Raw genomic sequence first — 121,896 nt, 5'->3', positions numbered from 1 at the left:
GTGCTGTATATTATTAATGAATTCACAGAAGTCCCTCCTGAGCTGCTGTTCATGGAGGTGAGGTACGGTGACAGTCACAGTCAAACCTGCCTCCCGATTTCTGAGATTACATCTGTCTTTTCAGGTTTGCAGGAAGAAATTGCATAGGAAGGAGGAGGAGACCCCCTTCAAAGATTTCACCTCCCAAGGGACTTTTTTCAAAGACTCTTACATCGTCTTCATGATTTTTTTCCCCTGGTACTGGACTGCCCCGTCTCCTCGCGCTGACTCCTAAGTACTTCTGAAAGCTGGCAGCCTCAACTGTCTTTGAAAGGGGAAAAGAAAAAAAAAAAGAAAAAAAGAAAAGAATCTTGATGCAGGGGGATGCTTTCAAACTTTGTCTGCAGCCAGCATGCAGGGGGGGAAGGAAGCAGCATCAAAAACTAGGACATTTCAGCAACTCACTGAAATCACAAGCACAATGCATGAAAAGCTAGGCCCACTGCACCTAAACCTACACAATTTGACATTTTTCAGTGGCTGTGCCAAGAACATCTATGGTGTCTGGTTACTTAAAGCAAGGGAGAAACGGGTGGGTGGTGAATCTAATCAGTCTTGCCCAGATTTGAGGTCTCTTCCTTTTCAGCATAAGTAACAATGGGAAAAAGATGAAATTATAGACAGTACAATCCAAATTCCCTTTACCTGAAAATCCTTGTTATCCGAATCCCCGTGTGTGCCCCACGTAGGCCTATGATAGTTAATGGCACTTCCATTTATCTGAAAGTTTCAGATATCCCCCAGGCCATTTGGATAAATGAGAGTGTATTGTGTGTGTATATATAATTGAATAGAATTTAAAAAATATTCTATAGTAACTAAAACCAGAACCTGATCAGAACCCAGGGTCAAAACTGAGAATGTTGACAAGTAAAATGGAGCCAATAAACGAACAGTCTTTTCACTCCCCCTAGCACTGTTCAGAATGCATTATGGGTTCATTTTGTTTTAGTCCCCTCCCCCCATTATTTGATAGTTCTTTTAACAGTTGCGAGTTTTACTCGGTTTCTTTTGATCAGAAGGAAAAGGTACTGTAGGAACTGAGACACTGCAGTGACTCTGTCTTTGAACTCACCAGGTCTAAAAGCCGACAAGAATATTTTCTCTTTCAGCTTTCTACTCTGCTCATATAGCTGCCTGATAAAGAGATGCTAAATTGTCCTTAAGGACAACTAGAAAGGTAGGAACTATGCTCTAAAACTCATGCAATTTATTTTTTTTAATTTTAAGTGCATTAAAAATTTAAATGTTAGACTTTTCTAAGTAGAAATTTTTTTTTTCCTGACATTTTAATCCTTTTGTTGTTTAAAAAAGTTTTTTTCATTCATTTTATATGGTGCAAGTTTCCAGGTATGTGTTCTTGCAAATGCTGCAGCTCCATCTAGTGGTATTGTTGCTAGTTGTCAGAGCAAAGACAAACCTCTTTGAAACAGTAATTATTAAGAAAAGGATAAGGATTTAACATTCTGCATTTTCAGTGGAATCCTTCAGAATTTACTTCAGATAATCAGTGCAGTGTGAGCTATTATCGGTCAAAATTCACACATAGTTTTAGGATATAGCAGCGTTTGATTTTTTTTAGAGATACTAGTGTATGAAACACAACCCAAAGTGGGTGCTTTAGTATTTTCATTGTCAAACAATAGATTTATAGGCACTTGTCTATTTGTAATGTAAGAAACTATTACATTTAAAAATGTATGTGTGTGTGTGTATATATATATATAAAATAAAAAAAAAATCTATGTCTATAAAATTTGACATCTTATAGTTCTTTTCATCCGAGGATCTTAAGGTGCTTAGCAAATATTTATTAAGTTTCATGATATCTTATACCTACATCTCATATCGATCCACTCTATACATTTTAAAAATAAGTGTCTTGTGCATGTATTTATAGACAAAGTAGGCCTGATTCTGCTCTCACACTGTAATTTAATTAATTTCATTTGAGTTACTCCTAATTTACACTGGCATGAGATCTGAATCAGTACGCAGTTTGTGTGTAGTTTATGTAATATGATCTTAATGTAAACAGGTTCGTCTTTTAGGATGCTCTCCTCATCCAAACAGGAGCTGAGATTCAGTATTTTACACCATTACAACTGATGTATCATTTTTCAACACGTCTTGTCCCCGTCTTTGATCTTATCAGAAAATAAACATTCTTGACTTGATTTGCTCAGCTGCTGCTGGGCCCATGGTCTTTCTAAAGTCCAGCTGATGTCCTGAGATTGAATTTTGTGCTGCCTGTGCAAAGCTGTTGAAATTCAGTGACAGTATTTAATACTTATTAAGCTACAAGGAAGCAGATATTATCCTTTAGCGATGCAGCAGATAACAAGAGTTAATAATAAGTATGTGATAAGGAAGATCACAGGATTTCCTGTAAACAAGATGCTGCGTTGCACAGGGAGCATCCTGTCTGCATATGTTTCATAAGTAACGAGGCATCCTCATGGGCTTTTCTAGTTATTTTAGTAAATTGTGTAAAGGGTATTATCTACTTAATGCCCCCAAATGATCTAATAATTGATATGGAAATGGGCCAAAGCTCAATAGATTGTATGCAATTCTCAATGGACTTTTAAGGATGGTCTGCCCAGATTTTATTTAAAATTTTCCCTAGTTTGTGTGTATTTGTGCAGTGTGCGGTTTGCTAGACACACCAGACAGATGTTGGTTGGATGATCTTTTTTTTTTAAATATACCATTTTTAGCATGTTCTTGCTCTGTACTTGGCTTGACAGTTTTTATAGGTATGTTAAAGAAAAGAGAGGAGCCACCAATAACATCAAACAGTGAAAAGAGTAAAATCATGCCGGAAGGGTCAAATCCATCATGCAGCACATACCTGCGTTACATGTTAAGAAAATGTTATTGCAAATAGTCACATTACTCTCCAGTGTTGAAATGATGCCTACAGGAGTGACGCAAGGAATGCCACCACTCTAAGGTGAGTTGTTTAGAGTTTTTTGCAAAGAGATTTTGTCTATTTTTTTTTGTGCTTGTGGAAAATGTTAGATTTTCTGAAAAATTTTGACCAGCTGTATTTCTAAATGTGTTTCTGACACTTAACTTTCTCTCTCATCTATTTGTAATTGGATGATAGTCATAACAATCCTCCCTGAACAAACAGTTTGCTATTTCTTCACGTTTATCAATTTAAATGTACTCAACTTTTCCCCCCTTTTTATAGATTTATCACAAGCAGTTGGCTGCAAGTATTTGATACGAGAAAAATTTGAGCTGTGTTGGTTAGTGTGATTGTTCACAAAAGAGGTGTATTTACAAGCTCGAATACTTTAGGCCACCCACCATTTGGGAAACACTGATTTAGGGCACCCTGAAAAATACCTAAACGTTAGGATGTTTTTGTTGAGTGGTGATACCAATAATACATAGCTTGTATGTGTGGGAGGCAGTGTTGTGCAGTGGTTACAGCACTTGATTGTGACTCAAGAAACCTACATTCTATTCTTGGGCCTTCCTTTGGCCTACTGGCTGATATTGGGCACATCGCTTCACCTCCCTGTTCATCAGTTTCCCCATCTGCAAAATGGGGATAATGATACTGATTGCCTTTGTTAAGTGCTTTTGAGATCTATGGATGAAAAGTGCTAAATAGATCTCAGATAGGCTTCTGAAGTTGATGGACAAGGATTCATTGGTAATGATTCATATCAACGCTAATGACATTGCATCATGGGATAGCTTGCAGATAATAGATGACTTCAGGGAGCTCAGAAGTGTACTTAAAAATAAGAATGTCTAAGTGATCTTCTCCGAGATCCTTGCTGTTCTGTGAGTGAAAGAAGACAGAAGAGAGAAGATTCTGGAAGTGAACTGCTGGCTAGGTAAGTTGTGTAGGGTTTGGGGGTTTTGGAACATTGGTCCACCTTCTAGGGGAGAGAATAGTTAGAATTTGTGGGGGCTGTATAGTTAGAACCAATTTCCCCTTGACAGGCTGGCTAGAGTAGTTAGAAGGATGTTAAGCTAATAACATAATAAGAAGGGAAGGTAAAAAGAGGGAAGATGTGAGCACTCATTTGACCTGAAATCAAGATGTTGAGAACAAAATTAATTTAGGAACCAAAGGACATGAAAGGAAGAAATTGCTTAATTGCCTATACACCAATGCTAGGAGCCTAGGTAACAGAGCTAGGATTGCTAATTGCAAAATAAACTCAATCTAGTTGGTTTTACTGAAACCCAGTTGGATCATTCTCATGATTAGAATTTTATAATCAATGGTTATAACCTATCCATGAAATATTGAGTGGACAATTCTCTAAAGGAAGAGTGAGTAGCACTCTGTCAAAAATGACATTACCTGTTTCAGAGTCACTGATAACTCAGAAGAAAATGCTCTTTAATGGTTATGGTGAAACACAAGATGGGTATTAGTTAGTGTCTGCTACAGACCTCCAAATCATACTAGGGAACAGGATGACCCGCTCCTTATGCAACAATTTATAATGGGTAGGGAAAAAGGCTCCATAATCATGGGGGACTTTAATTTGAGTGACCTCTGCTGGAGGTCTCATATTTCCAGTACTAAAACATCCTTGGAATTTCTAAATATTATAGATAATTTCCTAATTCAAAAAATGTTGCATCCTACATGTGGGAATTGTGTCAAGAAGAGGTGTAACACCAACAAAGAAAAACTGATCACAGTTAAAAATTAAATGGTAGCTTAGGTACAAGTGATCATAACTTGGTCGCACTTGTAAATACTTATAAATGTGTAAACAGAATAAAGACCAAATCACATATTTTCACAATGCTGAAAACAATTATGAACCAAATCAAATGGAAGGAAGAATTTAATCAGAAAAATGTGAATGAAAATTGGGAATTGTTTAAGAACACTTTATCAAAAGCCCCAAAAGCCATGATTGATTTAGAAGAAAAGTAAAGGCAGCTATAAAAAATTAACAAATAATATATAACAAATGGAACAAAGGGGAAGTTTGTAATAATGAATATGAATCAGAAGCTAGGAATTGCAGAAAATTGACAAGGGAAGCAAATGGACACAAGGAAATCTATCGTCAGTAGAACAGAGGAAAAGAAGGTTTTTAAAAGTATATTAGGAACAAAAAGCTTCCTGACAATGTTACTGGTCCATTATCAGATGGAAATGATAGAATAGTCAATACTAATGCAGAACAAGCAGAAGTGTTCAATAAATATTTCTGTTCTGTATTTTCCAAAAAACATGATGTAGTTATCATATAATAACACTCTCTCCATTCCACTAGCATCTTAGGAGGATGTTAAAGAGCTGCTGTTAGTTAGACCTTTTTAAATCAGCAATTCCGGATAACTTTCATCCAAGAGTTTTAAAAGACCTGGTGAGGAATTTGTTGGACCATTAATGTTGATTTTTCAATAAGACTTGGAACACTGGGGAAGTTCCACAAGACTGGAAATAGTTAATTTTTAAAATATTGGCACACAAGGGTAAACAAGATTACCTAGGTAATTATAGGCCTGTGAGTCTGATGTCGATCCTGAGAAAGATAATAGAGCAGCTGATGCAGGATTTAACTAATCAAGAATTAAAGGAGGGGACCATAATTAATGTCAATCAACATGGATTTTTGGAAAATAGATCCTGTTGTTCTAAGTCAGCCATAAAAATGTTGGCATAGTGTGGGGCCATGCCCCTGACTTGAAGGTATACATTGTCCCCACATGTGAAATAGTTGTGGGTGAGAACAGTATGCCAACATTTTTATGGCTGCCTTAAAACAATGCTTCCTCAGCTCTCATCTCCTAATGCCCCTACTCTTCTTGTGCTACATTGATGACATCTTCATCATCTGGATCCATGGAAAAGAAGCCCTTGAGGAATTTCACCATGATTTCAACAATTTCCATCCCACCATCAACCTCAGCCTGGACCAGCCCACACAAGCAGACTGGTCATTTCCTGGACACTACTGTGCTAATAAGTGATGGTCACATAAACACCACCCTATACCGGAAACCTACTGACCACTATACTAATCTACATGCCTCCAGCTTCCATCCACGATCCATTTTCTACAGCCAAGCTCTAAGATACAACTGCATTTGCTCCAATCCCTCAGACAGAGACAAACACCTACAAGATCTCTATCAAGCATTCCTAAAACTACAATACCCACCTGCTGAAGTGAAAAAACAGATTGACAGAGCCAGAAGAGTACCCAGAAGTCACCTACTACAGGACAGGTCCAACAAAGAAAATAACAGAACGCCACTAGCCGTCACCATCAGCCCCCAACTAAAACCTCTCCAGCGCATCATCAAAGATCTACAATCTATCCTGAAAGATGATCCTTCACTCTCTCAGATCTTGGGAGACAGACCAGTCCTCGCTTACAGACAGTCCCCCAACCTGAAGCACATATTCACCAGCAACCACACACCACACAACAAAAACACTAACCCAGTAACCTATCCCTGCGACAAAGCCCGATGACAACTCTGTCCACATATCTATTCAAGTGACACCATCATAGGACCTAAACACATCAGCCACGCCATCAGGGGCTCATTCACCTGCACATCTACCAATGTGATATATACCATCATGTGCCAGCAATGCCCCTCTGCCATGTACATTGGCCAAACCGGACAGTCTCTATGCAAAATAATAAATGGACAGAAATCTGACATCAGGAATCATAACATTCAAAAACCAGTAGGAGAACACTTCAACCACTCTGGTCACTCAGTAACAGACTTAAAGGTGACAATTTTGCAACAGAAAAGGTTCAAAAACAGATTCCAATGAGAAACTGCTGAACTGGAATTAAATTGCAAACTAGATACCATTAACTTGGGCTTGAATAGAGACTGGGAGTGGCTGGGTCATTACACAAAGAGAATCTATTTCCCCATGTTAAGTGTCCTCACACCTTCTTGTCAAATGTCTAAATGGGCCATCTTGATTATCACTACAAAAGTTGATTTCTCCTGCTGATAATAGCTCATCTTAATTAATTAGCCTCTTAGAGTTGGTATGGCAACTTCCACTTTTTCATGTTCTCTGTATGTATATATATCTTCTTACTATATGTTCCATTCTATGCATCTGATGAAGTGGGCTGTAGCTCATGAAAGCTTATGCTTAAATAAATTTGTTAGTCTCTAAGGTGCCACAAGTACTCCTTGCATAATGACAGGTTTCAGAGTAGCAGCCGTGTTAGTCTGTCTTTGCTAAAAGAAAAGGAGTACTTGTGGCACCTTAGAGACTAACCAATTTATTTGAGCATGAGCTTTCGTGAGCTACAGCTCACTTCATCGGATGCATACCGTGGAAACTGCAGTAGACATTATATACACACAGAGACCATGAAACAATACCCCCTCATCGGATGCAAGTGAGCTGTAGCTCACGAAAGCTCATGCTCAAATAAATTGGTTAGTCTCTAAGGTGCCACAAGTACTCCTTTTCTTTTTACAAGTACTCCTGTTCTTTTTGCAGATACAGACTAACACGGCTGCTACTCTGAAACCTGTAATTTTTAACAGTGACGGTAATTAACCATTGCAACAATTTACCAATATCATGGTGGATTCTCCATCACTGGCAATTTTTAAATGAAAATGTGATATATAAAAAAAATTCTCTTGGATTTTTTTCAGGGACGTTCTATAGTCTGTGTTATACAAAGGGTCAGAAGAGATGATCATAATAGTCTCATTAAGCCTTGGTATCTGTGAACCTGGGAGTACATAGCATTGAAATTAGGAGGAGTTTATTTTGTATAAGCCTGATTCAGCATCAGGGAATAACCCCAGTCCAATGCCATAAATAAATAGTTTGTAACTTTTGTAAGTGTAGAAACCAGAGCAATGTCCAGTTCTAAAATGAGACTGTACTAGTAATAAAGTATTAATCATAGAATCAACAATAGGCTCCTAGACTGGTGACTTACTGCCTGCGAATTTCTTTTTTTCCTGTTTAAGAAAATACTAAAATAAATGAAAAAGGCCTGTATAGGTTTCAACTATCTTCTCCTTAATGCTCATTTCTAGATTAAAGTTTGGAGTTATTTTAATGTATATTTTATAGACTTTTGTATAGCATTCATTGCCATAATATCTCTCAACCCATTAATGAACTTAGCCTCATTTAAAAAAAAACTATGAAATGAAATATTATTTTTCCATTTTTTTTTTAGCTGGTGGCACAGAGAGGTTGAGTGACTTGTGAAAAATTGCACATGAAGTGTGCAATAGAGCTGGAAGTAGAATCCCGGTCCCTTGATTTGCCTCATCCAGTGCTCAAGCCACAATACTGTCCTTTCTCTTTCAAGTATTTATTTTTTAATGTCCACCTTGAATTTGTTAATAAGCAGTTTGTGCTGTCACCAGAGGTCTATAGTCTCAGCATTTCCGGAGAGGGAATATATTTGTATTTCTTTAGTTTGTGGGGAACATTTAGTTGGTTTGTTTGTGGCAACTGGAGGTGAGGTCATAAACTGAGCTGAAGCCTTTTATGGGCTCATAACTGACCCTGTGCCATTTGTGCACAGTTGGTTTTGCCGATTCATATGAGAAGCTCCTTGACTGGAAATGTCAAAGCAGCAGAAAATAAAATCAGCACTTTAAATTAGACAGTTGATACATTCTCTCTGAATAGCACTCGAGATGAATGACTTCTGCTCTAGGGAATGATAAAAGTCCTGGCCAATCAGTTAGCACATAGGCAACATTAAAATGCCTTTCATGTAAAGATGTTCGCAATGGGAGAACTACACAATGAACAGATTGCTCTTTCTTCTGCCTATGTCCTGAATTCAGTTACTAATTAGAGCACAGTTTTTCCATAAGGCAGGGGAACTGGTGTCTCTTTTGTAAGACACTTGATGATGGATGGCCTGAGGCTAGGGCCAGGTCTAGACCAGAACACCTTGCTCCGACTACAAGTTTCAGCAAAGCATTCCTAGTATGAATGCCATTTGCCAGCATAGCTTATTCCCTCCTTTTCCCCACAACCCCGAAGTGCAGGGGCTTCTGCCAGCATAGCTATATTGGCCAGGGATCACACCCCTGACTGACATTGTTATGCTGGTAAAAGTTTGCAATGTAGACGTGGCTTCTATCTGCATGATCAGCTGTACCCTTTCAGAAGACGGAAGCTATGGCATCACAACAGGGGTGTAGACAGAATAGGCATTAATTGAGATCTGTTATTTCCTTTCTCCAGCAGGACTTTTTTTGTAATGTTCATTAGTATACAACATGTACGCCCACATATAGTCAATAGCAGGATTAGGGCCTGAAGGCTCCATTTGGCTATGTAGGCATATCCCCAAGTTATCTCTGGGGAGCGGGTGGGCGGGGGGTAGAATTCCACCAGACTCTGGAATATTCTAATATGGGTCTCCCTCGGTCTCTCCTGTTGAAGCTGTTCCATTATTATGGAATATTAACATTATTATTAATAATATAATATTATATTATTATTATTATTAATAATATTAACATTATTATTACATAATTATGTACTGGGCCAGAGAGCCAATGAGAGTGATTCTGTAGTCTAGAGGTTAGGGCACTCATCTGAGAGTGAAGAAACCCATCTTCAAATCTTTTCTCCCCATCAGGCAGAGCAGAGAATTGAGTGGGTGTTTCCAGCCTGCCTGGTGAGTTCCCTAATCACTGCGATACAGGTTGTAAGGGGAGAATCCACCTCCCTTTTGTGTGGAGTTAGGTGTGCTCTGATAACACCTACCAGAGCAGTAGGTAGGTGTTCACCTGGCTTGAGGCTAGTGCTGGGGCTTGAGCATGAGATGGCACTGAGGCATTGTGTGCATGCCCAGTGGCAGAAACGTAGGCACCTGGAGGACTTTTATTGTGAAAATGTAGGCAACTCCAAAGTTAGGTGGCAGCTGAGCATGGGGTTTTGAGGATCTCAGTGCTTTTGTGGATCTGAGCCTCAATGTCTAGAACTCAATATTCAGAACTGCTGGGATTTTAACTCTTTATTGCTTGATTCCCCATTCTGTGTTTTATGCAACAGACCACACCACTGCCACCCAATATTGATCTACATGCTGTAAACATCCATGAACACATATGAACTTCATGTATGCCATGATGATTCACAGAATGGTCACCATGTGGTTAAGGGTGACAGCAAGGATAGAGTTCAGTTCCTTCTGTTCCAAAAGTGCAGGTCCCTCCCCAGAGGCTGCTCAAGACAATCTGCTACCCTAGGCAAAACTACAGTGTGCCACTCCTATCCGCTAGAACAGAGGTTCTCAGCTCAGATGGGGTGCATAGGGAGTTCATAGGGAGCCTGCTGATAGTTTGGTGGTCATGACAGAGGGGTGACCAGGCCAAATTTGTGTGAGTGCATTGTGCCCTTGCCACCCTAGACGGAATCTGCCTCCCTAGGCAGTGGCCTAGTTTGCCTGTAGGTAAAACAGCCCCTGTCCCTCCCAAGAGAATCTGTCAGCAGCATAGGCACTATGTGACACAGCTGAACAGTTCCGAGTGTGTTCAAACTTCCACTTGAGAAGCTTTCACAGAAATGCCAGGACCACGGCGAGCTCAACATCTTCACCTGTGGGTGGGGCTCCTGAAAGAATTGTCATGTCAGTGCTAAGTTGTGACATTTCCCTAGGTCATAACAGGCTCTAAAATGAATGCATTATAACTTTAAACAAAATCCTAACCATGTGTATTGCAGCTTGATCAGAATTAAAGGCCACCATTGTATGAGCCAGATGTTCCCTCTACAGCATTCTTTTGTGGTTCCTTTTCATTAGGTGTATTTTGCATGGGGTATGAATTTTCCTCTCAAGTAAGAGCTCTGTTAAAAATTGCCAATAACAGGAATGTGGTTTCAATGCAAGTCATGAAATCATATCAGCTTTAAAAAGGAAATTAAAAGTAACCCCCATCCCCAGTGAAATGATGACCACTGGTAGCTGCTGCTCCCATTGAAGTAAATTGTAAACTATCCACTGACTTCAATGGGAGTATACCCCATGGTATTAAAAGTCAGAAAATGATTGTGAATTTCTGAGTAGTCTTTGAAAATGCTTTGATCATAGTTGCAGAAAAAAATAAGAGCTAATTTCTGACAGTATGGTCTTTAAATAATAGGTCCTGAAAATTTATTTTAAAAACATTTTCTCCTTCCTTCTTTGTTCATAAGGGTTTTTTTTAGTAACAAAGTCCATGATCCTGTAAATATGTAAACACTCGCATAACTTTAATTATATGAGTGGTTCCATTTTAACTGACTATACAGATGAAACCGTGAAACTGGCTATACACAAAATACTGTCAAAAATAAACAAACTGAAAAAAGAGGTTTTTCCTGCCACAAATTACTTCCCATTTTAGTAAGCATCGGTGTTACTTGTAACTATGTAGTAAGCATTGTCTTACAGAAATGGGATAGTTCCCTTTTAGCTTTCAATTTAAAAAAGTATGATAAAATATATCAGAATCTTAACTTTAGCTGTCTGTATTTGTAAGCTGCATTCTCCATTCAAAACTGCTTTAAAAACACATTTTGAAGTCCATGTTCTTCAATGGGAGCATGATCACACGTTTTTGCTATTCAGTGAAATACAATCAGTGATCTTTTCTTGCACTCATTGTATATACTCTCGAACTGCAAGTTCTTTTAGGGTAAACACTTTTATTTGGTCTCTTTTTGCCTTGCTCTCTTCCAGTTTCTCTTGCAAGGATAGAAAGTCTTTGCCTAGTTCATATGCCAAAGTGATCATTGTCTCTAGCAATGGAACATAATACCTGTGCCCACCATGAATCTGTAGGCAAAGTAAAGCCTTCTCTCCATATTCATAGGCACTTGCTGGGTTCTCTAGGTCTTTGTGACACACAACTAAAGCACAGAGTGTAGGGACTATTAAAACAGGGCTGTGTTTGGTTAATTTTTCCTGCAGAGCAATGACTTGCACAAGTATTTCCAAAGCTTTGGTATATTGGCCTCCCCTCAGACAGCCATAAGCTTCCTCCATCTCTGGTCTTATTAAGAAGTCGATAAATTTTTTGGATCTCCGGACACATTTAATAGAATACAGAAATCCCAGATAGTCCCTGAAGGCTAATTTTCTCTCAGTGATCATTTCCTCTGTGAAGTTTCCAGTTAGGCACTTTTTGGGAAAGGTCACATCTTCTATTTCTTCATTAAAGTCCTTCAAAAGATTTTTGTGCAGTTTTTCAAAATCTGAATATCGACGCTCAATTACAGATTTGTTGCCATCAAAACTGCCTGTCTGGATGATGATGATTTTATACAACTGGCAGGGAAAAAAAAAAAAGCAAATAGCAAGAAATATTCAGTCTTGTTACATAAAACTGTAGTCTTGCTGATTGTTGACAAACATATTTTAAACTTTACTTTGGTTTTGTCTGTATTGGGATTTTGCCCTGATAGGACTGACACTGAGGCAGGTGCAAATGTAGATAAGGAAAGCCACAATTTGCACCAATGGAGTTTGTCCCTGCTTGAAAAAGCCTCCCCCAGCCCCCACTGCAAATTGCACCAATTGACACCTAATTGCGCTGATCTGCATTCTAGATGACTGTGTGCAGTACTGGTTCTGCTACATCAGTGACTAACCATCAATTGCTAGAATTAGAGCACATTCCCAATATAAACAAGGTCTTTGAGATAGGTGTCCATTAAGTCAGTAATTCCTAACCACTACTGTTTCAGATTGTTGTGACTAATACTTAGTGTTTGCATGTAGCGCTCGCATATTGGGCACCTTAGGGGCTTGATTTCAGTAAGAAGGCACTCAGCACCTTGGGGTCCTTAATCTGGTAAATTAGCAAATTGCTTGTAAAGGTTTAGAAGGAGCCCTTTAAATAATTTATGGTTCATTCATATAACTGTACTCCTTAATAACACATATGGTTACTACAAACAATCATCCATAGCAACTGAATGGATTTCCCAGGCCTAATATTGAATTTAATATATTTTTCATTGGTTATAACTGTTAGAAATATTTGCATCAGATATTACTGGGCATTATTAATGCTCTGAAGGAAGAGGAGAGAGCTGGAGGGGACATTTGGTATATGCAAAAATGAGATGGAGCAACTGCAGAGAGATTTTTTTCTAAATCATTGTCCTATTATGCAAAGCCTACCACTTTATGTAAATACTGCAAGAGTGACTGCCACCTTTCTAAAACAATCTGTTTGCTATCCAAGATCCTTCAGCAGCCTCTAGCAGAAATACTTCTTATACAATAATTCACAATTTAATAGTATTCAAGAATAAATTTCCCTGAATTTTGCACTGACCTTGATAGCAAAATGAATTTAGTAAACATCACACACACACCTCAGAGTTGCAAAACAAAATTTTGATGCTACATATTCTTCAAATAGATTTCCACCCAGGGCCTAATCCAAAACCCACTGAAGTTGAAGAAGTCTCCCATTAGGCTAGATCCTCCGCCTGTATACATCAATGTACTTCCATTGAAGTCAGTTGGGCTATGCCAATTTACACCAGCTGAATGGGTTTTGGATTGGGTCTAGACGTTACTCACATACAATCTCATCCTGTTCCCAGTGAATTAAATGGATTTAGGCCCACAGTTTGCTTAAGTCAAACTGCTCCTTTGTGGAAATGGGCATTAGATGTTACAAACCAATACTAGCATAAGAATCTCCCTCATTCTGTTATAAAATACATTCTCTGTCCTTTGATTTTAAGCCTGATAAATCATCAGTTTTAGCAAGCTTTCTGTAGCTTCCTAATGCTGAGGTGCCACTGCTCTGATCTCTTGTCATTCATTAACACTGTGACATTTTCCTATACTCTGCCTTGCTCCCTGCTGATAATAAAGGACCTACTGGTTATGCAGATTCGTAACAACATTGCAAGAGAGCAAGAAAACTGCATAGAATGTAAAATGATGATTTAAGAAGTCTGACTACCAAGGGCAGCTGAGTGAATAATTCACAACAAACAATCTGCTAGATGACTTCATCCCTTATCCCCTCTTCCCTGGTTTAGGGAATGTCCATGAGCAAAAGAGGTGGTTTCCTCTAATAAAGACATTATTCAAATTTGTGCAGCAATTTTTTTAAGGTGAAAAATCTTTAAGTAGTTAGTGAGCTTTTGGAGCTAAGTTCTACAACCCTCACACACGCTATGTGGTACCTTTATTCCTTGAGCACTTTTATTGAAATCAGTGGGACTACTCAGGAAATCAGATATTGTTCAACCTGTGCAAGGGTAACAGAACCTAACTAGAACATGTAGAGCATGTAAACCTCCTTTGAAAATATAAGGTCATACCAGGCCAGACTCTGAAACCTTTACTCACATGCTAAATAGCACCTTATTCCAAGAGGAGTCCCGCTGGGATCAGTACACCAGTGTGAATAATAATAATACATAGTTCTCAGCACTTTTCATCTGTTTACCTCACTTTACAGAGGAGGTAAATAGTAACCTGAGTCACAGAGTAACTCGCCCACAATCATCCAGCTAGTCAGTGGCAGAGCTGGGAATAGAACCCAGGTCTCCTGAGAGTTCAGCACAGCAAGTAAGAATATCAGAATCTGGCCCATTGGGTTGGTTTTCCCCTCTTGACATTCAAATGTTAGATGAAAGAGCAAATTGTTTACACTACTTGGAAAATGTGATTAATAAAAACATGGGGGTTTTTAGATATGATCAATAGGGGATTTTTTCCCTTACTGTTGATAAATAGATCTGAAATGTCAGAACAGTGGAAATGCATGCTCATTCACTTGCTATTGTCCCTGCCCCTCTCACTCATGCTTTAAAAAATAAATACTCTACTGCAGAACTGTGTGTGCAAGAGGATCCAGTCCAAAGCTGGTCTAGTTGTAGGAGTGGAACCTTAGGCTTTGTCTGCATATGGAAATGTGTACTTGCACCAGTGCAAACCTCCAATTATAGGTATGTTATACAGCCACAATGTGAGGCTTACACCAGTGTAGCTTTGATGTGCTTGCACCAGTATGAATTTCCTACTCTAGGTCTTGTCTTAGTCTTAGATTTTAAACTCTTTGTGGGCAGGAACTGTCTCTTTCTTTTGTTTGTACAGCGCCTGGCACATGACTGGAGGTGCTTCGTGCTACTAATACAAATAACAATAATGAAGACAAGGCCTACAAATTGCTAGCTCTGTTAATGTTTTTCCTCCCACTGATGCAGTTTTTATTATGAACTGCTTGTTGAAGGGCTTTTTTGAGGACAATATTCTGCCAACCATGCTTGCTTTAAGTACTATCTTACTCTAAGAGTAGGTACTACCCAATGTGAACAAAGGTTGCAAATAGGGTTGCCAACTTTCTAGTCACATAAAACCCAACAGTGTAGCCCCTTCCCTTCCCTGAGGCCCCTCCCCTTTCCTGCCCCTTCCCTGAGGCCCCACCCCCAACTCACTAAATTCCGCCTCCCTCGGTGGCTTGCTCTCCCCCACCCTCACTCACTTTCACTGGGCTGGGGCAGGGGGTTGGGGTGAAGGCTCTCACTGGGGGTGAGGGCTCTGGGATGGGGCCAGAAATGAGGGGCTCAGGGTGTGGGAGGGGGCTTCAGGCTGGGGCAGGGAGTTGGGGCATGGGAGGGGGTGAGGGCTCTGCCTCAGGGTGCAGGCTCTGGGGTGGGGCTGGGGATGAGGGGTTGGGGTGCAGGAGGGGGCTCCAGGCTGGGGGGGGTGGGACCAAGGAATTGGGAGTGTGGGAGGGGGCTGCAGGTTGAGGCAGGGGGTTAGGGTACGGGGGGGGTTGAGGGCTCTGGGGTGGGGATGGGGATGAGGGGTTCCAGGTGTGGGAGGGGGCTGTGGGCTGAGGCAGGGGGTTGGTGTGCAGGAGGGGTGCAGGCTCCGGGGTAGGGCCAGGGATGGGGGGTTTGGGGTGCAGGAGGGTGCTCTGGGTTGGGGGGGGCTCAGGGCTGGGGCAGGGGTTGGGGCTCAGAATTGGGGGGTGGGCTTACCGTGGGCAGCTCCTGGTCAGCGGCGCAGTGTGAGGGCTAAGGCAGGCTACCTGCCTATCAGGAGGCCAGGAGCCTCCAAGCACTGCTCTCACCCCCAGGAACTGCCTCCTCCCAGCTCCCACTGGCTGGGAACTGGCCAATGGGAGTGCGGAGCCAGTGCTCAGGGTGGGGGCAGCACATGGAGCCCTGTGGTCCCCCCGAGGCCCCCCACCTAGTAGCCAGACCTGCTGGCCACTTCTGGGGTGCAGTGCAGTGCCAGGACACGTAGGGACTAAGCCTGCCTTAACGGCCTAGTTGGCCATGCTGACCGGAGCTGCCAGGGTCCCTTTTTGAGCGGGTGTTCCAGTCGAAAACTGGACACCTGGTCACCCTAGTTGCAAAATTTGGCCCTGAGTGAGGCTTTCAGGTAAAGACCCATGCTGTCCAGACATCTGCAAAGTGAATGAAATTATGTTACAAATTCATTTATTAGCTTACCACATATTTAGATAAATACTGTTCTACGATTCTGGTTGACGGGATTTCAAAAAGGAGTTTGACTTGTCTACAGCGACGTTTCTCATTCCTCCAGTAGTCCTGAAGTTGCTTAGTTGTCATTGAAGAGCTGGGACTTGGGGATTTACTGGTATCTAAAACAATATGTTTAATATCTCATGTTGTAGCCAGTGCATCTGGGAAGAATATCCGTCTACATTCACCAGGAAAGTGGAAAATTGAATTTCTGATACGATTTTGCATGAATAATGTGTATATCACTACCTTTAAGACTGATAAAGGCTAATAGGAACATCTAATTGTGAACACTGTTGCTCCGAAATTTGAAAGAAAATAAACTGATTACACAAAATTAAACTCATCCAGTCCACTGTAAAATATGAAGGCTTATTAGTAAAATCCTGATGACAACAACTTTGCCTGAAGAAAACGTGGTGAAAAAAATATCCTACAAGCATATTGCAGAGCTAGGTTGTGAATTCACTATAGGTGAACAGGCTGCACTCTCTCAGGAGTAGCCACAGGGAGGTCACGACTCACACGTGCCTCTGAGTCACACTGTTGTCTTGTTTACTTCTTGCTGGGCCAGTGCAGGGGGTGGGGAAAGGCAGGGGAGAAAGGGAAGGGGTACGATATGGCTGACTCATATCTGCAGCAAATTCTGAAACCCCCTGCACCTCGTCACGTGCTCTGGGTTGATGACTAGGGGGGTGGGGTGAAGCCAAGACTCCTTCCATACTCTGCCCTTTTTTCAGTTCCAGGTAGCCAGTGCAGGAGCAAAAAGGAAGTTCTTACTGCCCCAACTCCTTTTTGTGTACACATGGTCCAAGCTACAATCTAGACCACAGTAGTTAGGTCATAACCAAAGCCAGAATATCATCTGTTGTAAATGTAAAAATGGGGTATAATAGGCTGGGAAGTTAACTTGCAGGGAAATTGGGACTAGATTTTAGCAATGAAAGATACTTCTCTGTCTTTGGAATCCAGTCCTGATAATTTTGCTCAGGTGAACTACGGCACAGCAGTGTGGACAACGTGGGACACCACTACAACTGCTGTTTTGTATGGGCATATCTTGACTTTCCATCACTGAAATTATTTGTCTAGACAACCTAGATCATTATGAGCAAATTATTCAGCATTGCAAACAATGGAAATGCATTACCACAAATGGATAAGAAGGAAATCACTAAACATTTATATTTTTCACATTAAAATTGTAGGTGCCCAGAAAGGCCCTTACATAGCTGGATTTATTTTAACCTGCTATTTAGGTTAAAATACCATTAAAACGAGTTTCACTTCCTCAGGGTTTGGCCCAGTCTTTCCTAAATGTATGGTTTTAAGAAAGGTGTGCTGTTCATAACAGCATTACAGAAAGAAACATGAATAGTCAGTTTTCCTTTAAATAAAACCCATACCTTTAAAAAATTACCAGTAAATGTATTTGCACAATTGACAGCATTGGAGTGCTTACCCATTGTACAAGTTCGGTGCAAAACTTCCCACACACCATACCACAGCGAGCCTTCACCCTGGCCTGAAGAGACTACCACTGGAATGGAAGTGGTCATTCACTTTTCATTCCTGTTCTCTCCTTGGTCTCTGTGCAATGTGATGGCACATTTTTGTGGTGTATGTGAGAACTAAACTGAGAGCACTAATTTATTTCATTTCGGCCACCTAAGAGTCACCAGATGGTAACTAACTTTGATCACTCCTGTGTAGCTTAGAACGGAGTAAGTTTTTGAAGAAGACTTTTGAAAGGAAAAGTTTGTGTTTCTCATAGAGAGAAAGAGAGAGAGCCTGATTTGCCGTTGCTTTACTCCTGTGTAGCTCCAAGTTCAGTAGAATGATGCCAATGTAAAACTAGAGTAATGTAGGAGTGAATTAAGTACACTGTTTGTAACTCATGAGACACATAGCACTGATAGCTCCATGAAAAATAAGTAGAATGAATGGTGGGGCCTAACCTGAGAGAGCAGCAGTTTCTGGGTTGTCATTGTTCACTTGAAATGAAATTTCAGCTTCGGTTTCATTTTGTTCTTCATCTGACTGAGCGGCTGCAGAACACGTAGATATGTCTGTTACCCACTCCCGCTGACCTCCTTCTGCGGTGTGGTGCTGGTCTCTGTCCATTGCAAAGCTGTCGCAGGAGGAATACAAAATCATGCACTTCTCATCATCAGACGTATTAAGAGCTTTAAAAGTCTCCCAAAGTCTATTCTAGATAATTGTTTATTTCACTGAGTTAGGGCTTGATCTGACTCCCACTGAGATAAATAAAAAGTCAGTGGGCCGCAGCTTACAGAGCTGCGAATTCCTCAACACCTATGTGCTTTGACACAAAGTTAAAGAAACAGACATTGTATACAAATATCCATAAGGGATAGCAATAAAGGAATGCTGCAGCTGCCAGTAAGATTTCTGGTACCTACATGGTCATTTTGTCAGGAATTAAGATCAGACAGACAAAAGCAAGAATTTATGCCAAATAAAATTCTTGTGCCAAATAAAATGTGTATTTAAGGTGAAATCCTGAATCGGATGTCAATGGGATGTTTGCCGTTGGGGCCAGGCTTTCACCTCTTGTATTTTGCCTCAAAGTTTTCTGGGCTTGGCCACAGATTAGTTGTTGACGGGAACAAATTCTGGAAACCCTTAAGTGAAAGAGCCAAACTGCTGGAGAGTTTACCCCCCCCAAGATTTAATAGTCCTAGCTGCATAGGCAATAGCTCAGGCTAGCTGACCAAATACATTGAATCACATCTGAAAGCTTAGGTATCTGGGCAAACTGCTGCCTTGCCACCACAGCAACACTGCTGGTTTTTAGCTCAGTCAGTCCATGTGAATGTTGACCTGAATTGGAAGTTACCCCTCCTGCTGCATTGGAGATGAACCCCTGAATCTGTCAATAGCTAGGCAGGTGAAATTACTAAGTTTTCTATTTATTATGTAATAGCATGTTCCTCCTGTCCCCATTGCTTGTCTGTTTCAGCTACTTGCTGAGTCTTGTCACAGTCTAGATTTGTAAACTCTCTGGGGTGGGGCTTGGGTTTTGTTTGTGTGTGTGTTTTAAACTATACGTTTGTATAGAGCTTATTATAATAGGGCCTTAGCTTCCATATGGCAGTACTGCAATACAGCTCCCTAACTGGGACCTATAGGCACTACTATAATATAAATAACTATTTATAATAGCATTGTGAAGAAAGAGTTTTAAAAACTTGTAACAACTTTGTCAATGATTGGTGTTTGATCAGTTATGTGAGATGAACTTTTTTGCTCACAGTTTGGCTAAAAAAGACGGAAAGACAAATAATATAGGTTACTTTAAAAAGTCACAGCTCCCATTCCTGCAGTAAAACAAAATATTAGTGAAAGATGTTATTAAGAGTGAACTGGTGCAGTATGTTTAGGAAGTGGGAGCTACTCAAGACTGCTTGGTTCTCACTTCTGCATCATTTAGGGATCTTTGTGTACAATCATGCAATGTTGTACTTAGAGGTGGGGGAATTCCTTCATGGCCTCTCTTGCAGTCTATTGTGTCAGTAGACATTTACAAGGTTGCAAAAGCACTTACTTTAACCCCGCCCTGACAGTAAGGCGGAGCAGAATTGAAGAGAATGCAGCTTCCCCAGCTCTACTGAAAGTGCGGAGGGAGAGCTGCCTCTGCTCCCTGGCTTGGGCAAGCAGCATTCCACAAAACTCTCCCTTCTCCTTGGCAGGGACCTGATTCCAAGTCCATTGGCTTAAAAAAGGTTTGGGTCAAGCCCCTGATGCAGTGAGAGGTGCAGTCACAAAAGTGAAATACCTGCGAACTTCATGGAAACTTTTAAAAAACACCATAATAGAGGCTCAAACTAAATGTAAACCCCAAGTTAAAAACCATAGTAAGAGGACAAAAAAAGTGCCAGCAGCGCTAAATAACAAAGTATAAAAGAAGTGGTTAGAGGCAAAAAGGCATCTTTTAAAAACTGTAAGTAAAATCCTACTGAGAAAAAAAGAAAGGAGCACAAACTCTGACAAGTCAAGTGTAAAGGTATAATTAGGCAGGTCAAACAGAATTTGAAGAGCAACTAGCCAAAGACTCAAAAACTAACAGCAATTTTTTTTTAAGTACATCAGAAGCAGGAAGCCTGCCAAACAACCAGTGGGGCCACTGGATGATTGAAATGCTAAAGGAGCACCCAAGGAAGATAAGGCCATTGTAGAGAAGCTAAATGAATTCTTTGCATTGGTCTTCACTACAGAGAGCATAAGGGAGATTCCCACAATGAAGCCATTATTTTTAAGTGATAAATCTGAGGAACTGTCCCAGATTGAGATGTCAACAGAGGAGATTTTGGAACAAATGTATAAATTAAACAGCAATAAGTCACCAGGACCAGATGGTATTCACCCAAGGGTTCTGAAGTTCAAATATGAAATTGCAGAACTACTAACTGTTGTATGTAACCTATCATTTAAATCAGCTTCTGTACCAGATGACTGGAGGATAGCTAATGTGATGCCAATTTTTTAAAAAGGCTCTAGAGAGGATCCTGGCAATTACAGGTTGGTAAGCCTGACTTCAGTACTGGGCAAACTGGTTGAAAGTATAGTAAAGAACAGAATTATCAGATACATAGATGAACATGATTTGTTGGGGAACAGTCAACACGGCTTTTGTAAAGGGAAATCATGCCTCACCAAACTATTAGAATTCTTTGAGGGGGGTCAACAAACATGGACAAGGATGATCAGGTGGATATAGTATACTTGGATTTCAGAAAACCTTTGACGAGGTCCCTCACCAAAGGCTATTAAGCAAAGTAAGCAGATAAGAGGGAAGGTCCTTTCATGGATCAGTAACTGGTTGGTTAGTAACTAAATGGCCAGTTTTCAGAATGGAGAGAGGTAAATAGTGGTGTCTCCCAGGATTCTGCATGGGGACCAGTGCTGTTCAACATATTCATAAATGATCTGAAAAAAGGGATAAACAGTGAGGTGACAAAATCTGCAGATGATACAAAATTACTCAATATAGTTAAGTCCAAAGCAAACTGAGAAGAGTTACAAAGATATCTTACAACACTGGGTGACCGGGTGACAAAATGGCAGACGAAATTCAATGTTGATAAATGCAAAGTAATGCACATTGGAAAACATAATCTCAACTATACATACAAAATGATTGGGTCTAAATTAGCTGTTATCACCCAAGAAAGAGATATTGGAGTCACTGTGAATAGTACACTGAAAACATCTGCTCAATGTACAGCGGTAATCAAAAAAGCTAACAGAATGTTAGGAACCTGTAGGAAAGGAAAGACAGAAATATCATAATGCCACTATATAAATCCATGGTATGGCCACACCTTGAACACTGCATGCAGTTCGGGTCACCCCATCTCAAAAAAGATATATTAGAATTGCAAAAGGTTCAGAGGAGGGCAACAAAAATGATTAAGGGGGTAGAACAGCTTCCATATGAGGAGAGATTGAAAAGACTGGGACTTTTCAGCTTGGAAAAGAGACAACTAAGAGGGCATATGATAGATGACTATAAAGTCATGAATGGTGTGGAGAAAGTGAATATAGAAAATTTATTTACCCCTTCACATAACACAAGAACCAGGACTCACCCAATTAATAGACAGCAGGTTTAAAACAAACAAAAGCAAGTTCTTCTTCACACAATGCAAAATCAACCTGTGGAACTCCTTGCCAACAGATGTTGTGAAGGCCAAAACTATAACAGGCTTCAAAAAATAACTAAATAAATTCATGGAGGATAGGTCCATCAATGGCTATTAGCCAAGATGGGCAGGGATGCAACCTCATGCTACGAATGTACCTAGCCTCTGATTGCCAAAAGCTGGGACTGAATGACAGGGGATGAATCACTCAACGACTGTCTGTTCTGTTCATTCCCTCTGAAGCACCTGGCATTGGCCACTGTTGGAAGACAGGATATTGGGCTAGGTGGATCAATGGTCTGATCAGTATGGCTATTCTTATGTTCTATGAATGTTTTCACTGCTCTTTCAGTCTTTGTCAACCACTGCTCATTGCACATTCAGAATAGCCAGTTATTTAATGTTCAGTTAGTCAACCAGTTTGATTTATTACATTGAAATCCCAGAGAAACAAGTTCATTTTATAGACTATATACTTGAAAAACCTTACTTTTTAAAAATGGGAATGTGACAATAAGAATCACAAAAAAGCAGATTAAATTATAAAACTTACCTTAAACACCTGTAAACTAAAAAATGGCTGATCAAATTTAAACTAGATATTCCTCCTGAGCTGCAAGTTTTGATGAGCTGCAGCAGAGTGATATTTATGTTCAAGATATAAACCTCTGAAAATATAATTGTATAATGGAAATGCTGACATGCTCATAAATATAATGGTTCTAAAGGTGCCACCCTGGTGATTAAATAGGCCCAAACTTCATTGTTCATTGTATTCAGAAGTATAGTACTACATATATATATATATATATATATATATATATGAAGGAATAGTCTATCATTGTAACATACAAAAATTAATCTAAATTATTTTAACTAATTATTAAACTACTATTTACCTTAACATCTAAAAGCACAATGAAGTGAAATCTGCACTATCATGCACAAAGAGAGTCTGTTGCTTTGAACAGGTTGTTCCATGGTAATATTTATACTGAAAAATACCATTCAAAGTTATTTAATTGAATGCTTATTAATATTATAAAATATAACACACAAAATACAGACCTTTGAGCTTCTGAAGAGTTTTCAAGGGTGATGAGATTGCAATGGGAGCCTTGCTTTTTATTTTCAGAACACAGAAAAACATGTCTGTTGTCTTGCAGCAGACAAGTTCTTTATTTTTACAAAAAGGAAGGAGGAAGTCTTGCTTAAATCTGACTTCCTCATTCAGCTGGTTTGTTGCTTTAGTGGGTGGTTACCTCAAAATGAAAATGGCAATCTGCCTTAAGTCGTTTTTCATATAGTTTACAAGCAGGATAAACCTAATCCCGTTCCCATTGTTATACTCTTTTTAAAAATTTCTTTTTTTAACAACACTGCAAGTTACAGATAATGCCAACTTTAACTTGGATTGTCTTGGTTTCTGTCACAAGTCTAACTCTTTTAAAGTTAGATGGGTATGTATTTGCTTACATTGTGAACAGACAACCATGGGTGAAATCCTTGACTTCAATGGAGACAAGATTTTTTCACTCATGATGATAATATACAGCTATATGAGAATTTCAAATTTTAAATCTGCCAGTTTATGTGTAGCCATATTATTTTATGGTTCTCAAGGGTCTGAATACTCTTTGGTCTTGCTAAAGGAAAGTGGCAAAGAATCTCTTTCAGCATTTTAAGACCTATGTGCTCAGTTATTTCAAGAGAAGGAACTCCAAATATAATACCCTGCAGAAATATAAGCACATTGTTATTACCAGCATTGTTCATTGACTCTAAAAATAATTTTTCAAACTTTGACTTGATTACTAAAACCTGTCAAAATGATCATTAGCAATCTCATAAAATTAACAACAATAAAATTGGCATATCAATGAAACTCTGAATATCAACAGAATAAATATGTAATAATATGTCTCTTTATATCCCCAGTTTCATTTAAATAATCAAATGAAGCATGAGAAATGAATTTAAGAGCACAAAAATAGATTATACAGGTTCTCTCTAAATGTGAATTTTTTTTAAAGTTTAAGCAAGTTTAGCTGTTTGGGAGTACGAGGAGCGTGTTGGGGGTGGGAGGAACCCTTTTCTTATTGTAAAAAAAATATAATTCTTGCAACCTGTATTGAGTGGTACATTGAGTGTTCTGGTGAAACATTGGTTTTGATTTTTCACATGCAGAACAATAGTGCAATTTTGATAGTGGTAGCACACATTCTGAGGGAAGAAAAGATTTTCTAAAAGGTTAATTTAGCTGACTACTTAAAAATTATGGAAAGTTAGTAGTGATTGATGCCTGGATCCACATGCACTGGCTCATTCATCATGCATTTTGTATGAAATACTTCCATTCACTTCATTTGTCTGGCATATACCGATTAGTGCACACTACTAAAAGATGATACAGGTGTACCTAGGGCTATAGAAATAATTGTGATGTTATATTGTATTATTGGACAAATGGTATGTTTCTAGTCCTATGTCCATATGACTTTCAGCACATAAAAATAGCGTCCCTAGGAGATGTCAAGACTGTATCGTGCAGTTCAGCTTGCTGGAAGGAATGTGGTATTCATTTTAGGGAGAAAAACCTGACAGTTCCAGTGAGGGAGGCTTGGGGGTATCAGCTGCTATATTGACTGCTGTATTCAAGCATGTGCACATTAGAGATCATGTTATTCATAGATTATAAGGCCCAAAGGCCCACTGTGGTCATGTAGTCTGACCTCTAGTGTAACACAGACCACAGGGCTTCCCTGAACTAATCCTGTTTGAATTAAGGCATATCTTTGAGAAAAAATCTAGTCTTGATTTAAACTTTCCAGTGATGGAGAATCCATCCCAACCCTTAGTAAGTTGTTTCAATGGAAAATTGCCCTCACTCTTAAAAAAAAAAATCTGTTCCATATTCTGCTATTGTCCACTAGGGATAGTAAGAACAAAAATCTTATTTGGCCATCTGACTACATTTGTCCATTCAGATTCAAATTCAGTGTAGTGGGTGCCAGCTTGTCTCAGACAAGTCTCAGACAAGCAGCTTGTACATTTTGTGAAGACACTAGTTTTCTGAAAATGTTATCTTCCTGTAATGAGCATAGCAAGTTAACATTGTGCTAATATTTTGAGGATCCTGACATGTTAATTATCCTGTTTACTGGAGCCATGTCCATGTCTCAGTCAATTCATGGCTGTGATATTTGTATTACCAAACAGTACTCACTCCGTTCCCTTTCTTAGCAAACATGACTTGAGTGTCCATTGTTTTTTTTTCTTTTATGGCTCAAACTGTGTAACTAATCCTTGTTTATCAATATCATGATTCATTAGACACTGAGTGACAGAAAAATCAAGAAGAGGCAGAAATGCCCAACACATTTATCTGAAGCCCTTTTAAAATCACATTACTGATATCTAAATAGTGTGGTACTGTCACCTTACATGTTTCCCCCAGAAATCTGCCTTTTTGGTTTTTTTTTAATGCAGCAAGGTATCTGACGAAACAGAAAAGTTCAGCTGCTGTACATTGATTAAATTGTGACAAGTGTGTGTCAAACTACAATGCCAATACAGAACAAAAAATGACTTCATATTAACTTGTATAATGTTTAAATGTATAATATTGTTTAATTTGAAACTGAGATTTGTTTTGCCTCAGTTAATATTGTAAAAGAAACAGTGTAGTCTGCTTCCTTTCATCAAGAATGTGATTCATAAAATTTATTTACACACCTTGATGGAAAGTGTGTTCTTGTGTCAATGTTAAAACAAAGGTGGGGCCTTTAAAGTGGGATTAATTTAATAATGTACTCACTTTAAGGCCCACTTACTCTGCCAGAGTGATATAAAGGGGCCTTAATGTTCTCTAAAATAACAATCAGGCGCCTTGTTCCTTCTGTGATTTTTTCATAAAAGTACAGCTAAAATTTATGATCTTTAAATCTGTGTGATAGAAGTCATTAAATTTAGCTTGAGTAGTGAGGCTATTCTATATACAGAAAGTAGATTTGCTAAATGAAATAATGTAGTCATTTCCCTCCCAAAATACCTGAAAGGATCAGTCCATAATGTAGTTGAACTACAAATTTATTTTCAAAATATTCAATTTGTTTTTGAATTACTGAAGTACAGATGGGAAAGGCAATCACTCCTAATATTTTAGATGGTTCATTCTTATAACTTTAACAAACAATCCAATTTTATTTTCAAATGTGATTAAGATATACTCGGATTAAGATTTATATGCCAAATTCCCAGTATAATGTATTTATTGGCAAGTTATAAACCCCATGAAATTTGGGATAATAGGATTTATAATGGACATAGTGATGCCTTCTATAGCAACACAAAGGGAACCCTAATAATGAAGGAAAATGCTGTTGCTTTGTATAGATAGCCATCTTGAGCATTAACAGAGTATAACTTGGTGTTATTATGTGCTTTTAGCTTGCAAAATGAAGGAAACATACTGCACAAATATTATTATTTTTTCAGCACTGTCTATTTTTGATAAAGTAAATATGACTTTAAAGTGCAATTTTACTCTAAAAAGTGATTGTGTAAAATGATACTGTGGTGAGGTTGTATATTCATTGTGTCTCACTAATTACATAACAAATTGTATCCGTTTGTAAGGAAAACATATTTTTCCTTACAAGCAGTCAACCCAACTCACCTTGGATTCTGACATTCAGACTGAATTTAGTCCATCTCACACATCATCACAATAACCGAGGGTCCTTACTTGTGCCCTCTCTCCATTTTACCTAAAGGTGGGCATTTTTCAGTCCATAACGTTTACCACAGTTATGTTCTCAAGCCGTGATTCTGGCTGCAGCTGAGCTTTTTGTTGCTTGTGTGTTAATTTTGCATCTACTGGGTTCTGGAGACCTGTGAGGACCAGTACAGTAAGTACTCAGCATAAACTAGGACAGCCCCAAGGATTTTTTAAATTAATGCTGTGTTGCAACAATTGCTAAATTACATTAAAAAACACATTAAAAGAACATTAAGGATGCAAAGTCAAGCTCTGAAAAATTAGGAAATACCAGATTTAAGGTTGCCTGTGAAATCTTAATTTGAACTCCTTCTGCATGTGCATTATGATACAGTCTTTAATTACAGCTTTCTATGCTTATTGGGAGCTCACTGCTGGAAGCACAAGCTTCAGAAAGGGCAAATGTTTTATATGATTTAAAGGAAAACAATTATTTAAGTCACTGGTTAAAAACAGTCTTATATGCCTAAAAGGATAAACCATAAATCTGCCTAAAAATAAATGCCATGGTCCAGAAACCCAAAATAAATAATGAATGAGAGAAAATATTTGCTTATATATAGATATACACACACACACACATAAATAAAAAGAGGGTCAGTTAAACAGCTGCTAAGTTTGGATTTTAATACATTCATGTATATGGTAATCTTATTTTGTACTACTACTTTTCACTTTCCTAAGAGTCTGAAGCATTTTTAAACTGGATATTAAGATTAGAGGAAGTTTAATGTTCACACAAAGATGTGTGTAAGTAACTGTGCCACAAAGTCTTCGCTACTGAATATCCCATGAAGCACTATTTAAAATAATTATCCTGTGAGTTCTGACTGACAATGCTATAGATTGCGGAAAAGTTTTATTTCATATTTGTATTAATTTAAATAGGTTTATAATAGTATTATTATAATGACTGACTGGCATTGACTTCTAAAGGGAACATTAGTGGTTAATTGAAAGCATGCAGTTAACTGTTAACATGGAAAAATTTTGACTGGAAAACCTTTTTGTTATAAAGCATTGAAAATTCTGCTCAAGACTTCTTTTTAAAAGTGCTGTATGTCTTTGAAGTAGCAAATGTGCTAACTGATGCAAGAGTGGCCGTGAATTTACTTACCAGAAGAAAAAATTACAAGATATCAAGTGGATTTATTTAACTAATGTACAGGTGCCAAATAATGTATTGACCACACATATGCTGTATAATTAAAGTGTTATCCTGCCAAAATATTTTGTCAGGGCCCAATTCAAAGCTCACTCATTCAACAGGAGTCTTTCCAATGATCTTCGATTCAGGCTCTTAAATCCCCAGTTATGTTGACTGTAGGTAATCTAGCATACAATATTAATTGGATTCTTCACAAGGATAATGAATGATTTAACAATACACCCTTCGCTTTTTCCTACTACATAAAACTGATGTAGCAACTGATATTTTGTGCATTGCAGCATATTGTCTAGTTAATTAATAAAAATAAACTTCCTTCTTCTTCTATCAAAGTGTAAATGAACATTGTGCACCGCCTCCAGTTTGGATAAATGCAGTCTAACTTGTCTTTGAATGTGCAAATGAGGTAAGTGAATGTCTGATACAGCATCATGCATGGATATCAGGTAACCATACTGAAATATGTTAAATTTGCACTTACTGTTTCTTTTATGTGGAATTGGACGCTTTCACATTTAAAGAAGCGTGGTCATCAAACTGGGTATTTGCACATCTAACAGTTAGTGATTGTATCTGTATCACTGATTGGGCCATATGTGCACTGCACATAAGTTCATTACATATCTAAGGTGTGGGTTGTGAGGACCCGGGCATGTTGAGTGAATGCACATCTGAGGGAGGGTGAATATGTAGGCATGATGGGGCTATTCCATATCTAATGGACCATGTTTTGGACAGACATGTCAGGTCATTATACATCTAAAGGGTGAGTATGTACTTGTACAAGACAAGTCACTGCAGGTTACCTGCACAGCTACAGCTCACTGCATGTCTAAGGTGAAGATGTAGCAATTTTATCACAGATCTTGCAATATTTGGTGTTTTTCTTCAATCCCCAGGTTCCTGTAATTTAGTGAGAATCTCTGTTTTCATTAAAAAAGTGCTGAAATCAGAAATATAAAAAAATCTCCAAACTATGTTGTGTTTAAAAAAAAATTCAGAACAAAACAGCTCATTATTGTTAAGCCAATCTCATGATTTTTTAACACATAGTTTTGCCAGTGCTGGTGGTATCATGTTAAGAAGCCTGGGGCTGGTGTGCTTGGGGGCACATTATGTCATGCATGTCTAAGGGGAGAGTGAGTTTGCAAGTGTCTTGTTCATTTAGGCATGAATGCAATGGTACATCAGGTTGTTGGATATCTGATGGGGGCATCTCAGATTATTAGCAGTTTGTACAGATGCATGTGGGGTCCTTGTAGAGCTAAACAGCTCTGTGTAGTGGTTTGTGGGTTTACATGGGGTTACTGCATGTCTTAGGGGCCCAGGGCAGAGGTTGCTGTTGCCAAGGATACATGGGCTCAGTGCACATCTAGGGGGTGTTGTGATAATTGGGCCTATAAATTTACCTAAATTGTAAGCTCAACTGTGAAAAATGAATGACAGTTCATAAAGTGCCACAATAACCTATAACAATAAATAATGATGGTAAAAGATGCAAAAGGGTAATAGATTGATTAGTACAAACAAAAAGCCCTACTGATAAAATTCAAAGATTGTGCCTGATAAACAGGAAAAATGTGGGACCAAAATTGGTATATTGGAAATTAGGTCTAAGTGGTGGATATCACTACAAAGATTTTTTTTCTCCTGCTGATAATAGCTCATCTTAATTAATTAGCCTCTTACAGTTTGTATGGCAACTTCCACCTTCTCTGTATGTGTAGATATATGTCTTCTTACTATATGTTCCATTCTATGCACCTGATGAAGTGGGCTATAGCCCACAAAAGTTTATGCTCTAATAAATTTGTTAGTCTCTAAGGTGCCACAAGTACTCCAGTTCTTTTTGTGGATACAGACTAACACAGCTCCTACTCTGAAATAAGAGGATTGGTTATTTTTCCCATCACTCCCTTTTGGGGTCTGTAAAAGAAGAGACTGTGGAAGGAAATCCAGCATTTTCTATCCTTGCTTTACTTTTCATTCCTGTTCCATGTGTTTTTGTCTTTTAGGAAATGGAATTGGCCTTTAACAACAGCAACAACTGCAGCTTCAGCCGATCTCAACTAACTTCTAATCTTTCCCCTGAAAGGATGGGTTTTACCTATGGGCGGCAGGTACTATAGACTGGGGGAAGCTATGCTTCCCCAAACAGCCAAGTGTAGCCCCAACCATGCTCTGCTCCCCGACCCCTGCTTCCCGCTCTGCGTGCAGCTCCAGTCACCCTGTGCAGTGGCCCTGTTTCAGGAGCCGTGCCACTCGTCCTTCCAGGGCTAGGGTGGGGGGCCAGTAGCCGTGGCTCTGGGCTCCAGGGGGTGGTGGTGCAGAAGGCGCGGGGCCTTGGGTGGAAGAGGCGGAGCTGGGGCCTAGCCTCCCCCAGCCAGTCGTTTACGTGCTGCCCATGGTTTTACCATTTTTAATACCATCTCAGAGACTGTCCAACAAAGGAATGGGAGGTTCTTTCTTCAAACAAACAAAAAGAAACCTCTCTAGCTAAAAGGAAAGGGAACAAGGGCTGTTAAAATGAAAGCCTTATTTGATACTTTATATTTCAAATGTTTTAACTGCTCTTCCCCTACCCCACCATCTTTAATACAAAATGTAACGGTTTGCCATGGCACTAAGCTGCCTGAGTCCTCTGTATGCCAAACCATGTTCAAAACTGGGCCAGTTACAGGGTCACATTAAATCCTTGGTTTCAGAGTAGCAGCCGTGTTAGTCTGTATTCGCAAAAAGAAAAGGAGTACTTGTGGCACCTTAGAGACTAACCAATTTATTTGAGCATGAGCTTTCGTGAGCTACAGCTCACTTCATCGGATGCATACCGTGGAAACTGCAGCAGACTTTATATACACACAGAGAATATGAAACAATACCTCCTCCCACCCCACTGTCCTGCTGGTAATAGCTTATCTAAAGTGATCATCAGGTTGGGCCATTTCCAGCACAAATCCAGGTTTTCTCACCATTTTGCCTAACTGAATGCACCAGGGACAGGGGCAGCTCAAGGGCCCAGGGCAGGGTAGTGCTGCTGGGCGGGTGTCAGGGCAGACCCCAGGCCTGGGCTCACTGCATGAGGAGTACTGCTGGGTGTGGGCCCCTCCCCCCTGCCACTGCTCACTCTACTACCCCCTTAGGACAGGGCTACTGCCCGCTCCTGAGCCCCGCCTTCGCTCCCCCACTGCAGCCAATAGCAAGCCAGTTGCTGAAAGATTCAGCCAATCAACTTGTCCTACAGCCCACCTGGTTAAACTCTACCAATCGCTAGACAGCGAGTCTGATGGCTCAACCAATCAAACCTCTGCTCCTCTTATGTTCCCTCCACCCCCTCTGTGTAGCCAATCTGCGGGCCGGTCGGGATTAAAGGATTTAGCCAATCAATCCCATCGGTTTGACTCCTCCCACACGTCTGTTCCCGCCTTCATCTGCGGCTCTGCCAAGCATGATGGAGTGGAAATCCCCGCGTAGGGGCAGGCTGTGAGTGTCAGCCCAATAGGAGGGAGAGTGGCCGGCTCCGGGCCTTGTAGTTGGCTCCGGCAGATGGCAGGGGGCGGTGCTGTTTGTATAGCAGGGTAGGTTTCACAGGCCGGGCCGCTGAGTGGGTGGGTTACGGGCTGCGTCGCTCTGATGAGCCCCACGGGGGTGTGAGCGGGCGGGGAAAGTCCCCGCGCCGGCGGCTCCGGGCCCTGTCAGGAGGGGCTGCCTGGGCAGCAGCAACGAGGCGGCTCGCTGGTCCGAGGATGAAGAGGTGAGTGAGGGGTCCGGGGCGGTCGCGCTGCGCGCCGGGGCTGCCTCCCGCTGCCCTGGGCGTGGGGCTGGTCCCGGTCCCGGTCCCTCGAAGTCGGCGGGGGCTGCTGGCCGCGGACCGTGCCGCTCTGTACGTGAGGCGACAATACGGGCCCCACCCCGGGGCCGCGCTCGGCGGGCTAGCGGCGGGCCGGCACAGGGTAAGTGCTGAGCGCCGTCAGCCCCCCCGCCCCCTTGTCCCGGGCGCGTACCGGCCGGGGAGGTTGGGTCGCCTCGGCGGGCCTGCGGGGTTAGACGTTGGCAGGAGCGCCGCATAGCGAGACGTGGGTTCCAGTTCTGCGCGTGTGTGACCTTTCCTCTCCTAGGACTTCGCACGGTGAGGGGTTTGGTTTCGCCTTTTCAACCAGCGTGCGGCTGGCAGGTAGGTAGCCTGTGCTGCCTACCTGAGTTAGGCCCCGATCCTGCAGCTGGCTCCGGGAACTCACGCAGAACACTGAAGTCAGTTGGGTGAGAGGTTCATACTGTCAGACGTGACTGTAGGTAGGATTAAGGATTTAGTAACATAGTGATCTCTGGCTTTTGTCAGGGGTACACTGAAATAGATAAGGGCTGTGCAGGGGGCACTGATTTTTTTTTTGGCCAGTTTAGCTCACAGCTTTAATGTAAAAAGAAAAGGAGTACTTGTGGCACCTTAGAGACTAACCAATTTATTAGAGCATAAGCTTTCGTGAGCTAGAGCTCACTTCATCAGATGCATCCGATGAAGTGAGCTATAGCTCACGAAAGCTTATGCTCTAATAAATTGGTTAGTCTCTAAGGTGCCACAAGTACTCCTTTTCTTTTTGCGAATACAGACTAACACGGCTGTTACTCTGAAACCTAGCTTTAATGTAATGATCTGGTCACCAGTCATCCCTTTTATTTAAAAGTTTAAACCGTATCTTCACTTACACACGTGCCCAAAAGTTTAAGAGAAAACGTCTAGGTTAATGAAAAATAAAAATCTGTTGTTTTTTTTAAATAAGCATTTAAAAGCAAGGAAATGTTTAAGCATATTTTATGCTGTTCAGAAAATAAAAATTCATAACAAGTATAAGGAAGTATATATTAACTCGTAAGGCAAGAACATTAAATCTGACTGAAAATAGTGTTTTCATCTTTCATCTCAAAATATGAAAACAATGCACAACCCCTCTGAATTGGAGACAACTGGCACATACTGACACACAAGTGTCATCCCCAAATCAAGTCTACGTACATAGTATACCAAACAGCTACAATGTAGTGCTTTTTTCTTTTAAACAAATTATATTACCAAAACATTCTTTTTAAAACTGAAAAATATTTTTCATATTTTACAGTATTGCTTAAAAAAAAGTTAAATAGTAAAATCCAAATAGTAAAAATACATTTAAAAATTCCAATAATTCATTGCTCTGTGTTAAGATGCATGTTTTCACTTAGCAATGCATATTTTTATTTCACTTAGTATAGCAAACATGCAGCTTTGGCCTCCCTTGGATGCTATTACATTTGCCCACTCAACTACTATAGCTTCTTCCACTTAAAAACATTTTTCAGACTGTTTGACAATTTTGATTGTTTTCTCTGTACATGGGGTTATTCAAAACATGATATTTAAACTGAGGATTCTACAAGAGACAATTTGAAACAAGTTGATCCAGTTTTCCCCACTTGTTCTATAATCTGAATCAAGGCAATAGATTTGTGTATATTCATGCTGAAACGTGATAGGAGATACAAACCACACTGCTTACTCCAAGTAATGCTATCACAAGGCAGAAACAAAGTCTCAAATTTCAGAACAAACCTTTTACACAGTGAGATGTAACAGTATATGCTAGTGACTGAAAGGGTGAGGGGATGTGGGGGAGGAATTTAGGGAACTTCTGACTGGGCTAAACTACAGATGTGTAGGCTTAAAGATGTGCAAAGGTTCACCCCCTTAGCCACACTTACAAAGTTTCAGTCACTTGATCCAGGTCTTTACTCCTGTTCCAAAGATGTTGTCTCTCTTACCCCTCAACCCATTTTGGTAGTAAGATAGGCTCAGATATACCATGGCCATCTTTGTGATAAGAACCTAGCTGGATAGAAAAAGTTCTTCAGTTTGTCATACGGGACTGTGACAGTGTTGTTAAGTACTCTGTCATACGCAGGGCTTAATATTCATCACCGCATTGCTATGTAATGTAGTAAATTACACATGCAAATATCATAGGCTCTCTAGCACTGAGGAAGGGGGATGAGACACCCACTGACATCAGTGGAGCAGCTCACAGTGGAGTTATTGTTTCAGGCTGTATTCATATGCAGGAGGTATGGTCTTTCAGCTGAGAACATCACATAATTTTAGTGGAGCGTCAGCATGCTTCCATGAGACAATGCAAATTTCGAGACAGTCCCTGTGAGTGTAGGATAGGGTTTGTGATGCTAATACGGGTTAATTTGAGTAAGGGATTCCTGAGATACAGCCCCAATCTTCTGGAAAAAATCCAGTATTTCATAAAGTTCACAGATTCTAGCAGCTTGTAAGTTTGAAACCCACTGATCCTTGTCAGAAATCTGAGAATGAGCTGTGTAAACATAGGGGTGAATCCACCTCTTCAAGGTGTACATTGGGTTTGAGAGAGAGAATCTGAGTATGGAAGATAACACTTCAACTGTTTGAAGAGAAAATAAATTATACATGTGAATGCTTGCTTTGAGGGGATGGTGAATGGGGTGGAAGAGTAGATGGGGAGTGGGGTGGAGAGGTTTAAATCTACATTGGAGGATGGGGTGTTACGGAGAGAGGAATAAATGGCAATGGGTGGTAGGGAAAGGAAGAGAGGGTTGGGGCTCAAGTAGAGGGAGGAAATAGGGATTGGTGGAGTGAGAGATGGAGGTATAGGGTTGGGTGGGCCTGTTAGCCCCAAATTCTATCCTACCAGGTATGTGCCGGGATCCGGGCGAGTCCTACCTCTGCTGTGTGGTCTGGGATCAGGGAAACCTTGCTTTTCTTGGTCTGCTGAGCCCCTTTCCTTGCTCTTCCATGTGAGCTGCAAAATGGGGATAACAATGTAAAGTTCTTTAAGCTCTACTGTTGAAAAGCACTATATAAAAGCTAGGTACTTCAGTAGTACATCCGCTGTAAAGCTGGGTGAGAACAACAACTGTCTAAATGACCACAGTCTCCTACCAGAAAACATGTCTCTCTTTCTTAAAATAACAAAACAGAGAAAAAAAACAGAAGGAAATTAAATGGCAAAAACTTTAACTCAGAGTTAAGGTTGCCCAGCGATAGCTCATGACCTTTCAGAAAGTCAGGTTCAGCAAAATTCAAGCTCTTGGAAACAGAAGTACAGGAAATAGAAAGTTAAGGTAAATGTCTGCTCAACCTTAACTCTGCCCTCCTCAAGTGATGCCCCAAAACACACATGCTTGAAATCTGCCTTTTCGTTGCAATGCAGAGGCACTACCAGCACCTGTCCTACACTTACAACAGTGAGCGTACTCCCCTGATAGATTACCACCCTTGTAAAATTTAACAACCACTTTTCACGGTTTTATAAACCCTTCATCGTTGCACACAGGAGATGAACTAAACCTTATGTTTTCTCCTACCTATCATTAAATCTGCAGACTGCTCTCACTACTGACAATACTCATAGATAGGGCCCTACCAAATTCATGGCCATGAAAAATGCATCATGGACTGTGAAATCTGGTGGTCATCCCCCCTCCGCCCCCGGTGAAATCTGGCCTTTTGTGTGCTTTTACCTTATACAATACAGATTTCACGGGGGAGACCAGTGTTTCTCAGATTGGGGGTTCTGACCCAAAAGAGAGTTGCAGGGGTGTCGCAAGGTTATTTTAGGGGGGGGATCACTGTATTGCCACGCTTACTTCCGCGCTGCCTTTAGAGCTGGGTGGCCAGAGAGCGGCGGTTGTTGGCCAGGTGCCCAACTCTGAAGACAGCCCCCCGCCAGCAGCAGCATAGAAGTACGGGTGGCAATACCATACCATACCATCCTTACTTCGGCGCTGGTGCGGGGCTGTCTCCAGAGCTTGGCACCCAGCCAACAGCTGCCGCTCTCTGGCCACCCAGCTCTAAAGGCAGCGCAGAAGTAAGGGTGGCAATACTGCGACACCCACCCTCCCCCCAAAGAAACTTATGATCCCCTCCCCTCCGGCAACTCTTTTGGGTCAGAACCCCTACCATTACTACACCATGAAATTTCAGATTTAAATAGCTGAAGTCATGAAATTTGCAATTTTTAAAATCCTTGGACTGTGAAATTGACCAAAATGGATCATGAATTTTGTAAGGCCCTACTCATAGCTAAGGCTAAGATTTTTTGTCATGGAGGTCACAAGTCACAGAATCTGTGATTTCCAGAGATCTCGGTGACATTTTCCACTTCAGCCCCAGCCACTATGGCTCCCCCCACCTTCCGCAGCTCTCAGTTGCCGCGGGCAGTGTGGGGGGACCCTGGCGCCCCAGCAGCAGTGAGTGCTAAACACTCCTCCCTCCCCATTTTGTCAGTTATTTTTAGTAAAAGTCAGGGACAGATCACGGGTTTCTATGAATTTTTGTTTACTGCTTGTGACCTGTCTGTGACTTTTTACTAAAAATAACCGTAAGAAAATCTTAGCCTTACTCATAGCAAGAAACCACCAGTGCCCTGTTATTGACATAACCTACACAATGCTGTATTGAAATGATGCAGAGTGGAACCTCAGAGTACCCATTCACCCTTTTCCTTTGATCACAGGCATTGAGAGATTCAGACTGACATCTCCTCATATCACAGCCAAAGCTGTGATGTTTCTCATATCACAAACACATCTACCAACCTGTCCAATCTACTGCCTCCACCATTCAGTACCGATATACCTAAAATGCTGAATGCAACTGGAGTGCATGCAGACAAATCCCAGTGGCTTTTGCCAGCTCCAGTGGGACTGAATTAAGGTTGAGTGCGTGTTTACCTTAACTATGTATTTCCTGGTTTTCAGAAGTTTGAGATTCGCTGAACTCTGTTCTGGATAGACACAAGCAATCAGTGGGTAAATGTATTTGAGCTAATTTAATTTTTTTTGCCATTTAATCATTTTAAAAAAATTTGCTTGCTATAGTGAATAGAACTTCGTAAGGTTTATGTAAATGCTGAGTGACTGACCATAGATTGTATTAAGGATGCCATTATATAATCTAATTAAAACTGTTACACGTTTCCAGTTGAATTAAATGCTCTTGATCAAATCAGATTATAACATCGCAGAACTGGGCCAGTTAGTAAGCTATAGTTCATGTAATAGTTACAAAGGAGCCCTAATTAAATAGAGCTTCATCTTTCCTTCTAAATTTTTGTGCAGACTGCTTTAAACATTTCTGTTTACACATCTTCGTTTTCATGTGTTTTCATATTTAAGTGAAGTCTGAGTTTTAGACCTATGATATTTGAAATGGTTAAATCCCCGATTCTGCAGCAACTGATGTTTGTGGTTAACTTTACACAATGTGAGTAGCTCACTGATTTCAGTGAAGCCACTCAGTATGGAAAGTTAAGCATGTGCATTAGTCTTTGCAGGATCAGGACGTAAGACTGAATGATGGAGAACGGGGCTTCTGACTCCCTGAGTTGCAAATAAAAGTTTGTGTGGCATCAGTGCATAGAAATAAGTTTATGGAAGTAACTATGAATGCATCAAATTTCAGATTTTAATATCTGGGGTTACTTGTAATAATTTGTATTTGATCTAATGTGTCACGTGTGCAAACGCTATTAGTGTATCCTGGCAGTTCTTAATCAGCTTCAATAAAGTTTACTGGTGTTTGGCAAGAAAAATGGCAAACAGACTATCGATTCTATTTTCTCATTGGCTAATTTCCAAAACAAAAATTGAATAAATAGTGTATTTCTATTTTAATTTGAAAACAGATTGACAGCCTCTACCAGACTTCAGCTCAGTGAGATGTGAAACTGTCCAGATGTTGTACCTCAACTATGTGACTTATTCTGGAAATGCAAACAGACTTTTAAATGCATTGGTGCTACCAGTTGCTGCAGTGATACAGAATGTTAATGACGTTGATATGCATGTGCCCCATTAATAAAGATGAAACAAGTAGTGTATTCAGGAGCTGAATGGCTGTGTTATTGTAAAAGAGCATCAGAAGAAGGTATTGTTTTTCAGTGCAGAAATCTGTGAAAGCCTAGTGATTAGAAAATGTTTGGTTACTTTAGATGTTTCCATTAACCTTCTGCTGCTGTGTCATAGCATAACTTTTGGTTTGTTCTGAAGCATGAGAAAAATGTACCTTTGTTTTGGGCGGGGGTGGTGGTGAAATCAGCATGAGTGTTCGTTATAAATGAAAAGCTATAGCCACTTCAGCGGCTTCTGGATAGATTCCAAATATGGGATCAAACTGAGTGACAGGAATATTAATAGATTGGGGAGTGGGGCTGGCTGAATGCAATAGGAGAGAAGATGTGAACCAAAAAAAAAAAATCACCAGAATTAGAGGGTAGATGACTAAATCATCAGTGAAATAGTCATCCACTAACCAAAATTCAGCAAAGTTATAGACATCAAAAATTTCAGCTGGAGAATATATATTTAGCCTATGGTAACTTTTACTTTCTGAATATAAATAAATTGTGATCTATTTCCAGTGATTATTTAAAGGAAAAATCATCAAGTGGTATAGTACAATTTGTAGAAAGCTCTTTTACTCTATCTCCTGATAGATAATCTGCAGTTAAGTGTTTTGGAACATTACTTATTTAAAATTTAATTTATACATCCTATGGCTTCCAGTTTACCAGAGCATTTAAATGAGATGACCTCTTCTTTCAATCTTGTTCTCTCTGGCACGTGTTAAAATATAAGCAACAAAGTTAAATGTTAAGGATAGGTTTTAAATGGAATGGATAGAATCAGATATAGTCTGTTTAAAAATAAGTATTGCAATGAGTTCTGTCTGATGTGGTGTCTTATGGCAGATCCCATTATAAAACATCTCTCAATGTTTCTCACATTTCACGAACTATTCATTAGCGAGCTAGCTCAAATAACTAAACTTTCAGCTTTCTCTTGCTTCTTGGAGAAGACCTGACCTTCCTTCCGCTGTAAGTCTTCATTGTTCCGCTGTAAGTCTTCTCTTCATTACTCTTACTTCTTTTGCACATCACAGGAAATTGAGTCTTAAACCTTGTGTCTTCAAGACCAGTTAAATTTATTTCCTTCTTCCCAGCAAATTTTTGTGTGTGCATAAGGTGGCAGAGAAACAGTTCTTCTAGCAAGTGCACCCCTTTCTATATGGGGACTGCACTGTAGTAGGCTTCCCTAAATATAAGCAAGGAATAGGCCTCTTTCAGAGGGTTGCTTTCTGTCTAAATCAGCCACTATAAATGGATGAATTACTCCCTTATTGCCCTTCCAACCCCTGTAGCTGAGACAGTTGCCTCTGTTCTGCCGGCATTGGAAATGAGATACTACCAAGGTCAATATTTCATTCTGGATTACTAAACAGCAGTACAGTGCACTTTTAGGCACCAGGATGGCCTTTTCTAGATATTTGTTACTGAAAAGTATGATCCACTTGTTGATTAGTCCTCATGATCCTCAGAGTTGTTGCTCAGGTGTTGATCTTGAGAACCCAAAAACATGGCTGTACAATAAAAAGTAAGGTGTGTTTGTGTAACCTTTCTCTGTAGTCGGTTTCATTCCATCCCATAGGGTGTTGAGGCTGATATATTTTAAATTTTTTTTTAAGAAAAGTGATACACTGTTGAATACTAAATTGACCTAGTTTATAAACATTAGCTTTGATTTAAAAAAATCGTGTATTAGACATAGTATCCTTCACAAATTATACTTTTCAAGTTCTAGTTTTGTTCATTTCGTGAAAATACTACTTAGCTCTATGTCTTTGACATAGCATTTCATAGTAATAAATACACTTTATAATTTCTAAACATGGTAGGTTCAGAAGAAGTTTCATACATGTTCAGTAGTTTACCTAATATAACACAGAAATACTTTTGCTGTATCAGAAATGGACAGTCACTAAAATGCATGAAGGATCGTTTGTTGTGGAGAGTCTCTTCTCAAAAGGTCACTATATGTTTGGTTTGGCCTTTTTCTGGTCACTTAAAATTTAAAGACTCTTTTCCTTTTAACTTATATGTGGTTGTTGCATTTCATTGAATTTAAATTTTATAGTTCCTTTACATTCTAGTTACCCTTCTCTAATGTTTTGAATAATCACAACATATTCTGCAAAAATGTCTGTTTTCAGCTATCTTCAATGTCACCCAGCTACTTTTGTTTTACTCTATGTGAAAAATGATTGCATTTTAAAATGAATTCTTATTGTGCTTAATTTTAACTGTGATTCTCAAACTTAATGTTATGTTTGTTTTTTTGTTTATCCTAGGCTTTCTCTTCTGGATTTAGCCCTTAACGACACAGAATCGTTAAACGTTGGATCCTCTAGGAATTTTCCTTTGTAACTCCTGTACAACTATGTCACCAGATCATCTTTCTTGAATATAACTGCTTGGTTATAAAGTTTTAATCACAATGAATTCAGGCTTATGGAGTCAAGAAAAAGCCAGTTCATCCTATTGGGAAGAGCGTATCTTTTATTTGCTTCTCCAGGAATGCAGTGTTTTAGACAAACAAAATCAAAAGCTTTTGAAAGTACCCAAGGGTAGTATAAGCCAGTTTATTCAAGATCGTTCTTCTGTGGGACACGGCAGAAATATCCCATCTAAAGGCAAGAAAATGCAGATTGGTTTAAAGGTTCTGGAACAACCGTATCCAGTCCTGTTTGTGGATGAGAAAGATGTTGTTGAAATAAATGAGAAACTAGCTGAGTTGCTTTTGGCTATTACCAGCTGTGAGGAAAGATACAGCCTATTTAAAAGCAAAAGCCGATTAAGTAAAGGCCTGCACATAGATGTTGGCTCACCTGTGAGAGTACAGCTGAGGTCGGGAGATGATAAATTTCCTGGAGTTGTTCGCTTCCGGGGACCCTTGTCACAAGACAGATTATTACCAGGGATATTTTTTGGAGTAGAACTACTGGTAAGTTTTTTTTTTTTTTTTTGCATGCTTGATACATTAGCTCAAACAAAATTTGTCACATAGTTCAATTTGTAAAAAATGACATCCATCCAGAAGGTCTGGATGCCCTGCAATTACTTAAAATTGAATACAGAATTATACAAAGCATCTATTTTCAGCCTTGTTACTTCCAGCACATTAAAGTCAGCTAGCAACAAGGACAACTTATGGGTGGTTTTTATTATTTTTATTAAATGAGGCTCCAATTCAGCAAAGTATTTAAGCACATAGCTAACTTTTTTTAAGCATATGAATAGCCCTGGAACTTAAGCCAATATGACTGCTCAGGTGCTTTTAGTTACTCACCTCCTAAAATACCTTGCTGAATCAGGTCCTAATTGTTTACTGGAATTTCTCCAAAATGATGAATTATAATTCCTACAAAAATATTAGTATTTTTAATGTTTTGGTTTCTCTTTCCAAAATCCAGGAAGAAGGTCGTGGTCAAGGCTTTACTGATGGACTGTACCAAGGAAAACAGTTTTTCAGATGCGATGAGGATTGTGGAGTTTTTGTTGCCTTGGACAAACTAGAGTTGGTGGAAGATGATGACAGTGAACTAGAGAGTGATTATGCAGCTCCAGTTGACACGATGCAGGTAGAACTTCCACCTTTGGAGATCAACTCCAGGGTTTCTCTGAAGATAGGAGAAGGTATAGAGTATGGGACAGTTATATTCTGTGATGTCTTACCAGGAAACGAAAGTTTAGGATACGTTGTTGGAGTGGACATGGTAAGAAAATCTGATTTTAATAACTTTTGCGTGTGTGTTAGTGAAAGTACATGCAATTAGAAGATAAACAGGTATCTACAAGTTACTTCGATGGAGGCTAATGACAGGAAAGTGGAAAATCAACACTGACATATATAGATGGCATTCAGCAGCTATTTTTGGCATGAGGTAACAATATAGTATTTGACTCAAAAGTTTTTAGGCAGAATAGTCTGATTAAGTTGCCTCCACTGCGTTACTTGCTTTGTTAGGTATCACATGAGGCTTGGGTATTATTGAACTAATGGTTTGGCTTGTGAGTGTGATTTTTACATTTATTTTGCCTTTAGGGGAAATACACTGAATTACTTTTTCCTCTTTTGTTTTGGATTTTATTTTGGTATAACGAGTTTGTTTGCATATCATTTTTTTTTTTTTTTTTGGTCTGTATTTGCAAGAACACTGAGGTTTTGAAGAACGATACTTTACCTATCTATAAAATACTAAATCTTTTCTCTAAATTTAGTTGTCATGTTCATTTTGTTTAACTTATTCTTAGCAATTTCTGAAAAATTTACTTAAAATAAACAATACCCATGCTTTTGATAGAACCTGCAAAATGTTTTGGCCTGTGCTTCCTTTCCTGATTGCAGCGGCAGCAGCAGTTTGAACAGCTCCAGTGCTTGTTAGCTAACCTAATTATTAGTACAGAAAGAGAACTTAGTAGATGGCACATTCATGCAAACAGGAAATATTTGTGAGGTGGACTGGAAGAGGTAATCTTTTTTTCTTTTTTTATATTGCTTGTAAGATTTTTTTTTTTTTTTTTTTTAAGCCCATACATGTTATAAGTAAGTGGAATATTTTAACTCTTACTAAAAGAAGAATAAGAGTCTTCCATGGTGCAAAAACCTATTGTGCCATTGCATGAAGAATTGCATCAGTTTTGGCATTTCTATATTAATGACCAGTATTAAATCAAGAACAATTTTCACATTTTTATTATCTTTAAGGCACTTCTGTTAATTAATGATCACATGTCTATTGCATGTTAAAATATTGTAGCAGAACATTATCTGTTGCCAACATTTATGGATTCTGAGAATGGTGTACTATGGATTTTCTTTTTTTTAAATTCTATACTTGAAATTTTGTTGCTAAGCAAAAATTTATTTTTCAAACTTTGCATTTTTCCACTTTGTGCCACATATGGCCAAACCTGTATCTAAACTCTCAAGTGTGTGTGTGTGTGTTTTTTTTTTTTTTTTTAAATTCTGTAAATACTTCTTTTGGATAATACTTTGAGATCTTTAATTTTTTATTTTTAGGATAATCCTATTGGGAACTGGGATGGAAGATACAATGGAAGACAACTTTGCAGTTTTGCAAGTGTAGAAAGTACACTTCTCTTGCATATCAATGATGTTATCCCAGGTATACTTTGTGGATTTGAAAAATAACTGGCTAGTTAATATGTAAATCAGTGCAAAGTATATAATTGCAAAAATAAGTGCATTAATATTTTTAAATATACCCCACTGATTAGCTTTCCTGGTATCTGCAACCCCTTCTGTTTATGCAATAACCATTCAAGTGGAGAGGATTTTTGATGGGAAGCAGATTGTCTAATGAATACTTGTGGATAAATATTTGAGTACTGGTGGTGGCAATGCACCCGTTCTTGAAAAGATTCTTATTAATCATCCATCAGATTGTGTTGAGCAATTGTGAATATCTGGAACAAGAAAGTAATTTCTTGTGTAGTACGAAGCTTAGGTCATCCAGTACAATGCAAATAATACCATGTGATTTACCAGTATCACACAATGCAAATACCCATAGTATTAATTTCTGAAACATCCAAGTTAAAACTGTGGAATGCATGCAGTTTGTTGTTCACATCGGTTCAACAAACTAACCTGCAATAACTACAACCCTTTTTTGTGTGGATACTTCACAAATGGTGTACTAAAATTCAGTTTTCAAATTGCGATTTTTCTAGCTCTGGTCAAAATGCTGTGCTCTGTGGTAATCAAAATTCTGATCTAGAATATGTAAACACCTAACTAAAATTCGTTACTTTTAGTATTTATATATATTTATAAAAAAATATATATTTTGGGGGGTGGGGCCTAGCATAGTTGTGGCATTACACTGCTGGGGTCTGTAACTACAACCTTCTCCCCACTCTAACCGTTCTTCAAGAGTACATTCGTGCTGAGGAGTGGTGTGAAATAGCACAGACACATAATGCCACTCATGGAAGCATTATGTACATCTCCTACTCATTTGTTTAGTTTGCAGTACTTGGGGTGCACTGGATTCTGTTTAGTTTTTCCTCCAGAAAATAGGTTTCTTAAGGACTCCCACATATTATCCGTAAAGAACGTTTGTTGCAGCAGTGTTGATAAGTCATAAGTATTCAAAATTGTGGGTCTGTCTTAGTTGTTTCTACTAGCGACATTCATATTTATGCTTTTGAATAGGAATTTTAATATCACAAAACCTGAACTCAGTGAATCTAGTTTTTCTGCTTTTAAAATGTAGACTTCAAAGTACAGAAATAATTTGTGGTCTTTTACTTAATAAATACAACTGAGTATACCTTTTAGTCATCCAAAAATTAGGTTTTGTTCCGCTCAGTTTTGCTAAGTTGCTGTGTAATGCCCAAATATAGCAAAAGTATTTAAGCATATCCCTGCCTATCTTTAAGTAGGTGTGTAGTCTAGTTTATTTTATTTTAATGGAGTTACTTGCATGGTTAAAGTTAAGCATATGTTTAAATGCCTTGCTTACTTGGGGCCTAACAGTTCAAAAAGAATGACTATAGTCTTTTTTTATATATTAAATACAGTTTTATTGTCAACTGTGTCATGGTAAGTTGTTGGAACTTAAGAGGACTATACACTTTATCATGGTAAAATGGTAAATCCTTCCAAAAAAATCCCAAGTATCTTCAGGGGATGTTGTTTTGGATGGCTGGGCAGAGATAAGCTAATGTACTCCAGCAGAAGTCACTGAAGTGTGTTTAAATGTACTACTCCTAAGGGGTTATGCTGCTAAAATGTAAATGAACTGCTATTCAGAAACATGAGGGGTTTTTTTTATTTGAACTCTAAAAGATATGTTGCATGTTCCAAATCTTCTGATGTTATGCAGAAGAAATGATTTTCTGCATGCATGATAACTTGCTGTTTTCAATGAACTACATTTAGCGCATTGCGCATAAAATAGGCGGAAATGCAATCAACATTATATTTAAATTGTTGCATGACCTGTTTTTTTTTTTTTTTTTAATTCTCTTAATTTTTTGTCAATTCTTTCTGTAAAGGGGGGGGAGAACATCTTCTACTTGGGGGTGAGGGGAGGAAGAGTTCTTCATTGGCTTGCAATTAATAAGTGGGTTTTTGACCACATGCAGAATATGAGACATTACAACATACAAAGACAAACCACAGCCTAACAAACGTATAATTGATATAATTTTGGAAAACTGAGGCAGCTAGATTGTGGCATAACTTCATTTAAAGTTATGCTTGTTTTGGGGGTCTTGTCTTCTATATTGTCATCTTGCAAGGTTCTATTATTTAGTTTCATTTTGCAGTGTATATTGTAGATTTTCCAGTAGCAGGGAACTGCTCCTTAAAATTTCATTCATAATCTCGTGAAAAATCCCATGAATAGTTCTGAAACACATTTTGGTTCTTCATGCTTCAACTTCTTGCAGTAAACATAAAATTGACATGTTACAAAATGCAAGTTTTTATCTTTTTGCTTGTCTGAAATGTTAAAGGATGTCTCGTGGAACAGTACATAAAATATAGTTAATGAAATGGGGGGGAGAACCTTACAATGAAATTAAAGTGTTTCTTACACCTTCATCATGACATCAGACCTATTCCAAGATGTAGTCATAAAAGGCCTGATATTAAAAAAATATATTGTAGGTCTGCTTCTTCAAGAATATATTTATGTGGAACATTTGTAAGTGCGCTTTTTAAAAAGGTACCATTGACTTGAAATCTGGTCCACTTCGAAAACTAAGTGGGGAATACTTTCAGGTACCTACCTCAAAATCCCATCCAATTATTGTGAGAACTGATAGGCCAAAATTTTCAAATCTGGGTGCCTAAACTTAGGCTACAAAAGCCATACTTAGGTAACTCATCATGAAATCAGTCTGATTTTCCCCTCATCCAACCCCCACTTTCTATAAGGTGATGGTCACCCACAGAGACCATTTAAATCAACAGGAGCTGCATGTGCCCAGTAGTCTCGAAAATCGGGCCACGTGTTAAGACTCTGACCTTGTATACCCAGGCTTGAAATCTTTGGCCTTAAGTTTTTAATAAGAGAAATGTTGATGATCGTTTTATTTTACTGATTCTTGGTAGTGGTAGTAGAGGGACATTTACTGTGCTTTATTGTACTATGGTTTTAAAGGTTTTATACTTACTTTTTGCCTTATAAGCATAGTTTTATAACCTCAGTTATGCTTGCACCTATGTGAAAAAACTAAAATTCTACCTCTATGCCTATTCTAGAGACTGTATCACAGGACAGGAGACTTCCCAAACTTGCCTTTGCCTCAAGAGGTGGTGGTGACAAAAGCTTATTCAATCATAGTAAGCAAAAGGTCACAGGTACTTGAGAGTAATTTTACTTCTTAAAAACAGTCCTTCTTACTTTATTTTTAGGGATGTTTGTAGGAAAAGGGAGCATTTTTAATTTATTTATTTGTTCATCTGCTCTTCCTTGGCATTTGAAGTCAGTCCTTTGTGAAATCATAATAAAGACTTCAGGTGTGGAATAGCAGCAACTGTTTCCATGAAAATGGCTGTAGGAAAAAACACTGGCAGGGAAATACAAAAAAATACATTGCATAGAAGCAGAATACAAAGCTGAATGTGGTTTTTTTTTTTTTTTTTTTCCTTCAGTTTTCCTGGAGGTTCACTTAGTTGGTTGTAAATAGGTTTGGAAAGATTAGACGTTTCGGTAAATGTCAATTTCTCTCTGGCTTCTCCCTCCCCCCCCCCTCCCCCCCCCCCCCCCAAAAAAAAAAAAGCAAACCTTCTGTTGATGATAGGCAAAAGTAAGAAAAATGCTACTCGAGAATTTGTTTTGGTTAGGAATATTTACTGTGTATATTTTGACACATTATATTATAGTTTGTCTTTTAACAATGTTAAAGCTCTAACATTTTGAATCTCAGTGTCTACCTTCATTAAATTCTGAACCCCCTCCATAATTTTGCACAACTGTAAAAAACTTTTTAAATAAAATCAGTTTTTTCCAAGCCAAGTTGTAAAATTACCATCTGCAAAGTGAATATTTTGCAAAAAATATCCCCACCCCCACTCCCCGGCTCCAGTCCTACATTAAATGGATGTCCATTGAGGTTTGTGTAACTCTGTGGGCACAGGGATCTACCTGCATGGAATTCAGTGTGGAATTGGACCTTAGTTTGCTCTTCTACTCTGAACTAGTTAATTGAATAATTAATTTTTATTTAAAGGGTAACCAGTTAAATAAATATATATGAAACTTCAGCTTGGACAATTAAAATAGTTTTAGGAGCAATGTTACCTCAGTGCAGGCTTTGAACTTTGTTGTCTTTGCTGCAGGAGTACTCGCTGCCCCTGGAAAGTGGGAGGCAGGATTGCTTGTGTACAAGATATGTAATGAAATGAGCACAAAGCAGGATTTTTATTAATGCTGTTTCTTCTAGGATCTACCTCCGAGCCTGGAAATAGAAACAGATCTGAATTTTTTTACACATTAAATGGCTCTCCAGTTGATTCTCAACCACAAACTAAATCAAAAAACACATGGTATATTGACGAAGGTAATGAGGGATAAGTTACCCTTTTATACAAATGCATGCTGTTTCACATAAGGCTATAATGAAATGTTCATTAGCACTGTGGAAAGTGAGTGTTACTTGGGCGGGGAGGGGGGAATCAAACTGTTTGAAATAGGTGTTCTGTGTTTGATCATGCCAAACATTGATGAATACCCCTTTAACCAGTGGTGGACAACCTGCAGCCCGCAGGCCACATGCAGCCCGTCAGGGTAATCCACTGGTGGGCTGCGAAACAGTTTAACATTGACCGTCCCGGCAAATGGGACCTTGGGAAGCGGTGGCCAGCACATCCCTATGGTCCGCGTCCCTTCCTGCAGTTCCCATTTGCCGGGAACGGCTAACCGGGGCCTCTGGGAGCTAGCTGCAGGCAGCCGTGCAAATGTAGACGAACTGTCTGGTGGCCCTCCAGCAGATTACACTGACAGGCTGCAGGTTGCCCACCACTGCCTGAGAGGTATTATATACACTTTAATCTTAACTTGAAGATTGTAGCTTTTCAACTCTGTGGTAGGTAGGTATGTAACAAACTCATTGTATGTAAATGGGGGCGAGTTATACGTGTTACACATGACATTGTTGAGGCACATCACTGAATGTGGATGATACCTTCAAACCTCCTCCTGGTACATAAAGGAGTTTTATCTGACTCATCCTTCTGTAGTTTATTTAACTCTCCAGTTTTAAGTGGATCATAATATTGCCATATTCAGTACACCAGTTGTTCAGAGTTATAACAAAATCAGCTAGCTATGTTTGATAAAACAAAATTGTACTTGCATTTTTGTATCTCTAAAGTTTCTTGAAACTGCACACTTGATTTTAAGGAAATACCTAAAGCATGTAGGATCAGTAAATCTTGATAGTTTCTGCTCTTGTCTAACAAAAGACAGAGGTTTATACTATCCCCAGAAATTGCTTCTAGGGTCATAACAGGTGTGTGTCATCTGGCAAGGAGTTCTTATGGCTGAAACTGGGGAGGGGGACTGCTAAAAACATGGGTTTACAATGAAAGCACATACAGCAGTAACAGGCACTGAAGTCAATAAACTTAAAAATGAAACTGAGTTAAGATCATTCCTGGCTGCCTAGCAAATAATAAATGCATTATTTCAGTGTAAAATCAGTTTGAGAGAGAATTTCTCTGATTTAAAGTGAGTAAGAACTTATCGTTTCCTGGAATGTAACAAGCATGAAGGAGTTAATTTTGTGTTTTTGGAATTTTTAAATACTGTCACATGAAAGGCTGACAAGAAAAGAATAAGTTGCTACTTGCTCTGTGAATGCCAGTTGTGCATCGTAGACCAGCTAGGGAGTTGAGACAAGACGTAAGACGCTTATAAATAGTATCAAACAAGTACATCTGCTTGTGACCTCATTTATCTAGCACTGAATTACTCATGATTTATTTACGTTTCTTCAGGTAGCAAGTCAGTTACTTTATCCTGCATAAGCACTAGATGACAGATCCTATCTCTGCGTGAACCAAAATATACTCTTACGATATGCCCAGGGAATAAATGATGTCCTAAATCAGATATTTATAACCTATAGTTAATAACAAGCAAATGTGAACCATACTACACTAGTTACTAACTGCCAGCTGTCAAGTCATTCCATGATTCCTGTTGACCTGTATATTAAGACAACTGTTTTTTTTTTTTTGGCCATTCCACATAGCATATTTCTTAAAATTTGTGACACCTGGACACAGCTATAAAGATTGGCAGTGTAAGAAAATTCTACTCTATATTTATCTTTAGACTAAGTCTTCCTATAGTTGCCTGCTAATGTACCCTACCTTGACTTAGAAAATCTGTGCTCTTTGGTGCATTATGCTGTGGAGTCTCCTCACCAAACACTGCCTGATTTAGGGTGATAACTTTGTGAAGTGGATTATTGTCCATTAGGAAGAGATGTGAGGTTATAAACTATTTACTTAGTTTGGCAAACTTGACTAAATACAGGAAAAATCTAGAAGCAAAAGGAACAGTGTTTTGTGATGTCGGGAAATGTTGCTCCACAAGCATAATAGCATATTAGCTGCCCCTTTTCATTTTAAATGAAATGAAATAATTTAGGCCTTCAGCAGAGCTATGTAATTTTGAATACTAGCTTGTGCAGAAGGAAGAGGGATAGACACTCTCTTCCCCAGCAGAAGACATGCATCTGGGACACACAATTCTTGGAGCTTTTTGGCATACTGGGAAAATGTGCTTACAGCACCATATACAGTAGCACAACATGGCATAATTCCCTTCTCTGAGCCTAGCAGTTCTGTTGGCTGCTGTGGAAGTGAGCACAGGTCTAGCCCTACCTACTCGCCCGGGTGTCTCATACTTCCAGTAGTGTTTGGAGGCAGCGTGTAGAGAGGCTAGCTGGGGCTCGTCTCTCTCCGGGCGGCCAGGAACCACACCGCCTCACTACCTTTGGGCTCTTGCGGGGAATTAGTCTGGCTGCGGGAGTCTTCCTCTATGGCCTTAGTGAAGGTACAGATAAACACAGTGAGCCTAGGTCAGGCTGGGGCAATGGTGAGTCAGGCCCTCAGGCAGGGGCTGAGCAGTAACAGTATATAATAACAGGCCCAAGCCCTAGGTTCCAATGGGCCTAGGAGAGGGGGAGACTGCCACCCACAAGTTGGGTGGCAGGGGGATGCAGACCCTCCCACTCCACTGCATCCCAGCCCGGGGCCCTAGCAGCAGCAGAAGACCCGCTACTGATTCAGTGGGGATCCTGGCCGCAACCCACTGACATTGGCTGCAGCACTGCGAGAACCCGACTAGAGTTGGCTGCCCCCAGGCTATTCCCAGACTCCCCCTCTTGAGGTACCTGGGTCAGGGTGGTGTCCTCATGGGGGTCCAGCACCATGGATTCCTTGGGATAGCTGGCACGGGGCAACTCCTCTGGGTAGCTGGTGCGGGGCAGGTCGGGCCAGTCCTCGGGTTTTCCGCAGGCCGCTGGGCTTTCCCAATTGTGAGCTAGGCCGGAGGCGTCTGGCCTTCCCAGCATCTGCTTCCCTAGTGAGCCCTGAGGTTGGGCCTTTATACTTCCAGGGCAACGCCTGACTCTTGGGGGCGGGCTCAGAGCTCCCTGGCTCCGCTCACTGTGGTGTCTGGAGGGGCTCGTCCCTCTCCAGGGTGGCAGGGAACCACACCACCTCACTACACAGCGATTCCTGGTATCTCTACAATTTGTGACTAGTTTCCACTTGCAGTGGTAGGGAATACCTTCTGGTGCACCCGCACAGGGACCAATCATAACAGCATTTTCTATCCACAGCTACAGTAAGATACTGTTTTTGACCTACAGAGCCTTTCTTTGGGAAGCAAGTGAGCTACTTAATTTGTCCCTTGTTTCTTTGTTAACAGTTGCTGAAGACCCTGCAAAATCACTTGCCGACCCATCTTCTGGATTCGGTCATTCTTCACCACCACTACAGCCGCCTCCAACAAACTGTTTATCTAACGAAAATAGATTTCACTCTCTACCTTTTAGCCTGACAAAAACGTCTCATACTAATGGTACTATTGGACATAGCCCCCTCTCTCTGTCTGTTCAATCAGTTATTGGGGATTTGAACACTGCTGCCACCCAGGAAAGTCCATCAACAGTAGTGCCTGTCAATAACTTGCATGGTCTTGAGGCAGGTTCACTGGCTGAAGTAAAAGAAAATCCTCCTTTCTATGGAGTAATCCGCTGGATCGGTCAGCCCCCAGGAGTAAATGAAGTATTGGCTGGATTGGAACTGGTAAATAATACAAACTGCACAGTCGTATTGTTTACAGTTCTATTTTCTGTCTGTCTTGCAATTTAAGTAATAGTTTTGTAACTGAGGACCAGAGCCCATGTACTCTACAAAATACCAGTAATTTGGCTTGGCTGAAATATAGTTGTCACATGATCTGAGTGCAGCGTAGTTTAAATTTTTGAATAGGACTTAATCATTTTATAACTCCATTAAAGCCCTGTTTCATCACCAAGTTATGAGATGGTTGGGATCTTTCTGTACTACAGATAAAACTGTTGTAGTTATACATTTTTGTAGTGTAGAAGAGCCTTAAATTCCTTTTATTTGTTTCTTAGTTTATATAGGCTGCTCCATCAGAATTTGTGAATTACTGGACATCCATCATTTTCTCTTTAAAAAGACAGGGAATACAACCTACATAAAATATTGTCTGTAATAGTCTTCAGAATGTGAAGGCTGTTACCAGATGGTAGAATATTAGCACAATGATTGCCACCATAGTTCCACGGTAACTAATAGTTATATTCAGAGACTTGAATTTAGCAGTGGATTTAAGTCATACCTAATAGGTAGAGCAGAGCAGAAAATGGTTTTCCAAGTCCTGCTCTGCTTTGGAACAAAACTGGGACTTTTCAAATTTTTTTTGGAGGGAGGAAGGGAGAGAAAAGAGAGACACACCCACCCCAGAATAGCTCTAACCACTATATACTAGCATTCACCTGGGATATGGGAGACCTGGGATCAAATCCTTGCACTGCCAGATGAAGAGTGCTCTAACCACAAGGCAACTGGTTATTTTGGGGTGGGTTTCTCCCGGTCTCTCCTGTTGGAGTGTCTTCACTTCATATGAGTAATATTTATTGGGCTAGAGAGAGACTCTATAGCCAAGTGATTAGAGTATTCATTGGGATGTGTGAGCCCAGGTTCCAGTCCATGAGTCTTTCATGTCCCATTTGAGTGTCCCAAGAAATCTTTCCTGACAAAAGTTACTGGAAAAAGTGTTTTTGTTTTTTCGCCTCCCCTTTCAGTTTTGATGAATTAGCATTGTCATTGACAAACCATTTTGCCGAAAATTCCCAACCAGTTCTACTTACAAGGCCAATTACACAAATTTCAAATAAAGCCACAGTTGCAGCAGAATTATGCAGATTTGTGTTATGATTTTGATATTTTTATGGTAGTCGTAGACCTGGTTGTGACTGTGCAGCAACTAAATTATTTTCTGTGCGCGTAATATGATGCCTCTTAAGAATAATTTTCTATTGAATTTTACACAAGTATGTATTAAAATCCTAGCGGTATACATATGGTAAACATGTTTTCCCTCTTAAAGAGGAGGCAGATGAGGACATGGGTGCATTTTGATTTGTCACCAAAAAAACCACTGTAGCTGATTAACTCTGTCCTTCATCCTATATTTGCAGTCACAAATGATCTGCAGGCTGTGTTTTGTGACTCCATGGGCTAAACTTGGCCTTTGGACTTGCACATAGTACACTTCTGCAATAGGTCTAACATCTGTTTAATAGTCATTAATACCTTTGACAGCATCCTTGAAATAGCTATCTTCCAGTCTTAATCATTCTGTTCCCTGTTAGAATTATACTTCAAACATTCAGACTTCCTTCATGCTCACACGGTTACAGAAGCTGCACTGGTATATTTCCCCCCAGCCTGCAATGAAAAAATTCAAACGATAATTATTTATGGTGGTGAAAAATACTGCATAGAGAATACCGTAAACTTACCTGATTGCAGAGGGGTTGAAGGGCACAGCAATGTGGCTTTGCTGGTCTTATCATTAAACTAAAAAATAAATCACTCCTGAACTGAAGCCATATATACCAACTTGCAGCTCTAAATCAATCTTGCATCGCAGAGTAGAAAACTTGAGTAGAGGTGTCTTTATCATAGATATCTTGTCAAACACCTAAATCACCAGAATCCTAGGAATTGGACTTCTAGGACAGTAGTTCTGCATGCATTTTTTTCCGTTTTTTAAAAAAAAAGTGGTAAATCCCCTCTGTTTCATTTTCAGGAAGATGAATGCGCCAGCTGTACAGATGGAACATTTAAAGGAACTAGATACTTCACCTGTGCCCCCAAAAAGGCTCTCTTTGTTAAACTCAAGAGCTGCAGGCCAGATTCTAGGTTTGCGTCACTGCAGCCTGTTCCCAACCAGATTGAACGCTGCAACTCTCTAGGTATTGAACATGTCCTTCACAATTATTTACTAATGTGGAAGTAACATTCTTTCTGATTTTGGTTCTTCATGCAGTAGTCAGCTAGAAATACATACCATTTAAAAGGCTGTACAAACACTACTTAATCTGATTAGTAGTTGGTGAGAGTACTATGCACAGAACACAATTTAACATTTTTCTGTGAATTATTCCGTCAATGACTTTAAAGCAAAAAAAATGTTCTACCACTACTTTTAAGAAAGTTGAAGCTTTTTCCTATTGCAGTCTTATATATCATATGACAAAGATCAGTGTGTAAATTGTGAAATGTATTGGAAATTGAAGTTTTTAATTACACTTGGCATTTCTCACTTTACTGATGGCAGCAGCAATCTTGCTGCGAGTTTTATAGAAATGTAGAGTTGGAAGGGATGTCAAGAGGTTATCTAGTCCAGTCCTCTGTGCTGAGGTAGGACACCCTGACAAGTGTTTGTCTAACCTGTTCTTAAAACCTTCAATTATGGGGATTCCATAACTTTCATTGCAAGCCTGTTTCGATGCTTAACTATCTCTATAGCTAGAACCTTTTTCCTAAATCTCCCTTGATGCAGGTTGAGCCAATTACATTTGCAACTCCAGCAATATATGATCTGGTTCAGATCCTGTAAGTCCGCTTCCATTCTCCTTCAATACAGCTTATTTTGAGAGGGGAAAAAATCAGCATGTAAATACTAACAACTTATTAAATGGAAAAGAGTGCTTGTGTATGTGGTGGAGGCATATTCTCTGGATGCAAAATATTCAGACTGTCTTGATGATCTTGTGCTAGATGTGTTTTGGCAAAGAGAGAGAGTTTCTAAACATTTGTACCTTTTAAGATGGTTTAAATAAAATATGTAAAAATTAGGATGAAATTCATTTATGCACACTAGATAAAACTATTCCAGTGTAGTGGGCTCAATCCAAGTGTGGTAATGTAGGACATCAGTGGGGCTTTAAGGACTTGTGCACCATTGCTGCAGAATGTGTTTTACTCACTGAGAATAAATAGTACAATAAATGCCACACTGCTTCCTTCCAGGACCTGAAGAGCAGCTCTCTGTTGCTTGAAAGTTTGTACATTCCTTCAAGACAAATTGGTCCAATAGAATGTTACATCACCAACCTTGTCTCCCTTTCTAGTATAGGGAAAGAATGGTTTTAAAGTAAGCAATATGTTGTCTACAAAACACTTATAGAAAAATCTTGATGGAGGTGAAATTTTGAAGCTTTTAAGTAACTTTAAAAAAATATTTTCAGCCTTTGGAGGATACTTAAGTGAAGTAGTAGAAGAAAACACTCCTCCAAAAACAGAAAAAGAAGGTTTAGAGACCATGATTGGAAAGAAGAAAGGTATCCAGGGTCATTACAATTCCTGTTACTTAGACTCCACCTTATTCTGGTAAGGTTTTTTTTAATTTTGTTTTTAATTTCTTTTAATTTGTGCAACTGAATTCAAAGATGTGGGTGAGGAGAAATGTTACAAACATAATAGAGTAGCAGAGTACTAATTTGTATTGAATGTTTTGCATTATTGCTGTGCAATGAACAATACATATATATGATTACATACTGGAGATGAACATAGTGGAATAACTATTGTACATGTTATGCCAGTGTAGGGATTACATTCATTTCAATTGAATGGAACCCACCAGGGCCGGATTGGCTCCTGACTATACATTGTGATATTCACTGAGTGGGTTAAATAACTTCCTAACATGAAATGTTTAATTTGAATTCTTGAATGGTTTCCAGTCATTATTCTTGTCTTCTACCTTTATTTTCTTTGGTGTGGAGTAATTTATTTTTGCTTGATTTTGTTCTTTACTTCCTCCTCTGGCCTTCATTGGTTTGTCTTGAGACTTAGTTATGTTCCTCAGCATTTTACAGAATGAAAATAATTTTTTTTTGTCTTTCAGCCTTTTTTCTTTTAGCTCTGTTTTGGACACTGTTTTACTTAGACCAAAAGAAAAGAATGATGTAGAATATTACAGTGAAACTCAAGAGCTGCTAAGGACAGAGATTGTAAACCCTCTGCGGATGTAAGTAGTTGCATAGAAAACATTGTATCAGAAGTAGCCAATGAGTCTCCAGTCTAGTATAAATTTCATAAATACCTATACCTATGTGCAATAGTATGTCAAGGGAATGAAAAGTTCCTTCCTGAGGACTGCTATTGTAAGGCAGCGAGGATAAACTGCTCTGGTGATTTTTAATCTAATTGGTGTAACTGCAGATGATCTTACAAAAAATGTAAGACGGCATAGTTATATTGGCATTTCCATTTTCTGGAACTGGAAACAAACTTGTCTCTAGCTTTAGATAAACCATATGTGTTGGCACAAAATAAGTGGTAGTAGTCACCAATGGTGACTTGGATAGACAGATTGTTCTAACTACCCAACATCTTGATAACTATGGCATGAAAAACAGTTGTGCCTCAGTTTCTCTTCTGTTTAGGATTGTGTGATTCAGACGGACTCTTCTCTTCCTCGTTAGTCATTAGTAACGATCACAACTGGTTTTAAAAAGTTTCAGAAAATTCTGCTTTGTGGGTATATCATACACTGAAATAAATCATTTAGCAAATTATATTAAAAGAGAAATTCAAAGGTAATGAGTAGAGATGAGAAGTTTGAGGCTCATAGAACAAAGGAAATGTTACAGTAGGACATACATAGCAATATGCAGTGGGGATTATAAATTCATCTTTAGTTCAAAAAAAATCACTGGGGTCTATGAAAACATAATTAATTAGTAATGGTTATAGTTCTGAAGCTATACTTTGGTTTTACCATTAATAGCTTCTTTGTAAAAGTTTTAGCTTTCTTCCTTTGAAGAAAAATGCTGGATTTTGAACTCTTAGAAGTGAAGACGTGCACACCACTGGTGTATTTTGTGATTCCATGGCCAGAGAATGGATTGCACAATCTATCTCCAGCCAAAGAAATCTCAGATGATTGCTAGGACAGAAAATTAAAAACTTTTTGTTTGTTTTTGTTTTTTTGTCTCCCCTTGCCCCCAGTGTTTCAAGGCTTTTCGCTACACCTTCCCACAATATAGAAAGAGGAGACACGTCTCCTCTCTAATTCACAAAACTTCAACCACCTCCATGTTTCAAACGCAGCTTTTTGCATTCAGAAAAAAGTGAAATACTCTTAACTGGAACTATTTCTGCAATGCTGTTGTGTACTGTCATAAAATTTGGTGAATACTGAATATGGTGGGGTAGTGCAAGTTAAATTGACAACTATTCCAAAACTGAAATGTGTGTAACACAAGAAAATAACACAAGAAACTAATTTGTTTCATGTTTTATAAAACTCTGAATTTACATGAAGCGATCACAGAAATGTCCATGCACCTCAGAATTCAGCAGCACTCTGTCATAGAAAACTGTGGCAATGATAAAGAACTTGGTCCATTGTGCTGCAGAATACAAGAGGTCTGGCATTTAGATTTATGAGGGGAATGCCAGATACTATAAAAGTCAGTAAGGGAAATAAAGTTTTTTGAGCAAATAGTCTGTATTCTAGCTTCTGGTTATTAAGTCTCTCTTCTCTATTGACTTGATGAAAAGGGTTAGCTAATAGTTTATTAAACCAATTTCTTAATGTAGTTACGGATATGTGTGTGCCACGAAAATAATGAAATTGAGGAAAATACTTGAAAAAGTTGAAGCTGCATCAGGATTCACTTCTGAGGAAAAAGGTAATTGTAGAGGTGTTTTTTTTTGTTTGTTTGTTTGTTTCTAGATATCTAGTAGTTGCTATAAGAAGGGACCGAAAAAATATATTAATTACATATTCTATGTTAAGATATACAGAGTTTTTTTTTTTCTGTAGCACCCATCACTATAGTATCAAAACTTTGATTTAGGGATGGAGATTGAAGAATTTACTCTCCTGCTAGCTACTGCTGATGAGGAGGCCTAAACTAGCAATTTCTGCAGAATCTAAGCTTTTGGTTCCCCCCCCCCCCCCTTCCCTGTATTACAAAGGGGAAACTTCTTCCACCAGCCAGAGGAGGTCCAAGGCTGATATGAAAAAAAACCAGAGACCATGAGAGAGGTTGGAAAAAGAACTTTCTTTAGGAAGGCCAGCACCTTCCTCATGGAATGATCTTGAGCTCCTCCATAAAGCCCTTCCCCTTTCTGCTTTCAGGTCTTTCCTGAAGACTCACCTATGTTGTGAGGGAAACTAGCTGACTTTTACTTACAGGTTTGAGACTAATTAGCTGTAAAATATATTAAAAAATCAACAATCACAATATTTTATTACCAAGATGTGACCAGTCACTGCTCAACTATTCAGCTAATTTCCTTCTTTTCTGTTGGGAAAGTAGCATGCACTTTGCAAGTCCTGCTAGAAGCAAATTAATAATCCCTTCAATTAGGAGTGATAAGAAGACACGCCCACTGTTTTTGATATTGAGATCTGGATAGCAGATGTCTGTCTGTCTGATCAATATTAAATTGGAGGCTGTGACGCACCAACAAAGTAAAAATGATTACCACTGTAGATATTTCTTGCATCGATTAGCAGATACTGTAATTACTTTTCTATTTCCTCTGCTGGTGGTAGCTTTTTTCCATCTTCTCAGGATAAAATTTCACAGGGTCAAATAATTCCCTTTGGAGTAGGATATCTTTGTTCATCTGTAAGTCTTGTTATCCAGAATTTAGCCTTCATCTGTTTATGGTTCTGTTTGGTGCTTAGTAGATGATGAAGTTGAGGATTGTGTGCTCCCAAATGTGGCAGTTGATAAGTTGACATAATTACGATGCTACTAAAATTGAATGTTTTGTTGGGTTTTTTTGTTCCAATTAGAATAAAGCTGCTTAATTTTATTACAGAAAACAGTCTTGGAGATGGTATGTGCTTTAACATGCTACTATTACTTTTATTTTTGTCCAGATCCAGAAGAATTCTTGAATATTTTATTTCATCATATTTTAAGAGTAGAGCCACTGTTAAAAATAAGGTAAAATGCTCTTTTGACTAAGCAATAAAAATGTACATGTTGAACTCTCACAGCCAGATTTATTCTGCCAGTGATGCTAGTGCCAGTGCAGGAGCTGAAAAAAGGGCTTCCACCCTTAAAGCTGGTCTAAATTATGCTCCTTGCTAACACTGCCTTCAGCCTCATTTGGGGATGTGACAGGGTGCTGAGTAAGGAGAGCTTAATCATCCCCCTGCCACTCCAGCCTCAATCAAGGGGGTTGGATTGGGGCTGGTTGAAGAGCCCTGTGCCTGCCTGGCAAAGAGAAACAGCTGCCAGCCTTATTAGTTAGGGGCTATAAAAGCTAGGGGAGGAGAGAGGCAGGCACAGGGAAGGGTTGGGACTGGGACTGGGACTGGGTGGGGCAGAGCAGGCCCGGGCCCGGGGCCTGCTGCTGGCAAAGTTTGGCTGTGAAAAACCTGTACGTAAGTAGTAAGGCGGTGGTGGGAAACAGCTGTAAATAAAGAGCACTGGTGTTTGCATCAACCTGAGGCATTCCTGACTGGTTTGCGAGGGAAGCAGGGGCAGAAACCAGAGGGGCCCAGCTTACGTCTCACGACGGGGGTATCAGCAAAGCATATTGCTGCTTTGGCTTTGCCTACTGCTGCCTCTGGCTTGCTCCTAAAAGCCCTTTGTGTCAAGGTTTTTGGTTCCCTGGGGATGGTGTAAAGGTCTCCTGCCCCTGTTTGTTGTACCTGCCCCTGTCTTATGTGCCTGACCTTTTATGGCCCCTTTGTACCAGCATAGCTAACCCACAGGGCCCATAGAGCAATTCTGAATCTAGCCCTTACTGTGTAGCCAGTTACTTTTGGAACAACTTTTTGAAGCAATCTTAAGCAGTAGAATCTGACATAAAATATTATGGCTTTTCAGGAAAAATGTAATAGTTTGCTGTGGAGGAGGCATGAAGATTTTGATTCCTTATTTCTTTCAAAGTTAAACACATGCAGTCCTTATTAAAAATAATTCTTTATAAAATTGTAGGGCCTCATTCTCCCCTATGCAAGTTATTCTTTCTAAGGCAGGATGAGAGAACTAATCTAACTCATGGAGTTTTATATTCATTCTTTGGGAATAGGATGTTGGGGGTTTATTCACCCTCACCCCCACATAGAATTGGCAGAGATTTTGCCCCCTAAATCTGCATGTCTTTGGGCATGCAATGGAGGGCCTATTGCTTCCATGCTGTTGCCTAGCCCTTGCCTTTCTGTGGCCCCTTGACAATACATCTCTTGCAGCAGCCTTGTTGCCAGGAATTTCTCAAGGGCTTCTTTCACTGGGAATCCCTTTCTCCCCATAAGCTCTGCAATAAACTTTCCTGAGTTGCCCTTCAGATTTGAGTTGATATTATTAAACCTATTGTGGTCAGCTCCTAGCCCTCTCCTTTGGAGCTTCTTCAGAGAAGCTTCTGTAAGTTGTGGGAAAAGATAGAGAGTGTGCCAGCTCCGCAGCATGCTTCCTCTACTTTCTTCCTATTTCTACCCTAGCCCAGATTCATGGGCTTTTGTCTCCCCTCCTCTCTCAAAAAATAAGGAAAAACTGAGTCCATATAGAGAATATTTTCAGAATGTAACATGCAAGATCCTGGCCCACTATACTGCAGTATTTCCGCACTGTTAAACTATGATGATTTGCCTAATCAATCTGTAGAAATTGTGGATGTTCCAGATTTAACAGTTTGGGAATTTCGGATATTCACATTAAAATAGATGTAGTATAGTTTTTATAGTTGAACAAAATTTTAAGAATGCTTTAAGCCCAAGAATACCCAGTGCTGTGCTTTCTTAAAGGAACACTGAAAAGACAAAAATCATGCTTTCAAAGGAGGTTGTCAAGGTTCCTTCCCTACTCTGAACTCTAGGGTACAGATGTGGGGACCTGCATGAAAAACCCCCTAAGCTTATTTTTACCAGCTTAGGTTAAAACTTCCCCAAGGTACAAGCTATTTTACCTTTTGCCCCTGGACTTTATTGCTGCCACCACCAAGCGTCTAACAAATATATAACAGGGAAAGAGCACGCTTGGAAACGTCCCCCCTCCCCCCCCCCAAAAAAAATCCTCCCAAACCCTACACCCCCTTTCTTGGGGAAGGCTTGATAAAAATCCTCACCAGTTTGCATAGGTGAACACAGACCCAAACCCTTGGATCTTAAGAACAATGAAAAAGCAATCAGGTTTTTAAAAGAAGAATTTTAATTGAAGAAAAAGTAAAAGAATCACCTCTGTAAAATCAGGATGGTAAATACCTTACAGGATAATCAGATTCAAAACATAAAGAATACCTCTAGGCAAAACCTTAAGTTACAAAAAGACACACAAACAGGAATATACATTCCATTCAGCACAACTTATTTTCTCAGCCATTTAAACAAAACCGAATCTAACGCCTATCTAACTAGATTGCTTATTAGCCCTTTACAGGAGTTCTGACTTGCATTCCTGCTCTGGTCCGGGCAAAGAAAAAACAGAGACAGAACCCTTTGGTCCCTTCCCCCCACCCCCTCGTTTTTCCTCTGGCCAGGAGAGATTTAAAGGTGGTTAGCCTCCCCTTTATGTTTATGACAGAGGTAATCTTTATCAGAGTTCCTAGTGACAGACTTTATTAAAATGCAATACATGCTAATCTGGAGCGCCATATTCCACACACAAGCAGATGGATGGGCTGGAGAATTAAATGAAAGTGAGGAAGAGTGCCTCTGCTGTATGCCTGCCTTTTACCTATCTTTTCTGCAGCACCTCACAGATGCCTTTTGTCCCTGTTTCATAAAGATGGAACACTGAGGCAGTTTGTGAAAGGGGTAGGGCAAGGCAAGATAGCAGCAACTTTGAGTTTTGTGCTCTGAGAATCCTCCTTATATCCAGGAAGAAGTTAATGCTGCTTATTACAGCATTGATCTGTGCTCTAAGGTAGCAGTTATTGCACAGACAAAGAAGTTTAATGACTGTGTCCTCAGGAATCCATGCTGGCTAGGCAGAAAGTCCAGCAGTGTGATGAAGTAGCTCTTCAATAATGTCCTTTCCCTGTGATCTATGGGGTTAGAGACCAATGATGGACTCTCTCATACCCCTTTTCCCTGATGGGAGCGTTAGTCAGTCAATCTGTCCAACATGAACATTTAATTTACTAAGCTCCTTTTGAAGACTTACTGCAGGAGAGTATGATATGACTTATGATGTAATTTTCAGTCTTTCTGCTATCTTACTACTTGCACCTTCACTCAGCTTTCAGAGTAAAAATTGCCTTGGTGTGTCTCGTTTTCTGATACTCATGCATTTGAAAGTGTTTCTGTTGGTGTTTCCAGCAATGCATTGTCCTGCATTTTTAAAACATTAATCAAAATATTTCTATTCCTTTAAATGTTTTTTTTATAAAACACCCTTTTCCTTAACTCTACCTGTGCTTATCCACTACTTGACCATGTCCCTTTAAGCTTTTATTTGTGGCAACCTGAAAAGTGCATAGCATTATGAAGTTGTTATAAAAAATGAAAATACACTTAAAAGTAAAGGGAATGGTGTGAAATGGTTTTCTTATTCAAGTATTTGTACATGTGGATCCCCCTCATGGTCCACGTGCACTGTATGTGTAGGAGTTCAGAATGTTTTTTCTAGCAGTATCTATTAGGAGTCATTTGTGAGTCTTGCATGCCTCATGCACTACCTCTCCCAAGGGCATAAAAGCCCATGCAACCCCAACCGCCACGCGGTTCCTTCTGTCTCTCTGCCAAGGGGCAGTCAGAACAACCTCCATATTCCTTGCTTAATCTTAATCTTCCTTGCTTAATCTTAAATCTTACTTTGTTCACTGTAGCTTTTTTTAATAGTTATTTGTGTTTCCTTTAGCTTACTGGCTGTATGTAAGTATATGTTAACCATTGTAAAAATATTCCATTTATTTTCAAGATATTTTTTATCTGTATTCTTAGGTCAGCAGGTCAAAAGGTACAAGACTGTTACTTCTATCAAATTTTTATGGAGAAAAATGAGAAAGTTGGAGTCCCGACAATTCAGCAGTTACTAGAATGGTCTTTTATCAACAGCAGCTTGAAGTTTGCAGAGGTTGGTCACAGTTGTTAGTTTGTTTATACAGATGTGACCTTTACACACAGTGGAAAATATTCTGTTTCCTAAAAAAGGAGAAATGTATATTTTGTGATATCTTAATCACTGGGTGAACATTCAATATTTATGAGAAGAGTGGTCTACTAATACTGGTAGGAAAAAGTGCATGACATGATGCTAGACATTACCTTTTATAAAATCTCATTGAGATGGTTTAGTGTGTCTCTGTCTTTTGACCAAACTGATTGGAAATAAGGTTAATGTTTTGGTATATTTAAAAACAAAGTTTTTGACATTTAAATAGGTTAATTTTCTTTTGTTAATCATTTAATTTTACAGAGGAGTAAGACTTTTGATCCCTTTCTATGTTAAAATTGTGCAGATACTGTCTGTTCAGGGGAGGGGAATTAGTATATGTTTTAATATACCATTTAAACATGGCTGGTACCTACTGCACATGAAGAATTAGGTTGGAGTCCTTTCTTCTTAATTTTAGGATTTTTATGAGATTACAGTGATATAGTTGTAAACATTAAATTATTTTTTCATTGTTGTTTTGGTTAATATATAGACATGTAGCTTTAAAAACATTATGATTTAGCAACTATAAACCAATATAATACTAGATGAAAATTTTATAAAATGTATATTTGGAAGATCTAAATTGCATTCTATTTTGGGATTTTTGGTAGGCACCCTCATGTCTGATTATTCAGATGCCTCGATTTGGAAAAGACTTCAAAATGTTCAACAAAATATTTCCATCTCTGGAATTAAATATAACAGACTTACTTGAAGACAGTAAGTATAAATTACTAGGTATTGTAAAAGTAAGTAGCCTGGTAGATTATATTAAAAATGTAGAAGTCTGTGAAATAGACTGAGCTTGGAATGAACTTTTGTTCATAACCAATAACTTTTTTTCCTTTTGATCAGTGTGACCACACCCCACCTTTAAGTGGGGGAACTGTTGTCTGGCTTGCTGAGGGAAAGGGAACAGTGATTTATGGGTAGGGTGTGGGAGGAGAGGTCAGAAGCCGCTGCAAAAGGAGGTGTGGATCAGTGTTGTGGTGATGACTCCGCCCCTGGGACCAGAAAGGTGGAGAGGGGTGAAAGAGAGTAAGCCCTTTTTCCGCAGAGGAGGCGAGACCGCACCCACACTCTCTGCCCTTGAGGTGGCAAAATATCAGGTTTGGTCAGGACCTGCTGTGGGTGACACGCTAGCCACTCCTTTAGGGGATTTTGGGATGAGGGATTTTTCCCTCACCACCAAATTGGCTGGGCTGGGGGGGAAGGGGTTCGCTTTCCCCACAGCAGTTTCAAGGAGGGCTTTGTTATGGTGTGGACTGAAAGGAGTTAAGCTATATGTTGCAACTTATGTAAGTGTGGCTCAGATGTCCAGTGCAGGTAGTCCATAGGGAAGGTGTACAGTGACTGGATAAATGGCCTGGTAAAGGATTTAAAAAGGAAGTATTACTTAATGGAACAGGACAGAGGGGTGGGTTTGGGGCTTCTATGAATGGCTCAGCTGGGAGCCACCCCGTCCTTTCTTATAGCCCACCTTACGAAGGGGGGTTGGATGGTAAGGACCCCGCGGTGGGTTGGCTGGGGGACCTGGCTAGGAAAAGAACAGGGAGGGCTAGCGGAAACCCCCGGGGTAGTTATTGAATGAACATAGTTACCTGCACTGTATGCTTTTATTTGCTGGGTACTCCCAGACATCTGATGAGAAAGTTGCAGCCTGATTAAAACCATATCCAGTTTTTCCTGTCCTCCTTTTGGTATGGCTGGACAATCCCTGTGGGTGCTCCACTTGGGGTGTGTCTGCCTTTTTGAGTGGAGATTTTTGGTAGCAGTGCCCATTTGACACACACGTGCCCTATGAATTATCGTGCCCTGCACTGGAGTTATAGAGAGCCAAGTGGGTGAAAATGTCCTCAGTTTCTTCTCCACCATCTTTGGCCAGAGATGGAGTCTACTGTGTGCCTATTTGCTATAGTATTCTTTAGTTAGCATATAGTTAGTTACCTTTATAATGTGCGGTTTCAGAGTAGCAGCTGTGTTAGTCTGTATCCACAAAAAGAAAAGGAGGACTTGTGGCACCTTAGAGACTAACAAATTTATTTGAGCATAAGCTTTCGTGAGCTACAGCTCACTTCATCGGATGCATTCAGTGGAAAATACAGTGGGGAGATTTATATACACAGAGAACATGAAACAATGGGTGTTACCATACACACTGTAACAAGAGTGATCACTTAAGGTGAGCTATTACCAGCAGGAGAGCGTGGGGGGGGGGAACCTTTTGTAGTGATAATCAAGGTGGGCCATTTCCAGCCGTTGACAAGAATTTCTGAGGAACAGTGGAGGTGGGGGGGGAGGAGAATAAACATGAGGAAATAGTTTTACTTTGTGTAATGACCCATCCACTCCCAGTCTTGATTCAAGCCTAAGTTAATTGTATCCAGTTTGCAAATTAATTCCAATTCAGCAGTCTCTCGTTGGAGTCTGTTTTTGAAGTATTTTTATTGAAGAATTGCTACTTTTAGGTCTGTAATCAAGTGACCAAAGAGGTTGAAGTGGTCTCTGACTGGTTTTTGAATGTCATAATTTTTGACATCTGATTTGTGTCCATTTATTCTTTTACGTAGAGACTGTCCAGTTTGGCCAATGTACATGACAGAGGGGCATTGCTGGCACATGATGGCATATATCACATTGGTGGATGTGCAGGTGAACGAGCCTCTGATAGTGTGGCTGATGTTATTAGGCCCTATGATGGTGTCCCCTGAATAGATATGTGGACACAGTTTGCAGCGGGCTTTGTTGCAAGGATAGGTTCCTGGGTTAGTGGTTCTGTTGTGTGGTGTGTGTGGTTGCTGGTGAGTATTTGCTTCAGGTTGGGGGGCTGTCTCCCAAGATCTGTGAGAGTGATGGGTTGTCCTTCAGGATAGGTTGTAGATCCTTGATGATGCATTGGAGAGGTTTTAGTTGGGGGCTGAAGGTGATCTGTTGTTTTCTTTGTTGGGCCTGTCCCATAGTAGGTAACTTCTGGGTACTCTTCTGGCTCGTATAATGTGCATAGTTGTTGGAACAGTTCCCAGTTTTCTCTTTGTAAAAATGTTTTAAAAATGTATTACTGTATGTAGTCAGATGGCAGTTAAGAGTGCCAGACTCTTCAGGATTCAAAAGGTGCCTCCTCTGTGAGACAATATCCCTTCTGTGGTTGACATTCCCAGAACCTCTGCTGTTTGGGAGATACAGATCCTTCAAGGGCAGATTCTGAAAAAATAGGGAAATCCAGTTCAAACTTCTGATGATGGATAAAGCTTTATGCCCAGCTTCAGATCAAGGGGCTGAGGAATCCCCTGTACATAGATCTTCCAGTACTGCTAGTGCCCTGTCCACATCAAGATATTGGTCACAGGAGACCAGTAGAGAGGTCGACTGTACCTTGGTACCAAGTACAACTAGGGTACCAACGTCCTCTATAGAGAGAGCCTCAACATCTGCCTGTAAGCAAAAGGAAGTGGGAGTAAATCTCCAAGAAAATCTCAGGCTATGTCTACACTATCGTGGTAAGTCGATCTACGCTATGCAACTCCAGCTACAGTATTCACGTAGCTGGAGTTGACATACCTTTGGTCAAATTACCACGGGATCTACACTGCGGCGGAGCGATGGGAGAATCTCCCATCGACTTACCTTACTCTTCTCGTCAGGGGTAGAGTACAGGGATCGACTGGAGAGCAAACTGCGGTTGATTTGGTTGGTCTTTAGTAGACCCGCTAAATTGACCACTGGTGGATCGATCTCAGAGCGTCGATCCCTGCCGTAGTGTAGACCTGCCCTTAGTCACTGACACAGAAGTTGACAGAGACCTCAAGTCCCAAGGGGAGCTCCATGCAGGCCGAGTGATGCTGGTACTGAAAAGGTGAAGAGGAGTCAGCCTTCTAAGGCAGACTCAATACTGGGTTCGGGTACTCATGCCCAGAATGGCAGAGACACTGGTAAAAGTTCTAAGCCTGTCCCTGGCTACTGGTAGCATGAAAGTCAACAGTACCAAATACTGTTGTCTACCTATGATACTAATGGAATTGAAGTCAGCTCACTCCTATGCCAAATGTTTGGTACCAGCTGCATTGGTACTGAAGCCATCTTCTACAAGTTCTTGCTTGATCCCTTCTTTAATAACATTGATATTGCAAGAATTTAGGTACCCTAAGGACTTGCTAATATCTATGGAGCCAGAGTCGTCTCTGTTAACAGGTTGGTGGTTGGAGGGGTGTCAGCATCAAGACTTGGTCACTGACCCCTCTGTTTACAGTTTCATACTCCCCTTCCTATACGTGAACAAGCTGAACAACGATCTCTCTCTTCCCCTCCCCCCTCTTCACCATTGAAGTGTATGAAAGAGGATTCTTCAGATTCTCAAATATCCATGCAGGGTTCCCCTGTCTATCGTGGGACATATTGCTCTCCCTCCTACACTGATATAATACAGAAGGATAGACCTCAAGTGACACCCATGTGACTGTAACACAGATGTATGCCTCCACCTATGCCATTTGGCCCCTCCTCAGTCGCCTTTCTGGGACTTGTGTGCATTCTATTGTCAAAATTTACAATGAATTGTCACACCACAGGAAGGGGCGGAAAAGGGCCCATTTTCCAAAACCACCTATATCAGGAAGAGACCTTTAAGGAGCAGGAAGCTAGGGTGAATAAGGCGCTGACTCCTCTCACTAAAATTTCTGCCTCATCACCGGATGCAGCCGTGATGTTTCCACCACCTTCTATGGCATATGACTTCAGACAGTTCCAAGAATCACTGAGATGAATCACAGAGACGCTTCAGATTCACTTAGAGGTGCAGGAGCTCCATCATAAACTCCTAGATATTTTGAGTACTCTGACATCTATAAGGATCACCATTCTGGTCAATTAAACTGTTATGGAGCCAACTAAGACTGTTGGCAAATCCTAGCTTCCACGCCTGTAAAAGGCCAGATAAAAAATATTAGGTTCCTGCAAAGAAATCAGCATTTCTGTTTTCTCACTCAGCTCCTAATTCCCTACTAGTGGAGGCTGTTAATGAACAGGGCAGACAGCATAGCTCAGAGTCCACCCTGTACAATAAGAACTACAAGAAACCAGAGCTTTTGTCACAAATTTTTATTCTTCAGCGAAATTTCAGAATAGCAAACCATCAGGCACTCCCGGCCAAATACAACTATTTGAATTATAACAGATTTAATTAGTTTATTGAGCGCTTGCCAGAGGAACATCATGAACAATTTAAGGCCATTGTACAAGAGGGTCAACTGCTGGCAAAAACATCACTCCAGGCCTCCTTTTGATAGTGCTGATACATTAGCATGGTTTATATCCACTGCAGTGGTTATGGAACAGCATCTTGGCTACAGCTGTTGGGCTTCCCAAGAGAGAGGTCTAGATGACCATTGAAGACTTTCCCTTTGGTCATTGCACACTCTTTGCAGACTTGGCAGATGCATTTTTCTATAGTTCAAGGATTGCAGAATGGCTCTTGAGTCCTTGAGAAATTTATGCTCGTGTTAATAAGAGGAGATTTAGTATCGTGCAGGGGTGGGCAAAATATGGGCTGCCTCCAGCCCATCAGACCTTTTAATCCGGCCCTCAAAGTCCCTCTGTTGAGCGGGGCTCCCAGAAGCAGCAGCATGATCCTATTCGTAGGGGCAGCCAAAGGGCTCTGCATGCTGTCCCCGCCCCAAGTGCCGGCTCTGCAGCTCCCATTGGCCAGGAACCACAGGGAGCAGCACCTGCAGACGGGGCAGCACACATTGCTGCCGGCCTTCTGCTGCACCTGCACGTATGGAGCTGGAAGGGGCGCATACCGCTGCTTCCAGGAGCTGCTTGAGGTTAGTGCTACCTGGAGCCTGCACCCCTGACCTCCTTCCATACCCCAACCCCCTTCCCCAACCCTGAGTCCCCCTCCCATCCTCCAAACCTCTTGGTCCCAGCCTGGAGTCACCCTCCTGCACCCCAAACCCCTCATCTCTGGCCCCACCCCCAGCCAGAGCTCTCACCCCCTCCTGCACCCCAACCCCCAATTTCATGAACGTTCATAGCCCGCCATACAATTTACATACCCAGATGTGGCCCTCAGTGGGACTTTCCAGTGGAGAAGGAACTGAGGGCAGTTTGCCTGCACAGCTCCATATAGCCTTGGTGTGGGGCACAAGCATGTGTGGGTCACGAACATGGGAAAAGGGGCACTACTACCAAAAATGTCAGCTCAAGGGTGCAGGCTGTGGGCGTACCTGAAGTGGACCACTGACGGGGGACACATCTCAAAGAACTCCAGTTATTGCACAAGGTGAGTAATTGCTCCTCCTCTTCACAATAATTCAAAGCACCATCTTGAAGACGTTGTAGAATGTAGATTTGTGTCTGGATATACTCCTTTCCTCTCTCTTTTTATACTTCGGGGATAGAATTAAATCTTAATTCAAGTCGTTGTCAGGTCTTGTGTGAATAGTGTTTCTTTAGAATTCTTTTGTTTTTCTAGTTCTAAGGAATAATTAGATGTTAGCAGCTGTCAGAGGTGTTACAGCACAAGTATGATATGTATCAGAATTGTGGGTGAATAGTGGTCATCTAGAGGCAAGCAGTAGCTCTGAGATTAGCTAAGTTGAAGACTTTGAACAGCCAGTGACAGTCAAGTTTCACCTGCCGGTGCTCCAGCTCCACCAGATTAGTGCCTAAAACTCCTAAAGTTCATTTCACACTTAGCGCAGTCTATGCTATCGCTTAAGTCTATTTAACTTACATCGCTCAGAAAAAGACACACACCCCTAAGCAACGCAAGGTAACAGTGATCCAAGTGCTGTCCACACCGTTGCTTTGTCGGCAACAGGCACACTTCCGCCTCTCGTGAAGGTGGAGTAATTCTACCAGTCAGAGCTCTCTCCCATCAGCATGGAGTGTCTTCACAAGATGCGCTACAGCAGCATCCGTGCAACTGCACTGATGTAGTGCTTCTAGCGTAGACTAGCCCTCAGTCTTCTCTTTCTGTAGCTTGCCGTGTCAGTGTCGGTTCACCAAACTGGGCCAAAAATCAGTTCAATTTTACCTTTTTTTTTTTTTTTTTTTTTTAATTGAAAAGAGGAAAGGGAAAAAACTGGGAATTTTAGTATTTTTAGCTGTAATTTGTGACGTAGTGTTTATATTGGAAAAGCTGGGATGACCTTAATTTCTGGGACTGCTAGTCAACTTTTGAACAAAAACACATATAATACCTACTTATCTGTGTTTCAGTACTGTGCCTGTAGGTAAATCTCTAGTTTAAAATTGGTTGAAATTACTTCAAATATCTAACAATAGCAACTTTTTATTAAGTCCTAATCTTCTGGAATGTGGCTTTTAGATGACCCACCATGGATTTTCAATTAGTTGAGTCAAGGGTTTGTTTGTGGTTCTTTACTTAAGTTCTGCTTAAATGCTAAGCTATTTTAACTAGTATAACACTCACTAGATTAATAAAATATAGAATAACTTGTGAAGTAGGCTTAAAAAAAAAAAGCACGTGTGCGGTTACATCCAGTAAACTCGTACGGAAACACTTTCTACATCAGTATTTGAGCTTAAGACTAATAAGTGTGTGTGTGTGTCGCTCTTTCCCCCCAGCCCCTCTGCTGTAGACTAGTAGAAGAGCAAAAGTAAGCCCACAGAAAATAACGATGGAATTTTTTTATTTTTGTCTTTCTTTAATTACCAACAGTGATGTTAAATGGCTTAATGTAGGTTATATTTTTAGGTCAAAACAGATCTTTTGTACAAAAATCTGAGACAAAGCATTTTTTTTTTTAAACCACAATGTAGCTCCTAGGCAGTGCCGTATATGTGGAGGACTTGCAATGTATGAATGCAGAGAATGTTATGAAGATACTGACATTTCTGCTGGAAAAATCAAGCAGTTTTGTAAAACCTGCAACACACAAGTAAGTGTACTTTTTTTTTTTTTTTTTAAATTCTGTGGTCCTTTTAAACTAATGTGTACTCGCAGCTTGGTGTAGTATAGTAGTATCAGAAGGCACAGACTGACACGTGGAAGCAGGGATATTAGCAATTGGGCACAACATGAAGGGTGCAGTCCTCATTAACAAGATCAGTCTCTTGATTTTAATTCATTAACGCACCCTTGATTACATCAATTGAGCATTTACTGTAGCCTTTGGTAACTACACAGTCCAACCTTGTGAACCTGTGAGGAGAATGCAGTAATTCCAGGTTACAGGAGCTTGGTATCCTTTAACTTTGGTCAACAGGAGTGCACCTAATAGTAAAAGCATTTTACTCATTTCCTGTGTTGCTCGTTCAAATTCAGTTCCGGGTAGTAGTGATAGAGTACTGTCTGGTTACTGTTTTGGCATGTCTGGTTACTGTTACTGTTTGGCTGTCTGGTTTGGCATACTGTTTGACGTGTTAAATTATCTGGTCTTGATATCGTTTCCAGTGGACAGATAGATGTCTGTTTCCACTAAAGGTGTCAATAGTGATGATTATTTTTGTAAGTCTGCGGGAGGAGCGGCGCAAAGACTTTGAATAGGTTTGGAGACTGAACTCCTCTCATCTCTAGAGTGGACTTCTCCATGGCGGGTTGGAGCTACGTTTGGTGAGACAGCATAGGGGAACTTGCACTGCTGTTGTCCATGTAGACCTGTTCTTTGGTTAAGACAGACTTCATTCTCTAGTGCTGTCAGTCTGCCCTTTCATAAATACTAAAATCCACACAGCCTTTTAAAAAGAGTGCCCCCCCCCCAATACAGTTGCCAACTTTCACGTGGTAAATAAGCACTCCACTCCAACACTCACAATAAGCCAAAAATCAAGCTAATCCCATTTCAAAACAAACCAATCTCTAAGAACCCCAACACTGTGACCAGAACCCCCCCCCCCCTGCAGGCAGTCTGGACTGTGGTGGGTCCTCTGTGCACCCCTGACTTTGATCAGCCCTGGCTTGCCCGGAGCTGATCAAAAAAAAAAAAAAAAAAAAAAAAGCTACAAGGCAAAAACTAGCTAACAAGTAACTCTCAAGCCAATTAAGCCAAAAACAAGACCAATTTCTACATTGTCTTCATGAGTCTGGCCCTCAAGTGGGTTTGGTTGGGAGTTTTTTGGGTGGGTTGGTTTTGTTTGTTTTTGTTGTGTTTTTTCTCTTTCTGAAATATTGACCTAATTCTAGGTTCACCTACATCCCAAGAGACAGAGTCATAAATTCAATCCAGTGTCACTTCCTAAAGATCTACCAGACTGGGATTGGAGACATGGATGTATCCCTTGCCAGAAGATGGAGTTATTTGCTGTTCTCTGCATAGAAACAAGCCATTATGTAGCTTTTGTTAAATATGGGAGGGATGACTCCGCCTGGCTCTTCTTTGACAGCATGGCAGATCGGGATGGTATATCTTTGCTTATTTTTTTCTGTTAGACTGTCACATTAAACAATGTTAGCTCTTAAATACTGTGACTTTAAAAGTTTTCCAGTACCAGAACACATACCTTTTTATATGTCATGAGGCTTGAAAAGTAATTTTTGTTTTAAATGCCAAGACACAGAAATCTGTTTTTGTTTAGTTCAAGTCCACTGGAATGTAGCTATTTAACTCTACAGTGTGTAACTGTCATTCTCACTTCTCCAAAATCTCAGGCTTAAACAATTCAAACAGTAGCTGTCTTTGGCATAATAGAAATAAAATCTCTCTCTATTGCAAAATCAGTGTCCTCTGATTTGGTAGCAGTGGGAGACCATTATCCTATGATAACATTTTCTTTAACTGACATTCTCTGAATTAACACTGGTGAATTGAGGAGGACAGTACATTCAGTACTTGTGGCTAGTGCCTTAAAAAAGCAGATAGTAATAGATACAACAGGAGTTCGACTAAGAACCATTGTATATTTTTGTGGTTCGCACATTATAAGTAGCTCCAGTGATGATAGGCAAGCCACAGTAGACTCCAGCTCTCTCTCTCCTACAGCGGTATTGCTAACAGGAATAAAAAGTTGCAAAAGTAAAAGTCCAGTAAAATACACAAATCTGACTGGATGCACACAGCAGATCTGATGATTAAGTTGTAATTTTTCTGACTATTACTGCACTTTCCTATTGAATGCCTCAGCACACCTGATAGCACCCCATTAGTTAGGCAAGTAGTTAAGATTGTGGTGATGATGGTTTTGTGTGGTACAGCAATGCTATTTGACGGACACATTGTCAAGTCCTCATACTAGCTATGGGAATTAATTCACTAATCTTGTTTCATTTAAACAGATAAGACCAAAATAATTTATATTTGTTCACAAAGTTCCCATAAGCTTACAAATGGTTCCCATGGGGTTAGAAAAGCCTACTGTGGCAGTTGCAATCATTGGAAGTGTTAATACTTAATACAGAAGTTCACCATGTAGTAGCCCACAGTGACAGCTTTGGATTTGAGACATCTCCAAGATGTGTTTCAAAGATGTACGCATTAAAGAGGAAGTATGGATGTTTAAGATGCTAGCCTAATCTTGTTTCTCTTCTTGCTTCCCCCACAAAAGGAGGCCAGAATGGTTTTAACATTCCACAAGTTACACCATGCCCAGAAGTTGGAGAGTACCTAAAAATGTCTCTAGAAGAACTACATTCACTGGACTCCAGAAAAATTCAAGGATGTGCACGAAGACTGCTTTGTGATGCTTACATGTGCATGTATCAAAGCCCAACCATGAGCTTGTACAAATGAACATTATACTCTGGAAAGGAGAAAAAACTGTACGCAGATTTCTACTGTTGGATTCACTATACACCGTAGTCAGTTTTGATGCAACCGTTGCCGGCAATGGATGCTATTATAGGGGGAAAGCTGACTGCTAGAACAAAAAGATGAATGTTTTAAAAACTACACGTAGAGTTCTGTTGAAATATTTAATAAGCATTTTGCACTCTAGGATGTGTGCGCGTGTGTTTGTTTTATAAACAAAGTCTAAATGAAGTTTCTAAAAACTAAAGCTTTAAGTTAAGTGCATTGATAATATGTTGGGTTTTGAAATGAGAAGCTGAAATGTAACAGGAAAATCCTCCTTAGTCCATTGAAAATGTAAACACACGCTGTGTACTTGCTCAGTGTGTTTCTGTGGACCAAGGATGACTTTTTATTTTTTTGGTCTGTAGCAAACAGTTGCCGTCAGGAAGGAATAATTTTGGTTTTAATAAGATCATTACAATTTACTTCTGTGGTCTTGTTAACCCTTAGCTGTCTGATATCATGCATGTCTACTTCTATAGAATTCTAGGTCTTTACAACACCCATGATCTCAAAACTGCTCTATTCCTGAGGGTTTTATTCCTGTTTTATTTGGGCGAGTCAAACAAACTTTCCTTTCGTATGTGATACTTTTTTCTTCAGGGACTGGGGCAATATTGTCCAAGCGTAACCGTAGATACATGAACTAACAAATGGAAATGTCTTTCATATTTTTTTTTTTTGCAAAACATAAAATTAAATATATACAAATGTTTGGATGGCAAGCTAAACAATGTGGCTTATTGCCTCAGGGAGTGTTAATAAAGTAGAATCTGTAGTCCTTAGTAAAATGAATTTGACACTTTGTTCTACAACGTACTGAGCTGCTATGTGTAATAGGTCTAAATTTTTCATTGTTTGGGATCATCAATGTTAAAAATATGAACATCGGGAAAGATAAAATTACAAATTTAAAAAATAGCATTTTAAACATTCTACTTGGTACTTGAGGCGTACGAACAAAATGAATTACACTAGTTTAAAAAAATCACTGTATAAAGTATAATTGATATTTTGTGACTTGGAAGTTGATTCTTATTTGCGATGGAATTCTATTATATTAATTGCCTTTCAGCTACTTCTGTCTAAACTATTTTAAAAAATGTTTGGAAATGTCATCTGTATGCAGAAAAATTTGGATGTTGTAGAAATAATTATAGGTCATAAACTGCATTATTGTGGGTTGTAGCACATATTTTCAGATTTGTAAGAGCTGTTTTACATGTTTTACAAGAGCCTCTCTGGGATCTACTCTGTAGAAAGAATGAAGAACAGATAAATACACTATCATTTAAAACAAAACAAATAAACCAAATACCAAAAGATTTTGCCTTCAGAATATTGTAAAAACTTGGTTAGTTTTGCACTTTTGTGCCAGAAAATGTAGAATATTTCTCTCTGGCTGTTTGCTGATTATTAGATACATGCTAGGGCAAGACTTGAGAATTGCATTGGAGTAGCTGGTGGACTAAAAGCTGCCAGCTGAAGGTTGGTACCAAAGTTAGGGGTTGGGTAAGGAAATGGTTGGAGTTAGTGAGATGCAGGGAAAAATTGGTATTAAGTCCAGATCATAGCTAATGGGAACATAGGGAGAGAACTTAATCTCTTCATTCTCTGGAGCTGCCTGATTGTTGAGGAGGGGAAGAGACTGACACTCAAAGAGCCTCCTGGCTTCTGTGAGATGTGAGGAGGAAACAGGTCTGTGTTTCATAGTCTTTGCTTCCTCAGGTAGGTGGTTGGTTCTTTGTGCAACTCCAGGGCCTGCCTCCTGGTCCAGAACACTGGGTGGCAGTGAAACTGAGTAACAACTATGAAACTGTTCATTTGTGGGGGCCGCACAACTACTGGAGAAAGCGTGCACACAAGTTGTCTTTCTACAGACTAAAAGTCAACACATTCAGTTCCATTACTAGGTTATCTTAAGCACAAAGGCTAGTGACAATTTACTTTAAACAAAAAATTAAATTTAACAAATTGTTTAGGCCCTCAGGGTAGCAATGGCTTTTGGCTCAGCAGTGATAAGTGGATTTTTCAAGCCATGTGCTCGACTCGTATGCATTTCTTTCATTTGTTCTGTTAATAAGTCTTATATTTAGCCAGCTCCAGGGAAAACATGAGCAGCATACTGCCTCCTAACACCTGAGAATCTCACTTATTTGAAGTGCATATAGGGGAAAGGCAGGAACATTTGAAGAACAAAAAGGGAAGAAGCTTCTGCTTAGAAATAGCCAAGTCCACTAACTGTAAAGGTGTTGTGCGGGGTTTTTTTTTTTTTTTTTTTTTTTTTTTTAAATATTGTCCTTGATTTCTGTGGTCCTCATCAGCCTCGTATCTGAGTGCATCTCACAAATTTTAAGATTATGGTGATGCACACATTTGTTTTTCCTTTCCAACAAGAAACAGCCTTAGGGATTTTAGGTGGCTTTATCAATTTCTATGAAAAGAAGGTTTGGGTGAAGAGGTGGATGATGATCCTGCTTTGAGGTTACTTTACTTCTGTAAGGAAGAGGCAGTTGGGTGTGTGGTACATATCCAGCCAGAGTTAGTTTCTTTAGTTTCCACACACAATTTTGGTGAGAAGAATGAAACCTTCAGCATCTCCTTTTCACTGGACACCTCTCACTCTTCCGGTCCCAATATCTATTTGTGGGTTTGTTTTTTTTAAATATACCGATAGAATACCATGTGCTGCCATGAAAAATTATAGGAAAAACTTCTGTTCCTACCATGTCCACAGGCAAGACACTGAAAAGGCTATCTCTAGCTCTTCAAATGACCATCAGTGGCGGGAAGAGCTGGGGGAAAATTTTTAATGGAAAAATGCAGATTGGCGTTGACCAAAATATTTTGCAAATGTGTTGAATGTGTGGAATTGTCAGTCAGAAAAAAATCGGTTTCAAGATTTTTCAAAACAAAACTTCTTGATTTTTTTTTCTATTCAAATTGACTTTTTAAGAAAAGTACTTTTTTTCAAAACAAAATTTAACTCAAAGGAAATATTTTTGTTGGGGGGGGAGCAAACTGAAAAAAACAGTGGCAGGCTTGTGCAGTCATTTTAGCTGAAAGTATTCAAATAAACTGAGAGAGAGCTTAGAAAAATCAATCAGAGCTGAGTAGTTCCACTGACCCTAATGTTTCAGAGAGAATAGAAATGACTACTGACCAATGTGAATGAGGGCCAATATAAATGGCCTCTTGGCTTCTCCCTCTCAAATCATTGGACTTCTTTCCAAAGAGTGATTTCTTACATAAATACTTTTTTCACTGTGTTATACTTGGAAAATTTGTATAAAGAATTGAGGGAATGTCTGTATGTTGCTTTATACATTTTTGGTGATTGTCTAATATCGTTTTAATAATCGGGTTGTGCAGTATGCATTTGTTTAATTATGAACCACTCACCACTTTGGGGATCGTATGTTAATACGGTGGTTTGCTATATAGCTTGTAGTCTAGTCTTGAGGAGTTAAAATAGGTGGGAGAGATGCTTGTAGTAGTTTGGAAACACTTTTGAGGAAAAAGAACTATTTTTCTAATCTCAATCTTCGTATTACTCTATGGCATAGTTTTGCATCAGATTAGAGAAACAGATACATACTCTGACACAGTATAGTATGTTTTAAAGAGTATGGAAGTTGACCATTCTGGTTCTCTTTACTGAAAGCATTATGCAAATATATAAAACTGACTTAAATAAGAGGAGAAGTTTAAACTATGAAGAATAACTTGTAAATAATGTACAAATTTACCAGAGTGATGTAAATCCAAGGCAGTTACCTCATCTTATTTATGAGGCAACAAAAAAATGAAAAGGAATTTGAGATTCTGTAGGGAAGAAAAGATGCTTTCTTTACACTCCATTATTTCCTGGAAAGGGAGCTCACAGAAAGTCAGCATTTTTTAAGCAGTTACCACTGTTTTATACAATGCCAACATGCATTTGGGGGAGACTTTTTTTTTTTCCAGGTCACCAAAAGCAATTAGTTGCCCAACTCCCTGACGTTCAGTGGGAATTGGACATTTAGCATCCTTTTTATTATTTTGAAAATCTCCCTTTTCAGTTCTTACACTATCGTAATGAAGTGCCTATCTTCTCCTGAAGTAATGATGTTCAGAGGATAGGATTTTATTATTTAAACTAAGATTTCCCTTCTGCAAGTGTGCCTGAGGAAAACTTTAAACCACTAAAATTGATGTGAAAAGAACATGGTTCACCATCATGAATTTTAACTTATAAATACCTTTTAAATTGGATAGATGGCTCCAGGAACAGCACATAACACACCTATGTATTAAGTTTTTGTTCTATGAACAAACTTGGAGTCAATGGAAACATGAGCAAGTCACACCCATGGTCATATACTTAGGCTGGGGTTATGAGGTCAGAGAAAGGTCACTAAAGCAATTCCTTGCAGATACATCAATGCACAAGCAGCATAGATTTGTGCATTACACACAGCTGCTTCTGGTTTTTCGGTTTGGAGGTGATGGAAGAAAAACGTATGAAGACCTATGTTCAGTTGAGGTCTTTTCAGTGACTGTCTTGTCGTTTTCTGTGCAATGAATTTCTGTGCAATGAATTTCTAATGTATTTGATGTTTGTTCTGATATTCTGCTCTTAAAAATGTAATTGTGTTTTTATTATATGGGGTGAGAATTTTCCTTTTAAGGAACTGTCGCTGTAACAATTATTACTCATGGTCATAAGCAGTCAGTTACTTCAGTTCAATACATTTTTAAAAAACAAATTTTTTATTGTGCACTTCACACTCCTTTGGAATAGATGAGCTTGTCACCTCAGTCCTTGATAGTCTGCTTTGTAGTATTAAACCACAAAATGTTTTCTGTTTGACTCCTACAGTTCAAAGATTGAGTTGGCATGAAGGTTAAATTAAGCTTTACCTTTATTAAGGCTGCCTGTTTTAAGGTCTGAGTTAATTGTTCTGCCATTGTAATGAAGCACGTTTTGCATTTGTCTGCTCTATTTTTGGTATTTTGTTAAATAAACATACCAAGTTTTTGTGCATACATAGTTCTTTAAATTTAAAAAGACCTTTTCCAAGGGTGGTTAGAGAGGAAAAAATGAGGTTGCCCTCATTTAGCCTTTATAGTTTTCGGTAACTTCAGAGAAGAATGAATTGCTACTGGAAAGGCCTATACTATTTCTGTATTGATATGTTATTAAACTTAACATTCTTCTGGCTCTCATTTCTTCAGGGGCTTAGAGGTCATCTGCATGTATTGGAAATAGAAATATTGACTTCATCCTGTGAACTAGTTTGGTTTTTTTATGAACTTTCTGCAATCTTCCTGTACAGGATACAGAGGAATTGCTATATCTGATCACATCAGGGGTCCCATCTAGGACTACGTTCTGTCTTGGGCAGTGCCTAGTACCTGATGTGACAATAGAAAGTGCAAGAAATCCTACAGTAGACAATTGTGGAATTAGGTTCCCCTCGAGAAAACTTCTTAACTTCTATTAGTTACAGATTGGCTTGTCCTTAAGCATGAGGTTTAATATCCCTTCTGAAACTACCCCCTGTCCCCCACCAGACATAAGGGGTGGCAGAGCACAAGGATGCGGCTAGGCAGAAATTATGTGGCAGTAGGTGGGTGAATGTATGTGAAACTTGACATTGGGACACATTAGGGATAGCACATCTCAAAAAAACAATAGTTAATACAAGGTGAGTAACCTCTCCATATAAGTGTAATATTGCTATAATGTCAATTTTGTTTAATGCCTGTTAGCTGAGAGAGCCACTCTCATTTGTGTAACGTAACTTTTCTTTAAAATAAATAAATTTATAGTCTAGGACTTCGCAATCATCACTGAAAATGTATTCAAAACAACCCCCACCCCTAGTACCAGGAAACCTCTGCCTACATTGAACCAAGTAGTTTGCCAAAAGTTGAGACACAAAAAATGACTGACTACTGGAAACTGGGCTGCATATTTCCAATATCTCATCATAGGAGGACACTGACTTGTAACAGCTGAAAAACCTGATTTGGAAGTATTGTCCTCTGTGGTGTTTGGCAAAAGGAGATTAACTCTGAAGTGCTTTTGGGTGTTTAAAACTGCACTTGGTTTTATAATTTTCAGTTTACTGAAAGATTACTAGTTTTAACTTAAAAGAAAAGGAGTACTTGTGGTACCTTAGAGACTAACCAATTTATTTGAGCATAAGCTTTTGTGAGCTACAGCTTGCTTCATCGGATGCATTCAGTGGAAAATACAGTGGGGAGATTTTATATACACAGAGAACATGAAACAATGGGTGTTACCATGCAGATTGTAACAAGAGTGATCAGGAAAGGTGAACTATTACCAGCAGGAGAGCAGGGTTACTAGTTTTAACTCATTTACAAAACGCTTGTATTTAAGAAGCCTTTCCTTATTTTTCTTAGTCTTGAAAATTTGTACTCTAGGCAGTTCTGTCTGCAAGTATTTGCTGCAGGAAAACACTGAATTTGCTTAATTTGCAGTAGTAAATTCACACTTGTCAGAGAGGAGGAAAGATTTAAATTCCCCTATGACTCTTAATAGACAAGCTAGAGCTGCTCTCACCTTCACAGCAGTGTCCTGGTTTAAGCAGTTAACCTCTCGTTCATAGTATCGGTTTAATCTGTAGCTGTAGACCTGAAATCAAGACTTGCCCCAGAAAACCCCAATTGTCCGATAGTAACCCGTGAAACCTGTCATCCTTTCCATCATCTGTGCCCTAGTCATCCATGCCAGAAGCACAAAGGGCTGGCTTGCTGATGAGAATTGTAATGGGTTAGGTCACAGAAATCCCCCTTGGGAACTGCCACCTGATGTGTTGGTTCTACCTCTGAGCCTGTTTTTCCTGGCAGCTTGGGACTTCAGGGCCTTGCCTGGTTGTGCCTGGCCTGCTACAACCACAGACCTAACTGAACCACAACCCCCAAAAGCTGCAGGCTTAACTGAAAACCACTTAAGATGTATTCCTGTCTCCAACACCCAGCTATCCAGTTCACCCTCAGAGATGTTCCAATAAGCTTCTTTTACAGACTGGACTTCCTCCTAGTCTGGGTCCAGCAATCACTCACATCCCTGTACTTACTGTCCTTTTGTTCTAGTTTCTTTCAGGCATCTGTTTGGGGTGGAGAGGCTGTCTCTTGAGCCAGCAGAAGACAAAATGAAGGGGTATCCCATGGGCGTATATAGTTTCTGTCTTGTGGCTGGAAACCCCTCTCTCCCCCTGTGTAGAATCACAGCTACAAGATGGAGTTTTGGAGTCACATGTCCATGCATGACTCAGTTCTCTACAGGAATGTTCCCAGGAATGCTCAGATGTGGATTGGCATCTATCAAGGTCTATTGTTAGCCAAGTACTCCCATTTACTTGACTAACCCCTATGTTGATTGAATCTGCTTTGGGTGCTTTCTACTGCAAATGCTTTAAATACAAGCACAGAGCCAACATTTATAACTTCAGATATAAAAATGATACATGCATATAAATAGGATGAATACATTCAGTGGAACATAACCAATAAACATACTTTGAGTTATAACAAACTAATTGCAAGTTACTGTCTAAAAATTACAGTAAACTACTTGTAAACAAGAAAAAGAAGGTAGATTCCTTATTCTATATCTAGCTAGCGCTAACTCTATGGCGTTTGGAACAATGGTTTTCTAAGGGCTTGTCTACACAACAGAGCTGCTGGCAGAGCATAGCTGACAGAAAGAATTGTGCTGGCATAGCGAAACCAGCTCCCTGAACAACATTAGCTAGGTTGCCAAAAAACACTCTTGTGGTAGTATAGTTTTGCAGGCATAGATATGTCAGCCAAGAGGTGTGATCCCTTCTCCTCCCACACTCCTAGCTGACAGTTATGCTGTAAAACTTGCTAGTGTAGGTGAAGCCTAAGTGTCCCTCCCCAATTCATCCCTTTATAGAAATCAGCACTGTCTTTAAGTGGATTGATTCTGTAGGTGTTTACCTCCCACCACACTGGTGGGGGTGGGAGGAGAGGCACAAAGCAATTGGGTAATTTGCTCAAAGTCATACAGGAAGTCTGCTGGCATAACTAGGAACTAGCGCTGTCAAGCAATTATAAAAATTAATCATGATTAATTGTGCTGTTAATAATAGAATACAATTTATTTAAATATTTTTGGATGTTTTCTACATTTTCAAATATATTGATTTCACTAACAACACAGAATACAAAGTGTACAGAGCTTCCTTTATATTTTTGATTACACATATTTACACTATAAAAAACAAAAAAAATAGTATTTTTCAATTCAAGTACTGTTGTGCAATCTTTTTATCATGAAAGGTGAACTTACAAATGTACATTATGTAAAAAAAAAACTGCATTCAAAAATAAAACAATGTAAAACTTTAGAGCCTACAAGTCCACTCAGTCCGACTTCTTGTTCAGCCGATCGCTCGGACAAACAAGATTGTTTACATTTGCAGGAGATAATGCTGCCCGCTTCTTGTTTACAATATCACCTGAAAGTGAGAACGGGCATTTGCATGACACTGTTGTAGCCAGCATTGGAAGATATTTATGTGCCAGTGGGCTAAAGATTTGTATGTCCCTTCATGCTTCAGCATTCCAGAGGACGTGCGTCCATGCTGATGACGGGTTCTGCTCGATAATGATCCAAAGCAGAGTGGACAGGCGCATGTTCATTTTCATCACCTGAGTCAGATGCCACCAGCAGAAAGGTTGACTTTCTTTTTCGGTGGTTCTGGTTCTGTAGTTTGCATCAGTGTGTTGCTCTTTTAAGACTTCTGAAAGCATGCTCCATGCTTCGTCCCTCTCAAATTTTGGAAGGCACTTCAGATTCTTAAACCTTGGGAGAATGCTGTAGCTATCTTGAGAAATCTGATATTGGAATCATCTTAGTGTTTTGTCAAATCTGCAGTGAAAATGTTCCTAAATCAAACAACGTATGCTGGGTTGTCATCCTAGACTACCATAACACAAAATATATGACAGAATGCAGGTAAAAGCATGGAGCAGGAAACATACAATTCTCCACTAATGAGTTCAGTCGTAAATTTAATAAACGCTTTTTTTTTTTTTTTAAACAAGCATCATCAGCATGGAAGCATGCCCTCTGGAATGGTGGTCGAAACATGAAGAGTCATATGAATGTTTAGCATATCTGGCATGTAAATACCTTGCAATGCCGGCTACAAAAGTGCCATGTAACTTCCTGTTCTCACTCTCTGGTGATACTGCAAATAGGAAGCGGGAAACATTATCTCCCGTACATGTAAACAAACTTGTTTGTCTCAGCAATTGGCTGAACAAGAATTAGGACTGAGTGGACTTGTAGGCTCTAAAGTTTGTTTTGTTATTGAGTGCAGTTATATAACAAAAAAAACTACATTTGTAAGTTGCACTGTCACGATAAAGTGACTGCACTACAGTACTTGTACAAGGTGAATTGAAAAATACTATTTCTTTATAATTTTTACAGTGCAAATATTTGTAATCAAAAGTAATATAAAATGAGTACTGTACACTTTGCATTCTGTGTTGTAACTGAAATCAATATATTTGAAAATGTAGAAAAACATCCCAATTATTTAATACATTTCAATTGGTATTCTATTGTTTAACTATGCGATTAAAACTGTGATTAATCATGATTGATTTTTTTGAGTTAATCGCATGAATTAACTGCGATTAATCGACAGGCCTACCAGGAATTGAATGTAAGTCTTAGTCCAGAGCCTTAACTGCACCTGCCCGTCCTCTTACCTACAAGCCAAAACTAGACTAATATTTGAGTCTCCACCTTAGTATCTGGGTTTTGAATTCTCTCAGTCTTAAGAGGTGTGTGCATCTAAATGGGAGATGGACTACCTGTGAAATTCAGAAGTAGATTTGGATTCTGCCCTCCTACCCATTTTTCTCCTCCCTCCCATTTGGATGCAGAGGTGGAGGTCAGATTTCTCCTTGAATTCTTTCAAATGTATCTAAAAATTGTTAATTCACCCTGAATAACTCATTAGTATTCCTCAGTCCCAGGCTTTTGCTCTTTCCATGGCCGCATTTGTAAACTTCTTTTCCTGAGTTGATATGTGCAAGGGATCCCAGCATGAACACCACCATCCAGAGTCATCCTCCTTCCCCTCTGAAAAGAAAATAAATAAAACGATTTTCAAATGAATTTGGCTCTTGTTCACACACACAACTCTAACCTGCTTAGATTGCACTGGTTGAAGTGGCTCACCCAGTACAACCTTTGCTTTGTAATGTACTATTCCACTGCAGTAATGTTGTCCAGTGTTTACACAAGGAGCTGTTCAGTGTGCCTGTTTCACCGATTCTGGAAAAGGCCAGCCACCGCTTATTTGCATGACCATCTGAATATATGTCTAGGTCTCTAAACAGCTGCTTTGTAATAGTCAAGATTCTCGCTCATGTAAAATGATGAAAGACTACTGCCCCTAAGGGAACTAGACTGATAGTAAATGTAACCCTTTTGCCAGGTGGAGCCAAAAGAACCTACTATGAATAAGTTCCAGGGTCCTCCATTCCTAAATGTCCAAAGTCATTATGCAGGGCCCTCATGGCCAGGGTTCTGTACTCCTTTGGTAGCACTAGTTGCATTCGTTGCTTCTATGAAGGGTCAGTGGTAATTCGGTGCAGCACTCTCTGAATCAGTTTTAGTTTGTTCCATTCTCTCAATAGTTTATTATTAGGTGGGTTAGGTGGGATAATCGCACTGGGGCTTTTCCCGTCCCTTTTGGCAAGTAGTGTATCACAAATTTCAATATCTTGCAGCTGGGCTTCTTGCCAGACAGACGCATTGAGCATGGGCACGGAGATTAGTCCTACACAATATAATTCACTAAGGCAGATGGCATGCTTTCAGAGGGCAGACCCAGAGCTTCTGCAACACACCCATGAAGGCTCTCATGGGCCTCTGACTCTCGACAACTCACACTGCAAATAACTCTTACTCTGTCCATAGGTATCACAGCAACAGATGCCGGGACAATGTATTCGCATCTACATTGCTTCTCCCTGATCAGTACTGAATGCTGAACTCATAGCTCGTCAAGGCAGCCACTCATCTCTGCCCTGTAGCATCCAGCCTAGCACTTGTTAACACAAAAATCAGTGGATTGTTGTCTGTCCACACTTGAAACTGAGCACTATACAAGTAGTCTCTAAATTTCTCAGTGATGGCCAATTTCAAGGCCAAGAACTCCAGCTTGTGTTTGGGACAGTGAGTTTCACTATCAGACAGCCCGTGGTTGGCAAGGGCTACAGGTTTACAGTTGCCTTCTACTTTCTGGTACAGGACTGCTCCCAAACTGGCATCAGTATGCAGGATAAACGACTTGCTTGGGTCAGCAAAGACTAGGACTGGAGCATGAGATAGGCAATTAATGATTTCCCAAAAAAGCCCTTTCACATCTCTCATCCCACCGTGGTCCAAATGGTTCTAAGGGGCCATAGTGTCTCTGCTTGGGATGTTTGGGGACTTCCCCTTATTCTTGGTCTTAGATTTGTTCTTGCTGGACTGGTAGCCCCGGGTAAGATCTTTCAGGGGTTTTACAATGGTAGCATAGCTCTTTACAAATCTGCGGTAGTAGCCACTAAAGGTCTTGAGTGCTCTGTAATTACTTGGCCGTGGCCATGTAGTGAGGGCACCTATTTCGTCAGGATCAGTACTCACACCCTCTTGATACACAATGTGATCCACATACTTCACAGAGATTCTGCAGAACTCGCATTTGTCAACTGAAAACTTCAACCCATAGGCTTCCAACTGATCTCGAACTTTAAGTCTTTCTTCGTGCCCCTCCAAGCTTCTTCCAAACACAATCTGGTCATCCGAATAAACTAACGCTTGCGGTAAATTCATGTCTCCCACAACTTCCTTCATAAGACACTGAAATGTAGCAGGTGCTCCAGAAATCCCTTGCAGCATGTACTCAAATTGATGAAACTCTAACGGACAAATCAAGGCTGACTTCTCTTTATCTTTTTCTCCCAGAGGGATCTGGTAGTATCCACTTCGAAGATCCAACACTGAGAACGACTGGCTCTTCAACAAACAGTCCAAGGCATCTTGTACCTGAGGCATGGTGTATTGGTCAACCACAGTGCAGCTGTTTAGGGTGCATCTGGATTTTCCCGCTCTTCTTACAGACCACCACGATGGGAGAGGCATATGGGCTGAGGGACCCTGTAATGATGCCATTTGCGATCAGCTCTTGAAGACAATGCCACACGTCTTCCATCTCAGAGAGAGCCATCTTCCTAGATCTCTCCCTGAAAGGTCGGGAGTCTTGTATCTGGATGTGGTGTTCCACTCCTTTTGCACATTCCATGTCCCACTCATGCAGTGAGAATGCCTTGGATCTTTTGCAAAGCTTCTTCCTCAGGGGATCCTTCCACTCCTCAGACAGCGGTGAGTCTCCAAAGTCAAACTTTGCAAGATCTATCGCCGGAACTTCAGCTTCACACTGGGGGGTCTCACGATGGTTTCAGGCTCAAAGAGGTCTTCTATCTTCTGTTCTTGTTTCATAACCACATCACGGCTTGTTTCATTAGCAATCAGTATACTCACCTTTTCCTGGGCTTCAGCAGGTAGGGTTATGACCCCATTGAGAACCAGCACTCCTTCAGGGAGCCCTCCCTGAGCTGGCTGCTCTACAATTGCTAATGTTCCTTTACTGCCTTTTAGCCTTAGCCTTTTATGGCTGTTAGCTAAGGCTGTAGCGAAGGGTCATTAATCATTAATCTCTCCCTAAGTGGTCTTGGTGCCAGTAGATGGGACAGAGCACCACACCCAGGAGATGTGTGGGTTACATAAATAAAAGTCAGGTATGAGTTTCTGGCCCTGTGTCTTTTTGCCTGTCTTACTCACAGAATTTGAAAGGAAACCTCTGCAAAATTTGATTAAATATTTCCCTGTGATGCAGACAGCAATCCCCAACTGCTCTCTTCCACACGTCTCACTGAAAGGCCAAACACAAATGTATTTTAATTACACCTCTTGCTGTATTAAAACAAACTGTCACTCATCATTAGTTTGAGGAAGTTAGCATTCCTGTGACTGAATGCATAAAGTGCCATCTTGTGGCAAAAGGGCACTGCTGCATTCACCAGAGCCTGGCTAATCTTTTCCCCCTCTTCAAATAGATTTTGATAATATCAGAATCTCAGCACAAGGTATTGATGTAGAAAGCACAGTTATTCATATACTTTACACTTAGCAGCAGGGCCTTAACCTCAGATATATAAATTTGTCATTGGATTGTTTTATTTTGAAATACATGTGGAAATGATTTTTTTTTCTGAGATTTTAAAAATAGTTGTTATTCTAAGCAGGGGAAGCTAGTTTCTGCGGCTGCTTTAGTTTTCACTAGGGCTATCAAGTGATCAAAAAAAATTAATTGCGATTAATCGTGAGATTAAAAAAATTAATTGTGCTTAATCATGTGATTAATACTAATAGAATACCATTCATTTAAACATTTTTGGATGTTTCCCACATTTTCAAATATATTGATTTCAATTACAACACAGAATACAAAGTGCACAGTGCTCGCTTTATATTTGTTAGCAGTGTGCATTTTGTATTCTGTGTTGTAACCGAAATCAATGTATTTGAAAATGTAGAAAAACATCCCCCCAAAAAAGTAATACATTTCAGTTGTTTGTTTAACAGTGCGATTAAAACTGCAATTAATCGCAATTAATTTTTTATCACGATTTTTTGTGTGTTAATCGCATGAGTTAACTGCAATTAATTGCCAGCCCCAGTTTTCACCTTTGAATAGTAATAGTTTGAGAGGACAGAAGCAAGCAAAGCGGTGGGAGCATTACTGTGTGTATGCATAAGTTTTAAAAAAAAAATTATACTAAAGATTTCAGCCAGCAGTTCAGAAGATTTACATCACACAGCTAAATCCTCATGCAAGCATGACTTTGTTGTTGTTGTTGCAACGCTGAGACTGTGGGGAGGAAGCAGGGGGTGGGAGGTGGCGGGCAGGGAAATAGATGCTAGAGCTGAAAGTTTGATGGCTATTGTAAAATAAACACACTCCCCCTCTCTTTTTTTAAACCCGTATTTACTAGAGTCTCATAACTGACCCTCTACAGAAGAGCAAAAAATCTCTCTCGCCCTGTTTTTTTGTTGTTTTTTTTAAAACCTCTTTTCTCCTTCCCTATCTTTTGTGAATGTGGCCTGTATATTTACGGACTATTTTTGCGTTCTAGAGCTGTAGCTGCTGTGCGCGTGCTTAAATGAAGTTAAATGCTATCTAAGCGTGAATAAGGAAAGCAGGTCGGGTTTAAGAACAAAAACGAAGCCACCATTAAGATGAACCAAGTTGGTCAAGAATGTAAAATAACAAAGCGCAGCTTTGTAGGCCTTTATAATAGGTTTCTAACTTTCTGATTCCTTCCGATACCTGTACCTCTTTAAAAATTGGCCGACAGAGGCGCCCAGCTAACTGGGCAGTCACCAAAACACTTTCTTGTGAATTCAAACCAAGCTTTGTCTGAGGGTCAGGGTAGTGACTCTCTGTTGTGCTTGCTTTAAAAGGAAGAAAAAATTAAACTGGGGGAGTTTATAAAACCCCCTCCTTGGCAATGGTGTAGACTGTCATATTTGCATTTTACGGTGCCAATATCAATTAGCGCCTGGTGACTATGAACAGAAGAAGTGATTATCACTTAGACACTGCATTTTTATATGGCTGTAATGTGAGCAGGGTCTGACATCTAGTGATGAACGGTGGGAAAAGACTTCAGGAGCAGCCATATTTGCGTGGACACACTTACTCTGCCTACGTATTCAGCCGGCAGAGCTGTGTTGTCAAAGTGATCAGGTTTGCCTGGTTTGGGGTTACAATTCATTTTAAAATTGAATGCAGTGGTAATGAAGCGCTGTTATCCTGATTGCATGAGTAACCGGCAGCAGAACTATACGTAGCTGCTCTGATGGGGGAGTGGGGGGCGGTCCTCAACTGGACAGCACTTGAAGGGTAGGGAGGCCAACACCCACTGAAAATGGGAGAGTGTGGAAACGGGGGTACCGGTCTGATGGTGTAAACTCTGCCTGACACCATTTCATCCTTCCCATCTCCAATGTTTAAAGACCAGCCGGCTGGATTCTATTGAGAGTCTTTGTTTCTGTTCCCTGATTACTAGAGCTGAAATCACTGATGGACAGGTCTAGGGACTAACCCTTAGACTTGGTCTGAGGACAGGGTTGCAGTGAAAGAAAATGAAGAGGTACCAACAGCTGGGTTAAGGTGAAACCTCGGAGGGGGCATCATAGAAGTGGCAATGAGTGGCCAGCAACAGAGCACAGCGGTAAGTGGCAGGAGGGACGGCACTGCTCAAGCACCCCCCCACTCCTATTAAGGGTGGGTGGTGAACCCATGTAAATGTGCTTCTGAACTCTGGGTCTTTGCTGACCAAGGACAACTAACTGTGAGTGAGGTGCAGCTGAAGGAAAGGGGTGTGGCAAATTAAAGGGACATTTGTTTGTTGACCTTTCACACTCCAAAGTAGGAAACTGAGGCAAAAGTCACTGCCCACGTACTGTGGTGTGGGTTTACGGTCACATGCTTTTCAATCATAGTTGTGGTGTTTTCCCGAATTAATGCTGGGGTCTCTTTTCTTAAGTCTTCTTCTGTTATACACGGATTCAGTGCTAGCAGGTGGGAAAGTACTGCCTCTTAGAGGTGACCAGGGGGGGTGTTTACTTTCCTCAGTTTAGTGGGTGGGGCTCAACCTGGTTCCGTTTTGTATTGTTAAGTTGAACTCCAGATACTGAATCCAGCCCCAGAAGGGTTTCTTAGTCAAAGTGCTTGTTATAGACATCTAATAAAGTAAAGGTGCTCCTCTAATGTGTTAAAGTCCCATCATTCAAAACTTCACACTTTCCAATGGAGATTCTCCTTTTTTCTAAGATTAATGATGAGAAATGTTTGGTTGAAAGGGAATTTTGGTGGTTTCTTGAAGGATGAAGCAGACGGAATTGGTTTGAGAAACCTGGGAAGGTGATTACAAATAGTTTCCATTCTAAATGCTCTGTTCTTTGCTTTAGAAAAAGTCTAGAAGTAGAGCTAGTCAACATTTTTTCAGCCAAAACATTTTCTCTCAGAAAAATGGGGCTTCATTGAAAAACCTAATCAAAACAAACTTTTTTAATTCTCTGTGAAATTTATTGATTTATTTTATTTCAAAATTTCCTCTGAAAAACCAAACATCTTTCAAAAGATTTTTTTTTTCACAAGGAAAAAAGGGTTTTTGTTTTTGTTTGGTTTTTCTTTCTGACCAGCTCTATTATGGAGTCCTCATTTGATGGCTTCCTGCCACAGAAATTACCTAAGAAGTGAGCAGCAGGAGATGAGTAGAGAGATGTCTTTTCAAGGGCTGCATGTGGAGTAAAGTACTCCCAAAAATTAGTTATTGAAAAACCAAACCCTAGACATCAACAAATTGTTTAATTTTTAAGGACCTCTCACTTTGAATGCTTAATACAATCTATGCTAGAGTTTCCTGAAAGCAGGAAAGTAATGTTACATTATAATTCTTCACATCTTAGTGAAAAATACAAAATGTTTAAAAAGATATTCACGAAGAATGATCCTGGACTCAGGGTTCAAGGCTGACTCACAAGACATCAAACGCATTTTTAAAACAAGCCTATTTAAACAATCAGACTGTTCAAAAGCAAAGGGAACTGCTCTTTCTAAATGGTCACTACATCCAGCTGGGGAATTTAAAAAGAGGGAGCGGGGGTGGGAAAAATAACCACAAAGAGAAGGCACAGTTTGACTTGGAAAATACAACCAAACATCAGGAGCTGAGCCAGACAATGATATTTGAAGAGGTCAAAACCAGAACATATTTTGGCCCCCTACCCCTGTGATTGAAGTCCCAATGTCCTGAAGCAATAGGGGAATGCATGCCTTGTTGCTTTGATGTCTGTTAAAAGTACTGTTTAGTTATCCAAGGTGCTCATAATAATCTTGTGCTTTAACAAAAACACACAAATACACACCACTTATGCTCTGTCTCAGTTTTAAATGGCTACAGATGTAAGATTTTAAGTAAGCCTGTATAGTAGTTTTCACTGTTAGAAATCACTGAGGTTTATAACCCTCATTTAATGCCTGTGTCTGATATTAAATTTATTTTTTATAAAATTAAATGTAGGCTGAACTTAAGTAAAATGGACCTATAATTAGACAGATGAAAATGTAATTTGGATAAAACAATGGATCCTATCACCACCTCTTCCCCCAAACCTTTTGGAACTGAACTCAACCCAAATTGGGTTGGAGGTTTTCTTTTTTTTTTTTTTTTGTCGGCAGATGGGAACATGATGAAAAAGAGAGAACTTTCAGTGAAAATGTTTAAAACAAAAAAATTTAACTAGCTTTACTTGCAAGTTGAGAGTGTCGCCAAGAAATGAAAAACAAAGTAGTAACTCCTGTAGCTAACCGGGAAAACAAGAATGACAAATCCCTGGACTAAATCTCAGGGCCCTTTGAAACACAGGATACTGTGCATGTGGGTGAGTTGTTAGAAATTGATTGACTAACTTACCACTGAATGTACATTACCTACAACCCACAAGTTTCTTATCCAGAAGAAAAGTCTGGAAATCAGTCCTCTATTTGCTTTCTATCTGCTTATTACTGGAAGGGAATCTTGCAACCAGTGACCATGAGTGCCTTGAATACACTATAGCAAGAAATGGACTCTTAGGGCATCTTAGAGTACATCAGCACAAGGATATGTACTGCAAGAAAGCAAACCTTGGAAATAAGAAGTTTATGGAAGAAAGGTAATAAATCCTAAAATACAAGAGGTCAGATTCTACCAGTCCAATTCACAATAAGTAGTTGTTTGACTTCAACAGAATTAATAACACCATGTGCCAAGTAAAGTACTCTTCAGTGTGAACACAGGTATCTAGCTCGGGCCCAGTATAAGTAGGGCGCAGATTAAAGCTCCTGTGGAAAAGAAAAATGCAGTGAATAAGGATTGGCCAATATGGCTTCATGAAGAATGCCTGGGAGATTTTAAAAAGGAATGACTTGAAATAGAAAAAAGAGGAAGTACCCCCTAAGTATCTTCTTCTTAAGCACATGGATAAAGGCAGCCAAAAACAGAATCAATTAATACTAGTTGAAAAGAGGGATGGGGGGAGCGGGAAGAAAAATATATCACTAAAAACTAATACTATGGAGAAAATAGGTCTACTGTAAAATGAAGAAGGGGAATGACACTAAGTCAAAAATAATCATGATTTTCAGAGAATCACAGAATAGAATCATAAATATCAGGGTTGGAAGGGACCTCAGGAGGTCATCTAGTCCAACCCCCTGCTCAAAGCAGGGCCGATCCCCAATTTTGAAATCTTTCTAAGAACGCTCCACAATGAAAATATAGAAAATAAATTTGAACAATTAATAAAGGCTGAATACACTAAAATAATGATTTGTCATAGAACAGATGAGCGAATATTTGGTAAATGTAACGTACACACGGAATCTGGGCACGATAGCCTAGGGAATGAGTTTAGTGCATCCCTGATCATTACTTGTTAAAAATCATGGATGAATGGGGTGGTACCGACAAGCATATGGAGTACTGATTTTCAGGCGCTGACTCTCTGGGGATCAAGCACCCACCGAAAAAAACAGGGGCTGCTCAGTCCCCGCAGGGCCGGATTAATCTTTTGTGGGCCCCAGTGCCCGGACCATGGCCCAGCCCCCTGCTCCACCTGTGCTCCGCTCAAGGCCAGACCTCTCTGCCACCCCCAGGCTCTGCCCACTGCTCGTATGGCGGGGAGGGGGAGGAGAGGGGAGCACAGAAGGTGGGGGGGGGCAGAGAGGAGCAAGTAGTGGGCAGGACCTTGGGGGAAAGAGGGCAAGTGGGGGGGCAGGGCCTCAGGGTGGCATGTAGGTGGGGTCTTGGTGCGGAGCATGGGTGGAGTGGGGGGGGGTTGGAGCCATGGTCCGGGCACAGGGGCCCCTTCTGCATGAGGGCCTGGTGTCCCGGCACCATTGTAAACCTAGTACTGAGCAACCATGAGCCACAGTGTTGCTGAGAGCTTCATCCAGACAGCTACATGAGACATAATGTTTTTAAACTGACATGTTGGTTAAGACAGCTTGTAGGTGATTGCAATGATTTTAATATACTGTAATTCACACACACACACCCCTCTTCAAAAGCAAATGCCAGCACCTGTGAGAACAATCCTGGTACTGTCATTTGTATCTTTAGTAAAACAGTAGAAAATGAGATTTGGGGAAAATCACTGGGCAGCTACTGAGTGATGGAAAATGAGTAATAAGTATTGTGGGTTTGTGTGAAATAAAACTTGGCAGACAAACACAATTACTTATGATGAGGGAAAAAAAATCACAAAATGTGATTGGTAACAAGAATAGACTGAATATTATCATTTGTATTCTGGTAGTGCCTAGGGGACAGTGCCTGTTTGTGATACGCTTGGCTTATAGTCAAGCAATTGAAATGGTCTCACCCAAAATATTACTTAAAGATGAGTTCATATTGGCTTAAGTAGGGACTTTGTCATCCTGGACTAAGAAAATGGCCAAAAGCCATAAAGCTACCTTGTGGGATGAATCCTTGCCCTTCTTAGCTGGTTAAAACCAGTGGAGGCTATGTGTGTGCTATCCTCATTAAACTAGCTCTCTGCTTTCCCAATAGAGATAAGGACTAGGATAAAAGCCCACTAGTCCATCCACGTAAGACAGAAATCATGCTAATTAGCAAAGGAAAGCACTTTGGCAAAAACTAGGTCTGCTTCCACAGCTGAGGGTGTCTCCCAATTAACAATCAAAGAGAACTACCCTGGGGTGGTATTACAGGAGGCCTCACTTTTTTCTGATAGCCACAGAGGCCAGGACCACAGGTCCATTTTACAAAGGGATTTAGGCCCTTAAAGTTGCAGATAGAAGCCGAACTTGCATGCATGCTTTTTACAATTCTATTCGGTTCCCCCAACAACTCCCATTGACTTATCACACTGGGCATCCATCTGCATCTTTAGGCACCTAACTACATTTGTGAATCTGGCCCCAGACCGCTATTTCATCCCCAGCTGGGCAAAGGATTAGGATCGTTCCTCTTGCCTGCAGCCCACACCACGTCAGCCATGCTTTTGTTCCCCCAAGGCAAGAGGGTTTCTACATGTGGAGTTAACCTTGGAAGCGCCTGCAGATGCGGCACATGGCTGCTTGCCGTTGAGTGGATAGCTAGCTAGGTGACATCATACCGTACGTGTGCTCCATTGGTTGCCAGTTCATTTCTGAGTGTGTTCAGCTCCTTTCAGAGGAAACTTTGAAGCCTTTAAGAGCTGAGCTGATTATCCAGACTTATTTAGTGTTGCTGAAGGCATTCAGTTACGTAAAGTCATAGCTAATAAACACCCCCCCCCACTAATATAGCTGTGTGCCTTTTTTCATTTGCAAAGTAAAACCAGCTTTCTTCCCAAGCAGATCTGAACGACTGCGTGCAATGCATGTTGAGTGTACAGTCAGTCACATTAATTAAATCCTCATTTAATGTACAAAATAATGTAAATTCATAACCAATTATTCTAAAGTTGAGAGGATATTAGTTCACAGCAAAAAGAAAATCATTTTATTGAAATGTTAGTGAAAAACCTAAATATGCATAATTGATTATGAAACAAACAAACAAAAACTCATAGCAAAGCTCCACTAGGGACACTGTGTCCATTTATTATGAGTCTACTTTGTGCTTATTGTAATAGCATTGATCACAGGGAAATCATTTGGTAGGCTCTTCATGTAGACATCACTCTGACATTACATTATAATTCATCATTAAACACAAGTTAGCAGACTCTTTAGGATTGCACTCTCCATCTTTCTGCTTACATGTTTATAATTTACCATTCCTTTCCCCTTGGAGCGTCTCTGAGGCAGGAGAGGTGCATTAGGCACTTGGTATACAGGAAAAAAACAGCATCCACAGGTCCAGTATACTGCTCCAATCGGCACTGAGCGGGAAACAAATTTTTGACTTGTTAAGGCCAAAGGAATGATATGACATGCAGCATTTTCACTCTCTGCTGTTTCATAGTATCATAGAAATAAAGGCTGAAAGGGACCTCGAGAAGTCATCAAGTCCAGTCCCCTGTGCAGGATCAAGTAAACCGATACCATCCCAGACAGGTGACACCTATTCTTACAAATGATGTCAAAGAAGGGGATTCCACAACCTTCCTTGGAAACTTAGTCCAGAACTTAACTATCCTTACAGTTGGAAAGTTTTCCCTAATATCTGAACTAAACTTCCTTTGCCCCTTTGCCCCAGATTAAGCCCAACCTTCAGGGCACTCAGTGAGCAATTGATCACAGTCCTTTTTATAACTTAACATATTTGAAGACTGGTATCAGTTTCCCCCCTCTGTCATCTTCTTTCAAAACTAAACAGCCCCAGTTTTTTAATCTTTCCTCATTGGTTAGGTTTTCTATGACATTAATCAATTCAACCAATCACTTTGACAAACAAGTTTGTTTACATTTACAGGAGATAATGCTGCCCACTTCTTACTTACAATATCACCAGAAAGTGAGAACAGGCGTTTGCATGGGACTTTTGTAGCCAGCATTGCAAGGTATTTACATGCCATTTATGTTAAACATTCCAGAGGACATGCTTCCATGCTGATGATGCTCGTTAAAAAAATAATGAGTTAATTAAATTTGTGACTAAACTCCTTGGGGGGAGAATTGTATGTCTCCGGCTCTATTTTACCAGCATTCTGCCATATATTTCATGTTATAGCAGTCTCAGATGATGACCCAGCATGTTGTTTGTTTTAAGAACACTTTCACTGCAGATTTGACAAAACGCAAAGAAGGTACCAATGTGAGATTTCTAAAGCTAGGCAGAGCACTCGACCCAAGGTTTAAGAATCTGAGAGGGATGAGGTGTGGAGCAGGCTTTCAGAAGTCTTAAAAGAGCAACACTCCGATGAGGAAACTACAGAACCTGAATCACCAAAAAAGAAAATCAACTGAAAGAAATTCTGCTGGTGGCATCTGACTCAGATGATGAAAATGAATATGTGTTGGTCTGCACTGCTTTGTTATTGAGCAGAATCCATCATCAGCATGGATGCATGTCCTCTGGAATGGTGGTTGAAGCATGAAGGGACATATGAATCTTTAGCACATCTGGCATGTAAATATCTTGCGACGCTGGCTACAACAGTGCCATGAGAACACCTGTTCTCACTTTCAGGTGACATTGTGAACAAGAAGCACGCAGCATTATCTCCTGAAAATGTAAACAAACTTGTTTATCTGAGCAATTGGCTGAACAAGAAATAGGACTGGGCAGACTTACAGGCTCTAAAGTTTTACATTGTTCTCTTTTTGAATGCAGTTATTTTTTATACATAATAATACATTTGTAAGTTCAACTTTCATGATAAAGAGTTTGCACTACAGTACTTGTATTAGATGAATTGAAAAATACACTCTCTTTTGTTTTTATAGTGCAAATATTTATAATAAAAATAAATATAAATTGAGCACTGTACACTTTGCTTTCTGTGTTATAATTGAAATCAATATATTTGAAAATGTCGAAAACATCCAAAAATATTTAAATACCTGGTATTCTATTATTGTTTAACAATGCAATTAATTTTTTAATCTCTTGACAGCCCTAATAGCCACTAAACAGAGCTGGTCAACTAGTGCAGAAATAGTTTTCAGGAGCACTCATTACTAATGACTGTTCAGTTTGACCATCTCAGGATCCAACTGATCACCCTGGGTCAGGTTGGCAGAGACCCTGGGATTTTTGCCTTCCTCTGCAACATGGGGCACAGTTCACTTACAGGTGTAAACTAGTGTAAATGGTGGATTCTCTGTAACTTGAAGTCTTTAAACCATGATGTGAGGACTTCAGTAACCTCAGCCCGAGGTTAGGGGTTTATTACGGGAGTGGGTGGGTGAGGTTCTGTGGCCTGCAATGTGCAAGAGGTCAGACTAGATGATCATCATGGTCCCTTCTGGCCTTAAAGTCTATGAGAAGACTGATGGCATCACTCTGACCCTTTAAAAGGTGATGGGTGAAATGCTGGTGCCATTGCAATCAAAAGGAGTTTAGCCATTAACTTCAATGAGGCAGGATGTAAATGCAAAGTTAGAGACTGGATCAGTCCCTGAAACAGTATGAAAGAAAGGGAGATAGCAGAAAAACAGAAATGTCCTCTAGCTGGCAGCCCTTCTACCTTACTGCAGCCTATATGTTTAGCTCTTGTAGGGCCTTATCTACACTGCACTGAAGTTAATGATTCCTTTACATGGACTTCAAGGGGCTTTGGCTCAGGCTGCTACAGCATACACATACCTACTCAGTCCCAGCTTTACAGAATCGTTTGGTCTGCTTTGCAGCACAGTGAACAGTGAGGCAGTATCCCTGTCCAATGTTACATCTGCAAGGTAGTTAAGGCCAGTAAATTCTGAATATGAATGCAGACCTTGTAAGTGTGAAAGCTGGCTGGAAATGCACTAACAGAAGGATAGTCCTAACTTACCCAAATGCGTTGCAAACTTTCTATGTGTGTGGTTCTGATGCACAACTCCTTCTACTGTTCTATCACTACTTTTCAACATTCCTGCCCTCCTCCCTATTTTCACAATGAGAAACTGAGGAATGTGAGTATAAAATACTCCTCAGTTAGATCATCACAAACATTAGTGGTCCACAAGTTGGCAGTTTAAATGTGTAGCTGATGCTATAAAACAAGATGCCATGTAGTAGATGATAACTTGTGAGCTATACAGATTGCACTTAGATTCGCCACACTGCATGTTATTTACTCTCCAGGTTTCTCACCTATCAAAGCAATTTGCAAAGATAATTCTATTTGCAGCCAGCTATTGCAATAAATCAATGAATAAATAGGTTATAATGTAGCATTTAAATGTATAATGAGATGGGCAACAGCTATTAATGAATGCAGAGATAGATATTTGCCCAAAGGTGAGCAGACTTCCCACTCTTCTTTCAGACCAGGTGTTGGTCGTTGTATGATAGAGAAACGAGCATCTGTTAAATATGTAAATGAAACCAGGAGATATATGGATTCATTCCATAATACTCCTCTTCAACCTCATTACTATCATCAACTCTTCTGTGACTTTTCCCTTGAATATTTAAAGGTGAGGAATGTGTAATTATCTTTAAACAAGCATTTGCCCAATGATTGATTCAGTGATCATGCCTTGGGTCTGTCGGTCTTATCACGTTGGTAACACAACCTACTGTCCCTGGACTTCAGTTTTCTATCCAGTTGCGCTAGTTGGAGAACAGAAATTCCATTCAATGATAAATTCTTACATTTTAAAATTTTGTTTTCATGCTGAATTTTTGAGATTTCTGGCAGGACAGAAATTCTGAAAAATTTTGATTCAGAACTGTCAAAAATGAAATGTTTAAATGGCAAAACTTAATCTATATTAAATATTACATACAAATATAACATTGAAATTAACATTTTAATGTAATATAAATGCCTAAACAAAACATTTCAACATTATCAAAACCAAATGAGAAAAATAAAATAATTAATTTGACTTTGCCCTATCAAAATTAGCATGTGCCCATAAAATATTTTTATGTCGCCAGAACTGCATTTTCCGATGGAAAACTGTTCCACCAGAAAAAAAATGGTGCAGTTTTATTATTGAGTACAATAAAGTATAGTTAGTCAAACTTGCACATGAGACCATCCTTATTCTTCCTGAACTCCTGTTTTAAAGGGCTGTCACAAAGGATCCCCAGGCACGTGTCACATATCTTTGGTCCACCCTTTGTGGAAAACTCTCTCGAGTGTCGATATCTTTAATGATTGCTGAATGCATTCATCACTGTATATTCTCTCCTTTTTCCATAGCACTACTGAGAACCAATCCTTCAGAGACCATTTTTATAACGGAATGAACGAAATGCTTACTTTTTTGCACGTTTCAGCATACTCAAGCACTGCCGGCACAGTAGTATGAGAGGCACAGTGCTAGCCTAGAACATCAAATGGTTTGTTTGAAACCCTCTTACTTTCATAAGCTGCTGAATAAAGGTTTGGGGTGTTTTATACAGTAACAGAAATAAGGCGAGATCATTAGCTGGTATAGACGTCAACCAGAGCAACCGTGATTTTTTTATTTGTTCAGTTAGTGAAATGGATGCCGAGAAACAGAATTCTCTTAACAAATTAGTTTGATAGGTGGGAAATCTTGGTAAATAACATGCACTGTGGAGGCCTGAAGCGCACACATTAGTGAAGTCGGATTTATGTTAATTTAAAGCAGCTGAGGATCCGGCCCGACCTCTTTAGGTGACATTTCTACTTCAAGGAAAAACATGGTGCTACTGCGGATGTCTCTCTCTGTGGCTGTTCTACTTTGTTGGCGTTTTTCCGCTGAAGTGAGCAATACTAGTGGATTCATGTGTGCTTTTTATACAGTTCATACAGGCAATAGGCAGCAGTTTCAGGCAAGGGTTTTTTCAGCTTGCGCCTTCCATTCAGAGCAGTTTGGATGCATTTATAACACTGAGATGAATGAATAGGTTTGATGAAAAAATCCACACCTAGGAAAGAAAGAAAAACAGTTTTCTTGGCTACTTATTGCTGCACATATGCTGGCCTTCAAAATCCAGCAGCAGCTGAATCACTGTGGGCCTGTTGCAGGCATTCCTGGACCTGTGCCCTATATATATTTCTAGAGGAGCTTTCACTGATCTAGAGCTAAAACCTCTTAAACAAAAAAACCCCTCTACAGCAGATCACTGTGACTGTATTACTATAGGATACAGCTCTGACTCACATTGTTAATCTCTGAAATGCAGCCATCTCCGGGTTGAACATAGCAGCTGTTTAACAGCACACAGCAAAACTAGCAGGGGTTAAGGATGGGTATTAAAGGATCCTACTGTTTCCAATTGAAATTACAGGGAAATTTAGTTTGGCAAATGTAATTACCTAAATTGGAACTTTTTATTCATGGGTGGGTGGAGGCCAAGTAGTAATAAAGGAAATCAAGAAACCACACCCTGTTACACATCACTTCTCTTCCTCTGGCTGACTCCTGTAACTTGCCTGCAGACCCTTCAGGATCCTTTCCTGGATGACTGATTATTAACAGCGAAAATGAATTTCTTTCTAAGGCCTGGTGGTCATATGATTAGGTTGGGCGGAATCATTGATCCGTGAATTCAGAGAATGACTCCAACATAGACCCCGATGCAGAAATGCACATATTCATGTGGTTTAATGAGTTGGGGGCCCAACACAGGTGTAAGTGTGGTCTCAAGCTGGCCCAGAGCTGCTCCACTTGAGAAGGGGAAAGCAATGACAGGACGCTGGGAAATATACATGAAATATAATAACCTTTGCTTCTAGAAATGAGAAGTGGGAGCACTAACTTCTCTCCTGAGCATCCACAGGCTCCATGGAGAGGGCCCAGTGTCCACCTCTCTTGGAACTTGCCGTTAAGGGCGTAGAAACAAAATGATAACATGGGGGGAAAATAAACCCTCTTTGCAAGGTAAGAGCTCAGTGATAAATAGATTTGCGCATATTTTCCTGCTTCATTCCTCACTTGCCAAGTCTGATGCTATTTTCATTAGGTCATGGTCCCATACATGTCATTGTATACCAAGGTGCAGTATATCACAACTGGAGGTTGAGGTGCTCGTAGTGACCACAAACGAGCTTGTCGTGGTCCATCTGCTTTGATTTTATTTAGTGATCCCTCAAGGGCTGGGAGCTAGAGTGAGAATCACAATGCTGCAACCCATCTGCTATTGTAGTATCAGCTCCCGGTGAATTATCACATGTTCTGAGTGGCTGGCATATGCTGTGACATAAAGCTACAAGGAAGTGTTGCTCTCCAGCTGTTGTGTTGACAAATACTTTTCAGCCAGTCATTAACTGCTGCTCAATAACCAGGAGGAAACTGCAGCTAAAGGTTGATTATTATTCTGTTTTATTTTAAGCATTAACAATCACAAGTGCAATATATTTTGTGGCAAAAAATGTCACTAAAGGCACACATTGTACATGAGATGTAACATAGCAACTTCCTCGTGATGCACATATGTTTGTGTCACAGACCTAACACTGACAATGTAAGTCTGCTTAATGAACCAACGGCTAGTCAAGTTTAAGAAGCTGCACGTGTGAGCGCAACTGTGTATGTAAAGACTTGCTGACTGACTAGTGCTATATGCTTTTTCCGTGCTTAACGACAGGAAGGAGACACTTGGAAATGGACTTGAGAACTGGGGCCACTCCGGTTGGCTGACTATGAGATTGTATCTGAAATGATGCGCAGCTGAAGCACAAAGGGACCGGCACAAAGATATACACCCACCGGATGCAATAGTGTCAGAAAATCACCTACATTCATGACTGAGTCGTGCTGGGCGCAGGACTGCCACTTCACACTCTCCTCCACTTCTGGAGAGGAAGACAGCTGGGAGCCCCTAGCACAATTCTAAGCTGCTCTAATGTGTTCCTAACTGCAATGACTCCCCTTCCAAGTCAGACAGGAATCTGTGGAGCTTGGCAGTCTATGTGTCTCCTCTGCCAGGGCACTGAAAGGTGGGGGTGGCTTACATAGGGGAACCTTAGCTACCACAACTTCACAAGTTTGCTGGAACAGAGCAAAGTAGAGTTAAGTGGGGTTGAGGAACTGGCCCATAGAGTTAAATAATTAGGATGTTGGGCAAAGAACTACATGGGATGGGATGGGATGGGATGGGATGGGATGGGATGGGATGGGATGGGATGGGAAGTGGAAGGTAATGGTGGCGACAAAAAAAATTACGACGACAGATTTCTGTGCTTGCAAAGCAGATTCATTACTGATCATTTGTTTTCAAAGTAGCATCAGAATCTCTACTCTTTATTTTTTCGCCCAATTGCTCCTGATCTGATCTGCACTGCAGAAGCCCCCAAAATGCATCTTTGAGGCTGTATGTAGGTGTTTTAAGCATAGCAGACAGGGTCCTGTGTGTAATGCAGTTATGCGATCAGGGCAAGAGCTCTTTAATATACCTGTTTGTCAAAGTGCCACATAAATCTCTGTGCTGCATGCACCTTTATTAAAGGCCTTTTCTGGCTACCCTCCAGCTCCTTGACGTGTTTAGTGGTCCACTGGAGGGCACTGTAGCTGAGTGGAGAGTGTGCGACTAGAGGGGATGCAGCAGCATGAAAGCATAAGCAGTGTCTTGGTGAGAGGAGGAGGAGGTTTGGAGAGAGAGAGATGGCTGCCATCCCAGAACTCATGCAGCAGTGAAGCTCCACTTTTGCATGGCTAAAGAGCTCATAAGTCATGTAGCTGTGGTTCTTTGATGCTGCATGGCTTAGAAACCCTCAAACAGAAGGTTGATCCTACTGCTCCAAGACAGTGTTTGATGCCCTTATGACTCTGCATGACACCTGCTCCGGTACCATGCAACTTATCAGAAGACTTACTTTGCAATCAATTTATATGACATGTCATAGCTGCCATATTGACTGACACCTTGGAGAGTGATCTGGAAGCTGCCAGAGCTGAATGCATGGGTCTCTACCGCTTGAGCTAAAGTCGAGAGAGGGCTGGAACAGACTCAGCTCCCCTGCATGGGGAGCTGTAATCCACTGACCAGTTGCTTACATTAAAATTCTATAGAATACCACAGCATTTAGTACAGCTTTGCTTCAGAAAGCAGGAGCTCTTGCTGCTTAATTCAGGTGCCGGGTATACAATACATTCATATTCAGAGCACTTTATACACGTTAAGTAAACAATCCTCATAACAACCCTCATAAGCAGGGCAGGGTGGCGCCTAGAGTGGTATATTTATAGGCCCATCACTGTACTATCTAAATGTTTTGTATCACAATTTTGCAGATGAAAAATGGAGGCAGAAAGATTAAGTGGCTTGTCCCCAGTCACAGTCAGTGTCAGAATTCAGTAGTCCCCAGTGCTGGGCTCAGATCACTGGGACCACATTTCATCTTCTTGCAAGTATTCAAGTATTTGAAGATTCCTCAGAAATATTTGGGGCTGTTTTGCATTTTTGGTGCTCTTCTCCTCTGAGCAGAAAGCCTTCTCGTGACAGTACCCCAACCTAAACTCAGGCTTTTGCTATGTGAAAACCCTCTCTAGAGTTCTCTGGCTATTGCCAATAGGATTTAACGCTACAAGTAACCAAGAGTTTTCCTGGAGATCTATAGCTGTATCCCAGAGCATATTAAATAGCTGTAATGAATTCTTATACTTGCTACGATACAATTATAGTAAAGACTCAGGACAGATTCTATGGAGAGATGGCTCTTGCTGAATTCCCATTAGCTATTGGATTCAGGCTTCAATTCTTAAATATTACTTATGCTTGTTTTTGTATTGGAAGACAACAGGGACACTTCATGTTGAAGCATTGCAATTCAAGAGGTTTATATTTCTTATTGTATCCAAAGACTTGTTGTGGGTGCCAGCTGTCACTGGTACTGTCGTTGTATTATGATCCCCTGGCTAACGTATGAATTGCTGATTAGATTGCCTTTTGAATCAGTTGATTGCCATGAATAATAGGGCAAAAAGGCTGTCAGCATTTTGACTTTAACTATAACTGTTACAATTAATTATGGGTTTAATTAGCATACATGTCTGGCTGCGAGAATATAATACTTGTTGGTTAACAGATGACCCTGCAGCTGTAACAAAGTGTGATACAGGTTCAGGATACAGATAGTTATTAATAAATTGCTTCTATTGTTTGAGGTCCTAATTTATACAAATTAGCAGGCACTACATAATCAACTTAAACTGTATAATTTATAATAATTGATTTGGTTTTGACTGACCACCAGTAGGCTTACCAAAGGCCCTCAGAAGAAAAATAGCCCTATTAGGATAAGTTTAATCCTAAACATAGCTAATGCATCCTATTACTTTAAGGTCATATTTGAAGCTTTTGTTAATTGTCAGAACCATTTTAAATTGATTAGAGTTAAATTAAATCAATGTAATGTTTAGAAAAACAATATTTCTAATGGATGAGGCTGAGCTGACCTCGAATAAACATATTTATCAACCGATTTCAGTGAATGAGAAGGCTAACAGCTGGGCTCATAATTCACAATTGTCTATAATATGGGAAATGTCACTATCTAGGCAATTAATTATGCCAGGTAATAAATCTGTTGTTCACAGTTAACCATTTGCGATTTGGGGTGACAATCCCCATAGCAAATTTATGATGCATGTAGACCCTCCTCCCTCCCAAAAGTATACAATAGCAAAGTTAATAATACAATTTTAGAATATAGATCCTGGGAGCTGCGTTGTATTTTCATAACTGGTAATCACCAGAAGGACATGGCTAATTGTGATGTTTTAGGCTTGTATTACCAGTAATTTCTACACTTAGTAGTTCTGAAGGAACCAGACACTATCTTGAAAGAAATAGCATCTGCTGATCTTACACAACAGCACTTCCCTGTACAAGCAAGGTCAGCAGCTACTCGGTCTTTCACATCTCTTAGCTGACCCTAAGAGGGCTGAAACTAGGACCAATATTGTTCAAAATGACCTGGAAGAGGAGGTGAATTGTGAAATTGCAAAATGTTATGATGCAAAATTATTGTTTTGATTAAAACTAAACAGGATTGTGGGAAATTGAGAAACAGGACACTTTATTTGATGGCAGATAAAATGTAATGCAGACCGGTCAGGTGTAAAAGCATTGGAAGGAGCAATTTAAACTACTCATACACTTAGATCAGTCTTAAAGTGGCTTCAACAGGTCAGGAAAAAAAATCACTGTGGATACTTCAATGGAAACATCTGCTCTATGTTCTGCTGTGATCAAAAAAGCAAATACAAATTGGTTAGTCTCTAAGGTGCCACTAGTACTCCTTTTCTTTTTGCAAATACAAAGTATGTTTGCATTAAGAAAGGGTTAGAAAATAATACAGAAAACATAATGACATTATAGAAATTAGTGATAAATTCTCTCCTTGAATACCAGGCCATGTGCGGTTTGGGTCACCATATCTCAAACAGGTCAGAACAGAAATGGAAGAGGTCCAACAAACATGATTAGAGGCAATCAGATGTTTCCATATGAAGGCAAATTAAAAGAAAAGGACTAACAGTCTGATCCAAAGCCCACTGAAGTCAAAAGGCTCTGGAATAGGCTTTACAGACTCATACTTTGATTTGAGGTGCCCTTAAATTTAGACTCATCTACTTTAGATGTCGATTACTGGGTAAGTTCTATTGCGAATTTGAAATATGAGAGTATTTGCATCAAAACACACACTGGAATCATTCCTTAAGTATATAAATATGTTCCTAAATTAAAATAGCTATGAAACAGGTCGTAATTCATAAATACCAGGTTATGAGTTTATAATAAAAACAGCAGGTGAATAAAGGCCTTTTATGAAGAATATGTAAAAATAGCGCATGCTAATATGGAAAGAGCAGAATACAGGAAAGTATCCAAGGTGCTCTATCATGGTAGAACATTCTGAGAAAGGGTCCTCTCCTGTAGCTACTTTGGACAGGTCCATCTAGGCCAGTGTCCTGTCTGTGACACGGGCCAGTGTAGCATTTCAGAGGAAGGTGAAACTTCATAGTAGCCAGATGTGGGATAATCTGACCTCTCCATTAAGTCTCATCCTGATTTCTAATACAGACTGATGGAGGGCCTGGAGCACGAGTTTTAAGTTTAACAAGCTTCAGACCAAGATGACCATGCAGCTTTGGCTGAACATATATAAGGTGGAGAAGAGCATTCAGTGACAAATGACGGATTGGGTTGTAATGACAATAATTTAATTTGTTCATCTCCATGGAAGTTATTTATCACTATTGCAATACCTGAATTTAGCGATCTGAGGCGCCTAGATGCTACGGTGATGGATACAATGGAAAAATGTGGAGAAAGAAATCTATGAACACATATAACCCACACGACATTTGAACACCTACAATACATTTGAAAACTAAGCACGTTTGTCCTGCTGGTCAATACAAGGTGGACTAACCGCTCCTTAACAGCCCCAGCTGTAGAGGGGAAAAACAGCTCAAAGTTGTGGTGTCAGGTAATATCAAGCCAGTTACAAGGACGTACACAGCATTGCACACATTTAATTTCCAGTTAATTTAAAGGGGAATTAAGTGTCCAAAACTCCCATACAACTTTGACAATATCATATTATATTGTCCATGGAGACATTTGCTGGAGAATCTCCCATGAGAACTGTGCAAAAGTTCACAATAAAACTAACCCAAGGGATTTGTGTACTGGCTGAATAAAAAACTGGAAACTGGAACCAGGCTTGCTAAAAATCATCTCAGTCCATCTAGGACCAACTGTGAGCCAACATGGGCCAGGTTACAGTTTGTGTCAAAATCATGGGCAATTTGGGCTTTGTCAAAGCTTTCTCATTGAAATCAAGATGGAGTTATAGAGCTTTGCTTTGGGATTTTGGCTTTGGTCAAATACAAAACTCACGGTGCAATTTGGAGGTTGGACATGTGTACCAAAACCCACAGAAAGTAGTGCACACATATTGCTGCAACACAAAACGGAAGGGTCTCACACTTCGTGCCAGTCAACAAGCTATAGCTGTCACACAGACTAGCAGCTAGGAAAATGCAAACAATCAGGTTTCTAGCCTTCTGCATAGAACCAGAGAAAGCCATGTATGCTGCGGTCGTACAAACGCTGCAAACGTAAAATAAATAAACTAGCAACAAGTTCATTGTGGTTCTAGTTACTGTCCATTAGGAAGAATCTTGTGTAACATAAAATCCCCCAAAGTAGGCTCATCCGCCTTTATTTATCTCTTTGCTTAATTCTATGGAGCTTCAGGTAACCTGGAGGCTACCTGTGGGTAATGAATATAAGAGAGGAGTTTACAGGTATATACATAGAATTTAAGTGCTAATCACCCAGATCCTTCAGGAATCCTACAAGTACTCACAGACCCACCTCAGTCATGCTTCATCTCGTTGCTGCATTCATTTGCTATCTGAATGTTACGGCTCTGTTCGTCATCATTGTAATAATTCAAATAATGCAGTGATATATTGTTATATAAGGGATCATACCAAGTATTCTAGATTAAGGCTAATAACTGCACGCACATGGGTATGTTCATCAAGGAAACACACAATAGTAGTCTTGGGGCCAAGTTTTCAAATGGTTTCTAGAACAGAGAGGTAGGTTGCATCTTATAGGGCCCTTCCGTTAATCCCATTCTGTGGGAAATTCGGGGGGGGGGGGGAAGGAATACTCCAAAGCTAAATGAAAAATGAGATTTTGAAATTTCTTGCAGGATGGAATTCCAAAAATTTCATTTCAACATTTCAACCCCTTTAAAAAAATGTTTCTGAGGCTTCCTGAGGCAACTGGAGCTGCAGTAGCCTGCTGAGTCTAGAAGCCTGGGACCCTGGAAGCCCTGACCCTGAGGCAGCCCAACTGGTGGGTAGGTGAGCTGGCAGGAAACCAGGTGGAACTCATGGAATATTTTGATTTTGATGAAACAGCATTTTCCAATGGAAAACTTCCAACCAGCCTTTCCCTGGAGTTCATTTTGGTGACTCCTGGAGGTAGGTGCGGCAGGATGTCAAAGGAGGGTATGATCTTCTGATCAGAGGGAATTAGGGACAGCAAGGTCCTGCAGGAAACTTTAGGAACAGTCTGGCTTGGCTAGAAAGCTTAGCCTGAGCTTTCAAAGTTCGGTTGTTATTTGAGTTACTGAAAAAGCCAAACCCCTGGAAGGAGGTAAGTCTGATTTTACACAGTTCATGAAGCCTTTATTCAGAACAGGATGAGAATGCCATCTGACCCTATTTGGAGCAGATGTGAGAGACCCCACAAAGCCCCTGCAGTAAACTGGCATTACAAGTGGAAAACAGGTACATCTGCACACGTTTACCATTTTGCTTGTGCAAATATGGGCTTTTGCATACACACGTTGGTGTGAAACATATATTGGAGCATTAAGAAACACTTTGGAAATTTGCCATGTTCCATGTTTATATTATAGATATAAAATTACTGTTTCATTTCATGAATAAATCCCACCCCCTACCGCCGGTGAGGAAAATTGCACTTCTAACCTCTCTTCAAAATATAATAACTTTACTCACAACCAACCACTGTAGGCCCTGACTAGACGCTGAATTATTACTGTGAGATGAAACATTTCTTTAACAAAACTGAGTCCTTTAATATCCTCCATCTCTGTTATTAGATGGACAAATGAATTTTGCTTTGAACATAACATGCTGCATTGTCTGAAAATTGCTAGTATGAACTGAAGTTGGCAGGTATTTTCTTGCTCTCCTCGTCAGTGATTGTCATTTATTATATGTTGCACCTTTATCTGTCAAATGTTGCAGAGCGCTATATTGATTTGTGTCTGCTGCAAAGCAAAGGTCACTTTGATCAACATACTACAAAACCAGAAAAAGTAGGGTTCTGACATTTCATTACCTGGGAAAAAAAGGACTAAAATAAATAAGAATATGTTTGAGAACAGAGCACTTCAATATCACAGTGTGCAGTAACTGTAATTAACAAAAGAACCGCTCTATTGAGGTTAAAGAGAAAAAAGAGCAGCAGGTTTTCCTACAGGGACCATTCTTTTCATGAGTGATGTTGTAACATTACAGCTGTGATCTTACTGAAGGGTTACATTCATTACAAATCAAATACATTGGCTTCTCAGATGCAGGCTTTTAATGATCAATATAACTCTGGAAACTCTTTAGCAAATCAGGAAGATTTTATAAAATTAATTATTATTATTTTATTACTAGAAAATCTAGAGAACACAGATGAGATCAGGGACATGTGCTAGACACTGTAGAGACACACATCAAGACACAATCCCAGCTCGCAGGAACTTTCAATCTAAATAAACAAGACTAAGGATAGCAAAAAGGAAGTGTGATTGTCCCTATTTTACAGGCAGGGAATGGAGGCACAGAGATTAAATGACTTGCCCAAGGTCACACAAGGAGATTGCCGCAGAGACAGGAATTTAAGCCAGATGTCTTGACTCCCAGTACAGTGCCTTAATTAACCCCCCCGCAATATTAACACCAAATTTTATACAAAAAGCCTCTTTCCTAGATAATCTATTCTTACTATTCCTTCCTGCCCAATTTCCCTTCCTTGCATCTTCTGGATTCATAGCACAGTGACACAGAAAAGCTTGCTTCTCAATAGTCAGTTTCCTAGGCCAAACTATGGAACATTTTGTTCCTGTTCTTTGGAGATTGTCTAGGCAGGGGACAAAAGGATCCATATGAAAGAATGAGAGTCAGGCACCTAATTGGCACTGTAGAGAGATGGAGATTCTGTCCCATGCTTATATGAGCTGGGAGGTGGAGAACTAGGAATCTTATAGTTTAATTTCTATGTTTCAAGAAAATCTGCATAAATGCCATGAGAAAGGACATTGCTCAAGCCAACATCAACTCTTGCCCTCATAGGCTTTAGCATTTACTGTCTCTTATGGATTGCACATCTAAGTTCATATTATTTGCACGAGAAAATAAAAAAAATGAGTGAATAAAGATCAGAAGATCAAACCAACCAACCAACTGATGCACACGCAGACCAGCAGCACTTAAAGAGTTGGGGGGGAGGGGTACCTTTGATACAAGAAATGTAAATTTAGCCTTGCACATCTAAAAGCGGCATGCATTTTTCTAAAGTTTACCTTTTGACTCAAGTTCGGACAGGGTACAAGTTTCTGCTGAAGTTCTCAATAAGCAATCCCTCTAAATGACTCAGCTGTTAGGGCAACAGAGATATGTTGGAAAGCCCCTTGGATATTTGCATGTAGAGATGGTGCAAAAGAAAATAAATTTTGCTTTTTAAAAAGTTGCCAGATTTTCAAAAAAGTGTTGGTTTGTGGTTGTTTGGTGGCTCAGGTTTTTTTGTCAGTTGTCAGGATAGAGAGAAAAGCATAAAACCTTCAACCCCATTGTGACCCAATGCACCCTTGTATTCACACCCTTTGTATAACATATGTCTTGTGAGGTATCATTTGAAAACTAACAATTCACTGGTCAATATTATCATGGCACCATGTATGTAGCAACATTATATGTAAAGTTATGAATTCCCCCATATGATGATGTTCGCAAATATTCAAACCCAGATAGCCTTGGCACAAGGTGTTAAACAGCTCTATCTGAAACAAAGAAATGTGTGTTTACCTCAATTTACATATAAGTAGTAAACGGGGACTTTGGGACAGCAAGTGGGGGTAAACCGGTTCCTCAAAGGCAAAGGACAAGTTGATGCCTCCAGCCAGATGTCCTCAAAGTTGATTTGCATTAAGTGGGCATTCTTTGGCAATGACTGGGGGGCGAGGGGGAGGGAGTAGGAACAGATCAATCTGCATTTTAACAAGCAACAACATGGAACCTCTTTTACCAGGAGACTCCACGTCTCAGTCCTCACAGCCGGAAGAAACTTTATCTAGGGGGAACCCTCAGGAAAATGCATGTCATAGGATGACTAAACTGTAAAAGTGAGGGCAAAACCATCCCAGGTTCTTTCTCTTTCTCTCTCTCTTTCACCTAAGATGACAAATGAACCAGCCCTTGACTTTGCGGGAGTTCCAAACTTCAGAATCTGGTCAGCAATGTTGTTGGGAACATGTGGTAAAGCTTTTGCCTTGAACCATGTCTAGCGTGTTAAGTTTTAGCTACTAGAAAGTGCTTTATCTTTATTTCTCTTGTAAGAAATTCTGACTTTAAAACCTTATATTTGTACTCACTTAAAAGTACGACTCTCTTTGTAGTTAAATAAACGTGTTTCTTGTTTTAATCAGTGCTAATCCAATATTGTGTTTAGACTGAACTGTTTGGGTAACTCCAGTTAAAGTACGATTTGACCCCTGCCATGGGCAACAGAGCTGTAGTATCTGAACTGCCCAGGAGAGCGCTGGATGGTGCAGAACACACTTCTGGGGGATAATTCAGGACTGGGACTGTGTTGGGGTTAACCTGCAAGTAGTAACCATGGCTGGTGGAAGCCAGTGTGTGACTAGAGTGCTGCTGACAGGCTGCTGAATCAGGGCTGTAACTTGGGTTGCCAACCTTCCAGGATTGGCCAGGAGTCCCCAGGAATTAAAGATTAATCTTTAATTAAAGATTATGTCATGTGATGAAACCTCCAGGAATACGTCCAACCAAAATTGGCAACTCTACGGTAGCTACACACAGACACTCAGGGTGTGACTGGCATGCTGTTTGGCTGTTTGTGAGACAACAGCAAAGCATGGTGAGACACCCAGAATTACAGGGCAGATGGTGACACAGCCCCCTCACTGGTCTGGATGGCACCCCAGAATGTGAAATACTCATCAAATCCATTTCTAGTGCTACAGAAGCGGAGATAAAAAAAATGCCATTCAGGCTTCCAAGGCCACTCATATGACTTGGTCTTCACCAAGCACTGCTCTCCCTGATCTCTCTGTTGCAGAGTTACCCCTCTCCAACTATCTCCTGGTCTCTTTCAGCATCAACCATCTGCCCCCTATGTCTCACCCTGCCTTTGCACTCCATCAGTGATGATGGCTTCTCTTCAGCTCGTCTCACCTAGCACAATAAGGCCTGTGACTGGGGTTCCTAAGCACGACTGCAAGACGCGTAAAGAAATAATAACATTTCTTAATGAATTAATTTGGCCCCTGCATGTAGAGCTGATGGTGAAGCTTTTCCTTCCTGTTTAAAGAAAAAAAAATCAAGAAAAATGATTTTTTTTCATTTTTCTATAAATGTTTTTTGAAATTTTTGGAGTTAAAACCCAGACATTTCTTGTTTCCATTTTCTGGACAAAAACATCTAAAATTTTCACAAAAAACTTCCATTTTGTCCATAGGAAAAAATGTTTTGACAGACGATTTTCAACCTGCTTTCCCAGCAGCCTGCCTTTCACATACCGACCTGTGCTACTGCTGGGGCTCTGCAAGGCCAGCCTCTCCCCTTGGATACTGGAACCATGTCAGGGTTCATTTCAGGCTTTTCTCCTGGCGAAGGGAACTTGGTGAGGGCAAACCGATCATTAGCGTTAAAAGGTTTTCACTATGACTCTCCTTAAAGATCTCTGTTACTGATGATCCCTTGCTAACACTGCCCAACGCTGAGCTCTGGACCCTGCTTTTCCTCATTTTTCGGGGACCCCAGAAGCTCGGGCAGTTCTGCACATGCAGTGTTTCTCCAGAGCCCTTTGTGCAATATCCATGGAAAGGCGCATCTCCCATGCTTTCTAACTGAACAGTCCTATCCAGAAATGTCATTCTGCAGATTCGTGAATAAAACTCTTTCACCATTGCCATTGTTGGGTGACATCTTAAAATATAAAATAATATACAGTGCCTACTCCTTAGTCTGATCAAGTCCATTTTGACTGAAATACAGAAAGAAATGGGTATCTCGTGGTGCCTGAGATCACCAGGGTGCATGTCACAGCTTGCATGGCATATGGCAGTGCTTCTAACGTCAATAGCAAAGTGGAATAATGAAGTTCTTCATTGCAGTTATCTTTTATCCGCATCACCACTACAGGTCAATTCTGGACTCTCTATCCTTCCATCTCAAGAGGAATTTTGACTTTCTTTATTAATTAAATAGCCAGCCTGATTGAATTAGCCAATAAACTCTGCCTGAAGGGATCAGCATTGATCAAAGTGAAGGTCCAGATCCTGCACGCCCCCTGGAGTCAACGAGAATTCTGCATGCCGCAGAATCAGGCTCATAGCATGTAAATTGCTTTTTGCCTCCCAACGTTTTGATCCGATTACTAAATCTGTTTGAAAATTTTCCCACAGAACATGTTTCCCATCAGAAAATGCTGAATGTGTTGATTTTGACTAATTTCATTAACACCCCCCTCAGAATGAAGCACTTTGTTGTTGAAATGTTCTGTTTTGACATTCAGAATAGAATGTTTTGACTTTTGGGAATTTTCGTTTCAAATTTACTTTATGTTATTTTTCAAATTAATTTTAGTTTCTGAAAATCTTAATTGGAACAACATACTTTGATTTTATCGAAATGGAACATTACAATCCATCTGAAACATTTTTTGAAAATTCTGTTTCACAGAAATGTTGAAGATTTTTGTTCTTATTAGGAATGAAAACAAATGTCAAAATCTTGGACATTCTTCACAGACCAGAAATTTCAGTTCTCACACTGATTCTATGGAGGATCAACTGAATTAGTGGCTGAATTAAATGGATGGCATTGTACATTTAAAAACAAAACTAACAAACTGGTACTTTAACACTTTTAAGGCTTTGGATCTTTATATTTGTGATGTCTCCCTTGCATGTTGTCTTCTGGTATTTGCGAGGCAGCAAAGGCCAGTGGCTGGGCACTGGATAAGGAGTCAGGAACGCTGAGTTCCATTACCATCTGTGCCCTGACTTTCTATGTGACGTGGGATAAAACACTTCTTCCCTCTGTCTTCATTTCTCTTATTTAGACTGAACGCTCTTTGGGACTCACTCTTCCTAAGTGTTTGTACAGTGACTAACACTCTAGGGCTCTGGTCTCAGTTGGATCTCTAGGTGCTATTTTAATACAAAGAGTAATATTTATAAAGGACTTTTGTTTTCTGTTTGTTCAAGAACTTGAGCTACTCATGGTACAGTACAGGGTGATATAACTATTATTTGTACTGAGACTGGGGCCCATTGTGCTGACACTGTACACAAAGATAACAAAGAGACACTCCCAGCACCGAAGAGTTTATAGTACAGAGCAATTAAAAATTCTAGAAATAGCCAGCAAATAATGTGGCCCTGTGTTGAGAGGGCTGCAAGCCCTGTGGGCGGGCAGCATTCTCAGATTGTAGGATGGGGACAGGTATTTCTGGTGATCTACATCCAGAAAAACTGGGAACTCATTGGTGGGTTGGCCTGTATCTAGGTCTCTTTAGGCCCAACCCAAAGCCCACTGAAGTCAAAGGAATGACTTCCAGAGGATTCAATGGACTTTCGCTCAAACCCTGTTTCAAGTGATGATATTGAGGTCACAGTGGTAAAACATGCTTTGAAACAACAGCCAAAATGCAAAAGCCTGAATTTCAGTCAGGTGATGCAGCAATTGTTTCCCTAATTTACCAGAGTTGTTATATCTGTGTTGTACATATCAGTTATGGAATGTATAATTTGCGATAAAGCACAGCTCTCTGTGTATAACCTGCTTTTTAACTAGACGGTAACACATTTAATCATGAATGACTCATCACATGATTTCAGTGGGCCTGAGCCTCAGCTCCCCATCCTGCTGCACAGTGCAAAGCAGCCTGGGCAAAGGGAGAATCCCTTGTATAAGGAATGCCCTGGTGGCATAAAGCTGGAATAGGCAGTTCTACACCACCCATTTGCAGCCCCTGCACTGGAACATGAGTATATCAGGGCAGCCCAGTAGCCAGCACACACACTGCTCTGGTGATTTGGGGATAATGAACCACCTCATCAGCTAAATTATGCCAGAGCCAAATCAGCTCCTGCCAGCCTCATGCTCTTGGAGGGGGGGAGAAGTGATATAAGAGCCACCTCTGCCCCCCACCCCATGTGCAGCTTGGCCATCCCTGAGGACTTGAGCCAAAGATTTTATTAAATGTGAATATTAATGTGGATATTTAGAATACTCCAATCAATCAGCTCTCAGCTCATATAGAACCATAAAAGTGTAGGCTTGGAAGGGACCTCAATAGCTCATCTAGTCCAGTCCCCTGCACTCAAGGCAGGACCATGTAGTAACTAGACCATTCCTGACAGGTGTTTTTTACACTACAACAGTAACACATTTTACAAAAAGTCACGCAGTAAGAGTTTGATTCTGTCTTAAACAGTTAACCCAGCTGGAAAATGTATATCCCACTAAACCCTAATGCTCAGGTCCTGCAAATACTGATGCAACTTGCTTAACTAAAATCATATGGCTATTTCCATTGAATTCAATGGTACTACTCACGCACTTACGGTTAAGCCTAGACGTAACACTTTGCAGGATCAGGGCCTAAATGACATATTGGATATGTATGTAAATCCAATCTCTGCCTGTCATGAGTAATTCTCCATCCTCTCTTCCCCCTTTTGTCAACATGTTTACCATTTCTTCTACATTGTGCTTTACTGAATAGCAGATCAAACTTCAAAGAAACTTATAGCTTGAACTTCGTTTCTAAGCTCCTAAACTATTCTTTTTCTGACAGCCCTGGGTAAGAAATTGTTGCTACCAATGGTGATATGTCATTGGGAGATACAGAAAATAACAGATGGGCAGCAGGAAGTAACTTCTTTGAAAGGCTGTGTTGACATCACAAATTATGAGAGCAGAGGTAGAATGACCCCCAATAGGGAATTCAATCCATTCAGCTTATTCTTTTCCACAGGTGTCTTGGTTTATTTTTTTATTTTACTAGATAATACCTGGATCTAAGATTGTTTGAAGTTTCAAAACAATTATGTTAGAAATGATGGACGCTATTAATAAATTTCAAGAGAAGAGTGAAGGGACTTAGTCACTGAGTCAGTGTTTTAATGACCTTATTGAAACGATAATTTCAGGACTGCTCATGCAACTGGTTCATCTGAATGCCTTTTCAAAAGTAATCAAAATCCATTAATCTAATGTGAGATCAATGGATTATGACATTTTAATGTCAGATTGATGGACTGGACTTCCTTATGTCAGAACGATTGATTATGCCTTTTAAAAAGTATGGCTTATGATTGGCTTATCAGAGCAACTGTTGACACAGATCATACATAACACCATTAGGCCATGTCAAAAGTTATTTTGGGTGACCATAATTTGCTACAAAATTAATTGTCCTGATTATTGCAAGATGACAACACATCATATAAAATAACATATTGCATTGTGGCTACCACGAAATTACCACATGAAGAAAAAAACAGTAAACTCCTGATGCCATTTTTCATGTAACTGATGGGTTTACAAGAAGCCAGTTCTCTCTGACAGTATTAAAAAAATAGTTAAAAGTAGAAAATCGGTAATCATTCTATTCTTCGTGAAAAATCTATACGCTGCCTTTCAGAAGTGCTTAGCGCATTGGTCTAACTCAGATTCCAACTGAAACAATAGTAAAATTTTCATTGATTTCAATGGGAGCAGAAATAGGCCAGTGCTTTGAAAATCCCACTCTATATTTGCAAGGAAGCCTTGAAAAAAGAAACCACTTTATGCACTTTTGTTATTTAAATACCGCATGCTTAATAACTTATTCATAATGACTTACAATAGTGTCCAAAAACCTTATGCAGGGTTGGAGTCTGGTTGTGCTGGGAGCTGTACAAAAACAGAGGTAGATATGGTCACTGTCCTAGAGAATTTATGAAAGGCAAGGGAGTAATGATACATTCAACAATAAAATATGAAAATATAAGTCACTATGAGTCCAGTTAAGTAAAGAATTCCGTACAAAATGCTACATTAAAAGAATATTACAGTTGCAAAGTGAAACACTTAAATGTCAGGGAATGCAAAGTAAAGGTTGCTTGTGCAGAGTTAAGTTATGGTTGTGTGCCTCCTTCAGAGCCCCAGGGGATGATCTGGGCCAATGTAAGGAAATCCATCAGACCAGAACCTGGTGGGAAAATGTTTTTGCCGTTTAGACCCAACAGAGTAAAGTCAAACTAGACAGGAGGAGGTAACTTTATCCCAGGAGAGAAAAGGCAGCAATTTTTGCTTGGCTAACTATGCTAAACTAATAGTTTCTGAATCGCTAAGTATAGACAATGCAGGATTTCAAATAGCTCTGAAAAAAATCCAGCACATTTTACATTATATTAATTTGGCTTGGGGGACATCATATTGTATTGACTTTCTATCTTGTAAGCTGAGACACTAGACAATTACAGGTTCAATAATATCACTAATTCTGCCAAGTCTTGCCAATTATTCTGTGTCTCCCAGTGAGCAAAAACTAAAGAAAAGCTTCAAACTGAGAAAATTAGCTTTAACAAAAAATTAAGGGGGAAGGGAGAAAATAATGTGAAAGAATATTCTTATAAACCAGAGAAAAGGGTTCTATTAAAATTTCCCATGGTGCTTCTTTTTGTTTCCACTTCTGCTGTAAATATATATTGTATCTGATTGATGGTGTGGATCTGTCCTTATCTTTGATACTTCCAAAGACCTTAGTCCTGTAATCTGATTTGCAGGAGGCTATCCACATAGATCTAGTTGTCGTATTAGGGCTTTATTCATTTGAGAGTTGAATTTTGTTTGTTTAGGCTGTGACCAAATTTTTTTTGGGGGGGGTGGTAAGCGTTGGCACATGCTGACTTTCTAATGGCAACCACTGTACAAGAATTTTTCAAAACGCACTCCATTCTGAAATGTTTAAAATCTCTTAAATAGACTGTGATGACCTGGCTTGCATGGACAACTTCCCTTCTAGGGATGGAATATACCAGCCTAGCCCATGGGAGTAGCAGTTCCAATACTTGCTAAGCTTCTTGAACTGCTCCTTCAGGTCAGTGCTTATGGGTCAATGTTTCTGTGTTTTTATGAACTCAGGTTTTATATATGTAGGGTTGACTGATAATCATGGGACCTATGGGCCTAATTCTTCATTGCCTTGTGGCCCTGGAGTGCAAAGTGGGTAAAAATGCTACAGTTCTGACTTGGTAATATTGTACACACACCCTGTACTGGTATAAATGACAACACAAACCCTCGGGCACTGGAGAACAAGGCCCAAAATATGCATCCCTGGAGAGCTACCAAAGGCCGGATCTTCATTGGTGTAGTTCAGAGGCAGAGTGTCTAAAGATAACAAGTGTCTGTTATTTAGCTGGACCTTTATGGGATCTTGAGAAATTATTACATTCTTCTGAGTACATTTTAGGTAGTTTTTCATCACAACTCAAATTACTAATTAAACTGGTCATGGGAGACTTAGCTTAGACATTAGGAAAAACTTCCCAACTGTCAGGGTACTTAAGCACTGGAATAAATTAACTAGCGAGATTGTAGAATCTCTCCATTATTGGAGATTTTTTAAGAACAGGTTAGACAAATACCGGTCAGGGATGGAGATAACACCTAGCAGGGCACTGGATGGCAGGACCCTCCACCTGGATCCATGGCAGCACATTTTTGCAGGATCCAGTTGCAGGATCAACCTCTAAATTTGTGAACAATGAAAGCCGTATATCCTTGCTCAATACAATATTTTAAATTATCTTTTATTCCTGAATTTTGTTTTCAATATTTCTGAAATTGGGCTTGATCCTACTTCCCCTCCTGAAATATCTTTACTTTTACTAGTAGTCCCATGGAAAAAGGGCTCTGAAACAGCCAGAACCTTGATGGAAAGGTCCAACAGAATGTAATGGGGATTCTACAGAAGTTTAATAGGGATCTATAGAAATTGCTTTGAACACCTATGGAATTCACTCTATAATTATATCTCTTCCATAGGTATTTCTGAACCATTCTGAGTTCATTCTGTGCTATGTCATTTCCCAGATCCTCAGATTTCAATTTTAAAAAAAGGTCTCTAGCTCTTATACTTCCAAAGAAAACTTCAAAAATGTGAAGTGAGTGTAACTGATGCAGACACGTCTATATAAATTTGCAGAGAACCTGGAGCAATAGCTCTGAGGTGTGAATGTCTCCATTCATTTCACTGAGATGTTAACTCAGGTGTCCAGGGAAGGTAATTTAGATGTCAACATTGTTAACTACTACAGAGGGAGGGTCACAGACCTGCATGATTTGCTGAGAGTGACATTTTGGTGCCACAAGTTGGTGGTATTTGGGAGATACCACCACTCCCCCCCACCCCCATCAAGCAGCTGAGCACATGGATTTGTGGAAGCCCGACTGAAGGAGCCCAGTGGAGCAGCATGATCATATTTTGACCATCTGCACAATCTGTGAGTGGTTTCTCATCTTGACAACTTCCATGGGCAGAACTTACTTTGAGGGAGGCGCTTAAAAGAGTACCACTACCTTTTCCCCATCCCAATCTAATGCCCACAGTGAAGTCAAAGGACTTCATGAGCCAGTTCTTTATCACTACAAAGCCAACTTCACAATGAAGAAATGATAACAAACAAACAGAAAGGAAAGACACATATAAAGCAGCCATTATGCACTACATGGCATTCTGGCCCCACTGAATTCAATGGCAGAACTCCCACTGATGTCAGTAGGACCAGGATTTTACCCAATTTTAGGTCACCATTATATCTTTTGCTCCCTGAAGTTTTCTTAGTGGCACAGTCAGCTCTAAGCATTTGCTTATAGCCTGATAAAGGATCAAATAAAGGATATATAGATAATTATTCAAACCATGACCAGAGTGTTTCCAGGCTATAACTTATAGATGTGATTTTTTTTCTCCCCCCCAACAGAAAACTTGTGATTTTATGTGCTTTTCTATGCATGTATTAAACAAATGGCACAGCTGAATAGCTTTTCTTAAAAACTGGACATTCACCAAAAAGAAGTTTGCCAGCAGAGACAATTAGGCTTTCTTCTTTAACAATAGATTGACTGACTGGCACATTTGAAATGCAGGCGTATTTTTTATTCTTCTGTTCACCCTTTGAGCTGATAAACATGAACAATGGGAAACAGCTGGGACAGGAAAACATTTTAGTTTGTATTTTCAAAGCAAGTGAGAAATAAACCCATCAGTGGAAGCCAGATCACATCTCCTGCCTTAGGGGTAGTCAGCAATTGGGGGAAAAATACTATCCATATTTTTAATCAAACATTACATATTTATTAATGTGCAGCTGGCCCATTGTGTGCGTGGTTTTTTTTCCTTTAGTGCTGTGCTACGTCCGTCAGCTTGACATTGTTCTGTAACTGACATTACTCTATAAGAATCTGGAAATGCACAGATTTAATAGAAATCATTGAGACAATTGCTTTCTGTATTATTAGGTCTGTGTGACGTAGGTACCATCTGAAATTCAATTTCAGAAGAAAAATAAGGTATTGTTCTGTTAAGACAATTTTGTGCACCTGTTATAGTAGGAATATAAAGACTCCCCTCCAGCTTGGTGGACATCTAATGATACATGCCACTCTTTTGTTAAAATGTTTGGGCAAATTTATTTTGATCCTTATTGAGATTAAACTTTCAGTACATTTCACCGGTAGCAAAGGTTGGGCTGTTCATTAGTTGGGGGTTTGGCCTTGTCAATTTCCATTGACTGTTGGCTAAAAGGATCACTTTATCATCATTTGTCTGCTACCGAGACAGTCTTTATTCAGCCTTGATTCCTCTTGGGTCACAGCTGTCATAACTTCATTTGCTTTATAGTGCAGAGTCTAGTTTCACGGTCCCCTTAGGTAATTGTCTAATAGATCTAGTTTTCCTTAATATTGGTAATATGTTAGATATAAAATAGTATGCTGGAAAGGAAGAAACAAAATTGGTTAAAACACTGAAAATCTATCCCACCAACTTACTCCTTGGTATCAATCTTTGGAAAATGGTGTTAAGCCAGATAAGTATAAAATTTCCCTTTTGAGTTTACAATGAGATCTGAGACTTCCTCATTCTCTAATCTTTCAGCTGAAAATCTCTGCACAGAATCCTAAGGGCCAGATCCTCAGCTTGTGCAAATCAACATAGTTCCATGGACTTCATTGGAGCTATGGTACTGTGCAGCAGCCGAGGATTTGGCCCATAGATAGCATGCGGGCACCTCATTCAGGGCCAGTATTGAGAAGAACTTGCTTTGTTTTTCTTGTCTTAATTTGTTTTGAGACTGGGGAGGCAGGGGCAAGGAGTGGAGAAGTGACACTGAGAACTACATCACAATCATCATTTTTAATATTTCAATTCTTTTTTCTTTTTATGTGCTGCTTGCAACAAGTTTTAAACACAGGGTTTTCTCAAAAATGTTCCACCTCAGTGATGTTTTCCGGGTACCTTTCAACTGCAATTGACAAGAACAATGAAATACTTCACAGAAAGTAAAAAGAAAAGGAGGGCTTGTGGCACCTTCGAGACTAACAAATTTCACCTTTGGCCTCCAGGCTGTGGCTGGAGGCCCCTGCCATGTCACCCAGTCCTCAAGCAGTCCACCACGCTCCCGGTCCTCCCAGCACTTGTTAGATGCAACTTTCCTAAGCTTCTGGAGATGCCAGCTGTATTTTTCAGCAGCAGCATGGTTGTCTTGCAGCTTTTGCTGGCAGGAGCTCCCACTCCTCTGGGTGCCGCTAGGGTGCAGAAGCTGGTCTACTCATGTGTGGTTCCTCTTGTAAAAGCTCTGGCAGCCCTCACAAGAGAAGGTGAACTAGTGGCTCCTTTGTCCCAACCTCACATGGGGAAAAAAAAATCAGAGTGCTGGAAACTTCAACCAGGGGCTCGTGTGAGCGACCCAGAGGCCCTCTCCAGCTCAATCGAGTGTTGCTAGGATTTTACAAATGTCAGCTTGCTGCTGCTCTTAATACCAGTCGAGGGAGCTTTGCCATTGGCTTCAATAGCTGCACAATTGGACCTGGTATGTTTTTTAAGCAGTTATCAAATGTCAATTTGATTCTTCCCTGAAAAATTGAGCATATTGTCTATGAGAGAATTTGGTAGCAAACTTTAATTTCATATTAATTAGGAATTCCCTGACCCTTGTTATAAAACCCCGGGCCAGATCCGCAGATAGCAGAACTTGACATAGTTTCACGGGGCTTAATGGAACTCTGCTGATTAACACCAGGAGAGCCCACTGGATATTTGATCTTCCTTAAAGTTCCTATGAAAGAACAAGGAAGAGTAAGAGTTTCAGTTGCACATTGATATTACCTCGCTTGTAAATCATTCCTAAGATTTGCTGCGGCATCAGTTACCATAAACAAGAGTAACACATTCCTCCCCAGCCATATTTATGGCCTTTAAGGATGATACGAAAGCAACTGCAGGCTTCATACAATGCAGTCCATATGCTATGTTTTTAGTGGCCAGAAGCCTCAGTTTGTATCATTTTTGTTTTCATTTTAATATGCTGTAGCTGAAATATGTATAACTAGAGACAGCTCTGAATGGAAAGCCTTATGTTATATTGAGCTACATAGAATCCTCTTTTCAGGGAACTACTTGAAAGGAAACATTTTACAGACAGATGATCTGTTATAAAAATTCTCCATTAAAATAAGATTGGGGTCTAAGGAAAACCTACAATAAAAAGAGGATAACCTGTGATGGGAGCCTGGTCTTGAAGAAGGGCTATTGTCAGGGAGACGGAGTGCCTGGGGCGGGGGGAGGGTGGAAGGTATCACACCACTGAAGCCTAACTTATATTGCTGATGTCACACAGGTACAAAA

The 121,896-nt window shown here is 40.0% G+C and overlaps 2 protein-coding genes across 5 annotated transcripts; one reads left to right on the top strand and one right to left on the bottom strand.

Moving 5' to 3' along the window:
• Positions 1 to 11,192: 11,192 nt before the first annotated feature.
• SNX20 (sorting nexin 20) lies at positions 11,193 to 23,377 on the bottom strand. Its single transcript, XM_073308466.1, has 4 exons — positions 23,257 to 23,377; positions 18,481 to 18,653; positions 16,490 to 16,641; positions 11,193 to 12,323 (listed from the first exon to the last, which is right to left on the bottom strand). The coding sequence occupies exons 2-4, from the start codon at positions 18,644 to 18,646 to the stop codon at positions 11,655 to 11,657; spliced, it is 987 nt and encodes a 328-aa protein (XP_073164567.1). The 5' UTR covers positions 18,647 to 18,653; positions 23,257 to 23,377; the 3' UTR covers positions 11,193 to 11,654.
• An 8,315-nt stretch (positions 23,378 to 31,692) lies between these two features.
• CYLD (CYLD lysine 63 deubiquitinase) lies at positions 31,693 to 78,492 on the top strand. 4 transcript variants are annotated; one of them, XM_073307654.2, is made up of 17 exons: positions 31,693 to 31,887; positions 40,336 to 40,988; positions 41,458 to 41,625; positions 43,068 to 43,173; positions 46,284 to 46,382; positions 47,468 to 47,584; positions 50,968 to 51,347; positions 53,386 to 53,551; positions 54,830 to 54,971; positions 55,492 to 55,614; positions 57,192 to 57,283; positions 58,489 to 58,555; positions 62,500 to 62,632; positions 63,328 to 63,436; positions 70,499 to 70,617; positions 71,862 to 72,078; positions 73,220 to 78,492. In XM_073307654.2, the coding sequence occupies exons 2-17, from the start codon at positions 40,482 to 40,484 to the stop codon at positions 73,402 to 73,404; spliced, it is 2,730 nt and encodes a 909-aa protein (XP_073163755.1). In that variant the 5' UTR covers positions 31,693 to 31,887; positions 40,336 to 40,481; the 3' UTR covers positions 73,405 to 78,492. The 4 variants fall into 4 exon arrangements, with proteins under 4 accessions (XP_073163755.1, XP_073163756.1, XP_073163753.1 ...); XM_073307652.2 differs by having other exon boundaries at positions 31,694 to 31,887; positions 41,458 to 41,760; XM_073307653.2 differs by lacking the exon at positions 31,693 to 31,887 and adding an exon at positions 31,895 to 32,086 and having other exon boundaries at positions 41,458 to 41,760.
• The last annotated feature ends 43,404 nt before the right edge of the window (positions 78,493 to 121,896 follow it).

Source organism: Lepidochelys kempii, chromosome 12 (genome assembly GCF_965140285.1).
Source record: "Lepidochelys kempii isolate rLepKem1 chromosome 12, rLepKem1.hap1, whole genome shotgun sequence".
NCBI lineage: Eukaryota > Metazoa > Chordata > Testudines > Cheloniidae > Lepidochelys > Lepidochelys kempii.
The sequence above is the reverse complement of the archived record's forward strand: the minus strand, read 5'-3'. Positions and strand labels throughout refer to the sequence as shown.

What these genes read in the sequence shown, in the direction of transcription:
- SNX20 (XM_073308466.1), bottom strand. Translation starts at nt 18,646, where the DNA reads ATGGACAGAGACCAGCACCACACCGCAGAAGGAGGTCAGCGGGAGTGG. An exon ending in AGAAACTGCTGCTCTCTCAG is followed by an intron (nt 16,642 to 18,480) that starts GTTAGGCCCCAC and finishes ATATTGTTTTAG; the next exon opens with ATACCAGTAAATCCCCAAGT. An exon ending in AGTATTTATCTAAATATGTG is followed by an intron (nt 12,324 to 16,489) that starts GTAAGCTAATAA and finishes TTTCCCTGCCAG; the next exon opens with TTGTATAAAATCATCATCAT.
- CYLD (XM_073307652.2), top strand. Translation starts at nt 40,482, where the DNA reads ATGAATTCAGGCTTATGGAGTCAAGAAAAAGCCAGTTCATCCTATTGG. An exon ending in TTTTTGGAGTAGAACTACTG is followed by an intron (nt 40,989 to 41,457) that starts GTAAGTTTTTTT and finishes TCCAAAATCCAG; the next exon opens with GAAGAAGGTCGTGGTCAAGG. An exon ending in CAGCATGGCAGATCGGGATG is followed by an intron (nt 72,079 to 73,219) that starts GTATATCTTTGC and finishes CCCCCACAAAAG; the next exon opens with GAGGCCAGAATGGTTTTAAC.